The sequence below is a fragment of the Pleurodeles waltl genome, chromosome 3_1, assembly GCF_031143425.1.
Source record: "Pleurodeles waltl isolate 20211129_DDA chromosome 3_1, aPleWal1.hap1.20221129, whole genome shotgun sequence".
NCBI lineage: Eukaryota > Metazoa > Chordata > Amphibia > Caudata > Salamandridae > Pleurodeles > Pleurodeles waltl.
The window spans coordinates 943610552-943754730 of NC_090440.1; positions in this window are offsets into that span (position 1 = coordinate 943610552).

Sequence of the window (144179 nt, forward strand, 5' to 3'; positions counted from 1 at the left end):
TGCCGGCTGAGGTGCCCCCCGTTCCCCGTCCTCCTGAGGTGACTGCCTATTTTCCAACTGATGCCCCTGCAGTGTTCTCTCCGTGATGGTGCAGGACACAAGTGCGGCCCACGCACATTGAGGACTGGGCAGTGTCCCTTGAACCGTACATATGTATATACTTTTAGATTGAATGTTCGTATTTTTACTGTATTTATATTATAACACTCACTTTCATCTATTCGTGTTGTCCTTGCATTATTCCTGAGGGGCACGGGGTACATATGTTTTCTTACCTCATCTGATTGTGTGTATGGTGTTGTGGGTGGGTGTGGGTGTGTTGCGTGTGTGTGTGTGTCACTCTCTTTTTCCTCCTCCCCTCCCCTGTGTGCTAGGCGGCTGTACTCACCCTGGTTGTCTTCACCGTCGTTGGTGTTCGTGGTGAGCAGGACGTAAAATATCATAGGAAAGATTTGCAGCTCGGGCTTTATGGAGGCGTGGTTCTTCCCTGTGTCTCCAATGGTGAGTCCTTTCACTTCTGAGGTCTGTTTCTGCCAGGCTTTTGATGCCGTTGGTACCGCCCCAGAAAGGTGGCAGATGGGCATGTCATAATATGGTGGGCAGAACATTGACTTACGCCTGGCTGTAGGTGGCTACCGCTGTGGTGCCTGTTGTTTCTACCCAGGTGGTCAGTGTGGTAAAGTGGCTGTCTATCTGAGATCTTTCTGCCATGGTCATAATGTGACGGTAGTTATCGCCAGCCTGTTGGCGGTATTACTGCCACTTTATCACCGACCCCCAGGGTTGTAATGAGGGCCATAGTTTATTATTGTTTTCTTTAAAAGGTTTTGCAGCTGCCGCTGCTGGCGGGGGAGCGACTCTCCTCTGCCCAAACGGAGGAGCCGCCACTGGCCAGCCCACACTGCCAGCGCCTGAAGTACACTTCTCTGTGAGTGAAGAACATTCCAGCTCGAGTACATGTTCAAATTACACCTCAAAGCATTTCTGTTTTGGTTGATGTTCTGCTAGGCTCTGGCAAGGTGGCCAGGTGCAGGATGAGCACGACTATGTGGGCAAAATAACAATAGAAGCATGTTTTACCAACATTAGGAAGGAATAAGATAGCTTAATGAAATGAATTATTCATGGCACGCTAGGATGTATTGTTAGATTGAATAAGTACCCCACATCTCCCTCTAGGTTAATAAATGAACTTGGACATGTATTACTTAGTGGTAGGAAACCTCTGTATCCGATTATATGAAAATGATTTGAAGAAAATGGAGAAGAGCGGCTCCCTTCTGTGCTTTGAGAACCGTAAAATGCAATAAAAAGGTGGGGGCAGGGGTTCAATCTCTGGTACTGGGTCACGGTGTCACAAGGGCAGAATTTGTATGTTGTTTTTTTTAAACCAGGAAACTTGGAAAACAAACGGCCATGTGTTGTCAGAAGTATTTACCTGCACATCCGATCGGAAAACCACAGTTTTAAACTTTTTCCAAATAAATCTTTGTTTTAGGGCAGCTTCATTTTATTAACTTAGGAAGAAAAGAATTCTGAACTCTGTACAAAACCAGGAAAGTACGTTTTGTTAATCCATTGTTTTGAACTTGCATCCGTTCTGTTTTGCTGGGACCGTCACCGTCAGTTTAAATCTAGGAGAAATCGTTTTTGAAAACCTGTGTACCACGGGGAATAATATGTTAAAAACGGAGAAAACTAGTGTTTTGCTTCTAAGTGCTATTTGTTGTGCCTGAGAGCAATAATCGTAGGCTAACCCACACCCATTACACGGCACACAAGTTCTTACTGCCCAGCTCAGAATGAGACATTCACTGTTTTATGATTACATCAATTTTAAATGAGTCTGACCTCACTTTGTCAAAATACTGTCTAGTGATACTCAAGGGCACCTGTGTCATGACAGACATGTGGCATTGCTGACATACTAAAGCCTCGTTTCCCATTTGATATTTGGCATTACCTGTTGACTGCCATCCCCACGCTATGGATCATTTGATTCATAAAAAGGGGATGACATAAGTTGCCTGGTGGGTAATGAACATGAACAGATAATACTCTGAAAACGATCTTCACCAAAGTTAATGCCCTTAGAGGCGAGAAATAAGTCCAGTCCCAGTGTATGACGTCTAGAACTACATTGAGGTCAAGTTAAAATCGATGCAGTGGTTTGTGGATGTGAATGTCTGTCACTTTAATGATTGTTGACGTGATATGGGGGTGCATCGGAGCTTGGAAAGGATGTGTGATCAGGCATGGAGCAACCACACAGGAATGAGAAAATAGGGTGATGAGGAAGGAACATGCCGAACCGATCTGAAAATTGAGCTTGGTGTGGAGAGAGGAGGAACAAAGAACACTGCAAATGGTAGTGGTAGCCAGTGGAAAAGTGAACTTGTGATTATCCTTGATACTTTCCAGAAAATCAGCCTTTGGGACTTTCAGGATGGCAGTCGTGAATCACTTGGTTTGTTGAAATTGGAACTATCTCCTTGAAATCACCCACTGAGTTAAAACATGAAATGGAATTTTGAAATTCTCTTAGTTTTTGTTCCTGGTCTATGGTGATCAACCTACAAATAAATAAATGTAAACAGGCAAGTAGTGCCAGGTTGAGTACCAACACTTATTGTATTTGATTGGAAGAGTGCCAGCAGGTGGCCTGCATGTCTAGCAAGGGAGAGTATCAGCTCTTTTCAGCAGGGATGCATGACTATCAGAAGGAAAGTACCAGCACTTCTCAGCAGGAAAGTGTGTCTACTAAGAAAGGGTATGAGCATTTTTCAGAAGGGTTCTATGAGCACCAGTGAGAGACTACCACCACTTCTCAGGAGGGATGTGTGACTTTCAAGACAGATTGTCAACCAGCACTTGTAAGCAGGGATGTGTTACTACTCAGAAAGAGTATGGGCATTTCCAAGCCGGCATCTCTGAGCACCATTGGGAGATTACCAGCACTTCTCAGAAGGGATGCGTGGTTAGTAAGGGCGAGTATGAGCATTTTGCACGAGGGATCTCTGCTCAGAAGTGGGAAAGTAGCAGCACTGCTCCGCACTGATTTGTAACTACTAAGGAAGAGTATGAACATTTCTCAGCAGGGATTTCTGAGCACCTGTGGGAAAGTACCATCACTTCTCAGCAGGAATGTGTTACTAAAAAGAGAGTATCGTACTTGTCAGTAGGGGCATGTTACTACTAAGAGAGAGAGAGAGAGAGAATCAACACTTCTCAGCCGGCATGCACGTTTTTTTAATTTATAAGTATTGTAATCTCAGCAAGAAACATGCACTCTAGGATACTGAGCACCTGCACTTCTCTGTATGTAATTAAAGCACTGCTGAAAGATTGTTCGACTCTCGAATAGGACAGGTAGAAAAAACTAGTAAGTGGGTGCTTTGTTTGAGCGCCAGCGTGGAAACGGGAAGCATAATCTTTTGTTTGTTTCTCTTGATTTTCTTTAAATAAGGTTCGTTTTTATCTTAAGCTTCAGCAAGAATTGCAAGCAGAGGAGCCAATATGTTTGCCTTTGTTTGTTCTGCCTGCCAGCTGGCCCTTTATTCATATTATTTTTTTCTCCTTGAGTCGCTGCTTTAAATATGTACGAGTTGTCACCGTGCGCCTTGAAATGACTGCATTATTGACAGAAGGAACACTCGTGCCAAATAACTTTTTGCTGATCTACTGAGAAAATCTGCAGTGTTCAATTGACCTCGAAATTTCTCATTTCTTACCTGTGGCGGGGAGCTTTTTATTGATATTGTATGAACATCCATTGTATTTGCAGAAGTCCTCGTTTCCACCACTAAGACGTGAAGAAGACATGCTCAGCTTCATCTTTCTATATATTCTTTCAACCCAACATTTAAGTTCCGGTTTGCCTTTTGAAGGAATTCTGTAGGCATAAGACGAGAAGGAGTCCTTTAATAAAACAGACAAGGTTTGGATTGCATCTTCATGGTTGAGTTACTGTTGGCTTTGTCCACACTGTATTTATTTAAACATGCCCTTCTTTGCTTTCCCTGCAGCACTTTAAAAAGTCAGGGTTAAGCACAAGGGACCCAGTTCACAAAACTATTTTCATTTAGTAGGGGTGTCTCACTCCTTGCAATTCAGCAGTAAATTATAACAAAATCGGTGACTAATACTAGTGGCCTCATGACGTGTGTGGCAATCTTCAGACCTCCACACTTGTGGTTGTGGTCAGGATCCGCTGTTGCGGTGACCATTAAAACCCTGATGGTCAGACTGCCAGGGTTCCGCCAGCACATGATCCCAGTGGCCTGGCTGTGGTGGAGATCGTAATTCACCAGGGCGGCGCTTCATGCAAGGCTGCCCTGCAGACTACAACCTTGTTCTCCGCCAGCCTTTTCATGGCAGTAACACCGCCATGAAAAGGCTGGCGAAGGACAGGTGCTGGGAGCCATAGGGGGGGCCATGTACTGCCCATGCACTTGGCATGGGCAGAACAGGGGCCCCCCTAGCACCTTCACAATGTTCACTGTCTGCTTTGTAGACAGTGAACATCACAAGTGTTGTGGTGCACCCTGCGGGCTACAGCATTGCCACTGGCTTGATTACAAGCCGCAGACAATGCTGTAGCCTGTTTCCCGCTAGGTCGTCAGGTGGAAACAGAGGTTTCTGCCTGCCGACCGAGCAGGAAACTCTTAATAATTCCAGCAGAGAGGTTGCCACAAAGGCAGAGGCCTCAGGAGTTTGGCAGATGGGCTTTCCTGTCCACCAAACTCTTAATTAGGCCCTTAATTGGGACTAATACAAATGATCTGCCAGTGAATCCCTAAGTCCCAAGGAACCCAAACCACAAAACTATTTTCATTGAGTAGGGGTGTCTCACTCCTGGCAATCCAGAAGCAAATCATAACAAAATAGGGACTGATACTAATGATGTGCCAAGTGAATCCCTTAGTCTAGTCAGGGAAATTTTCACTCTGTGGAAAAGTTCAAAGTTCCCCCACTTCTCATAGGCATAATTCTTCACTGACACACATAACTGAGAGACAATGGCGGAGGATGCATAAACACCCTTCTTACTGTAATGCATGCACAAACAGGCTATCAAAAATGAATTTTTATAAATCTGCAGGAATTCCAAAGATATTGGAGAAGTGGTCTAGCCCACAACTTATTGTGACATTCTTCATCATAGGCAATTACTACTAGGTAGATAAATGCCACCTCGGTGGACTGGACTGGTATTTGGAGTTGTCATAAAAGTCAGAACTGGATTGAAGCAGAGATCCAGATGAGTATTAACAATTCCTTAAGATATACCATGGAAGAATGTCCTTTATTAACCTCTTAGGTGCGGGCGTCGGCCACTGGCCGACGCCCACACACCCTCCCTGGTGCGGGTCACGACCAGTGGCCGACACCAGGAAGGGCATTAATAAATCCTCGGGTGCGTCGCACCCGAGGATTTTTATTTTATTTTTTACTCCCCCCGGGAGACACGGAAGCTACCGTGTCTCCCCCCGCCCCCCACCCGCCCCTATGTGACGTGCACGCTGACGTTGCAAAGGTGTTTTCCCCATGAAAGCAGGAAGCAGCCTTGCGGCCGCTTCCTGCTTTCATGGGGAAAACGGCCTTTTACACGTTCGGGAAGGCCTCGTAAGAAAGGGGAGAGTCTCCCCTTTCTTACGAGGCCTTCCTGAAAGTGTTTCCTGGCCCCCGGTCGCAGCTGTGCTGCGATCGGGGGCCAGGAAACACTTTCAGGTTTCCTGGCTCCCCCGATCGCAGCACAGCTGCGATCGGGGGGGCCAGGAAACATTTTGAAAAGGCCTCGTAAGAAAGGGGAGACTCTCCCCTTTCTTACGAGGCCTTCTGAAACGGTTTCCTGGCCCCGGATCGCAGCACAGCTGCGATCGGGGGCCAGGAAACCCCACTAGACACCAGGGATTTCACTTTTGGGGGGCGGCCCCCCCGGAAAACGGGCCGCCCCCCCCGGCATAATTTTTTTTTATAAAAAAAAAGGTAGGTGCCTCCTGGGGGGGGGGGGGGGGCGATCGCGCCCCCCCAGGGGATTTTTTTTTTTTCAAAAAAATTAAAAATAAAAATAAAAATGAAATGACAGGGGGTCGCCCGTGGGCAGGGTGACCCCCTGTGGGGGCAATTTTTTTTTTAGATGTTGTAGGGTTTCCCTGGGGGCCATTTTGGCCCCCAAGGAAACCATACAACAACTAAAAAAAAATATATGTATATATCTATATATATATATATCTATGTAGATAGATATATCTAGGTACATGGATATATCTATAGATATATCTATGTAGATATATATATATATATATATATATATTGATATATATATATATAGGTAGATCTGTATCAAAGAGATTTATAAAGCGCGCTACTCACCTGTGAGGGTCTCAAGGCGCTGGGGGGGGGGACGGGGGGAAGGGAAAGGGGCTAGGAGGTTCACTGTTCAAAAAGCCAGGTTTTGAGGACCTTCCTGAAAAGAAGTAGGTTTTGGGTCTTGCGAATGTGGGTTGTGAGTGCGTTCCAGGTTTTGGGTGCAATGTAGGAGAAGGATCTGCCCCCGGTTGTGGTGTGTTTGATGCGGGGGACAGAGGCGAGAGAGAGGTCAGCTGAGCGGACGTTTCGTGTGGGGGTGTGGAAGGTGACTCTCGTTGAGGTAGGCAGGGCCTGTGTTGTGGAGTGATTTGTGTGCGAGGATGAGGATCTTGAAGGTGATCCTTTTGTCAATGGGGAGCCAGTGGAGGGATTTGAGGTGTGGAGAGATGTGTTCGTGTCGGCGGAGGTCGAGGATGAGTCGTGCTGCTGAGTTCTGGATGCGTGTAGTTTGCACTTGAGTTTTAGAGTGGTGCCGGCGTAGAGGGCGTTTCTGTAATCAAGCCTGCTGCTGATGAGTGCGTGAGTGACAGTTTTTCTGGTCTCTGTGGGGATCCATTTGAATGTTTTTCAGTATACGGAGTTTGTTGAAGCATGAGGAGGTAAGAGCGTTGATTTGTTGGGTCATAGAGAGGGAGGAGTCTAGGATGATGCTGAGGTTGCGTGCGTAGTTGGCGGGGGTGGGTGCAGGGCCTAGCGTGTTGGGCCACCATGGGGGGTCCCAGGTGTTTTTGTGTGGGCCAAAGAGGATTATTTCGGTTTTGCTTGAGTTGAGTTTCAGGTGGTTGGCTGTCATATATACATCACTTTTGTCAATATGTGTGTGGTTTCCCTGGGGGGAAAAGGGTCTGACTTGTCTAGAGGCAGTTTTAGTGCCATAAAGAAGCGCAGAAGATTTATATGCCTACTGCAAAGAGCACATCTGTATTTTATGTAAATAGCTGAGTACATTAGTAAAGTCTATGGAGAGATGAAGGGCACTTTTGCTGGGTGGTAATGAGGGAATCCGAGGAGGAGGGAGTGGGAGCACCAATAATGATTGTTGGACTGGGCGCAGGAGGTGCTAAAGACTGTGATGAATGGTATGTGACAAGGTGTTTTTTGAGTGTCTTGAAAGTACGTGCTGATTGAGGGAAGAAGCACAGGTAAGGTGGCCTCTACTGTTGCACGTATCTCACACACACCATCGATTTTGTGACTGTCTACGTAGGCTAGTGTTTTAGAGCAACAGTTTAGCCAATAGCAGAGATGGCATCTTGATGGATGACTGCTGCCTGCACTCGGGTTATAGAGGACCGCTCTGACATAGGATCAGAGACTGAGACATCAGATACTGAGACAGCATCTGAGGGATAGGACAATGGCGCAGACTCTGGGAGTGATTTTTCAGTCAGAGGAGTCCCATTCGAAAACTCCTCTTCCAGTACATTATGAGGGAGGTGATGAGGACAGTCCTGCTGTCCCTTCGCAAGCTGTTCGTGTAACTGGGTAATAGTGGGTTAGGCCAACCCAGAGAGCAGGTGAATGCGGCGGCAAGCAGAGAGAGAGTGCTCTCTTGGGAGCTCACCAATTTAGTTCAGCCCCAAATTCCACCACCCAAATCATATTGTGGAGACATCAAAATTGTCTATGGCAAAACAAACTGGTTTTGTAAGGCAGGCACCTGTGTTTTTGGTCCTGGATTCGGCGGCCATATAGAGAAACACACTAAACCCAAACATTTCTGGACACTAGACATTCGGGGGAGTCCACAGAGGTGTGACTTGTGTGGATTCCCCAAAGTTTTCTTACCCAGAATACCCTGCAAAGCTGAAATGTTGAAAAAAAACTCTATTTTTCTTGCATTTCTGTCACACAAACTACAGGAATATGCTGGGATCCACAACATTCCTACCACCCAGTGACTCCTCACCTGTCCTGATAAAAACACTACCCCACTTGACTGCCTACACCTATTGCCTGTGTCAGGAATGGATCACCCCAGGGTCAACAGCTGCCTCACGTAAGGACCAACATTGACCGTTGTGTGATTTATTCCTGTCGCAGGCACCAGGCCTAACCACACAAGTGAGGTATCATATTTATCGGGAGACTTGGGGGAACGTTGGGTGGAAGGAAATTTGTGGCTCCTCTCAGATTCCAGAACTTTCTGTCACCGAAATGTGAGGAAAACGTGGTATTTTAGCCACATTTTGAGGTTTGCAAAGGATTCTGGGTAACAGAACCTGGTCCGAGCCCCACAAGTCACCTCATCTTGGATTCCCCTGGGTTTCTAGTTTTCAAAAATTTGCTGGTTTGCTAGGTTTCCCCAGGTGCCGGCTGAGCTAGAGGCCAAAATCCACAGGTAGGCACTGTTTTCTATGAAAAAATGTGATGTGTCCACGTTCTGTTTTGGGGCATTTCCTGTCGCGGGCGCTAGGCCTACCCACACAAGTGAGGTATCATTTTTATGGGGAGACTTAGGGGAACGCCGGGTGGAAGGAAATTTGTGGCTCCTCTCAGATTCCAGAACGTTCTGTCACCGAAATGTGAGGAAAACTTGTTTTTTTAGCCACTTTTTGAGGTTTGCAAAGGATTCTGGGAACAGAACCTGGTCCGAGCCCCGCAAGTCACCCCTCCTTGGATTCCCCTAGGTCTCTAGTTTTCAGAAATGCACAGGTTTGCTAGGTTTCCCTAGGTGTCGGCTGAGCTAGAGGCCAAAATCTACAGGTAGGCACTTCTCAAAAAACACCTCTGTTTGCTTCCAAAAATTTGGATGTGTCCACGTTGCGCTTTGGGGCGTTTCCTGTCGCGGGCGCTAGGCCTACCCACACAAGTGAGGTATCATTTTTATCGGGAGACTTGGGGGAACGCCGGGTTGAAGGAAATTTGTGGCTCCTCTCAGATTCCAGGACTTTCTGTCACCGAAATGTGAGGAAAACTTGTTTTTTTTAGCCACTTTTTGAGGTTTGCAAAGGATTCTGGGTAACAGAACCTGGTCCGAGCCCCGCAAGTCACCCCTCCTTGGATTCCCCTAGGTCTCTAGTTTTCAGAAATGCACAGGTTTGGTAGGTTTCCCTATGTGCCGGCTGAGCTAGAGGCCAAAATCTACAGGTAGGCACTTCTCAAAAAACACCTCTGTTTTCTTCCAAAAATTTGGATGTGTCCACGTTGCGCTTTGGGGCGTTTCCTGTCGCGGGCGCTAGGCCTACCCACACAAGTGAGGTATCATTTTTATCGGGAGACTTGGGGGAGCACCGGGTGGAAGAAAATTTGTGGCTCCTCTCAGATTCCAGAACTTTCTGTCACCGAAATGTGAGGAAAACTTGTTTTTTTAGCCACTTTTTGAGTTTTGCAAAGGATTCTGGGTAACAGAACCTGGTCCGAGCCCCGCGAGTCACCCCTCCTTGGATTCCCCTAGGTCTCTAGTTTTCAGAAATGCACAGGTTTGGTAGGTTTCACTAGGTGCCGGCTGAGCTAGAGGCCAAAATCTACAGGTAGGCACTTCTCAAAAAACACCTCTGTTTTCTTCCAAAAATTTGGATGTGTCCACGTTGCGCTTTGGGGCGTTTCCTGTTGCGGGCGCTAGGCCTACCCACACAAGTGAGGTATCATTTTTATCGGGAGACTTGGGGGAACGCCGGGTGGAAGGAAATTTGTGGCTCCTCTCAGATTCCAGAACTTTCTGTCACCGAAATGTGAGGAAAACTTGTTTTTTTAGCCACTTTTTGAGGTTTGCAAAGGATTCTGGGTAACAGAACCTGGTCCGAGCCCCGCGAGTCACCCCTCCTTGGATTCCCCTAGGTCTTTAGTTTTCAGAAATGCACAGGTTTGGTAGGTTTCCCTAGGTGCCGGCTGAGCTAGAGGCCAAAATCTACAGGTAGGCACTTCTCAAAAAACACCTCTGTTTTCTTCCAAAAATTTGGATGTGTCCACGTTGCGCTTTGGGGCGTTTCCTGTTGCGGGCGCTAGGCCTACCCACACAAGTGAGGTATCATTTTTATCGGGAGACTTGGGGGAACGCCGGGTGGAAGAAAATTTGTGGCTCCTCTCAGATTCCAGAACTTTCTGTCACCGATATGTGAGGAAAACTTGTTTTTTTAGCCACTTTTTGAGGTTTGCAAAGGATTCTGGGTAACAGAACCTGGTCCGAGCCCCGCGAGTCACCCCTCCTTGGATTCCCCTAGGTCTCTAGTTTTCAGAAATGCACATGTTTGGTAGGTTTCCCTAGGTGCCGGCTGAGCTAGAGGCCAAAATCTACAGGTAGGCACTTCTCAAAAAACACCTGTTTTCTTCCAAAAATTTGGATGTGTCCACGTTGCGCTTTGGGGCGTTTCCTGTCGCGGGCGCTAGGCCTACCCACACAAGTGAGGTATCATTTTTATCGGGAGACTTGGGGGAACGCCGGGTGGAAGGAAATTTGTGGCTCGTCTCAGATTCCAGAACTTTCTGTCACCGAAATGTGAGGAAAACTTGTTTTTTTAGCCACTTTTTGAGGTTTGCAAAGGATTCTGGGTAACAGAACCTGGTCCGAGCCCCGCAAGTCACCCCTCCTTCGATTCCCCTAGGTCTCTAGTTTTCAGAAATGCACAGGCTTGGTAGGTTTCCCTAGGTGTCGGCTGAGCTAGAGGCCAAAATCTACAGGTAGGCACTTCTCAAAAAACACCTCTGTTTTCTTCCAAAAATTTGGATATGTCCACGTTGTGCTTTGGGGCGTTTCCTGTCGCGGGCGCTAGGCCTACCCACACAAGTGAGGTATCATTTTTATCGGGAGACTTGGGGGAACGCCGGGTGTAAGAAAATTTGTGGCTCCTCTCAGATTCCAGAACTTTCTGTCACCGAAATGTGAGGAAAACTTGTTTTTTTAGCCACCTTTTGAGGTTTGCAAAGGATTCTGGGTAACAGAACCTGGTCCGAGCCCCGTGAGTCACCCCTCCTTGGATTCCCCTACGTCTCTAGTTTTCAGAAATGCACAGGTTTGGTAGGTTTCACTAGGTGCCGGCTGAGCTAGAGGCCAAAATCTACAGGTAGGCACTTCTCAAAAAACACCTCTGTTTTCTTCCAAAAATTTGGATGTGTCCACGTTGCGCTTTGGGGCGTTTCCTGTCGCGGGCGCCAGGCCTACCCACACAAGTGAGGTATCATTTTTATCGGGAGACTTGGGGGAACGCCGGGTGGAAGAAAATTTGTGGCTCCTCTCAGATTCCAGAACTTTCTGTCACCGAAATGTGAGGAAAACTTGTTTTTTTAGCCACTTTTTGAGGTTTGCAAAGGATTCTGGGTAACAGAACCTGGTCCGAGTCCCGCGAGTCACCCCTCCTTGGATTCCCCTAGGTCTCTAGTTTTCAGAAATGCACATGTTTGGTAGGTTTCCCTAGGTGCCGGCTGAGCTAGAGGCCAAAATCTACAGGTAGGCACTTCTCAAAAAACACCTGTTTTCTTCCAAAAATTTGGATGTGTCCACGTTGCGCTTTGGGGCGTTTCCTGTCGCGGGCGCTAGGCCTACCCACACAAGTGAGGTATCATTTTTATCGGGAGACTTGGGGGAACGCCGGGTGGAAGGAAATTTGTGGCTCGTCTCAGATTCCAGAACTTTCTGTCACCGAAATGTGAGGAAAACTTGTTTTTTTAGCCACTTTTTGAGGTTTGCAAAGGATTCTGGGTAACAGAACCTGGTCCGAGCCCCGCAAGTCACCCCTCCTTCGATTCCCCTAGGTCTCTAGTTTTCAGAAATGCACAGGCTTGGTAGGTTTCCCTAGGTGTCGGCTGAGCTAGAGGCCAAAATCTACAGGTAGGCACTTCTCAAAAAACACCTCTGTTTTCTTCCAAAAATTTGGATATGTCCACGTTGTGCTTTGGGGCGTTTCCTGTCGCGGGCGCTAGGCCTACCCACACAAGTGAGGTATCATTTTTATCGGGAGACTTGGGGGAACGCCGGGTGTAAGAAAATTTGTGGCTCCTCTCAGATTCCAGAACTTTCTGTCACCGAAATGTGAGGAAAACTTGTTTTTTTAGCCACCTTTTGAGGTTTGCAAAGGATTCTGGGTAACAGAACCTGGTCCGAGCCCCGTGAGTCACCCCTCCTTGGATTCCCCTACGTCTCTAGTTTTCAGAAATGCACAGGTTTGGTAGGTTTCACTAGGTGCCGGCTGAGCTAGAGGCCAAAATCTACAGGTAGGCACTTCTCAAAAAACACCTCTGTTTTCTTCCAAAAATTTGGATGTGTCCACGTTGCGCTTTGGGGCGTTTCCTGTCGCGGGCGCCAGGCCTACCCACACAAGTGAGGTATCATTTTTATCGGGAGACTTGGGGGAACGCCGGGTGGAAGGAAATTTGTGGCTCCTCTCAGATTCCAGAACTTTCTGTCACCGAAATGTGAGGAAAACTTGTTTTTTTAGCCACTTTTTGAGGTTTGCAAAGGATTCTGGGTAACAGAACCTGGTCCGAGCCCCATGAGTCACCCCTCCTTGGATTCCCCTACGTCTCTAGTTTTCAGAAATGCACAGGTTTGGTAGGTTTCACTAGGTGCCGGCTGAGCTAGAGGCCAAAATCTACAGGTAGGCACTTCTCAAAAAACACCTCTGTTTTCTTCCAAAAATTTGGATGTGTCCACGTTGCGCTTTGGGGCGTTTCCTGTCGCGGGCGCCAGGCCTACCCACACAAGTGAGGTATCATTTTTATCGGGAGACTTGGGGGAACGCCGGGTGGAAGGAAATTTGTGGCTCCTCTCAGATTCCAGAACTTTCTGTCACCGAAATGTGAGGAAAACTTGTTTTTTTAGCCACTTTTTGAGGTTTGCAAAGGATTCTGGGTAACAGAACCTGGTCCGAGCCCCATGAGTCACCCCTCCTTGGATTCCCCTACGTCTCTAGTTTTCAGAAATGCACAGGTTTGGTAGGTTTCACTAGGTGCCGGCTGAGCTAGAGGCCAAAATCTACAGGTAGGCACTTCTCAAAAAACACCTCTGTTTTCTTCCAAAAATTTGGATGTGTCCACGTTGCGCTTTGGGGCGTTTCCTGTCGCGGGCGCCAGGCCTACCCACACAAGTGAGGTATCATTTTTATCGGGAGACTTGGGGGAACGCCGGGTGGAAGGAAATTTGTGGCTCCTCTCAGATTCCAGAACTTTCTGTCACCGAAATGTGAGGAAAACTTGTTTTTTTAGCCACTTTTTGAGGTTTGCAAAGGATTCTGGGTAACAGAACCTGGTCCGAGCCCCGCGAGTCACCCCTCCTTGGATTCCCCTAGGTCTCTAGTTTTCAGAAATGCACAGGTTTGGTAGGTTTCCCTAGGTGCCGGCTGAGCTAGAGGCCAAAATCTACAGGTAGGCACTTCTCAAAAAACACCTCTGTTTTCTTCCCAAAATTTGGATGTGTCACCGTTGCGCTTTGGGGCGTTTCCTGTCGCGGGCGCTAGGCCTACCCACACTAGTGAGGTATCATTTTTATCGGGAGATTTGGGGGAACGCCGGGTGGAAGTAAATTTGTGGCTCCTCTCAGATTCCAGAACTTTCTGTCACCGAAATGTGAGGAAAACTTGTTTTTTTAGCCACTTTTTGAGGTTTGCAAAGGATTCTGGGTAACAGAACTTGGTCCGAGCCCCGCGAGTCACCCCTCCTTGGATTCCCCTAGGTCTCTAGTTTTCAGAAATGCACAGGTTTAGTAGGTTACCCTATGTGCCGGCTGTGCTAGAGGCCAAAATCTACAGGTAGGCACTTCTCAAAAAACACCTCTGTTTTCTTCCAAAAATTTGGATGTGTCCACGTTGCGCTTTGGGGCGTTTCCTGTCGCGGGCGCTAGGCCTACCCACACAAGTGAGGTATCATTTTTATCGGGAAACTTGGGGGAACGCCGGGTGGAAGGAAATTTGTGGCTCCTCTCTGATTCCAGAACTTTCTGTCACCGAAATGTGAGGAAAACTTGTTTTTTTAGCCACTTTTTGAGGTTTGCAAAGGATTCTGGGTAACAGAACCTGGTCCGAGCCCCGCGAGTCACCCCTCTTTGGATTCCCCTAGGTCTCTAGTTTTCAGAAATGCACAGGTTTGGTAGGTTTCCCTAGGTGCCGGCTGAGCTAGAGGCCAAAATCTACAGGTAGGCACTTCTCAAAAAACACCTCTGTTTTCTTCCAAAAATTTGGATGTGTCCACGTTGCGCTTTGGGGCGTTTCCTGTTGCGGGCGCTAGGCCTACCCACACAAGTGAGGTATCATTTTTATCGGGAGACTTGGGGGAACGCCGGGTGGAAGGAAATTTGTGGCTCCTCTCAGATTCCAGAACTTTCTATCACCGAAATGTGAGGAAAACTTGTTTTTTTAGCCACTTTTTGAGGTTTGCAAAGGATTCTGGGTAACAGAACCTGGTCCGAGCCCCGCAAGTCACCCCTCCTTGGATTTCCCTAGGTCTCTAGTTTTCAGAAATGCACAGGTTTGGTAGGTTTCCCTATGTGCCGGCTGAGCTAGAGGCCAAAATCTACAGGTAGGCACTTCTCAAAAAACACCTCTGTTTTCTTCCAAAAATTTGGATGTGTCACCGTTGCGCTTTGGGGCGTTTCCTGTCGCGGGCGCTAGGCCTACCCACACAAGTGAGGTATCATTTTTATCGGGAGATTTGGGGGAACGCCGGGTGGAAGAAAATTTGTGGCTCCTCTCAGATTCCAGAACTTTCTGTCACCGAAATGTGAGGAAAACTTGTTTTTTTAGCCACTTTTTGAGGTTTGCAAAGGATTCTGGGTAACAGAACCTGGTCCGAGCCCCGCGAGTCACCCCTCCTTGGATTCCCCTAGGTCTCTAGTTTTCAGAAATGCACAGGTTTAGTAGGTTACCCTATGTGCCGGCTGTGCTAGAGGCCAAAATCTACAGGTAGGCACTTCTCAAAAAACACCTCTGTTTTCTTCCAAAAATTTGGATGTGTCCACGTTGCGCTTTGGGGCGTTTCCTGTCGCGGGCGCTAGGCCTACCCACACAAGTGAGGTATCATTTTTATCGGGAAACTTGGGGGAACGCCGGGTGGAAGGAAATTTGTGGCTCCTCTCTGATTCCAGAACTTTCTGTCACCGAAATGTGAGGAAAACTTGTTTTTTTAGCCACTTTTTGAGGTTTGCAAAGGATTCTGGGTAACAGAACCTGGTCCGAGCCCCGCGAGTCACCCCTCTTTGGATTCCCCTAGGTCTCTAGTTTTCAGAAATGCACAGGTTTGGTAGGTTTCCCTAGGTGCCGACTGAGCTAGAGGCCAAAATCTACAGGTAGGCACTTCTCAAAAAACACCTCTGTTTTCTTCCAAAAATTTGGATGTGTCCACGTTGCGCTTTGGGGCGTTTCCTGTTGCGGGCGCTAGGCCTACCCACACAAGTGAGGTATCATTTTTATCGGGAGACTTGGGGGAACGCCGGGTGGAAGGAAATTTGTGGCTCCTCTCAGATTCCAGAACTTTCTATCACCGAAATGTGAGGAAAACTTGTTTTTTTAGCCACTTTTTGAGGTTTGCAAAGGATTCTGGGTAACAGAACCTGGTCCGAGCCCCGCGAGTCACCCCTCCTTGGATTCCCCTAGGTCTCTAGTTTTCAGAAATGCAGAGGTTTGGTAGGTTTCCCTAGGTGCCGGCTGAGCTAGAGGCCAAAATCTACAGGTAGGCACTTCTCAAAAAACACCTCTGTTTTCTTCCAAAAATTTGGATGTGTCACCGTTGCGCTTTGGGGCGTTTCCTGTCGCGGGCGCTAGGCCTACCCACACAAGTGAGGTATCATTTTTATCGGGAGATTTGGGGGAACGCCGGGTGGAAGAAAATTTGTGGCTCCTCTCAGATTCCAGAACTTTCTGTCACCAAAATGTGAGGAAAACTTGTTTTTTTAGCCACTTTTTGAGGTTTGCAAAGGATTCTGGGTAACAGAACCTGGTCCGAGCCCCGCGAGTCACCCCTCCTTGGATTCCCCTAGGTCTCTAGTTTTCAGAAATGCACAGGTTTAGTAGGTTACCCTATGTGCCGGCTGTGCTAGAGGCCAAAATCTACAGGTAGGCACTTCTCAAAAAACACCTCTGTTTTCTTCCAAAAATTTGGATGTGTCCACGTTGTGCTTTGGGGCATTTCCTGTCGCGGGCGCTAGGCCTACCCACACAAGTGAGGTATCATTTTTATCGGGAAACTTGGGGGAACGCCGGGTGGAAGGAAATTTGTGGCTCCTCTCTGATTCCAGAACTTTCTGTCACCGAAATGTGAGGAAAACTTGTTTTTTTAGCCACTTTTTGAGGTTTGCAAAGGATTCTGGGTAACAGAACCTGGTCCGAGCCCCGCGAGTCACCCCTCTTTGGATTCCCCTAGGTCTCTAGTTTTCAGAAATGCACAGGTTTGGTAGGTTTCCCTAGGTGCCGGCTGAGCTAGAGGCCAAAATCTACAGGTAGGCACTTCTCAAAAAACACCTCTGTTTTCTTCCAAAAATTTGGATGTGTCCACGTTGCGCTTTGGGGCGTTTCCTGTTGCGGGCGCTAGGCCTACCCACACAAGTGAGGTATCATTTTTATCGGGAGACTTGGGGGAACGCCGGGTGGAAGGAAATTTGTGGCTCCTCTCAGATTCCAGAACTTTCTGTCACCGATATGTGAGGAAAACTTGTTTTTTTAGCCACTTTTTGAGGTTTGCAAAGGATTCTGGGTAACAGAACCTGGTCCGAGCCCCGCGAGTCACCCCTCCTTGGATTCCCCTAGGTCTCTAGTTTTCAGAAATGCACATGTTTGGTAGGTTTCCCTATGTGCCGGCTGAGCTAGAGGCCAAAATCTACAGGTAGGCACTTCTCAAAAAACACCTCTGTTTTCTTCCAAAAATTTGGATGTGTCCACGTTGCGCTTTGGGGCGTTTCCTGTCGCGGGCGCTAGGCCTACCCACACAAGTGAGGTATCATTTTTATCGGGAGACTTGGGGGAACGCCGGGTGGAAGGAAATTTGTGGCTCCTCTCAGATTCCAGAACTTTCTGTCACCGAAATGTGAGGAAACTTGTTTTTTTAGCCACTTTTTGAGGTTTGCAAAGGATTCTGGGTAACAGAACCTGGTCCGAGCCCCGCAAGTCACCCCTCCTTGGATTCCCATAGGTCTCTAGTTTTCAGAAATGCACAGGTTTGGTAGGTTTCCCTATGTGCCGGCTGAGCTAGAGGCCAAAATCTACAGGTAGGCACTTTGGAAAAAACAGCTGTGTTTTCTATAAAAAAAATACGATGTGTCCATGTTGTGTTTTGGGGCATTTCCTGTCGCGGGCACTAGGCCTACCCACACAAGTGAGGTATCATTTTTATCGGGAGACTTGGGGGAACACAGAATAGCAAAACAAGTGTTATTGCCCCTTATCTTTCTCTACATTTTTTCCTTCCAAATATAAGAGAGTGTGTAAAAAAGACGTCTATTTGAGAAATGCCCTGCAATTCACATGCTAGTATGGGCACCTCGGAATTCAGCAATGTGCAAATAACCACTGCTCCTCAAAACCTTATCTTGATCCCATTTTGGAAATGCAAAGGTTTTCTTGATACCTCTTTTTCACTCTTCATATTTCAGCAAATGAATTGCTGTATACCCAGTATAGAATGAAAACCAACTGCAGGGTGCAGCTCATTTATTGGCTCTGGGTACCTAGGGTTCTTGATGAACCTACAAGCCCTTTATATCCCCGCAACCAGAAGAGTCCAGCAGACAAAACGGTATATTGCTTTCAGAAATCTGACATCGCAGGAAAAAGTTACAGAGTAAAACATAAAGAAAAATGGCTGTTGTTTTCAACTCAATTTCAATATTTTTTTATTTCAGCTGTTATTTTCTGTAGGAAAACCTTGTAGGATCTACACAAATGACCCCTTGCTGAATTCAGAATTTTGTCTAATTTTCAGAAATGTTTAGCATTCCGGGATCCAGCATTGTTTTCACACCCATTCCTGTCACTAACTGGAAGGAGGCTGAAAGCACCAAATATAGTAGAAATGGGGTATGTCCCAGTAAAATGCCAAATTTGTGTTGAAAAATTTGGTTTTCTGATTCAAGTCTGCCCGTTCCTGAAAGGTGGGAAGATAGTGATTTCAGCACCAGAAACCCTTTGTTGATGGCATTTTCAGGGAAAAAACCACAAGCCTTCTTCGGCAGCCCTTTTTTCCCATTTTTTTGGAAAAAACTAAATTTTCACTGTATTTTGGCTATTTTCTTGGTCTCCTCCAGGGGAAACCACCAACTCTGGGTACCATTAGAATCCCTAGGATGTTGGAAAAAAAGGAAGCAAATTTGGCGTGGTTAGCTTATGTGGTCAAAAAGTTATGAAGCCCTAAGCGCGAACTACCCCAAATAGCCAAAAAAGGGCTCAGCAATGGGGGGGAAAAGGCCCAGCAGCTAAGGGGTTAATTGGGTACCTTAGATATGATTAAAGAGTCAGGTGCATCAAATGAATGATGAGGAACAATGGTTCATCTATTTGACTTAACATGTCAACATGTTTTAACCAATTTTTTGTCCCAAACTGGTTACCAGTCTTCATCAGGGCTTGCCATACACTTATACGACACCCAATGCCCCCAAACCTTTATTTTTGTTCTTCAAACAGCACCTACAGGATTAATACAAATCAATGGACCATAACAAATAAAAATGCATTCACACCAAAATGGTAGACACAGCAAATTACAATGAACTTCAATTGTGTGACCATGGATTATGAGGCATATATCACTGTAGACAAAAACATACTTCATTAGTGAGTATTCTGATGTATTCACAATCAAACGTATATGTGACTTACCCTAACTTTATGGTTGTTTCAAGTTTTCTTTCAGGCAGATCTGTGAGGGCCTCCCCTGTCGTCATACACTTAGGATGAATAAAAAATTAGGGCCCAATTATGAGTACGGCAGTCCATGGGCCGCCGTAACCTTGGTGGTCCTACTGCCAAATTAAGATGCTGGCAGTTGGACTGCCAGCACACTGCCACCACCACCACCAGGATCATGGATCCCGACGGGTTGGTGGCCGGGCAAGTCGTGGTTAACCATGGCAGTGCTGGTTTCAGCACCACTGTACTGATTACAACTTGCCTTTCCACCGTCCTTTTCATGACGGGGATCCCGCCATGGAAAGCCCAGTGGAAAGGCAGGGATGGGGCCACAGGATGGCCCCTGAACTGCCCATGGCATGGACAATAAAGGGGACCCCCTGACAGCAAACTCAGAATGTGCACTGTCTGCCATGGCACACAGTGCACATTCCGAGTGTGCTGCCAGTGCACACAGTGCAGCAGCATTGGCCTCAGCTCTCTCTGAGAGGTGTTAATGCAGGTGTGTAAATTTTGTGTAAAAAATACAGATATGCATGACATGCGGAGAAATATTTTAAACATGCTCCAATGTCATTGCTGAAGAATAGGCCATACATGTCCATGCTAGTCAATGGCAGGAAATGTGACAGGTACGTACATGGTTTGACCTCTCTATTTCGGGGGGTGGAGTTCCTGATGTGATGCGGGGACCCTGGGTGAAGGGCTCCATGTCGGGGATTGATGTAAAAAGAAGGGCTTGTGGTGCAAACACCTAAGGCCAGATGTACGAAAAAAGCAATTTGCGACTTGCAAATTGCGAGTCCCTGCGACTCGCAATTTGCAAGTCACAAATTCCTATGCAGTACGGTGTCTCAGACACCGACTGCAACTCGCAATGGGGTCGCAATGACCCACCTCATGAATATTCATGAGGTGGGTCGCAAATTGCGGCCCCATTGCGAGTATGGGCACTCGCTAACATGGAGGCCTGCTGACGTCAGCAGGCCTCCATGTTAGCGACCTGCTTGTCAATAAAGCAGGTTTTTTTTTTTTAAGTGTAGCCCGTTTTCCCTAAGGGAAAACGAGCTTCACTACAAAAAAAAACGAAACCTTTAGTTTCGGATTTTTCAGGGCAGGGAGTGGTCCCTTGGACCACTCCCTGCCCTGAAAAAATATTTTTGGGTGCAATCACAAACTGGAAGGGGTCCCATGGGGACCCCTTCCAATTTGCGATTGGGTTACCATCCACTTGAAGTGGATGGTAACTGCGATGCCATTTGCGACCGCATATGCGGTCGCAAATGGTATTGCATCCCAATGCGACTCGCAAATATGAAGGGAACACCCCTTCCTATTTGCAAGTCTGAAATGCATTTTGCGAGTCGGTAACGACTCGCAAAATGCATTTCTGCATTGGGATACGCGTTTTGCGACTCGCAAACGGCAAATGTTGCCGTTTGCGAGTCGCAAAACGTTTCGTACATCTGGCCCCTAATTTCCCTATATTCCGCCAGCTCAAGGCTGGCAGTACCCACCGCCACAGTTGGGTTGACGGGAAGACACTCGTAAGCTGGACTGCTGTCCCCTTACCTGCACTGCCCTATGGTAGCTGAAATTCCCAGACTGCCAATATGGCGGTCTGCAACAGGCTAGCAGTGCCGGCGGGCCCGTGGCAGTCTTGTGGCTATGCAACCGCCTGCATGGTAATACAACAGTTGGACCGCTATGGCAGTTACTGGACGTAATCAGGCCCTCTGTTTGTACTCCTGTGACTTCTGGCTGCCACTGAGTGGGCTTTTCTATGTTTTGTAGAAGTTATTTTATGTTTTTTGATTAATCTTGTCCATGCCTGTATTTAACTTCAGTTGCCATGGTGTATTTCAAGGAGGGCTGATTTTTGTGCTGCTACTGCTCTTTCTTTTTACCTTTTCCTATACTTTCTTATTGTTTTAAATAGTTTCCTGCTGAATCTAGTATTGTTTCATAGATTTAACTAAGCATGGCTGAATCTCTATTTCAATTGGTTCATCTGCCTTGTAAATAGTTGATTCTTCTTTGGGAGCATAACAAATGTTTGCAAATAAAATTGCCCATGTGCATGGCCCCAAATTCTCTGTGCCGTCTCAGATGATTCTCAGAATCAGCTGCATAGAGGTGGAGGGGTCATTTGGGATCCATCCACAACTCGGTCTTTCCTCACCCAGCCGAGCTATTTCTGCCGAGCTGTAAAATAAAATGCCCTTGCCTAGTCCACCATTTTTAACAGATCCTCCCCTGCTGTCCCTACCGCAAATCCAAAGAAGAAATGCCTGGCATTGTGCCAAAACCTTCAATAACACTTCCCTCAAACCCTATTCCAATATGCTATAAAATAAAACACCATCGTTTTTTTTGGTGTAATTAGATAGTGAGATTTTTTTAATGATTTTGTAATACACTGTGGTTGATACATAATGTATCCTCAAGCCTTCATACCCATTTCTTCCAGCAGCATGGGATGATTTGTGGACCCTACATACGATTTTCCAGAGGTGTGACGGAAATGTAGTCAACATGAGACTAGTCTGGTAAATAGAAGTGGACTTTTGATCACTGAAATCACCTGTTGTTGGGCAGAGACGAGGAAGTGAGAATCAATTGGTGTGGCCCTTTGGATATTCAAATGAATACCTACACATCCTTGTCTCTTCTGCTTCCTTGCACAGTCTTTCCTCGCTACTTGTTTCCAAACTGGTCACCTCCTGCTTTCTCTTCCTCTCGGACTCCCCCATGCCCTACCTTACATGACTGCATATCCCATTCTTTTCCTTACTAATTCTGTTCTTTTTCTACCCAGATTACACATCTAGGACCAGTTGTTTTGCCCCTCACACTAATCTTGTCCCATCCAATCAGGATTATGTTTCCTCTTATAAGAAATTGGGTTATTCCCTATAAACCCACTGAACCCACTCTAGTTAGGTTAAACCAAAGTTCTGAGAGAATCTTTGCTGAACCCATGGTAGCTATGGCACTGTAGCAGGCAATAAACACAGAAGTGTGTACTAAGTTGAAGCAGTACAAAAGCGTTTGAAATAAGAAAAAAAAGCTAGGATTTTCAAACAAATTTATTAAAGTACAGAAAACGTTACAGAGAAAAAAGACACCAAAATAATAAAACTAGGTTAAGGAGAACCAGAAATATGGATATGGAATGTTTTAGGCAAAAATCACCTAGAAAAAGTCAAGCACTATGGAACAACAACAATTCTCCGTAGACCAGGACCTAGGTGCCATTTCTCGCTGACCTCAATGGAGCAAAGGTAGGACACACCAAGCGGGTTCTCATGGTCAAGGTTTTACTTCAGACTTTGAGCCTGATTACGAGTTTGGAAGTTGAACTGCCCAAACTCCAATATGGAGATGGTGAGGCAGCCGTCAAGCTGGCGGCCTCACCACTGTCATATTATGATGTTTTTCGCCAGGCTGACTGGCGGAAAAAGTGCAGCGGCATTGGCCTTGGTTCCCTGAGGGAGCCGAGGCCAATGCCATTGCAGACAGCACCCTGGGAATGCACACTGTCTGCCTTAGCAGACAGTGTGCATTCCCAGGGTGCTGACAGAGGGGCCCCTGCACTGCCCACAATATGGTTCCCATGGCCCCAACTCTGCGTCTCCACCAGCCAAGGCTGGTGGAAAGAAACGTTTTAACCAGCATGGCAGTGCCTAACTGACTGACCACGACTTGCACCGTCCCCAACCCTTCGGGATCCCTGATCCTGGTAGGGGCAGTGGTCTCCTGGCGGTCTGACCACCAGGATCATAATCTGGCAGTCAGACCGCTAGGATTTTGGTGGTCGGACCTGCAGCACGAGTTTGGCGGTCTTAGGACCGGCAAACTCGCAATCAGGCCCTTAGACTCCAGCTGCTGGGAAAACCTCTTCTGGTCAGCCCTGTAGCCTTTCGCTGCTCAGGGCAGGTTGGTGGGTACTTGGTCTCTCTCCAGTTAGGTCTCCTGCAGGGTATTGTTCTCCTTAGTCATCTGGGCCAACTTGCAGCCAGGAGTACTTCTGTTTATTGTGTCCCTCTACCACTTGATCCTTGGAGTGTCCAGACCCTGGGTGTCAGAAGGATTCAAAAGTCCTTGGATGAGTCCTCTTTTTGAGCAGGAATCAGTACTCAGGATCCAAGGCCTTCTTCTTTAAATGGAATCGTTCCAGGTCCACGACTGTTCGGAGGTGGTAGTGGGGTGAAGGTCCCAATCCTAGCAATTTTTCTCAAAGTCCCTCACTTCCTTTTACGGCATTTCCTATATGCCTTCTTGTAAAATCAACTAAGGAGCCCATATTCCAAGAAGGCGGGACCCAGCTGCCACCAGGAAGGCCTATCTTCAGATTCTTGGCATCTCCCTTACCCAACAGTTAAAAAAATGGTTTTCCCTCCTATTGTGGTTAGAGCCTGACTATCTAGAGGGTCACGGAGATGAATAATTGGAGAAGCCATACATGCTATATCTAAGTAAAATGAGGTAGTGCTAAAACAGCCCTTTGGTCTGAAAACCTTTTATTGACCCAGGTGGTCCCAGCTAAGTGGTCAGAAGCTAACACCCATTGGTCTTTCCTGGGCCCGGAGGTGAGCCATTGTCCTATGAGCCAGAACTGTTATCTCTACCAGCCAAAGATGTGTATTCCAGCTCTGGAGGTGTGCTAGATTGTTAGAACTTGCGTTCCTCCTTCTGTAACTGCCTGTCTTGGTAGAGTCACAGGAATTATTATGAGAAGCATTCCCTTGGCATCTCCACGTCAGAAGAGGTAGTACTACAGTTGCATTTTGTTCTGCCAACTACTTCTGTTCCCTCTGATAGCTAACCTTGTCAAATGGCCAGGAGTTAACACCCATTGGCCTTTCTTGGGCTCAGAGGCAGGATATTTGTACTCTGAGCAGAGATGTGTATTCAAGCTCTGTAGGTATGATGAGTGGCAGAAGTGGTTTTAAGTCTGCTCTGGCTCAGGCAGCCTAAAGTACTTTTTTGTAAAGTTACTTTCCTGCTTAAGTTATCAAAAATCTGGATTCATTGTTAAGTTCGATTTTAAAAATGTTAATCCCACTTAAGGCGACTAGTTAAAATAGATGTTGGGCTTTATTTCACTTGAAAGCACACTTGCTCCATTAAGTAGTTTGTTCTATTTTTATATATCAGCACTCTGCTCTGTGGGCGTGACTGGAGGTAAAGATTTGCATTGTTCAGCATTCCATCCATCATCTATTCCTTTTGCTTTTGTCGTCCTACGTGGGAAGGATATGCCCAGATGTGGGTCCTGTGTTCACTGCGCCGACTGGATTGAAGCGAGCCTGGCTCATGAGGGGTGATACCCTGAAACCGGTCCCAGGATGCTTGTTTCTTGGCCAGGGAGGACCTGGCTTAATAGTTCGGGCTGGACTGTTCCCCTGGAGAACAGAGTCAAGACTGATTTGCATATGGCTGGGTCCAAACTGGTATGATGTTGTGGGCAAAAAAATGGTGGATTAAACCCAGATCTTTGTGACTGAGTGTGAATGTGCGCATGGTTCAGTATTCGGTCCATCATCTCTTCTTTTTGCTTTTGTTGCTGTATGTGGGAAGGGTATGCCCAGATGCGGGACCTGTGCTGACTGCACCCTAGAATCAAGCTAGCCTGGCGGATGAAGGGTGATATCCCGAAACCGGTCCTAGGATGCTTGTTTCTGGTCCATGCAGGACCTGGCTTGGCAGTTCAGGCCTGGACTGTTCCCATGGAGAACAGGATCAAGAATGATTTGCATATGGCTGGGTCCAAACTGGGGTGGCATGGTGGACAAAAACAATGGATTAAATCTAGATCTTTGTGACCGGGGTGGATGTTTGCATTGTTCAGCATTCCGTCCATCATCTGTTCTTTTTCTTTTTGTGTCCCTAAGTGGGAAGGGTATGCTCTGACATGGGTCCATGCTGACTGCACCACTGGATTCAAGCTAGCTTGCCTCATGAGGGGTGATGTTTCAAAGCTGGTTCCAGGATGATTGTTTCTGGTCCAGTGTAGACCTGGCTTGGCAGTTCAGGCTGGACTGTTCCCATTGGAACAGGCTCAAGACTAATTTGCATACAGCTGGGTCCAAACTGGTGTACCGTGGTGGACAAACAAAATGGTGGATTAAACCCAGATCTTTATGACTGGTGGTGAATGTTTGCATGGTTCAGCATTCCATCCATCATCTGTTCTTTTTGCATTTGTTGCTGTAAGTGTAAAGAATATGACCAGATGTGGTACCTGTGCTCACTGCACCCTAGATTCAAGCTAGCATGGCTGATGAAGGGTGATACCCCGAAACCAGTCCCAGGATGCTTATTTCCTGTCCATGGAGGACCTGGCTTGGTAGTTTGGGCTGTTCTGTTCCCATGGAGAACAAGGTCAAGACTGATTTGCATATGGCTGGGTCAAAACAGGGGTGGCATGATGGGCAAAAAACAATGGATTAAGCCCAGATTTTTGTGACTGGGGGTGATTGTTTGTATTGTTCAGCATTCTGTCCATCATCTGTTTCTTTTGCTTTTGTCATCCTAAGTGGGAAGGGTATGCCGAGACGTGGGTCCTGTGCTCACTGCGCCACTGGATTTAAGCTAGCCCGGCTGATGAGTGGTGATATCCCGAAACTGGTACCATAATGCTTGTTTCTGTTCTAGGGAGGACTTAGCTTGGCAATTCGGGCTGGCTTGTCCCCATGGGGAATGGGGTCAAGACTGATTTTCATATGACTTTTACCAAACTGGGGTGGCGTAGTGGGCAAAAAAATAGATGGATTATACCCAGCTCTTTGTGAGTGGAGTGAATGTTTACATTGTTCAGCATTCCGTCCATAATCTGTTCTTTTTGCTTTTGTGGGTGTTAGAAATGGGTTTTTGGTTGGCTGTCAGGTTACCCTCTGTCCAAGCAAGAACCCTCACTCTAGTCAGGGTAAGTCACACACAACCCAAAATTAGCCTGTGTCCACCCTCTGTTAGCTTGGCACCAGCAGTCAGGCTTAACTTAGAAGGCAATGTGTAAAGCATTTGTGCAATAAATCATACAATACCATAATATAACACCACAAAAATACACCACACAGTGTTTAGAAAAATATAAAATATTTATCTGGGTATTTGCAGGTCAAAACGATCAAAGATGCAATATGAATTTGCAAAGATATCACTGAAAAGTGATATAAAGGCGGTCATTCTGACCCTGGCGGTTGAAAACCGCCAGGGCAGAGTGCCGCGGAAGCACCGCCAACAGGCTGGCGGTGCTTCATGGGCAATTCTGACCGCGGCGTAAAGCCGCGGTCAGAAAAAGGCAACAGGCGCTTTCCCGCCGGTTTAACCCTGCCCCAAAGAATCCTCCGTGGCGGCACTGCTCGCAGCACCGCCATGGGGATTCCGACCCCCTTCCCGCCATCCTGGTCCTGGCGGTAAAAACCGCCAGGAACAGGATGGCGGGAACGGGTGTCGTGGGGCCCCTGGGGGCCCCTGCACTGCCCATGCCACTGGCATGGGCAGTGCAGGGGCCCCCTAACAGGGCCCCATAATGATTTTCAGTGTCTGCCTAGCAGACACTGAAAATCGCGACGGGTGCCACTGCACCCGTCGCACACCAGCAACTCTTATCCAGCAACTCTTCTCCATCAAGTGTCTGATGCGATAGGGCAGAGGCCCAGTTTTATACTAAATTGTGTCTTTGAAGTGGGGGTGACTTCAAAGAGTGTCTAAGAAATGCACCAGGTCCCCTTTCAGTTCAATCCTGTATGCCAGTGTCCCAGTAGGGGGTGTGGCAGTCCTTTGGGTGAGGGCAGGCCCTCCACCCTCCCAGCCCAGGAAGACACATTCAAAATGCAGATGTATGCAAGTGAAGCTGAGTACCCTGTGTTTGGGGTGTGTCTGAGTGAATGCACAAGGAGCTGTCAACTAAACCTAGCCAGACGTGGATTGAAGGGCACAGAAAGATTTAAGTGCAAAGAAATACTCACTTTCTAAAAGTGGCATTTCTAGAATAGTAATATTAAATCCGACTTCACCAGGCAGCAGGATTTTGTATTACCATTCTGGCCATACTAAATATGACCTTCCTGCTCCTTTCAGATCAGCAGCTGCCACTTCAACAATGTATGAGGGCAGCCCCAATGTTAGCCTATGAAGGGAGCAGGCCTCACAGTAGTGTAAAAACGAATTTAGGAGTTTTACACTACCAGGACATATAACTACACAGGTACATGTCGTGCCTTTTACCCACACAGCACCCTGCTCTAGGGGTTACCTAGGGCGCACATTATGGGCGACTTATATGTAGAAAAAGGGGAGTTCTAGGCTTGGCAAGTACTTTTAAATGCCAAGTCGAAGTGGCAGTGAAACTGCACACACAGGCCTTGCAATGGCAGGCCTGAGACAAGGTTAAGGGGCTACTGAAGTGGGTGGCACAACCAGTGCTGCAGGCCCACTAGCAGCATTTAATCTACAGGCCCTAGGCACATATCGTGCACTCTACTACGGACTTATAAGTAAATTAAATAGCCAATCATGGATAAACCAATCAATAGTACAATTTACACAGAGAGCATATGTACTTTAGCACTGGTTAGCAGTGGTAAAGTGCCCAGAGGTCGAAAGCCAACAACAACAGGTCAGAAAAAATAGGAGGAAGGAGGCAAAAAGTTTGGGGATGTCCCTGTCAAAAAGCCAGGTCCAACATGACCCCCTACCAGCCTAAAGCCAGGGGAGAACAATCACTATCCTGATGTACTTCCCTGTTTGAGGCGACAGAACAAGGACCCAGGCCCACAACAGCAGGGGCATGCTCCAGTTCTTCGTCTTCCTGACTCCAATTGGATCCCTCTGTCCATACTCTCAGGGCCCACTAAGCCAACCCATGGGGAACCTTTCTCCTTACCTGCAGATCCCAGCTGTGCCGCACCTAACCTTACTTTGCTCACAGATGTATCCCAGGAGCAGGATAGTACCACCAGGACCAACACAGTGGTGTTGCCCACTCTACCCCCGGGGTGTGACACTTATCCTCTCCCCAGGGATAACTCTGTCCACCCGGACAGCAAGCCACAGTGGTTACTGACAGCTGCCAGGGATGAGAGCCAGGCCCCAGGCCTCTCAAAGCTCTCCCACCACTGTGGCTGTGGAGAGTGGGGGGCGGTAGCCCCAGGTGCTGGACACCCTTTAACCACTCTCCCTTCCACCAGGTCAGGGATGACAGCCTGAACCTGGTCCTCCCCTCTGGGGCTCTGTACCCTCCCTCCTGGAGCGGTACCCCCAGAGTCCAACATGGTCAGGGTGCTTATAGAAGTCGCCCTGTACCATTCCTCCACCAGTGCAGGGCTGTTAACCTGCAACTGGCCCTCCAACCTGGGGTCTGTACCTTCAGGTTGGACTAGGGCCCGGGGTGAGGCTCCCCCCCCCCTGCCCTTCCTTCTGGGGTCCAGCACCCTCCAACTAGGAGTGGCCTCCTCAGAAGACAACATGGTAGGGGCACTGTTATCAGTAGCCCCTCCCTCCAATTCCGGGGGGACACCCTGAACCTGGCCTTCCAGCCCAGGGTCTGTACCCTCAGACTGGATCACTGCCTGGCAAACCAGGACTTTCTGGGGGGCACACCTACCCCCCACCATGTCAGAGTTTAACCTCTGCACCTGACCATCCAACCCAGAGTCACCACCCTGAGGCTGAACAATTGCCTGGCACGCCAGGACTTCCTGGGGGGCACACCTACCCTCCACCGGGTCAGCGTTTAACCTCTGAACATGGTTCTCCAACCCAGGGTCACCACCCTGAGGTTGGGCAATTGCCTGGCACACCAGAACTTTCTGGGAGGCACACCTACCTCCCACCAGGTCAGGGTTTAACCTCTGAACCTGGTTCTCCAACCCAGGGTCACCACCCTGAGGTTGGGCAATTGTCTGGCACACCAGGACTTTCTGGGAGGCACACCTACCTCCCACCAGGTCAGAGTTTAACCTCTGAACCTGGGTATCCAACCCAGAGTCACCACCCTGAGGTTGGACAATTGCCTGGCGCACCAGGGCTTTCTGGGGGGCACACCTACCCCCCACCAGCTCAGAGTTTAACCTCTGAACCTGGCCATCCAACCCAGAGTCAACACCCTGAGGTTGGACAATTGCCTGGCACAGCAGGACTTCCTGGGAGGCACACCTACCTCCCACCAGGTCAGAGTTTAACCTCTGAACCTGGGTATCCAACCCAGAGTCACCACCCTGAGGTTGAACCATTGCCTGACATACCAGGACTTTCTGGGGGGCACACCTACCCCCCACATGGTCAGAGTTTAACCTCTGAACCCGGTGATCCAACCCAGAGTCACCACCCTGAGGTTGAACCATTGCCTGGCATACCAGGACTTTCTGGGGGGCACACCTACCCCCCACCAGGTCAGAGTTTAACCTCTGAGCCTGGTTATCCAACTCAGAGTCACCACCCTGAGGTTGAACAATTGCCTGGCACACCAGGACTTTCTGGGAGGCACACCTACCTCCCACCAGGTCAGAGTTTAACCTCTGAACCTGGGTATCCAACCCAGAGTCACCACCCTGAGGTTGAACCATTGCCTGGCATACCAGGACTTCCTGGGGGCACACTCACCCCCCACAAGGGACACACCGTCCCCAAGGGCCACACAAGAGTCTGGTTGGCGCAGGTCTCCTGACCTCTGCCCATCCGGCAGAGTCTGGATCTCCCCCAAACCAGAAACGGTTACACCTGGGTCATTCCTGGGGGTTCTGCTCTCAGAGCTGACCCCTGACTCTCCAGGTCCTCCACTGGGGTCCGCAACCCCCTCTCAACCCTCTGTCTGGACTTCTGCACCCCCTCACCAGGAGTGGTAGTGCCAGACACCAGAACTGTTGGGATGCTGGGTACAGTCACCCCTCCAAGTTCTTCTGACACTGCAGGACTTCCCTCAACAGGTAGCGCTACGGTACCTAGACCACTCCCTTCCGGAGCACCCCGAAATGCCTCTTCAGACTCTCTGGTATGCACCCAGAAGTCTGCCTCCATTGTAAGCTCCCTGGGGTCAGAGAACTCACACTCCACCTGGTGTTGGCGTAGCTCTGGAAAATAAGGACCAGACATATGCTCTACAGCAATTACATCACTCTGCCCTTTACATATATTAACCACAGTACCCTTCACCCAACCATCCAGTAACTCAGCCTTGGAAAAGCACTCTACATCACCCTCCTGAGACTGGTGAGACAGTATCTGACTGTCCCTGACACTCAACCCATACTCTTCTGGGATGTCTCTACACTCTATATCCAGGACGTCCACCAGGGGTGAACCCTTTTCTCTGTCACTCTCTGCTAGAGCCAGTAAAGTGTCCCTCCCCCCAGTAGGAATATGACTCCCTGTGCCAGTTCCCCAATCCTTCTCAGGGACCCTGTGCATAACGGGAACTACCTCATACCCTTGAACCACCTGGGGTGTGTCAACTCCCTTCTTCAAATTGGGCACCACATCTCTGGGCGTGTGCCCTTCTTCAGCAGTACTGGATGCAAGATTTTTGCTGCCACCATGTGAACTGGACTCAGCTCTTCCGGCCTCCAGTTTCAGCTCTTCACAGCTCAGCTCTTGAGCTGCAATCCTTTCTTTTTCCAGGGCTAAGAGTATTGCTACCTCAACCCTTTCAAGATACTCCTCTAACTGTTGCTCCTGCCTCTTTTGAGCTAGGAGCCATTCATCTCTCTCTGGTTCTCCTTCCTCATCTGAGTAGTCTTCCTCCTCATGTGAGCAGTCCTCCTCCTAATCTGCGGGGTACTTAGTCATTTGGTTTCTTGCTGCCTCTCTCTCTGCCCATCTTTCTTCCCCCCAGACTATGTAGTTATGTAGCATTTCCATCTTAGTAGATCTCCTTGATACAGGAAGGCCCCATTTTCTGCAAAGCCTCCTTAGGTCAGCCTTAGTGAGGTGGTCAGTAGGCACAAAGAATGAGTAGGTAAGCAATCTCATTGCTGATAAGGTCTTACCAGCAAAAACCAAAATCCAAAGTCCAAAATATCAATAGTATATCCAGGAGGACATCAGAGAACCAAAAGCAAAAAGATGAAAAATCAAGTTGACCTTCAATTGTGGGTAGGTAGTGAAATACTTAGCTACTGTATATCACTGCACAAACACAAGTCCTATCCTCACCGCTGATCACCAATGTTAGAAATGGGGTTTTTGGTTGGCAGTCAGGTTACCCTCTGTCCAAGCAAGAACCTTCACTCTAGTCAGGGTAAGTCACACACAATCCAAAATTAGCCCGTGCCCACCCTCTGGTAGCTTGGCACGAGCAGTCAGGCTTAACTTAGAAGGCAACGTGTTAAGCATTTGTGCAATAAATCATACATTACCATAATATAACACCACAAAAATACACCACACAGTGTTAAGAAAAATATATAATATTTATCTGGGTATTTGCAGGTCAAAACGATCAAAGATGCAATATGAATTTGTAAAGATATCACTGAAAAGTGATATAAAGGTGGTCATTACAACCCTGGCGGTCGGTGTTAAAGCGGCGGTAAGACCGCCAACAGGCCGGCGGTAAAACATTTGGAATTATGACCGTGGCGGAAACCGCCAACAAAGACAGCCACTTCAACACTCCGACCGCCACAGCGGTACAGACAAGCAGCGCGGCGGTCACCGCCAACAGACAGGCGGAAGACAATGTACCGCCCATAGTATCACAACCCGCCAATCCGCCACCTTTTCCGGGGCGGATACACAGTGGATAAAAACACGGCGGAAACAGCTTTTGCAATGGGAAAACGCTCACCTGAACACATCCCACGAGGAACGAGGACTCCATGGACCCGGAACTCCAAATACTCCCTGCCCTTGTCTTTCTGCTCCTCTACGACCATCATCTACGTAGGCGCCAAAGACAACGGTGAGTACTGCACCTACGACATGGGGGAGGGGGAGGCAAAAGTTAGGGGGACACCCACCAAACACCCCCACCCCCACCCTCGCATATTACAACATACACACCAATGCATCCACAAAAACCACAGTAACAACCCACAATGCCCCCGGAAGAATGAAAAGACAAAGCGAAATCCGTTCAAACATTGTAATGTTGCAATATACATGTCTTACAAAAATATACAGATATATACAAAAGTCATTCAGAAATATATACATTAAGAGAAGTAGTGCAGATATGTACATAACAATGTCCGTGCACCAACAGTCCAAAAATGCATGGGCGAGGCCCACAAAAGATACCTGACCATAATCGGAGAGAACACTGCCGGGGCATCAGATAGAAATACTACAGGCACCTCAGGGGGAAGGGAAGGGGGGGCACCTCAGCCGGATTACTGCAAAGCCAGATCCACGACGGGGCTCCATGCCCATTGATGTATCCTGGGGAGTGCAAAGCCAAAGTCTCTCAAGTCTCTACAGTGGGTGGGGTGCCCACCGTGCCATCCTGGGGAGTGCAAAGCCACAGTCTCTCAAGTCTCTACAGTGGGTGGGGTGCCCACCGTGCCATCCTGGGGAGTGCAAAGCCACAGTCTCTCAAGTCTCTACAGTGGGTGGGGTGCCCACCGTGCCATCCTGGGGAGTGCAAAGCCACAGTCTCTCAAGTCTCTACAGTGGGTGGGGTGCCCACCGTGCCATCCTAGGGAGTGCAAAGCCACAGTCTCTCAAGTCGATAACATTCTCCACTGGTTCTGGGGGGGACTGGTGCCCAGAGTGCTTCATCCTGTGTAGGACTGAGGTAGTGGATGCATCCCTCCACTGGTTCTGGAGGGGGACTGGTGCCCAGACTGGATGAGTCTCCCCATGAAAGTTCCTGTCCTGTCACTGTCCCAGCTGCACATGGGATAAGGATGCCTGATGTGGCGGTCTATTAATTCCTACCCGGTGCTTGCCCTGTTCAGCATTGCTTTGCCATGGCGGTCTTTGCCCTGTTCAGCGGTGCTTTGCCATGGCGGTCTCTGGACTGTTCAGTGGTGCTTTGCCATGGCGGTTCTGGACTGTTCAGCGGTGCTTTGCCATGGCGGTCTTTGCCCTGTTCAGCGGTCTTCACCATGGCGGTCTTTGCCCTGTTCAGCGGTCTTCACCATGGCGGTCTTTGCCCTGTTCAGCGGTGCTTTGCCATGGCGGTCTCTGGACTGTTCAGCGGTGCTTTGCCATGGCGGTTCTGGACTGTTCAGCGGTGCTTTGCCATGGCGGTCTTTGCCCTGTTCAGCGGTGCTTTGCCATGGCGGTCTCTGGACTGTTCAGCGGTGCTTTGCCATGGCGGTTCTGGACTGTTCAGCGGTGCTGTGCCATGGGGGTCTTTGCCCTGTTCAGCGGTCTTCACCATGTCGGTCTTTGCCCTGTTCAGCGGTGCTTTGCCATGGCGGTCTCTGGACTGTTCAGCGGTCTTCACTATGGCGGTCTTTACCCTGTTCAGCGGTGCTTTGCCATGGCGGTTCTGGTACGGACATTGGTGTGTGGCATGACGCTCCCTACACTGGGCATTGGTATGTGGCATGACGTTCCCTACACAGGGCATTGGTGTGTGGCATGGCGTTCCATCATAGCCCACCTGGGCTGTGGCAGCCGGGGCCCTCCTGGGCACAGACTCTGGCAGTGGTCTCCTGACCAGTGACGATACTTGGACCCTCCTGGGCTGTGACTCCGGCGGTGGTCTCCTGACCAGTGACGATACTTGGGCCCTCCTGGGCTGTGACTCAGGCGGTGGTCTCCTGACCAGTGACGATACTTGGGCCCTCCTGGGCACTGACTCCGGCGGTGGCGGTGGTCTTCTGACCAGTGACGATACTTGGGCCCTCCTGGGCTGTGACTCCGGCGCTGGTCTCCTGACCAGTGACGATACTTGGGCCCTCCTGGGCAATGACTCCGGCGGTGGCGGGGGTCTCCTGACCAGTGACGCCGGTGCTGGCGGTTGTGTCTCGACCGCTGGGAATGATGGCGCCCTTCTCTGCCGTGACACACACAACAGGCTGGGCAGACTTCCTCTGGCCCTTCCCCACCTTTGGTGGAGTCACAGCTGACTCTCCAATCCCCTTGGAACCCATGTGAGTTGTTTTCCCACCAGGAGTCTTCACACGGTACCGTCGTCCACTCTCCAATTTTAGAGCCTGTACAGGGGGTGGGCTGCCAGTGCCTTGGCTCCGGGTGACACTGCCTGCACTGGTGGCCGGTGCACTCCACAAACCTTGAACAGGCACCACTGGTATTGGAGGCTTTTTGGCTGAGGCGCTACGACGGGACTGATGAATTGGAGGGGGGGGTGGGAGCAAAAAGCAAAAAGCAAAACTTTACAGAGGGACAGTTTCTGACGTACACTGGGATGGGTAGTTGGAGGGGGTCTGGGAGTGGAGGAAGAGGAGGTGGTTGTCGGAGGTGTCACTTTAGGTGTTTTGGGTGCAGGTGCAGGTACTGGAGGCTGTTGTGAGGTGGATGGATGTTGGGTGTGTGGGTGCCCGCGTTTGTGTACTTTGGGAGGGGGCGTCACAGACACACTGGGAGAGGACACAGGGGACGTGTAAATGGCAGTGGAGGTGGTGAGTGCAGGTGAGCGGCTTGTGGTGCTGGGTCTCCTTGTGCGATTCATGGTGCCTGTAGATGTGGTGCATGCAGGTGTGTGTGTAGACGAGACTGGGAGGGAGGAGGGAGAAGAGGAGGAGGGGGACACAGTGGAGGCAGTGGATGTTGCTGTGTCTGTACGTGGGTGAGGCTTGCGTGAGTGCCTGTGGGTTGTGTGGTGCCTATGTTTGCTTGAGCTACTTGTGTCTGCTGACTTGTGTGCATGCTGGTCTGTAGGTGTGCTTGGGATGGGCTGGGGTACAGGAGATTGGGTCTGGGTGGAGGAGGTTGGAGGGGGGAGGCTGGACACAGGGACAATGGCTGCCATCAGTGCTGAGGCCAGAGATTGCAGGGTTCGCTGAAGGACAGCCTGACCAGAATGAATGCCCTCCAGGAATGCATTACCGTGTTGCAACTCTCGTTCTACACCCTGGATGGCATTCACAATGGTAGACTGCCCAACAGTGAGTGACCTGAGGAGGTCAATGGCCTCCTCACTGATGGCAGCAGGGGTGACTGGGGCAGGGCCTGAGGTGCCTGTGGCGAAGGTGATGCCCACCCTCCTGGGTGAGCGGGCACGGGGCGAATGCTGAGGGGCTGCTGGGAGGGCGGTGCTGGTAGGGGAGGTGGCGGCTGTACCTGTAGAAGTGGGGCGCACAGATGGTGCTGCCACCACAAGGGAGCCCCCATTGGCGAACGAGTCCGTGTCGCTGCTTGGTGATCCGGTGGCCGACGTGAAGCTCCCCTCGCCCTCCGTCCCACTGGTGCATTCAGAGTCCGTGGTGTGGCCCTCCATGGCCATGTGGAATGCAGCTCCCTCGTGCTCCGGTGCCACTGTACCTCCGCCTGATGATGCTGATGTACAAAAGGGCAGGGAGAGCAGAAAAAGGGGGGGACACAGAATAAAGAGAGTTTTAGTGCATGGCATACCGCTACTGTTGGCGGACAAGACAGACACAGCGGTCCCCTGCATTACACCGTGCTCCTGCCCTCTGCACATGCAATCTCTGGGATATGGCCTACATGGCAATGGTGGACATCTGCACACATGGATGCCACAGGGGCAACTATACCTGTACTTGACACTCTGCTGAGGTGGGGTAGAGTGCCACATGGCCTGCATTACGGAGGGGCCTTGCCTACCGAACACGCCCTGGCCTAGGGACACCCACAGCCCACCTCCCCCACCCAGACACCTCCACTGCGCGCTAAGTCAGCAGAATGTGAATGTACTCACCCCCTTGTGTCTGCTGTGATGCCCTCAAGCGCCCATCCAACTCCGGGTAGGCCACCGCCAGGATCCGGAACATCAGGGGGGTCATGGTGCGACGGGCACCCCTCCCACGTTGGGAGGCCATCCCCAGCTGAGCCTCCGCCGTCTTCTTGCTGCAGCAGCGAATGTCCTACCATCTTTTACGGCAGTGGGTGCCCCGTCTCTGGTGGGCCCCCAGGGTCTGGACCTCCTTGGCGACGGCACGCCAAATGTCCCTCCTCTGGTGGGCGCTGACCTACATGACATGCACAAGGAAAGAGGATCAGTCATTACCAACTGCACCGTCGATGTGAATGGCCCCCTCCCTACTCCGGCCATGTGGCCCATTCATTCCCATGCATTAATGTTCTATGAACTCTGGTCCCTTCCCTCTTCCACCCAGCCCTCTCCACCCAGGCCTAGCCCATACAACGTGCTCCCTGTGTACTAACCTGTTGGTCTGGAGGACCGTAGAGTAGCGTGTTCGGGGGGAGGACCCCGTCTACCAGTTTCTCCAACTCCTGTGCAGTGAAGGCAGGGGCCCTTTCCCCAGACGCAGCAGCCATCGTCGCTTCCAGACCGAGGTCACAGCAGCACTTGCAGTGTAGGTCCTCTCCTGTCGAAGGTCAGGTATCTAGTGATTGAACAGATAGAAAATGGCTGTGACGTTCGCGGCGGTGATGTCCACGGCGGTGCGCATCATCACCGCCGGCGCACCTGTTCATTGGCTCCTGGGACCCATAGGGTCGAATGTTGACCAATGCAGCATTGCGCCGCGGTCTACGACCGCCTACCGCGACGGTGTGCAACGCCAGCGCAGTTACCCCACAATCTCATTGTCCCAGTTTAGAGGTCAGGCAGCCGCCATTTCAGGGGAAACATGGCTTCGTTTACCTGTGCGTCACACATAGCTAGGCCTACACTCAACACACATACAGGAAGGGTTTTGTGAGTGGTGTAGTCTTGTGTGTAACTGTGGGTACATACCTGGAAGAATAATGACTGATTCGTCGCTGTTGTCCTTCGTAGGCACCGTCAGCTGGGACATGTGAGAAGATGGCGGAATCCTCTGGTGTACCGACCGCTGGTGGACCTGTTGACAATGGAAGAGCGACATGTCATCGTCACCTACCGGTTTGACCGTGCCACAATCCAGGAACTATGAACCCAGTTGGAGCCAGACCTGATGTCACCAATCCGCCATCCGACTAGAATCCCCCCTGACGTGCAGGTGCTGTCAGTGCTCCATTTCCTTGCAAGTGGGTCTTTTCAGACAACAGTGGCCATGGCATCAGGGATGTCCCAGCCTATGTTTTCCAACGTGCTGTCCAGAGTGTTGTCTGCCCTGCTGAAACACGTAAGGATATACATCATTTTCCCTGAGGTGGCAGATTTGCCTACAGTGAAAGGGGACTTCTATGCCCTTGGACATATCCCCAACGTCATAGGTGCCATTGATGGGACCCATGTAGCTCTGGTCCTCCCCCACAGCAGTGAACAGGTTTACAGGAACAGGAAGAGTTATCATTCTATGAATGTACAGATGGTCTGTTTGGCAGACCAGTACATCTCCCAGGTAAATGCTATGATCCCTGGCTCAGTGCATGACACCTACATCCTGCGGAATAGCAGCATCCCTGATATGATGGGTCAACTCCAGAGGCACTGTGTATGGCTATTGGGGGACTCTGGTTACCCCAACCTTTCCTGGCTATTGACCCCAGTGAGGAATCCCAGGACCAGGGCAGAGGAACAGTACAATGAGGCCCATGGGCAGACTAGGAGGGTGATCGAACGCACCTTCGGCCTCCTGAAGGCCAGGTTCAGGTGCCTCCATATGACAGGTGGATCCCTATTCTACTCACCGAAGAAGGTGTGCCAGATCATCATCGCCTGCTCCATGCTTCATAATTTGGCTTTGCGACGCCAGGTGCCTTTTCTGCAAGAGGATGATCCAGATGACTGTGTTGTAGCAGCTGTTGAGCCTGTGGAGCCTGTGGACAGTGATGAGGAGGAAGCTGAGGAAGAAGACAACGACAACAGGGAGTCAGTCATACAGCAATATTTCCAGTGACACACAGGTGAGAACATTTTCATGTTTAACATTACATTAACTTTCACACGTCTACCTCTATCCTGTCTGTCAATTTCAACCAGTATTTGGTAACTGAGTTGTACCTTTCCATTACGGTTTCACAGGTGTGGTTACCAACGTGTCATCTGCTTGCATCCTTCAAGGACTTGTGATGTGTGACATAGGTATGTTAGCCTTACAATAGGAAACGCATTATGACACTGCCATTGATAATACATATTTACTAAATCACAGACTGACTCAAGATTGTTTTGTGTTTCAAGGGTGTTTATTGAAGTGCTCAGAAATGGGAGGGGGTTGTAAAATGAGGATGGGTGATGGTGGAGGAATGTCCATGGCAGAGTCCAGTCTATTAGTCTCACAGGTGCACTGCCCATCTGGGCATAGGAAGTGGAGCTGGGGCAGTTTAAGTATGGACAGGGTAGCAAGGTGGGACAGTGGGAGGACAAATAGGGTGGTCTCATTTCCTGGCGGGGGTCTTGCCATCTTGCTCTGTCCTGTTCCTGGATCTCAGGGACCGTTTGCGTGGTGGTTGTCCGTCTGCAGGGGGTGGGGTGCTGGTGTGGTGGTCCTGTGGCGGGGCGTCTTGTCCACTACCGCCGGCGGAGGTGGTGGGCAGTTCATCGTCCTGGCTAGTGTCAGGGGCCCCTTGGAGTGCCACGGTGTCCCTCAAGGTCTGCTGTATGTCCTTCAGCACCCCTACGATGGTGCCCAAGGCGGAGCTGATGGTCCTGAGCTCCTCCCTGATCCCCAAATACTGTTCCTCCTGCAGGCGCAGGGTCTCCTGCAACTTGTCCAGGACTGTCGCCATCGTCTCCTGGGAGTGGTGGTATGCTCCCAGGATGGAGGATAGGGCCTGGTGGAGAGTGGGTTCCCTTGGCCTGTCCGCCCCCTGTCGCACAGCAGCCCTCCCAGTTCCCCTGTGTTCCTGTGCCTCCGTCCCCTGGACCGTGTGCCCACTACCACTGCCCCCAGGTCCCTGTTGTTGTTGGGGTGGTGGGTTATCCTGGGTTCCCTGTAGTGGTGGACACACTGCTGATTGACCTGTCCTGGGTAGGGAGGTTTGGGCCCGCTGGGTGGGTGCTGTGCTGGTGTTACCAGAGGGTGGAAGGTCGGTGTTGGGCTGTGCCTGTGCAAGGGGAACTGACTGTCCCGAGGCCCACGATGGTCCGGGCTGCTCATCAGGATCCAGTAGGGCAGAGCTGCTATCGTCACTGTGGGCCTCTTCTGGGGGTGGAGTGGTGTTGTCTGGACCCTCTGGTGTGGTGACGGTCCTTCGGGTTCCTGCAGGGGCATAAGAGCATGATTATTGCATGTGTGTGTGTAATGGTGTGCAATGGGTGGGTGAGCGTGTACCCCAGTGCAAGCATTCCTGTGTGGGAGCTTGTGTGATGGTGGTTTAGGGGGTTGTATGGGTATGTGCAGTGGGCATGCTTTAGTGCTGGGCGTCCATGCTTAGTTGTGTCATGCAGGGCTTGGTGTTGGGATGTGTGGTTTGAGTTATTAGTACATTAGTGAGGAGTTGGAGTGATAGGGGAGGGTTTGAGGGTGGGGGTGTGTGATAGCATGCAGGTGGGTGGGGGATATGATAGTTAAGATTTGACTTACCAGTGTCCCATCCTCCACCGACTCCTGCGAGGCCCTCTGGATGCATGATGGTCAAGACTTTCTCCTCCCATGTTGTTAGTTGTGGGGGAGGAGGTGGGGGTCCGCCGCCAGTCCGCTGAACCGCGATGTTGTGCCTGGAAACCGTTGAACGCACCTTCCCCCGTAGGTCGTTCCACCTCTTCCTGATGTCCTCCCTATTTCTTGGGTGCTGTCCCACGGCGTTGACCCTGTCGACTATTCTTCGCCATAGCTCCATCTTCCTGGCTATTGATGTGTGCTGTACCTGTGAGCCAAATAGCTGTGGCTCTACCCGGATGATTTCCTCCACCATGACCCTGAGCTCCTCCTCGGAGAAGCGGGGGTGTCTTTGGCGTGACATGGGGTGGTGTGTGTGATGTGTGGGGCGGTGTGAGTGTTGATGTGTGTGGTGATGTGTAGTGGTGTGTGGTGTTTTGTGCGTGAGTGTGGGTTGGGTGATGGTGTTGTGTGCCTCTGTATGGTGGTGTTGTCTTGGCTGTGCAGTCTCTCTGGCCTTCTCTCTGTAATTGTGGTCGTAGGGGTTTGTGGGTGATGTGGGTGTGTGTTTTATATTGTGTTGGGTGTGTGGGAGTGGTGTTTGTATGTCTGTCAGGTGTGTGTATTTTGAATTATCCAATGTGGCGGTGTTTTGGAGATGTGTGTGTATTTTGAGCGCGGCGGTGTGTACCGCCAATGGAATACCGCGGTTAAAAGACCGCCCCGTGGATTCGTGGGTCGTAATAGCATGGGCGTGTTTCTGTTGGCGTGATGGTGGAGGATTTGTTATTGCCAGTTTATCACTGACCTTTGATGTGGCGGACTTGTGTGGGTGTCTGAATTTCGGCGGATTCCGAGGTGTGTGTCATAATAGCTGTGGCGGTATTCCGCGGCCACGGCGGTGTATTGGCGGTCTTCTGCACGGCAGTAAGCGCCTTTTACCGCCAATGTTGTAATGACCCCCAAAGTGTCTTAAGTCTTTAAAAAGCAAACAAAGTCTCTTTCAAGCACAAAGTACCTGGTTTGGAGTGGAAAATCTCCGCAAAGGGCCGCAGAAGAAGAGATACGTGGAAAAATGGTGTGTGTGTCGATTTCTCCCCAGCACACACGGACTTGCGTCGTTATTTTTCATGCAGGGAAGTTGTGCGTCGTTTTCCGACGCGCGGACAGTCCCTTTCTGTGGATCGCCAGGATTACCAGATGTCCCGGGTCTGTGCGTGGTTTCTCCTGCTTGTTTTCCGGCTGTACGTCGTTCCGCGGGACTGTGCGTCAAAGTTTCGCTCTCACGGCAGGCGCTGCGTCGATTTCTCCTTGGAAGTCGGGCGGCCTTGTCCTTGCGAGGCCGTGCGTCGAAGTTCCGGTCGTCCCGAAGGCGTTGCGTCGATCAGCGTGGGTGTGCGGCATTTTTATCGCCACGGAACAAGCTGTGCATCGAAAATTTTGGCGCACGAAGCGTCCAAGTGAAAAAGAGAAGTCTTTTTGGTCCTAAGACTTCAGGGAACAGGAGGCAAGTTCTATCCAAGCCCTTGGAGAGCACTTTTACAGCCAGACAAGAGTTCAGCAAGGCAGAAGGCCAACAGCAAGGCAGCAGTCCTTCGTAGAAAAGCAGACAGGTGAGTCCTTTGAGCAGCCAGGCAGTTCAGCAAGGCAGCAGGCCAACAGCAAGGCAGCAGTCCTTTGTAGAAAAGCAGACAGGTGAGTCCTTTGAGCAGCCAGGCAGTTCTTCTTGGCAGGATGTAGTTTCTGGTTCAGGTTTCTTCTCCAGCAAGTGTCTGATGAGGTAGGGCAGAGGCCCTGTTTTATACTAAATTGTGCCTTTGAAGTGGGGGTGACTTCAAAGAGTGTCTAAGAAATGCACCAGGTCCCCTTTCAGTTCAATCCTGTCTGCCAGGGTCCCAGTAGGGGGTGTGGCAGTCCTTTAGGTGAGGGAAGGCCCTCCACCCTCCCAGCCCAGGAAGACCCATTCAAAATGCAGATGTATGCAAGGGAGGCTGAGTACCCTGTGTTTGGGGTGTGTCTGAGTGAATGCACAAGGAGCTGTCAACTAAACCTAGCCAGACGTGGATTGAAGGGCACAGAAAGATTTAAGTGCAAAGAAATGCTCACTTTCTAAAAGTGGCATTTCTAGAATAGTAATATTAAATCCGACTTCACCAGGCAGGAGGATTTTGTATTACCATTCTGGCCATACTAAATATGACCTTCCTGCTCCTTTCAGATCAGCAGCTGCCACTTCAACAATGTATGAGGGCAGCCCCAATGTTAGCCTATGAAGGGAGCAGGCCTCACAGTAGTGTAAAAACGAATTTAGGAGTTTTACACTACCAGGACATATAACTACACAGGTACATGTCCTGCCTTTTACCCAAACAGCACCCTGCTCTAGGGGTTACCTAGGGCGCACATTAGGGGTGACTTATATGTAGAAAAGGGGAGTTCTAGGCTTGGCAAGTACTTTTAAATGCCAAGTCGAAGTGGCAGTGAAACTGCACACACAGGCCTTGCAATGGCAGGCCTGAGACAAGGTTAAGGGGCTACTGAAGTGGGTGGCACAACCAGTGCTGCAGGCCCACTAGCAGCATTTAATCTACAGGCCCTAGGCACGTATAGTGCACTCTACTAGGGACTCATAAGTAAATTAAATAGCCAATCATGGATAAACCAATCAATAGTACAATTTACACAGAGAGCATATGCACTTTAGCACTGGTTAGCAGTGGTAAAGTGCCCAGAGGTCAAAAGCCAACAACAACAGGTCAGAAAAAATAGGAGGAAGGAGGCAAAAAGTTTGGGGATGTCCCTGTCAAAAAGCCAGGTCCAACAGTGGGCATGCAAGGCACACTTTAGGGGTAACTTGTGGATTTGTAATAATAGGCGTTTCATACATGTAGACGATATTTTTCCTGCCAGCTGTCATTGCAGTGCATTTAAATTGCCTCCTAGTCAGAAAACAGCAGTGCTCCTAGCAGAAATATATTATTGTCATATATGTGGGCGGTGTAAATACCCACTGTAGTTCACATATGACATTTAGGGTGTTCAAATGTATAATACCTGTTCTAGAGGGGAAGCACTTGCCACTTTGATACTGTTTAGTAATGCTAAAGTGCAATGACTCTAAAGCTAGAAATTCCAGACTCGCAAAATTGGGGCACATGACAAAAATGGTGCAATTTCTCACACCTCTTCTCTGTTTGTTCATGCCTCTGCAATTCTATTTGCCATGCTTAGTAGAAAGAAAGACCACAACACTGAAGGATGAAGAATAGGACAGAATCCATTAAAACATGCTATTTATAACAGAACAACTGTATATGAGCTGTTCTTTATAGTGCTGCAGAACATATGCTGTCATGACCCAGGTTCAGGATTGGCTACACTAGCGGCGGCTCCTCAGTTAGGGTGGAGGAATGTCACCTCCCCCTTGCCCTCCAGCAGCAGAAACTGCAAACCTTTTACAACGAAAGGATAATAAACTGTGTTTATTATCATTTTGTTGTGAAAAGGGGGGGGACTTTGTGGGGTGACCTGGACGAGGGGAGTGCACTGTGCACTCTCCTCAGTGCGCATGTGTGTTTGGTCAGCCATCTCAGGCTGGCCAAACACACATATGCAGTGTGCTCTCTCCAGCCTGGACTGTGTTGTTGGCTGGAGAGAGTAGGCACAGGCTCCCAGTATGCCTGATAGTACCCTGGCTGGGCACTCCCAGCCAATCCTACCGCTGCTCTGAGCAGTGTCAGGATTAGCCGCAGAGCAGACTGGGAGCCTGTGCCTGCCTGCAGTGACGAGGGAAAGAGGAGCGGCGCAGAGGCAGAACAGGCACGTTTTTATTTTTAATTAAATGTTCCCCTTCCCACACCCAGCCCGCCCCCATGTGCTGCACCTGCCCCACCCCTTGTGAGCGCAGCGAGCTGCAACTCGGCTACACTCTCATTATTCTCCATAAAACAGTTATTTTTGTGTTGAGAACTGCACCACATGATTTTCATTGTTTCAAAATAAAGAACAAGGAATCAATACATGAGCAGTGAAAGTAATTGTAAAATCAATAGGAAAATAGTTTGCAATTTTGACACTCATAAAATATCTGGAAAATTTTACATTTAAAACGTATTGTAGTGGGTTCCTTGGGAGAACTGGAACCTCTGCTGAGGAGATAACCTAGCACCGATTTGGTGGAAATGGAGTACAGTAAATGCTGGATCTACCAAGAACGTGCAGTTCTGGAAAGCGTAGAAATATCTATCTGAGCTTGTCTACTTAAATGACGTGGGCATGTCTAAATGTGTACCCCAAGATCAGTGTACCCTAGGAGTCCTGCTGTACTTCCCTGATGAGGCCCAAGGAGCCCAGAACAATGTCGGATTTGCTTGAATTTCAATTCGGCCACTTTGGGCAGGGCTGTCCCTTAGGAGAGGGGCGAACACTGACTTGCATATGTTTGTTCTTTGTCTGCATGACGCAAACATATTAACTGATTATGGGCCGGATCACATCTAGAGTAATTACCAGTAGTTTAGATTATTTCATTATTTAATGAAGGTATTAGATAAAATGTGGGCTTGGTTGGAAGTAGCACAAGTCACTTCACAAACAAATGTTTTTATTTCAGATGATATGTTTTTTTAAAGAGGTGCTCAACATAGAACTGTACTGTGTGTGGAATCCATTTGAGACTAGGGGCCAGATGTACGAACAGGTTTGCATGGCGCAAACTGAGAAAATCGTAGTTTGCGCCATGCTAAACAGCCATTGCGATGCACATTCCCATTCTGCGAGTCGGTACCGACTCGCAAAATGGGAATGCGACTCACAAATAGGAAGGGGTGATCCCTTCCTATTTGCGACTCGCACCGCAATGCAGAATTGCTTTGTGACCGGGAAAGCGGTTGCAAAGCAATTTGCAGTTAGCACCCACTTGAAGTGGGTGCTAACTCATTCACACAAGGGAAGGGGTCCCCATGGGACCCCTTCCCCTTTGTGAATGTCGCAAAATATGTTATTTCAGAGCAGGCAGTGGTTCAATGGACCACTGCCTACTCTGAAAATACGAAACCAAATGGTTTCATTTTTTATTTTGTATTGCAACTCGTTTTCCTTTAAGGAAAACGGGCTGCAATACAAAAAAAAAAAAAAAAAAAACTGCTTTATTGAAAAAGCAGTCACAGACATGGAGGTCTGCTGTCTCCAGCAGGCCACAATCCCTGTGAATACAGGGAATTGCAAGGGGGTCGCAAATTGCGACCCACCTCATTAATATTAATGAGGTGGGTCTTTGCGACCCCCTTGCGATTCGCAGAAGGTGTCTGAGGCACCATTCAGCATATGAATTTGCTAATCGGAAATTGCGAGTCGCACCGACTCGCAATTTCCGATTCGCAAATTCGTTTCTTGCTACATCTGGCCCTAGATTACAAAAAACTGTTTGCGATGTGGAGGATGGGTGGGAGCACATAATAGAAGCAGTCCTAAAGCATACAAGAAATAGAGTTTTAAATCAAACAAATTTGCTTTTATTAGAGAGAATTTTAAATAAAGAGCAACTGGTTTCGTTTGGGAACTTTACAGTGCAAGGCGAAATACGGAATACAGAAGTTAGTATGTGAATAGTCTCCCTTTCCCATATTTCTCAATTACTACAATTTGAGGCTCCTGGCGACTCATGTCGAAAGTGTGACTTACTCCGAACAAAAGTGAAGTACCAAAGCCGAGTTTAGAATCAAGGCTTCTGAGACTCAACCTAAGATACTGTAATGAACATTGTTGCTTTGCACAAAGTACGTTCCATCAACGTTGTCTTTTGGTAGGAGATACCCCGGGCACAATGTCATTTGCTTTCCTTTCTGTTTTCCTCCCAGACTTTTGACCATTCTGTCAGTGCATGATGCTAAGGTCAAGAGTCTTAAATGGGATGCTGGAAGCGCTAATATGTGAAGCAATGAGAATTGGCCTGTAATTCACATATACAATTAGGAGAATTTCAACTAATATGATGAATCGTGAGCTGCATTGGTTGGTTGATGGAGGTCCGTGACCTTCATTTGACTTGTTTGAGCAGCTTGTATTAGATTCTAATTTTGAAAATTGCTAGGTGGGTCACCATTTGATTTTCCCCAATTCTGTAGATGGCATTTATAATTGAGGTTCAGACTGCCATGATAATGTTTCATCAGACTTTTCAAAATGTGAAACTCAACCAAGTGATCTTTCAAACCATATGTAACTGTGACATGCAGTGTACCATTTTTGTAAACTATTTGTTGCCAGGAAGGAGTGGTATGTAAAGAAAAAACTGAGGGGTTATCTAGACCTGAGAACAAATGGTAAATATGTGCAATAACTCATATTTTTCACATTTGCTGAAGTCATGCTTTGTGTGCGGTTTTACTTCATGAGAGCAACGTAGCTTTTTTGGGAAAGAATGTGCAAAAATTCAGAGAATCAGTGTTACCACACGCTAGTGCTTTTCGTTCTTTCTGTTGTTTTTTGCACAGAACGCTAATTTGGGAAGATGTATTCAACAGTAAAGGAAACCCACTACTAATTAACCTCATCTAGGGAAACTGCTAATTGTCCCCACAAGAGTTGTATCATTTGTATAGAATTTACAATTAAACGTTCTTTGACATGGTATGTGTGCAAAGATTTTTGGTGTGAAAGTTTGTGCTCTGACTTAATCGTATACCTGGAAACTATGAGAATGCTTTTCAGATCGCATTACAAAATGTTAATAAGATTTAAATGCTGTTGGTCCCATAGGCAATAGTCCACCCAGGTCCCACAGACTTTGCCAAGGATTCCTACCTTTGGAAATATTGGCTGAGGGTGGGACTCCAGCTATCTTTACCGCCGTGCAGATTTGAATGTGCTTTACCGCCAAGCCAACTGTGGGGGTCCGACCTCCACATCTGAGTTTTGTGGGGAATCGGGTGAAAACTTACCATTTACTCTAATTTCACTTCTTTTTTTGACTGGACACAACTGGACAATACCTTCTGTCGCTGCTGCCACTGGACCACAGAGAAAACAAAAACCCCACCGACAGCAGGCACCAAGGTAGGGAACCCACGTTGCCTGTGTACTTTGTATGGGTAGCGCACATAAGCTCGGGACTACTGCAATCATATACATGTCACAGTAAAAAAAAAATACAGGAATATGTTGGGGACACGATTGGGTCAGATATGGATGGGACAGACTGGTACATCACACATATCATGCACATACACAACTGTCATTTTGGTGTCAGTTTTCACTGCCAAATGAATGCTGGCACCACAATGACTGTACAATCACACCTGCGAACTGGGTCTGTGTGTGCACATTGCAAATGGACCTGTACCTGTCATGTTGTGCTTCCAGCTGTGTATTTTTAGTCAGTATGTGTATGTGTGCGTGCAATGCATTTGGCTGCTTCAGGTGGATGGAGTTGGAGTTGGTGATGTGGTTGTGTCAGTATGTGTGGCACTTAGATATGGCATTGATGTTGTTGAGTATGTTGTGTTGTGTGTTGTGTTGCTGCATGCAGCGTTCAGTTGACTTGTGTGGTGGTTGTTGTCGTGGTGTGTGTAGTTGTGTTTGTGTGTGCGTATATTTGTGTAGATGAGTGTCTAGTTGTGTTGGCTGTTGTGTTTGGGTCGTGTGAGAATGCACTATCAATAGTGTGTGTATGTTGTGTCACGGATGTACATCAATGTGTGTTTTTAGCATGTACGTGTTGAGGTGAAATGAAAATGGATACTCTGGTGTGTTGTGTAGTGTATTGTGCAGGGGGACACATATGACTGAGATACAGTTTGTCTGTGACTTACCTCTATTCCATGGCCACTGCCGTTATACGATGTCCATTGGGTCCAGCAACGTGCTCCCTCTGTCAGCAATCTACCCTAACAGCGCACCAGTTGTAGGACTTAACATTTAAATATGTTTGGCAGGAACCCACCAGCCTGACGGCTAGGAAGAGCACTTCATTGTGGTGGTGGGCGACTGAGCCGCAATACATCTAAATACGGCAGGTGGAACATGTCCGACTTCACAGTGTTCTCGGGTCCACCGCCGCAGCAGATTGGCGGCAAGACCACCAAGATCCAAATCAGGCCCATAGTCTCAAATAAATTGAATTGGGTGTGCATTTGTACAGAACTTTCCTCCCCTTTGCAAGTCCATAATCCATTTTTGTATCGTTCAGCAAGTTCTTTCTACATATGTATTGAACTTAACCACTTGAACGCTAGAGCTCCCTCCACTGCCCTCCCAAAAGCCTCCCACCCGATGCCCTTATTTGGATATTTGGAGCACTTTATGCTAAAGTCTTCATAACTTTCGACAAAGAGTATCCAGGCCACATTTTTGTCCTTTTTCTCCTACACGTTAGGAATTTTAAAAGTTCCCAGGGTTTGTGAATTCCCCTGGAGAGAACGTAGAAAAGGAGACAATAGACAAAATATAGCAACATTTTAGTTTTTGTTGGAAAAATGGGGAAAGAGTACTATGCATGAAAGTGTACGTTTTTCCTAACAATTGTATCAACTAAAGAATTGCTGCTTCCCATAGTTTAGCATTTTTCTAACTGGTAATCCACTTTCACTATTTTTGCAGTTTCATCCTACTTGCAGTTGATGGTAGACACAAATGTGAAACCCATGGGTAAACCTGAAAAACTACACATTTCTGAAAGTAGACAGAATTTTGGATTCAGTAAGAGGGCATTTATGCAGATTGCTTCTGATTTTCCAAATAAACTAATCATTGAAATAAAGAACAATGTAAATAAGTAGAAAAAATAGCCATTGGGGACAATTATTTCATCTGTCATTTTTGCTCTTATGGCGGATTAACAAAAGTAACATATTAATACATTCTTCAGACCCTTCTGGTTGCAAGGATATATAGGGGGTTATTCTAACTTTGGAGGAGTGTTAATCCGTCCCAAAAGTGACGGTAAAGTGACGGATATACCACCAGCCGTATTACGAGTTCCACAGGATATAATGGACTCGTAATACGGCTGGTGGTAAATCCGTCACTTTTCCGTCACTTTTGGGACGGATTAACACCTCCTCCAAAGTTAGAATAACCCCCATAGTATTTATTGATTTCCTAAAAACATGATACCCAGAACCAACAACTGAGCTGCAACATGTAATGAATTTCCATTGTGTACAAACTTTTCAGCAATTCATATGGTAAAATCTAATGAATGAGAAATGGGTGTGAAAAAAACTAATGTTTTTTTATATGCGCACAAGATGCAGTTTGGGAGTAATGGGTATTTGTACACCCTTGAATTTGGAGTTACCCATACTGTGACGTGATTTAGAGGGAAATATGCAAAACGTGATTCTTCTTGCACACTGTGGCCCATATTTATACTTTTTGACGCAAACCAGTGCCGGCGCTGGTTTGCGTCAAAAGTTTTGCCGCCAGCTAACGCCATTCATATGAGCCATGCGGGCACCTTATTTAAGGAATGACATTAGCCGGCGTAGGGGAAAATGGGGGTTGTGCGTAAAAAAATGGTGCAAGTCAGGTTTGAGGCAAAAATCATGCCTCAAACCGGACTTGCGCCATTTTATGACACACAACCCCAATTGAAATGACTCCTGTCTTAGCAAAGACAGGAGTCATGCCCCCTTGCCCAATGGCCATGCCCAGGGGAATTCTGTCCCCTGGGCATGGTCATTGGGCACAGTGGCATGTAGGGGGGCCCAAATTAGACCTCCCATGCCACTTTAAAAAAATTTAAAAAATACTTACCTCAACTTACCTGTACTTACCTGGGATGGGTCCCCCCATCATGGGTGTCCTCCAGGGGTGGGTGAGGGTGGCAGGGGGTGTCCCTGAGGGCAGGGAAGGGCACCTCTGGACTCCTTCCATGGTCAGAGACCATGGAAGTGAGCCCCCAGGTCCCTTAACGTCTGCCCTGACCCAGGTGTTAAAAAACGGCGCACATCAGGCTGTGCGCCGTTTTTAAGGCCCACCCTCTCCTGTGCGTCAAAATGACGTGGTAGTATAAATAAGGCACACAGGCCTTAAAGTCATTTTTTGGGCGCGAACGCCTACCTTACATGTTATTAACGCAAGGCAGTTTCCCGCATCCAAAGAATTACTCACACTGAGGAATTTTGACGTCCGCGGGCTCGGGCGTCAAAGTTTAAATATGGTGCACGGTTTGTGCTGAATATACGTCAAAATTTTTGACCCACATTCGGCGCAAACAGAGTATAAATATGCCCCTGTGATTTTCGGAAGACAGCAGAGGAGAGAAATTCATGATAGCAAATGCTGTACTATTCAGCATTCCCACACACATAGACCTATGAAGACATCAGCATTTCCTGTCAACAAATTAACCTGTTTTGGCAATGGGAGTAGTTGTGGTACTTGTTTCTGGGCTCAGCTGCCACCCGGGGAAGCCTAACAAATCCAGACTTTTTTTTAAAAAAAGACACCCGGGGGATCCCAGTGTTGTGTGTCTGCATAGATCACACAATGTATTCCTACCCACAATGCCCTGCAGACCTCAACCCTTGCCTAAAATCACTCACCTTCCTCACTTTTATTTTAGGGGAGGTTCTGGAATATCTGTGGTTTCACAAACTTCCTATCATCCAGCAGGTATACACTTCCCCCAGTAGAAAGGCTATCCTACTCGTGTGGCTCAGGCCAATGCCCATGACACAATAGGCTCCAAAACACAATATGGAGACCTCATAAATTACCTGATTTGGGGATGGTGTAGTTGAGCTATTTGGGCCAAGCCACCATTCAGGGAGAATGGAAAAACCCTGACATTTTTTAAAACTAGACACCCTAGGAAGACCACTTGTTTTCCTTCCCAAAATGTCCGGCAGACTTTTTCCTATCCATAATGTCCTTCAGCCTTAAACTTTGCCTAAAAGCATGCATTTTCCACATATGTTGATGACAGATAAGTTTGGAGTCTGCAGAGACCCACAACATTCCTATCTACCCCCGGATGGAAAAACGTCTATTGCACCCATTTTGAGGTGTGGACATTGCCCCAGGCCTCGTAAGGAGGCTACCACCCATTATTCTTTTTGGCCCTTTATCCCTGGAGTATGCAGAGTTTTCTCTCACCGAGGGGAGGACACTGGAGTAAACTCCTCCCCCAGGGGCAGAAAGACTTTTGCAGCCTTTTTGTGGGGAGGACTTGGTCTGAAGTCTATGTGTGCCAATCCCACCTCTTCTTTTGTTTAGCACCCTTTTGCTTCTTGTTGTCCAATGGGCTTTCTGCCCCTCCCAGGGGGCAGGTTAGGGAAATACTGCCACAATCTACCTGTTGGAGCAGAAATACTGTTCTGGGGTGGGGGAAGGGCCCTAAACCTGGATAGGTCACCCATATGCCTTCTTTTTTTGCCCTTTTCATCCATGAAGTCTAGTCACTTTTTGCCACTGGAGAGGAAGGCAGATTTAGAACAAAGACCCCCTGTCGTCCTCCCAGGTCAGGTAAAAAAAGTGTTGCTCTCATTCTGGAGTGGGGGCATGGTCACAATAGGGCAGGTAATTTCCACGGGGTCGAGTGGACAACTGGTGGTAAACACTCCCAGTCGCCCCAAAGGGAGGCAGAAAGACTAAGGTACTTTAACTGTAGGGAGTACTTTCCTACGCAAGCGAGGCTGTCCCACCAGGTGGTCTAGTGGCTGGATTCTTCCTCAGAAATCACTCTTCTGCTGTGATCCCCATGCAGTGATTCCCCTAACGTGAGATATAATTGGAAAGGGGACAGTCTCCCCTTTCTAATAATACCTCTCCAATCAAAGTCTGTGCCTCCGGGGAGGCTATATAATCCCTGAGCTCTGCTATAAGTGAAAATAAAATGAGCCAATTTCAGCATAATGATATCTGATTATCATTGGAACAAAAAAACACTGCACTTTCTCAGCAGCCCTACCTGAAAAATAAAAAAGGGAATCCTAGCCCTCAGAGGATTCCTGATGTTAGTTCTTTGACTTGACCTCCACATCAACAGCACCCAGCTGGGAGTACCGTTGATGTCTGGGGGCACGTCAATACTATCCAAGGTGTTAACACTGATTCACTGCCCCATTCGAGATGGTAGTCGGACTTTTAGTCATAAAGAAGGTTGTTTTTGTTTAGAAAGTTAACTATTTGAGAAAAGGTAGATTTTTCAATGAGCCTATTTAGGAATGGTCTGTTTTCTATCAGTCTGTACTTGATGGGGTGGATTCACCTAGTTCTTGTTTACTAAGTATTGGGTTGATATAGAAGTATTCAGTTAATTGGGATTCGCTGAATTAGATGGATACATTGTTAATTACTCTCACTGTGATGAAAGCAGGCATTGCCAGGAGGATGTCTTTGAATGGTTTGGGGGTGGAGAGTCTACTGATATCTTTCAGTAGATATAAAATTGAACAGTTTAGCCTTGACTTTTATGGAGAGTATCTTGAACGGTTTGAATGGGTAATTTTGAAGTTTGGAGCATAAGTGTAGGGGTTATTTCTGGTTGTTCTAATTTGGAAGAGAGTTTCCAAGCTATTGCTTTTTCAATGTACCAATGTAGTGGTCTGCAGAGCTCTTGCAGTTAATTCTCACAAGTTGAAATATCTTGTTTACAGAACTTGGAGATAATTTCGGTGATCTCCTTGGGGTGTCTGAGATGAGGTGGATTCATTTCCTCACACTGAGATAAGTTTCTTATTTCTTATGATTGCGTCCAGAGCATGACCTACAGTGTGAGTTGGTTGAGAAGGACTTGTGGAGGTTGAGAGCTTCGAGGTTAATGAGGAGTTATGATTCCCTTCTGGGTTTCCAAATGAACTCTTGAGGTCAACCAAGATGCTTTGGTGATCAAACATGTCTGGAATGGAACCCAGGAGGGCCTTCGGAAAGGCACTGTTGTTTAGGAGAACAGTTTGGTAGATAAGCAGGAAAGCAGCAGAGACATTTGGATGAAGTGAATAATGCTCCACAGGGGGCACACTCTCTTATATTGATGATGGCAGATGATAAAATATTTTTGAGCCAACATAATCTCTTAACCTTTTGTCTTGCTTTGACAATTCTAGTACAGGGTTGGAAATCTTCGTGGGTGGAGGGGTGGCGGCCTCAAGCAAACTCTTCAGGTTATTACCACCTAGCCTCGGTGGGGTGACCTGAACTTTAGGTTTGGAGTCAGATGGTGGCAGAAGGAATAATTCTGGTTGTGGCAAAAGTTGGCTGAAGGCACCACCACCTTTTTGTACACTCCATGAAAAAACGATTTTAAAAGGTGTGAGTTTTATACTTTGCACAATACTAAATTTGTTTAAACCAATAATGCAAAATAAAAGCTTGATTCATGAATAGGATGTAAACCACATTAAAAAAGTATCTTATTTATTGTGTTCTGTTATAAATATTTCTATTCCGACGCTAATGCTGAAAATCCTTACTCTGTCTGTGTGTTTACAGAATGCAAAATTTAAATGTGAAAGACTCTTCTAAACTTTATGTAAAATCAATTTGCTTTGTTCCTAAAATGAATGCAGAATTCATACTGCAATTTATATGCCTTTTCACAATAATTTGGCGCCGTTATGATGGGGCACCCTAAAGTTGCTGCTGTTCCTTGCGTTACACAAGGATAAAGTGATTAGGTTCATAAGAAGTAATTGAGTAAATATAGTAGCTAATGAGGTTCCTATTGCAGAAATGTGGCGTGTGCAAAAAGGAGGACAAATCCATTTTGCAGAAAGTGACAGTTGGGTAATACAAAATGGAGCAATTCAATTTTGATTCAGAATATTTTGCACTGAAATAAAAATGGAGGGACTGGAATATTGCTAAACATATATAGCACATTTTGGGCCTCATTACGAGGCTGGCTGTGGTAACCATCAGACTGCTGCAACTGTGGTAGTACGACTGCCACATTATGACTCTGGCAGTTGGACCAACAGTCTGACAGTGGTCTGACTTGTACTGAGCCAGGGCAGCGCTGAATTCAGAGATGCTTCACTGATTACACAACTACTTACTGCCGGCCTTTCCATGCCTTTTCTGACAGCAATGGAAAGGCTTGCCAGAAGCCAGTGCTGGGGGCAAAAGGGGGGCTCTTGATTGCCCATGGCATGGGTGCTGGATGGCCCACCTGTGCAACGGCATTGGCTTGGGCTCCGTGTAGCGCCAAGACCAATGCCTCTGCACAGTTACCACTGGGCTGACCGGCAGGAACCTTGGTTTCCGCTGGTCAGTCCAGTGGAAAACTCGTAATGGGGCTGGTGGGGAGACTGCCAACTCTGCAGTGGTCTCCTCACTGCGAGTCTGGCAGCCAGCATGGCCGACCACCAGACTTGTAATGAGGCCCTTAGTGATTAGAATTTGTTTAGTTTGTGTAGTAAGAGATGGTTTAAACAACAGTTTTTATTGACCTACAGGTAAACTAGAGCAAACTGATTTTCCTACTTCACAGCAAAGGCGTTAACTGAATTTGTCTTACCTTTCTAATTTTAGAAAAGGAAAAAAGTAATTCTTGTTTAACATTTGAAGCATAAAAAATACACATTTGCGTTATTTATGCTACATTCACTACAAAGAATGGGGCAAACTCATTTTGCCCCAAGCTTTGTTTCGTTTTTCACAATTTCAAACATGAAAATGAAAAAAATGACAAAAATTTATTTCTTTTATTCATTGTCATGGGAACACACAGCAACTGTATGAGGATATTTAGAACCCCCTTAGGAAGAGAAATGTGTCTTCTAGAACTTCCCTATACCATTAAAAAGGTATTTTGTGCCTTTTCGCATTAAGGTGCCACACTATAGCTACTGCCATACTTTTTTTAAACGTTCTGGCCCTGTGACTACAGCAAAATTGGGTCAAAATGTACTCCATATTTTGGCCTGCTGGCAACGTTTTTACTTAACACGAAATGGAGCAACCCTATTTTCTCTACTCGTTATCATACAAGCAGCAAAATTGCGCCAAAAAGGGTATGCTCCATTTACGCAGCTGATAACGTTTTGCATGAAATTGGCAGAAGTTTAAGCGAGCCTTGTCCAAAAGTTCACACTGAGACAGTGTGTGACTATCGACGATCAGATGCACATCTTACTCAAGAGCCAAGTGGTCATTGGGAAAATGTAGCAGCTATAGGGATCATAATATGGAATTTGGCATTAGTGTGAAAAATACGCCAAATTCGCTTCTCAACCAGCCTTATGGATCTTAATAAGAGCTTAAAAGAGGTGAGTACAAGGAGTTGCCTCTTTAGTATGTTTGAAATTTTTGTCCGTGTCAGTCGTTAAAAATTGAGTGGAGGGACAATTTTAAAATAATGCATAATGAGTCCGTGGCTTAAAAATCAGAGTGCGCGAGTAGGTTTAGAAACTAAAATATATTCATATTAAGTTTGCGAATTCATCATGGTAAGGCTGAGATGTGACTTACCTGTTGCCTTAAACCTGTCCATTACCGAGTTTCCTTTCTTCCACAATTAGGCATCAAAAACCTATGGTTGGCCAACTTGGCCTAAGAGTTGGAGAACAAGTAGTGCCTCTAGGGCTGCCCAATGTAGGAACAAGAGGCAGACATTTGCCAGACGGTCTTGTTATTAACATGCGATACATGTATGTGCTATGAATCTAAATTGAAATCATTGACTTGGTCATGATTATCCTGTAATGTGACCTCTGGGACCTTTTGAACATCTTCAAACAACTCATCCCAGTGTTCGAAGACTAAAGGAGGTGGATTCAGTGCATTTTAAGGAACATTTCTAGTCCAATTCTATTTATTAGTTAGTAGACAACAGAGTGAGAGGCTCTTTTGTTATCAAGGCCTTATCTTAGGGAGCACTGCTGTAAATTGGCAGCACCTGTTCCACCAAACTTGTGGTTCCCCTGCTCTAATTTTGAGTTGGAGGAGCACCAGATTTGCATGATTAGACTTCTGCTCGTGTGACCAAGAGGTCATGGAGACAAAGTGATGGTCATCCAGCCCATCATTTCTGTACTTGTGGCCACGATGCAAGGCATAGCGGACATAGGCAGGGAGAAAGTTAAAATGGCCCCCGTGCACAGGGAAAACTACCTGTGCTTTAGGGCCATTTGTTTTTGGTACCGAGAAACAAGCTCGTACTTTGGGAGTTTTTGTTTCTCAATACAAAAAAGTTTGCCAAGCGGGTACTCCAAAGATGGTACATGGTCACAAACCTTCAGTGCTGTGAGTGGTGCTGTTGTGACAATGGCTCACTTCACAGCAGAGGGAACTCTGTCAGGGAGGAGAGGATCTCTAATTAGAGCAGACTGTGCTCTTTCAAGAGGGCCGAGCAATGGTGGACCGATGGACTCTCCACTGGCCTCTAAATGACCCCCTTAGCCACAAATATTAATTTGCTTCTGTCTCTCCACATTAAATACCCTACCTTTTTTTGTTTGCCTCTATGGCTTTTCCTGTCCTTAGGGTTCTGTGAGTCTAACATATCACAATATCACTAACAAAAGAGACTAGGGGGCATATTTATAATCTGTTTGTGCTGTTTTTGCGTCATTTCTTTTCCTGCAAAAAAGGCGCAAACCTAACTCCATATTTATATTTTGATGCTAGACCCGTCTAGTGTCATAATATAGGAGTTAACGTCATTTTCTGGATGCATGAAACTACCTTGCATCAGTGAGATGCAAGGTAGGAATTTCCATCCCAAAAATGATTCTAAGCCTGCAGCACTATATTTATCCTGTGCAAAAATGGTACACGGGTGGGAGGCGGGCCTAAATAATGGCGCTAAGCCTGCTTAGCACCATTATTTAACACCTGGGTCAGACCAGGCGTTAGGGGACCATGGAATGGGCCCACAGGTGCCCACCTCAAGCCCCAGGAACACCCTCACCCACACCAGAGGGACACCAGAGGATGGGGGACCCCATCCCAGGTAAGTAGGTCAAGTATTGGTAAGTATTTTTTTTAAAGTTTCTAAGTGCCATTGGTCTACAATGATTTCTACGTAGAGTGTGTTGCCGTAGTCCAGTCGGTTGGTGATGAGGGACTGTGTCATGGTGCATCTCGTGTGTCGGGGAAGCCACTTGAAGATCTTACCTGGCATGGCAAAGCGGGTGGAGGAGACGATCTTGATCTGAGATTTCATTGTGAGCTTGTTGTCAATGATGATTCCGGGTTTTCTGGCGTGGTTGGATGAATGTGTGCGGGTCCTAGGTCTGATAGCCACCATAAGTCATTCCATGTGTTGTTGCTGTTGCCATAGAGCACTACTTCCGTCTTGTCCATGTTCTGATGCAGGTAGTTGTTTTTCATCCAGTCAGCAATGCGTGTCATGCATCCGCGGAAGGTGATTATGGTGGTGGAGGGGTCATCGATGAGTGAGAGGATGAGTTGGGTGTCGTCTGAACAGCAAATTATGTTGAGACCGTGGGATCTGACAATGTTGGCCAGTGGGGTCATATATGCATTAAAGAGCGTGGGCCTGAGGGATGAGCCCTGCGGGGCCCGCAGATGATCTCCTTGGGTTCAGAGGTGAAAGGTGGGAGGTGGATCCTCTGGGTTCTTCCGGTGGAGGAAGGAGATGATCTATCTGAGTGCATCCCATAAAAGTGCTGATGTAGTGGAGTCTTCCGATCACCATGTGGTGGGATACGGTGTGGAAGGCTGCAGAGGGGTCCAGGAGGATGTAGGCTGCAGGTTTGGATGTCATCAGTGGCTGTGATTAGGTCAGTTTCAGTGCTGGGATTGCTGCGGAAGCTGGATTTGGAGGTGTCCAGTATCTGGGTCTGCTTCAGGTATGTCATGAGTTGCTTGTTGATGATCTTTTCCAATACCTTGACTAGAAATGGAAGCAGGGAGATTGTCTAGTAGATTTTGGGCTTGGTGGGGTTGGTGGAGGGTTTTTAGCATAGTGGTCTGACTTTGGGGTGTTCCCAGGCATCAGGAAATGTTGTGGTGGTGATAGAAGTGTTGAGTAGGGTGGTGAGTTCCTGGCCGATCCTTTGGTTTCCAAGGTTGAAGATGTGGTGCAGGCATGGGTCTGTCTGAGCTCCAGAGTGGATGGATTTCATGGTGGAGGTGATGTCCTGGGTGAGGAGAATGTTCCAGGTGGTCAATGTGTGGATCATGTTGTTTACAGTAGTGGCATATCTGTTGAGGAAGTCTGTAGGTGTGGGTTCGAAGTTTCTGTATATGGTTACGATCTTGCTTTGAAAGAAATGGGCGAGGTTATCCCACAGCGCCTTTGAGGGTGTGATGTTGTTTTTGCTGGCAGCCAGGTTGGAGAATTCCTTAACGATGTTGAAAAGTTCCTTGGTGTTGTTGTCGCAGGTTTCGATGCCTGCAGCAAGAGCTGTCTCCTTTGTTGCACTCAGCAGGTGGTAGTATAGGTTGAGGGAGACCTTGAGGGAAGTCTTGAAGGCTGCTCTGTCAGAAGTGTCCTTGCTGGTGTGCAATCCACTCTCCAACTGTTTACTGTCTCCATTTGCTGTTATGAGTTCTTAGGCTGGCCTTTTTGGAGGATTTTCTCTGGAATCATCAGGCAATATTTCTAGCTAGTTCCATATTTTGCCACTCACAGTGATTCAAACAAGCAAAGAGGATGATCATCAACAAGCAAAATGAAAACATTCAATGTGAAAATGAAAACAATTAGACATGGCATTTGGAGGACAAGCTCACTAGAAAAACAATTATATTGATTGTTTATATGTAAAACTGAAACTATGAAACATGCTAACATTTCCACCTTAACAATTGTCAAATAGTAAAGATAAAATAAAATGAAGTTAGGCAGTACTTGGAGCTCCTACTGGCTACTGCAAAGTCAGAGAATGAAATGGACCTAATATATACTACATCCCCTCCTACTGCTGACCCCTTACTGCCTCTAACCCTGTGACAATTTCATGGCGGTTCCTTGGCAGACAATTTTTCAGGTATACCACGAGTTGTCCAGTTTAAGTGCATAAATAGCTAGACCCAATGAGGAGCAATGGACCAACATTAATAATGTATCAAATTAAACTTGCAGCATGCAGAGAATGAAAACAACCAAAACCCAAAGCAATGCAAGTATTCCAACTACTATATGAAGCTACAGGGAGTAAAACCTTCCTTTTAGAGTCGTCTTAAAAATAATAAGCTTAAAACTCAAAAAGTTAGGATTCCTGCTAATCTCGTCAATGCCACTGCAGTGTTTAAGTGCAAACGAAGGGGATCTTCCGCAGCCATCTTCCATCCACATGCACAATGTGCAGCTAGGAGAGGAGAAAGGGGAAGGATAGCACTTTACCAGCATAGAGTAAGGTGAATTACTTTACACTTTGCACGCAAATAGGTTTCTAAGCGTCTATTGGCTAGGCATGAAATCTAGCCTGCCTGGATGACTCAAAAAGAGGAGCAGCCTGGGTGAGAAAGAGGAGGCAGCATTAACCTGAGCATGATAGAGTGGGGGAGCCATTCCAGTTCCTCCACAGTTCCAGCTCTTAAGTCCCTCTTGGTTCAAGTGCTGGTACCAGGTCTATATGAGCGATCTTTAACTCTCGGTCTTCTGAGCTCCGTGCTGGCTCAGCCCCAACAATATGTGGAGTCATTTCCTGGATACCATTCCACTAGAAGTGGGCCAACAGAGAACCGGGAGAAAACATCCTGCCTTGAAATTGTAGGAGGATGTGGGATTGAGTGGGTGAGTATTCGAATGCTTGTGTGAGTAAATGAGCATGTATGTGTCCATCCATTTTGGGTGTGCTCTTGTAAGACTGTGTGTATGCTTATATGTGCATGTCAGTTTACTGGAACAAGCATGTGCAGGAAAGTGTTTGTGTTTGATGTGAATACTTGTGCACATGAGGGCACCGACTGGCATCTCCTGCATACCTGACCATATAATTATTTCATATAATGGCAATTATACATGGGCCTATAAAGCCATTGTCTAGCATTTTGTGGGAGGGTTAACCTAGCCAGATGATCACATCGATTGGCAAATAACGCTATGCCTGTATATGTGTCACTGACCAGTTCCTGATGGAGGAATGAATACATGTTGATAATAAGCAGCACTTGTGATATTGCCTGGCACACTATTGGATTCATGAATACACAGTTAAAGTAGAAGACAGTGAGCTTCCATTTATCGATTAACGACTATGACTAAAAATCATGGCGAGAGAGAGAAAAACATCAGTAGATATATGGCATAAGAGAAAAAAATATCTATGAGGCATAAACAGTCAAAAGATACTTTAGAATTTGGTAGTGCATTCGCGTTGGATGATGTAACTACTGATTATAGGTAAGAAAATAAAAAACTTCCTGCTACAGCCCAGAAAGAAATCCATTTCCTAAGACAGTGTGAGAACAGAGATGCGAGTGCAAAGTATGGAGGTAATGTACCAAAAATCCAGAGGGATAGATGGGATCATACTTTGTAGAATGATTACTTTGTCAAGGGGAAATCATTGGTTCACATGGAATAAAATCAGGGTTTCGTTTACATTCTTGGAATTAGGGTCAGAGAGAAGTGAACTTTAGATGAGCTACCTAGTTAGATGCCAGGGTGGTAGAATGGGCATTGAATGTGCTGAAATGAGCGAATTAGTGAAACGAAATATAATGAAGTGCATGGCACGCTCTGATAGCTTCACAGTTAAAGGAAGACTAATCAATATAAAATGAACAAGGGACGTTTTTAATGAAGTATCCATTTTTTGTTGGCCTTTAGGATGGTGCTTGCTGTGAATAGGGGTAGGTGAAAAATTCCGCTCCACCAGCGGAATTCGCAGAGTTTTGCCCACTTCCCATTCCACTTGGAGTGCAGAGTTCTGGCAAAACTCTGCCAACTGCTATGTGGCGGAGATTATTTCTCATGCGCAGTTCGCCAATATGAAGTTGGTGAGCATGAACAAGAATTTGCATCCCCTAGCATGATTTTCGGTGGCTAGGTGCAAATTCTCAACGTGGACGGTCACATGAGGTCGCTACCGCTCCTGTTGAGGAAGCTGCAGCTCGAGTAGAAAATCTACTCGAGCAGCAGAAAGAAGCAGCGCCCTCTGGGAAATCCTATAGTGACGGTCACACTGATTTTACAGTGCTGGACTAGCTCTTGCCACTAAAAATCAGCACAAGCAGTGCGACGAACCAAAATTATGCTTCCTGCCAAACTCTTCATGTTCCATCCAGGCCTAGTTGTGAAGAGAAGTGGAAAGTTGTAAAGTGAGGGGGAAAGAAATTGCTGTGTTGAAAAATTCCTGGACTTAGAAAAGGAGGAATTAAAGGCAACAGCCACAGATGGAGGGTCTCAAATAAATAGTTTATGTGTCCGTTACAAACAAATGTATCCCACGCTTTGCATTTGAGGACGAAATAGTCGTTCAAAGTATAATTTCGAATTAGCATAGCTGCAGATGCTTAACTTGTCACCTAAACTGTGGAATGTGACATTTTGTTAAGATGTATCCTCAAAGACGATGACTTTGTCAAATTAAATAGTCACTGAGTTCAGTTGTTACACTTCTAAATTGTCTCTAATATGGATTTAGCAAGCACCCTGGCTTACTTACTGTGCCAAGAAAGCGCTTTTCCTGAAATTTCCTCAAGTTATGAGATGTTATTTTTTTCAAAATTGTTTACTGGGTAGATTTTACCGCAGCATGGTTGTTCCCATAAGAGCGTGGGCAAGTCCACAGGACGTTGGTGGCGCACAAAACACAATCAGCAGCTTAGTGACCCTACACAATCCACAAAGGAGTGTGGCGGCTCACTTGCAACAGCATGGAGCCCTCCTCCCCATCAGCATGGTGTCCCCTTAGAGCCACAAGTTTTATTTTGTGTACACTGGACTCTCCACTAGTTATTTTAATTAATCACACTACCTCGGATAGTAGATCTACTCTAGTACCACATCACTTGAAACTCACATGAGGTCCCGGAACACCTCTGGCACCTTCAAGCAAATGCACCAAGCAGGCCACTTTGTGAGTAACAAACTCAAAAGAGCATGAGGTCAGGCCAACCTGTAGCTCTCTCATTAAACAAGGGCAGTGAAGCAGTTTTCAGTATAGAGGCTTCTGTGCCCAAGTTTAGCCAAACAGCAGGTGTAGGTTGAAAGTGCACCTCCCTTTGCAACAGAAAAACAAATCCACGGCCTCTTCCAGCTTCTGAACTCAAGCACAGTTTCCCCTGCAGCATCTACCATAGTTGAACCTCTTAAAGCGATCCCAAATGATTTCTAAATGTTCGGTGTACACCTCCTATCGTTCCTTGGACAATTAATATTGCAAATAGATACCTTGAAACATCTCTGTTAGTGCTAAGTAAAGAGGATTTTTTTAACCGAAGTGAAATCCAAGCATTTGATTGTGAACGGTGGAGTTGGTGTCTCAGCTGTGAGTAATTGTTTCACCGTGGGTAAGACGCAGTGCTTAATTTGTAAATAACAACGTGCCGGTGCCCAAAGCCCTCCTCTTAAACATGCGGCTGCTATAATTAAATGTGCGATTACGGAATACTGAGGCAGCGGAATCCTGAAGCCATCTCGGGTCTCTTCAATCCATCTAAAGCCACTCCCTACTTTTCTTGCAGCTTTCGCTTTCTCCCTTTGTGACGCTTTTTTCGTTTTTCTCTTCCTACATATTTCCCATATGAGGCTTTTGCTTGCAGTAAATGCTTGAGGCAGAAGACTAAGCGCCGGCCCTCAAAAATAAGTGCTAGTGCTCAGCACCGGAAACAACAAGGACATATTAAGCACTGGTAAGACGTCTTTGTTTGCACTGACGAAAGACCAGGGGCCATATTTATACTTTTTGACGCACAACTGCGCCAACGCAGTTGTGCGTCAAAAATTTTAACGCCGGCTAACGCCATTCCAAAGCGCCATGCGGGCGCCTTATTTATTGAATGACGTTAGCCGGCGCAGCTGACTGGTGTGTGTAAAAAAAAATGACCAACACCAGGCAGCGCCGGCGTAGGGGAAAATGGAGCTTGGGCGTCAAAAAATGGGGCAAGTCAGGTCTGAGGCAAAATATTGGCCTCAACCCGATTTGCGCCATTTTTTTTTACTCCCAACCCCCATTGAAATGACTCCTGTCTTAGCACAGACAGGAGTCATGCCCCCTTGCCCAATGGCCATGCCCAGGGGACTTATGTCCCCTGGGCATGGTCATTGGGCATAGTGGCATGTAGGGGGGCACAAATCAGGCCCCCCTATGCCACAAAAAAAAAAAAAAAATTACCTTAAGTTCCCTGGGATGGGTCCCTCCATCCTTGGGTGTCCTCCTGGGGTGGGCAAGGGTGGCAGGGGGTGTCCCTAGGGGTATGGGAGGGCACCTCTGGGCTCCTTCCGAGCCCACATGTCCCTTAACGCCTGCCCTGACCAGGCATAAAAATTTTTTTTCAGGCCCGCCCACTCCCGTGCATCATTTTTGTACGGGAGTTTAAATAAGGCGCACATGCCTTAGAGTCATTTTTTAGAAGGGAACGCCTACCTTGCATATCATTAACGCAAGGTAGGTGTCCACGCTAAAAAATGACGCAAACTCCAAGATCTTTGGCGATAGGCGGGTCTAACGCCAAAGTATAAATATGGAGTTAGCTTTGCGTCGGATTTGAGTAAAAAAAAACAACGCAAATCCGGCGCAAACAGAGTATAAATATGCCCCCAGGAGTTATCCAAAATCGTTCTTCCTGCCCTTTGCGGACAGAAGATTGAAATATGACTAGCTTAGTCAGAGGTCCATTTTATTAAGTTTAGGCACCCCAGTAGAAATGGTGGTCTCACCAACCAAGAGTATCAGAACTTTAGTACCAGTACTTGGAGAAGCTGAGAAATGATATTCTAATAATGGAATAGGAATGATATAGAGATTAACCGGGGACACAGTTAAACTCCCTGCTGCTATGACTACTACATGGGCCTTTTGCCAAACTGACCCCATGCTCTCATACAAGCATTTCTCAGCAGAGGCAACTTTTGTAACATTAAGGATTCTCAGCAGATCCAACCACAACTGTACATTAGCCACTTTCCCCTCTGGCCTTATGCAGACCAGTCTTGGCCCACTTACCTATCTCACCTGTGCACTGATACTTCCCTGATCACTTACCGGCTGCAAAAGGCATGTTAGATAGAGAGAATATACCTTTACTTCACAGTGCTAATCCTAATGCCCTAATGGGGCTGAGACAACACAATGGCTTAGTGACATGCACTGTTGGTGCTACAATCTAAGTGATTTGTGAGTCATGTGTTTGAATCTTGGAAAGGCCAACTCAGCTATTGATCCCTTAGAGGTATATACATCAAAACCAATTAATTTGATTAGTCGTAACAGCTGTTACTTGCAGCACTTAGAAGTGGTAGAAAAGTTAGTCTTATGTGCTACATGAAATCATGTTAATATTGTTTTGGGGATTTTTGGATAAACTCAAAACAAGTTAAGACAATTTACATCCTGTTTAGAGTGTTATTGTTTATTCTTTTATTTTTTCTTACCTACTTCTAGTAAGTACTTTCTGCCTACATTTTAATAACATTCATTAGACATAGAAATCTTCTTAGTTGCAACGTTTAAAAGGAGCAGAAGTGTGTGGTGTGTAGCGATTTGCAAAAAAGCAAGACATTATTGCTAATATTATTATTATTGTTAGTTAAGTTGTTATATATCTTTATTCAGTTGTAAAAACAACCATAAAAGCACATAAGATACAATATACACAGTACATAAGATCAGTAAAAATTTATAGACAACAAAAAAATATTTTCATGTTAAAAGGACAATATCATATATGCGTAACCTTAAAAAAAAGCAAGTCCTCAATAGTAGCAATTAATTAGTCAGGTCTAGAATGCCTTGATCTCAGGGCAGCATGTAAAAAACAGGAGCCAGCTGGTAATACATGTTCATCCAATAGGAGCTGCAGAAACCCAAGAGCTGGACGTGCTTGAGTAAAGTTCGGGGGTTTCAGTAAGGGGATAATAAACTGGAAAAATTGCATAATAACACAAATTGCAGGGTTTTCTGTGGAGACCTATTGTCGCAGATACAGGGCCCCAATGTTCCAGGATCCGAGCATCCGCTTATGGAGGCCAGAGGGTGATGTAACAAATGAAACCTAAATCTTGTCAGAAGAAATCTGTCCTCTCTTTAAATAGAAGAGTTAAATAAGGCTACATGCCTTGGACAGATTTCAACAATATAAACCCCGTACCATTGTGTTTCTCAGCCTGGTGTTTTCACACTGCAGTGAGGCCCAATCTAAAAACAGATCCCTCACGCTCTTGAGCTATAAACGATGCAGGGATTGGGGATTAGAAAATATATCCTCCCTGCCCATACAGACAAAAGCTGTCTTTACATAAGCAATCCAACGGATTTTAAGTCCGTAATTGAGGGATAAAGAGTCTAAGAGGATCTGCTTGTTTAATTGGGAACCCACCCAGTCCAGATCTTCATCCAGCAAAGCAGCAGTCCAAGGGCCGCAAGGTCTCCTTTGTAGCCTACACCAAGCTCACCGTGGACAGAGAAAGCTGGGGTACTGCTAGGCACCTTCAATGTACACCTCAGAAACCCATTCTCCTGCACCTGGATCTTGTCCATACTCATGTATCCACAGACCTAACAATCATATGAGGCCCTAGAGACTCATTTAGCCTGGTAAACCTTGACCAGGGTGCTCAGGGGCAAGATCCCAACCTCTGAGCAAAACCTACTATGGCACCTGTGGCCTAGATGAGTTCACCCCTCTGCCTCTCAGTCAGGGGGTTCCAGTTTTTTGTTTATGTCAAACAGCACCCCTAGGTTTGTAAAAAAATGGATCTTTGGTCAGTTGATGGTTTCCTACCCAGAAAGTTTTAGAGCTGGCGGACCGGGAGCCGATAACCATGATATATGATTTTGAGACTTTTACTGCCAGTTTCAGATTACTCATAAAATCTACAAATGGATCCACCAGTAACTGCAGGCCCACCATGGTACAAGCCAGAAGAACGGCATCGTCCACATATAGCAGGACTGGGAGATGCCAGGTACCCACCCTCAGTTAGCCTGCCTTCACAGAAAGAAGTGATTTTTCCGGCCCATTGATGTAAAAGTGAACAGAAAGGGGGGTGAGAACACACCCCTGACACACTCCCTTACTGGTGCCAAATTGCTGGGTACAGTCAATCCTCTGTAATTATTGCACCAAATCTATGGAGTTGGCATTCAGGTCTGACAAGAGGACCACAATATCTGACCCAGCCCCCATCGCAAGAAGCAGATCCCACAGCTTCCTGCGATTGACCCTGTCGAAGGCAGATGTGAGCTCCATGAAGGCTAAATGAAGTGAGCCAGAACCGGCAACATTATACTTGATTCTCATTAAATAGAGATTTAAACACTGATCCATGGTTGATTTGCCCAGCCTAAAGCCATATTGCAACTCCATAAAGATGTAATTTGTGTCTACCCATGACATTAGCCTATTTAAATGGACCCTCCCAGAAACCTTCACCACTGCATCTACCAAGGATCAGTAACACAAGGGGTTATCTTTGTTCCCCTTTTTGAAGACCATTACTATTGGGGCACTCAACCTCCAAAACCAAGCACTGTCAATGGCTTTGCAGGCCTAACCTAGATCCTCCCATGCAGCCTTGCACAGGGTGGATTTATGTGCAGTCAGAGCCTTCCTGTAGCCTTTCCAACAGGAGATAATGGGGGCCATTCTGACCCCGGCGGGCGGCAGGAGCCGCCCGCCTGGAGGGAACCGCCAGAATACCGCTGCGCGGTCAAAAGACCGCCGCGGTTATTCTGGGTTTCCCACTGGGCTGGCGGGCGACCGCCAAAAGGCCGCCCGCCAGCCCAGTGGGAAACACCCCTCCATGAGGATGCCGGCTCCGAATGGAGCCGGCGGAGTGGAGGATGTGCGACGGGTGCAGTGGCACCCGTCGCGTATTTCAGTGTCTGCAAAGCAGACACTGAAATACAAAGTGGGGCCCTCTTACGGGGGCCCCTGCAGTGCCCATGCCAGTGGCATGGGCACTGCAGGGGCCCCCAGGGGCCCCACGACACCCCTCACCGCCATCCTGTTCCTGGCGGGCGGAACCGCCAGGAACAGGATGGCGGTGAGGGGGTCGGAATCCCCATGGCGGCGCAGCAAGCTGCGCCGCCATGGCGGATTCCCATGGGCAGCGGAAAGTCGGCGGTACACCGCCGGCTTTCCGCTTCTGGCCGCGGCTGTACCGCCGCGGTCAGAATGCCCGGCGGAGCACCGCCAGCCGCCGGGGTCAGAATGACCCCCAATGTCTCTTGGAACCTGATTCAGGGAAGCTTTTAAAAGGATTTTGAGCAATCATGGTCAAACCATTTTGGGTCCTTCGATCTTACATTTAATACAGAGGCCCCTAACAGTGCTGATACCTTCTGGACAATGCCAAAAAATGCTGATACGATGGTCCCCTCTGAAGAGCTCAAATCCAGGCAGGACAATATCTCCATCCTACACTTGATTGGTAAGGTAGGGCTTCCCTAAAGCTACTGCCTGGGGCTTCACCTCACCCCCTCTCCCTGCAATAGCTTGAAACAGGTGGTTATGATGACTGAAGGGACTGCAAACTACATCAATGTCAGAACTACACAAAAGCAAGTGAGCAGAAACAAAACTGTACTCTATAAAATACACACAGCCTCTCCACTTCAATGTGGGAATTATTCAACATTTGACCGAATTTACCAACTTCTCCAATGCAAAGGCTAACTTGTAGGAGCTAAGAATCGTATTTATCTCCATCCCCTCCTTTGTGTGGACCATATGAAGTCCATCAATAAGCATTCACTCAGGGTTAGATTTTTCCCGATTTAGGGGGCAAAAACACAAATGGCAGTGAAAATCGCCCACTAATGTAAGCGTATTTTGATCAGAACCATGCCCCACCAAATAATCGACAACTGAATGCAAGCTAGAGAGGTTGAATGCCACTGCCTGCCCAGCTTTCGCATTGCAGAAGTTAACCAATACTAATGGTGTAAAAGCGGGAACGGATAACTCTAGAACCTGCAACTGGTGTGAGTCCCACTTCAGGTCCTTAACATGACCGGACAGCTCCACTGATACAAATATGATAAGTTCCCCCTTTAGCTCTACCTGACACTGATGCTACTGCCAAGGAGAAATACATTTGATAGCTTTCCAAGATAAAAAGATTATGCTCTTCCCAGATTTCCTGCAAACAGATAACCTGGTATTCCCCGACGAACTGCACCCAATTGTTATCACTAAACTTAGAAGATAAACCAGCTACGTTCCGAGAGAGTAGCCTGGGATCATCCAGGCTGCCAATAAGAGCGACCGAGGAGGGAGGGATAGCTATATATGCAAAGTGGATGACTCAGGAACTATGAGTTAGTCACAGGTCTCAAGTGTGCTCCAAGGGGGAAATCTGTTCAAAAGAGACACGAATACTGAAAAGTGCACATGCCCTCCCTTTCGACCTAAAGGAGGGCAGGTACTCAGTTCTGGACAGTACATGTCCACGGGGCAATCTCCTAAATGTTTATAAATAGCTGTAGGAAAGGATTGCTCATCGGATGTAAGCTTTGGCTGCGATTGAAGCCATGCTGTTACCTATAGATTTATATTCTACCATAATGATGACCACAGCCCATGTGGTACCCGCTGCGCAAGGCGCCAATAAATCAACAGCATTCCTTGCTGGCTGAAACCTTGCATGTGGGTCTGGCATATGATTAGACTGGGAGAGTCTGAGGGCTCATTAGCCTATTCATAGTGCACTGCATTTCACCCCTGGCAATCTGATATTCCTCAAATGGGTTTAAGGCTGCCAGGCTGGCCAATTTGGCTTGGGGCTTTTTCATACCTTTCGAAGAGGAAAACGCGATGATTGATCCCTCAGTTTTATTCTTTTTCTTGAAAAATAGCATTTTTTCCGCTACCAATAGTTTTTCTTATTTGTTTGTTAGCCTTTATCTTTCTCAATTGTTTCCTTTCTCATCCACAGTCCCCTTAAAGACATAGAAAATATTGCTCGCGATAAAGGTGATTTTTCTGAAGCAGTACATCTCGAGGGTCGCTTCCGAGTGTGCAGGAGGTGGGCATTCCTCTGGCTGAACTGGCAGACAATATGTAAAATTAGAGAGGCCAGCACACGTGCAGATTTAAAAAGCAGGGAATGTAAAAAGGATACAAAAAATTGACAAAGCACACACCGGTTCCAATATCCATGGAGGAACAGTTTAAGCATCCGTTATTGTTGGATTTTTAATGCACTACTTTATTGACAACCCATTTGAGAGCATGCAGGTGAAGATCTGTTCTGTCAACCAGAAGTGGCGTCCCAATTGTATCAGTGTGGAGTGTGCAATTAGGGCATTGAAAAGATCCCGGATTGTCGAAAAAAAGCGGGGGCAATCTTTTTAATAAAAGTCACCCTTCTTAGAAAGCTGCACATTACGCCTCCTTTTGTCGCCCCCCACCCCCGGAACATTCTTTGCTAAGTGCATTCTGATGCCACATTGAAACGCAAAGTAGCAGAATCAGGCAGCCACCAAAGGCTATTTATATGCTAATACATATTCCCCAAGCTGAAGCAAGAACCCGCAGCCTATTGCTGCTTCTAATGATGGCGAGGCTGTAACCTCTGTGGGAAGAAAGAAAAGAAAAATTCGGTAAGAAAACAACTCAGCTCCTTGAAGATGAAATGTAATTATCCATTATCAGATGTCCCTTAAACGGCGAAGTCTATTAAAGCTGCTAAAAATATTGAAGCCCTAATTTCCCCATAATAGTATTTTAATTTCAGCGCATCACAGCTCCTTTGTTACAGGACATTTCGCTGAAGGCGCGTGCTAAAAGGTCCATCCTGGCTGTTTTTTTCCCCACTTGCCACATTTTTTCTTTATTCTATGAGCACAATTATATCCTTTACAGAACAAATCTCGCCTCCATTTGACACTAAACTTTGCTCATCAATAAAGAAAATAATAGTAATTTGCATTTCAAAGGCATTATTTGTGAAGTGGCTGAAGTTTAACCACTTTGTCTGTTCTTGTTGGAGATGCTTGGTTAGCTGTTGGTTCAACGAGTATTAAGACTACATTTGGGTTTAATTGATAAAGGTCTTGCTGGTCATATTGAGCTCACTGTGGTCCAGGGCAACGGAATGATGCTCATTGGATGTTGCAGGGTCTTGCTCCGGGGCAGTGCGGAAGTACAATAGCAACATCAGGGAATCAAGAGCATCTCTTCAACAGGATTGCTACAGGCTTCAGTGAATTCTTAGCAGAGCTCCTGTCTTTTACGGATACTGGTGCTGCTGCCTGGCAGTAAACATGAAGGCATTCCAGCTGTTTGCTGAAAGCAGTAGCTGGATTTTTAACCCTTATATGCCCTTTAAATGCAAGACACATCTAGTGATGAAACGCTTGCATGACCCAGGGAAAGTCTCGTCGCTCTGCATTGAAGAGACCTTGCATGGTATCTTCAGGTCACATTTTTTTCATGGGTGGAGATACAAATGAATTACTGCTTTCTGAATAGAGAAATAGTACTGTGCTGGTCCTGTATGCTTCAGTACAAGCAGTAATATACCCAAAAATTCATAATAAGAGGATTGGCTGAAAATGTATGGAGGCACAAGTGTGTGGAGGGGGGTACATCAGATTCCCCTGGAGGAAGGCAACCTTTTCATTTGAAACTTTAGCTCTGGCCCTGGACAATTTGTCCAGGCAAACCTAAGCGTTCTATCGTGTGTGGCTATTTAGGGGGAATACACAAAGACCAACTACCAACTACACCCTGCAATGTGGCTCAGAGACCTGCTGCAAGCACTAAGGGCCAGATGTATAGTTCTTTCCAATAGCGATTACCAAATTGTGATTTTTGTGAATCGCAATTAAGTATTCACTATTTGAATGTATGAAAATCCAGGAGTTTCACATAGCAATTTGCAAGGGTTTGCAAATTAATATTCTTGAGGTTGGTCGCAGTTTGCGACCCATTACTAATGGCTACAATCATAGGGATGGTGGCCTGGTGGACTCAGCAGACCACGATGTCTGTTATTGCTTTTAAATAAAGGAATCTTTTTTTTTTTAAATGCAGCCCGTTTTCCTTAAGGAAAAAGGGATGCATGCAAAAAATAAAATTGAAAGGTTTTATTTACATTTTTTAAGAATAGACAGTGGTCCAACACAAAAATGTTTGAGACATCTGGCCCCAAATGCCTAAGGCCTGAAAATGGAAACCTTCTAAAAGTGACATTTTCCAAAATGTAATTGAAAATCTGACTTTAGCATAAAATAACTTTTCATTACATTTCCGAAGACATCACACATGATCTGTTTAACTTCTCCCATTTGTAAGGTGTGCTTATTAAACATAATACGGTAACTCCAATGATATCTTATGAGAGAGGTAGGCCTTGCAATAGTGAAAAATGAATTTAAGAGTTTTTACTATCAGGACATGTAAAAGGGAGAGGTGCATATCCTAATTCTGAATACGTTGCAGCCTGTCCTGTTGGCTGATTGTGGACTCCACTAGGAGTGACTTATGTGTATTAAAAATGGATGCTCAGGTCTGGCCAAAGGTTTATTCTGCCTGTTTGAAATGGCAGTTTAAAATTACACAAACAAAGTGAAATGGCAGGCCTTAGGCAGGTTTGCAGGGCTACTTTGGAGGGCGGCACAATGAGTGCTGCAGGCCTATTAATAGCACTTAATTTACAGGTACTGGGTACATGTAGTACCACTTTAATAGTGACTTATAAGTAAATTAAATAGGTCAATTGGGCATATGCCAATGTACTATGTTTTAAGTAGTGAGCACACACACTTTAGTACTGGTTTGCAGTGGTAAAGTCCATAGTCCTAAGTCGAACAAAAACCACATAAAAAAATGGAGGAGTAAGGCAAAAAGTTTGGGAGAAAACCACCTTAAGGCTGACAGGTCTAGCAGCTATGCACATGTGATTGATTTTTCTTTTGTTTTAAATGATGTTGTCCAAATATCACCAAGGGAATTTACACGGACCACAATGCATTCTGTAGAAAATAATCATAGAATTTCAGATTATTTTGCTCATCTCTTCCAGATCTGTGACCACATGTTAAGACAGGACCTAGTGCCATATGTTTTCCAAACTATCAGTTTTCCTCTAAAAAATAAACACATCCAGTTATCATATAACTTATATGAATAAACTGCATAGCCATGGGAACACAATTCTGTAATGGACTTCTCTTGGAAAGTGTATATTAAGTTTATCAACAATACATTATTATTTATTGGTACAGACTTTAAAAATGAAAATATTTAAATTATCTTTTTTTCTACTGTTCAATGTCAATGTAAATATGTACAGTAGACCACACGGTTAAACATGCAAACCGCAACTTTATTCGTGCTATGGATTTCATAGTCTTGTTCTATTAATTTATCTATGTGTCGTTATAAAGCATATTTCATGTGTTGTATCACATAGAAGCTGAGTATCTACTACATTGACCGAACCACTACATTGCAGGGTAACCTATGTAAGTAGATGTGAAGGTAAAAACAGTAATTATATACTTCCAATACTGTGGTAGGCAACATAATGCTTGTGATATTTGTATACTTAGAAATTATCAACCTTGGTCTAGTTTCATAACCAGTTACACCCGTGTTTTTGATAAGTGACACATAGATGGAACTGTAGTGCTCTTGCTTAAACTAAGAGGAAACAATGCCAAAGAATGCAGCACTCTTAGTCTGAGTAATGAATTTATTAAGGAACTTCCCAGATATCAAATAAAAGCACACTTCACTTTCAAAAATGAAACTAATCATTTAACTCAAATGAAGTGAAAGATGTGTATGGACAAGAAGAATCAAAGCAGTTAAACAATCACAGACAGCGATGTGACATGTATCAACAGTGAATATATATATATAAATATATCATAATTAAAAGTTAAACTGCATCCCTATGAGGGGTAAATCCATCATCCTAGCCAGCACCATGGCCAGAGAACCCTCTGACAGTTGAGGTGAGGTCCTGTCTTAGCACCAAGTTCCCCCATCTTTTATACCCTGAACAAGCTAGGAGAGGATTCTAGAATGCCCTCCCCACTGTTACAAAATCAAACACTGGCTGTACTTTGTCTGTGGTCGAAAACACGCAAAAGAACTGGCCAGGCCTCAGTGCGCATTCTAGAGACAGAGCTGTACCTTTCAGTGGTGAAAACATTCCCAGCCAGTTACTCTCTCATCGTTTCCGAATCGCCCGCAATATGTTCCAACACAGTATGACCATTGTTCTGGCGAGAAAAGTGAAAACACATTATGGAAAACAAGCTCTGTGTGCAAAAACCCTACCCTGCTATGACAGCATCTGAAGCAGTGCATAAAGTGGAGTCAATGATCAAGATGGAGTTGGTTACACATAGCATGACACTCCACCCTTTGAACACTGATTCTCAAAACATACTGGTCTAAAGTAACCCTTTTTGGTATAAACATAGTCATCAGATTAGGTGTGCATTGTATACAGCAACATAGCATTAATATAATAAGACTTGTTATAAGTATTCAACCGAAAATAGAACGAAGCTGACCAAAATCTGAAAGCCACTTAAAGAGCCAGTTCCACCACCCTTCGTCTGCATCTTGCTTCACTCCCTTCACCAATTCGTGCAAAGCTTCAATGTGAGACTGGATAGATGTAGAATGATTTGACAAGTTAAAACAACATATTCCATCAAATTCTGAGCAGCCATGATCGTGCTTCAGAAGCAAGAAGTAAATAGCTGCCTGTTTTGCAAAGCAGCTTTTCTAGTGCCTCGAATATCTACCAAAGCAACAGGTGTGGTATTAATATTCTTAAACCATCAAACATGCAAGTTTGTTAATAACTCGAGTATTATTAACTGCTAATGATGGATTTAGAAATGATTGATTGATTCCATTAAATTCCTAGAAACTTCACATTTTGAGAGGATCCTTGAATTTTGTCTGGATTTATCATCCACCCTTTCCTTTGCAAATGTTCAACAAGCTTGTCCAACGGTGTCTGCACAGATTCTTGTGTTTCTCCCTGAATTTTCACATCATCTATATAATGAGACACCTGCACTCTTGGAATGACAGGTACTTCATCCAAGGGTTCTGCAACCAGCCGGTGACAGATGGTGGGGCTGTATAAATACCCCATAGGCAATCTTAACGGCTAAAATTGTCTTCCAAGGTACGAGAAAGCAAATTGCTTCTTATTCTCAGGGGCCAATGGTATAGAAAATAAAGCATTAGCAATATCAATGGTTGCATACCAGTTCCCTTTATGTTTTTCTATCCTTTCAATCAAAGTGATGGTGTGGGGGACCACAGCAGTCAAAGGAGATGTATATTTGTTAAATTCTTGATAATCGATTGTCATTTTATAGCTCCCATCCGGTTTACTCACAGGCCACAAAGGATTGTTCTATGCCGTGTTGACCGGGGCCACCACCCCTGCATCTACCAAATCCTGTATGATTTTACGTATCTCCTTATGTCCTCCTGGGATTTGGGACTGTTTCTAATAAACCACCTTGGTGCTGGAGGCACCTTCACTGGGAGTATCTTCAAATGACCCACTCTCACTGTTTCCGCAGAAATATATTGCTTCGATCCAAATTGATAACACCCATCCTCCAAATTTAAAGTTATTCCTTTCAGTATATCAAGTTGAAGAGTATAGTCTAAGAGAGGCACTATCAAGACAGTGAATTCTCCTTTTGGTGTTCTCTCTATTTTCATTTGAATGTTAGTCTGCACAGCAGGGTTTTTCTTTTTTTTTTTTAAATCTGTTTATTGAACACAAACTTCACACAACAATACAGCAGCTGTACATTCTTTTGCGATACATTTACACACTTGTATAATTTTACACAGCATTGCCACACCGAGAGGTGTAAAAAGGAAGGAGGAGAAGGGGGAATTGGAAGGGGAAGACAAGGATAGCTGGGAGGGGAGACTTTTACAACTAATCCTAATAATGTGAAGGAGTTAAGGGCATGATAAAAGGAGAATGCGGCGACATTTAGCATGCAAGCTATTGTGATGACCGATTGCAGCTTAAGGGGTCTGGCCAATCACTGACGATATCCGTAACTAATATAGAAAACACTTACAGCAGGGTTTTTCTTACCACCCAACCCTGTGATGGTGTAGTGCTGACCTGTGAACTTTTTCAGATTTTCATATATTAAAGAGGCCTTCGCTCCGGTGTCCACCAAGGCCCGAACCTTTTGAACATTTCTATTTTTTCAATGAATTTCCAAATCAACACGGGGTCTATTATCCACGTGAGTCCATCCCTGTACCAGAGTGCGACCTATTTCCTATTCTGATTTAAGCCTGTCATCTTTTGCCAGGTTAGGTCCGAATATATGCTTTCATACCTGTGGGGAGATTCCTCTCCTTCCCTTTTCTCCTCAATCAACCAATCAGTGTTCAAATCTTCCTCCTCTTTCACCCTTTAGGAAACATTTTTCTCCCTCTCCTTCTCCTTTCCTTCCTCTGGCATCTCTGACTTTCCCTAATTTGCCCATTTGTTATCCTGCTTATTCACTTTCTTGCTCCCCTCCTTTCTGTCCAGCCCTCGCTTGCGATAAATCTTCCTCAGAATCTTGGTATCTATTCCATCTATCTGTTCACAACAGCCTCCTGTAAGCCCTTTAAGGGATTACCTGTCTGGTTGCTTAACAGGGACATTATCATATGTTTGTAGGCTGTGAGAGCTAAACAAATTATTTTGTATACAGCTGACACTGACAGCGGTCCATCCAAACAACAGTGAGCATCACCAATAAAAAAATAGCAGTTTTCATATCCTCTTCCTTGATTCTCTGCATAGCATCTCTCAAGCTATACCAGGGCTTATCATTCTGTGGCCTGTCTGATCCTGTAGGATACTTATGATTGCACCCTGTGACTGCTAACTGTAGTAGGGTGATCTGTTGGTTGCCCTGATAACCCTTAAACTGCTCCTGTACAGTGGGATCAGTTCTAAGGATACAAAACTATGGTGCATCTCCTACATCTAACCTCACTCCTAAAGCTCCTGTGTCAAATAATCACACTATCCATGCAAGCAATGATTCCCCAGGTCTCTGCCGAAATCTGTCTATAGTATCATTAATCTTCTGTTGAGTGTAATCCACCAAGGATTCAATTGCAGTTCCCCCTAAAGGTATTGTGGGCCAGTTTGTATCTTTCATCGTGTATGGGCTGCACACAGATTACTTGCTGCTCTCCTGGCTCACCCTGACCACCACTATTTTGAAAAGACTCTTTGCCAGAGTCCAGAAAAGTCGGGAGGAATCCCAAATGTTAGCAACCCATTTGTCTGATCCCAGTCTAGCCCTGATTTAGCAATGGCTAAAAGAACCTTCTATTTGTTAACCCTTCCCCATCGCCTCTTGTATTTATATTGAGCTACACACACCACAGCCAGTTCAGAGACAGTCTAGTAAGTATCAACTTTGTATTGTAGTAATTTATTCTGCCATGATAACATTGTGGAAGTATGTTTGGCTTTCATTAGCTGCCTTTCTAATTGTTCATGTTCCTGTTCTAATTGAACACATTTGTCATGCATTTTTATGGCACATAAAAGGATCCATCCCCTACTGCATAGGATAAATAATTATCTTCCTTTCTCTAGTGGTACTTTGTGCAAACAAGCCAATATGTTTGCTGGTTCAGCATCTGACATACACATGTCTCAATTCTCACTCAAACCAGCACTGCAAGCCCACTCATTTGCAAGTATATTGTAAGGAACTTTTTCCCACTCAGTATGTCACTTGGCATCAGGGAAACTGCCTTTGTTTTCTTGCCAAGCATTTTTCACTTTTTAACCTTTTACTTCAAATCCTGCAAGTGAGTCCAATTTGTAGTGCTCTTTTTTAAACTAAGAGGAAACAGTGCCAAAGAATGCAGCACTCTTAGTCTGAGTAATACCTTTATTAAGGCACTTCTATATATCAAATAAAAGCACACGAATATGTGAAAATAAGCATTTAACTTAAATTAAGTAAAACATGTGAATACACAAGAAGAATCAAAGTAGTTAAAGAATCACAGACAGTGATATGCAGTGCATCAACAGTGAATATACATAAATGTTATATAATCAAAATGTAAAATGTAAAAAATAATCACCAGAGGGGTAAATCGGTTATCCTAGACAGCACCATGGCTGGAGACCCCTCTGACAGCCAAAGCAGGAGACCACACATGGGATCACAAATTCACCTGGGCATCGTTTCCACTCCACAGGGTGAGTTCCTGTCTTAGCACCAAGACCCCCGTCCTTTATACCTTGAACAAGCTGGGAGAGCAATCTAGAACTCTCTCCCCTCAATTACAAAATCAAATGCTTACTGTACTTGGTCTGGGCCGAAAACACCCAAAAGAACTGTCCAGGCCCCAATGCGCATTCCAGAGACAGAACTGTACCTTTTATCTGACGAAAACCTTCCGAGCCTGGTACTCTCTCATTGCGTCCGCATCCTCTGCAATATGTTCTAAAACAGTATGACCCTGTTCTTGTGAGAAAAGCAAAAACACGTTCTGTATGGAAAACAAGCTCTGTGTGGAAAAACACTGTGCTGCTGTGGTGCCATCTGAAGCAGTGCACAAAATGGAGTCAATGATGTCAAAGATCAAGATGGAGTTGGTGGTTAAATACACATAGCATTACAGGAACTTATTTGCCTTGTAAAGTTCCCATACTGCAGAAGGTCTTGGTTCTGGGTTTCACACCTCAGTGGTGCCTGTACCCTGCAATGGGAAGGAAGAACACATTTCGTAGCTATAGGGCCAGGTTTAAAGTGGCCCAGTGCAGTGCTGCGCTAAAATTGGCAGCGCCGCGAAGCGTCACTTTAGAAATGCATGGATGCGCCAGATTTAAGGGAATACAGCGCACCCCTTCATTTCCCCCTGCAGTGGTGCTAAATTTAGCTGCCAGCCCAAACGCAGGCATTCTGGCACCATCGTGCAAGGATGTCTGTGTTGAGGGATGTGATTGTTTATGTGAAGGAAGGTAAGCCTTCCTGCACATAAACAATCACTAATGGCGCTTTGGCACTTCTGTGTGTGATGGACAATGCCAGCCCTCGAGGCAGTCACCAAATCTAGCACTCCAAATGCAAAGCATTCCATTCACATTAGATTCAATGGGCAACCTCCCTGACTGCCACTGATGTTGATTGCATCTTTGACCCAAAACTTTAGGCCCAGAAATTCCTCCAATATGAACAGGAGTACCCCACGCCTACTAATATATTAAAGTTAGACCAATATCAAACTGTCATTTACACTGATGGTTCAGCACAACCAGCTGTAGGCACTAAACATCAATACTCAGACGCTTGCAATGTTGTAAGTGGAGTGATGAGGGATGGTACATTCCACACTCAGAACACCTACATACAGACTCTAGGGGACTGCACTGCACTGTTGGCAGAGCTGAAGGCTCTTGTTCTGGCACTGGAACATGTGGATTGTGACCAACCAACACTTATTGTGTGTGATTTGTACTACTATGTCCAGTCCTATAACGACTTAAATCGTTGGCGCCTGAATGGCTTCAGAGATTCCAAAGAGAAAACAATTAAACACAGAAACTTGTAGGGGAAGGTAGCTGATCTACGGGACAGGTACCAAAAAGCTTATATAGTACATACATTGGGCCTTTAACGTGTAGGATTACACATTGTGGGAAACACTTTGGTTGATGAAGCTGCCAAATCTGCAGTAGCTACGGCTTTTGTTGCTGCAATAACTCGCTCACAGATGAGGTTGGTTGGCTAATGAGCAGCTGGCTGCTGTGAAAGCCTCGGCTGACAGCAAGCCTTTACCAAAAGCATTCCCTGCAAAATATTCCTACCATCTCAGTGCCCAGAACATTGCATTTGCAACCATTTCAGGGGTAGGAGATTGTGTTATCCCCAACCAAGACTAGAGAACAGACCTCATCAAAGCAGAGCATGAGGGTGTCGCTTCTGTTTGGCGTGGCGGCTACAATATATCTGTTGCAAAAACAATTTTGATGGCCAGGTCTTTACAAACAGACTAAGCAATATGTCCTTTGCTGTGACATTTGCCAGCAAATTAAAGGGTTCACCATCAAACACCCATCACAGACATCCCTCCTAATTTCCAACAAACCACTACAATGTATGTACCTGGATCATTGTGGTCCCTTGCAACCTGATAGTGCATACAAATACTTCCTAGTCCCTCGTAATTCTTGTTCTAGATTTCTGTACGTATGGCCACAACAGTTGGCTGACACTCGAACTGTTAATAAAGATTTGCTAGTGATTATCAGTACATATACAGTTGCAGAATTCCACTCACCAGGGCCCTGCCTTTGCCTGTAGAGCTTTCAGAGACAACATGGGAACAATGGGTGTTCAACTCCATTATTCCTTGCCCTATCATTCAGAGGGAAAGAGCATTGAGGAGAGGAAGAACCAAGACTTAAAGCTGTCCTTAACAGCCAGAGTTATAGGTTCAGGCCATAGTTTGCTTCACCTTCTATATGAGGTCGGAAGAGCACTTAATCATCTGCCCAGAAGGTCCTTGGGAGGTCACACTCCATACAAGGTCCTTTGTGGGATACCCTGATATTGATGGTTCTGGCACAGTGGAGGCAGACACACATTTGACATAAATGAACGGGCCACTGTTTTACAGGTGCTACAGCAATTTCATGATGAGAATTCATCAGCCCGAGCCGCCATCCTGGGAATAAGGGATTTGCCAACAACATTGCCAGGTAACCACTAAATTGATGCTCTTCAAATAGTCAGCAGCACACTCTATTAACAAGTAGCAAATTGGGTAGCCTGTCTCTCTCATACTTGAGCTGCTACATAGCTGCCAAGCAATGGCAGCCCTTTCCTAGTCTCATGTACACAGCAGCAGTTCAAGAATAGTCCATGAATACTTAAGTGAAAGAAAAAACCTTGCAACTATGAGTGTTAAAAGAAAAGACAATGGGGGTCATTCTGACCCTGGTGGCCGTCGACCGCCAGGGTCGACGACCACGGAAGCACCGCCAACACTTGCTTCCTTGTGTATTCTGACTGCGGATTACCCCGGCTGGGAGAATCCTCCCCAGCGCCGCCATGGGGATTCCGACCCCCTTCCCGCCAGCCTGTTTCTGGCGGTTTTCACCGCCAGAACCAGGATGGCGGGAACGGGTGTCGTGGGGCCCCTGGGGGCCCCTGCACTGCCCATGCCACTGGCATGGGCAGTGCAGGGGCCTCCTAACAGGGAGATTTTCACTGTCTGCATTGCAGACAGTGAAAATCGCGACGGGTGCAACTGCACCCGTCGCACCCCTGCAACTCCGCCGGCTCCATTCGGAAAAGTCAGAATGGCCTCCGCGGTCTTCTGACCGCGGAGCGGCCATTTGGCGGTTCCCGCCAGGAGAGCGGCGTCCGCCGCCCGCCAGGGTCAGAATGACCCTCAATACGTCTAATGACAGCATGGTATGTCCTTGGCCAGTATGGAAACTCTCAGCTCAGGGTGTCTGAAGAATTTTATGGCACCATAAGTAGCTGCTGTTTATTTCTTAGAATTACACAATGGCCTCATTACAACCCTGACGGTCGGGGTTAAAGCGGCGGTAAGACCGCCAAGAGGCCGGGGGTAAAAAAAAATTGAATCACGACCATGGCGGAAACCGCCAACATAGACAGCCACTTTAACACTCCGACCGCCACGGCGGTAGAAACAAACAGCGCGGCGGTCACCGCCAACAGACAGGCGGAAGACAATGTACCGCCCACACTATTATGAGAGGCCAATACGCCATCTTTTCCGGGGCGGAACCAACGCAAACAAAAGCACGTCGGAAACAGGACTTGGAAGGGAAAACACTCACCTCTCCATACCCCACGAGGAACCAGGACTCCATGGAGCCAGAACTCCAAATACTCCCTGCGATGGTATTCCTGCTCCTCTACCAGGAGCACGAAAGACGGCGCGACGACCACGGTGAGTACTGCACCTACAACACAGGGGAGGGGGAGTGAAAAGAGAGTGACACACACACGCAACACGCAAAACCCCCGGCCCTCCACCCCACCCACAGCAAAATACACACAAATATATGCTGCAACATTACATTTACACTCCCCCACCCCCCCCGGAAGAACACAAGGACAAAAGGAAATGAGTTGAACGAGTGTAATAAATAAAAATCCATTAGTCAAAACTTTAAATACAGTATATACAATTATGTGCACCAACTACACAAGTCCAGAAAGTGCACCATTCATAGTCCGTGGACCACTGGGCCCAAAAAGCATGGGCGAGGCCCACACTCGATACCAGACTTCAAACTGAGAGAACACAGCAGGGGCATCAGATCGAAATGAAACACGCACCTCAGGGGGAAGGGAAGGGGGCACCTCAGCCGGATGAGTGCACGATGCCAGCTTCACGAGGGGGCTCCATGCCCACTGCTGTATCCTGGGGAGTGCAAAGCCACAGTTTCACAAGTCTTTACAGTGGGTGGTTTGCCCACTGCTGTATCCTGGGGAGTGCAAAGCCACAGTCTCACGAGTCTTTACAGTGGGTGGTTTGCCCACTGCTCTATCCTGAGGAGTGCAAAGCCACAGTCTCACAAGTCTTTACAGTGGGTGGTTTGCCCACTGCAGTATCCTGGGGAGTGCAAAGCCACAGTTTCACAAGTCTTTACAGTGGGTGGTTTGCCCACTGCTGTATCCTGGGGAGTGCAAAGCCACAGTCTCACAAGTCTTTACAGTGGGTGGTTTACCCACTGCTCTATCCTGGGGAGTGCAAAGCCACAGTCTCACAATTCTTTACAGTGGGTGGTTTGCCCACTGCTTTATCCTGGGGAGTGCCAAGCCACAGTCTCTCAAGTGGATGCCTTTCTCCACTGGTTCTGGAGGGGGCTTTGTGCCCAGAGTGCTTCATCCTGCCAAGGACTGAGGTAGTGGATTCCTTTCTCCACTGGTTCTGGAGGGGGCTTTGTGCCCAGAGTGCTTCATCCTGCCAAGGACTGAGGTAGTGGATGTGATACTCCACTGGTTCTGGAGGGGGCTTTGTGTCCAGAGTGCTTCATCCTGCCAAGCACTGAGGTAGTGGATGTATCTCTCCACTGGTTCTGGAGGGGACTTTGTGCCCAGAGTGCTTCATCCTGCCAAGGACTGAGGTAGTGGATGTGATACTCCACTGACTGTGGTGCAACATGCAATCTGCCCAGACTCCTGGAACTGACAACCAGCCTCGTATGACTGACCACTGAGGATGGCAGCCATGTCTGTGTTGGTGCCACTGGCTCAGGATGTCGCGGGGCTGCTGGCGGTGCTGGTGGCGGTGTCAGTGGCATCGGTGCTGGCAGCGGTCTCAGTGGCATCGGTGCTGGCAGCGGTCTCAGTGGCATCGGTGTTGGTGGCGGGCTTTGTGGCATCAGTGCTGGTGGCAGGCTCTGTGGCATCGGTGCTGGCAGTGGGCTCTGTGACATCAGTGCTGGCGGCGGGCTCTGTGGCATCGGTGCTGGCGGCGGTCTTTGTGGTGGCGGTGCTGGTGCCGGTCTTTGTGGCGGCGGTGCTGGTGGCGGGCACAGTGACTGCGGTGCTGGTGGCGGGCTCAGTGACCGCAGTGCTGGTGGCAGGCTCAGTGACTGTGGTGCTGGTGGTGGGCTCAGTGACTGCGGTGCTGGTGGTGGTGCAGGTGGCAGTGCAGGTGGCGGTGCTGGTGGTGGTCTTGTCCGCCATACAGTTTGGTGTCGACGTGGACCTGCCCTTGATTTTCTGGCCCTTTCCCACCTTGGATGGTGGCGCAGCTGTCCACTATCCACTTTTGTTTTGCCTGAGCCCTTGGTGGCATGTGTTTTTGCCTTCTCCCTCTGGTATGTGGGCAACGTTTTGACTTTTGGAGGTGGCAGAAATGTCCTTGCCCTCGCTCCGTGGAACACTGACAGCCCTGATGCTTGCCGCACTCCAAAAGCCCGCAGTTGTTGCCACCACTGTGCTCGGTGATGTGGTGGCTGAGGTGCTGGGTTGGGACCTGGAAAGGTGGGCACTAGGGGTCGGATAGGGGGGTGTAGGGAAGAGGTCAATAGTAGACAGGAAAAGCTTTTCAGACACACTGGGATGGGTAGATGGAGTGGGTTTGGGAGTGGAGGAAGAGGTAGCGGTTGTAGGAGGTCTAAGTTTGCTGACTTTGGGTGAAGGTGCATGGGCTGGAGGCTGTTGTGAGGTGGATGGCTGTTGGGTGGGTGTGTGGCTGCACTTGTGTACTTTGGGTTGAGGGCTCACAGACACACTGGGAGAGGACACAGGGGAGGTGTGAATGGTAGTGGAGGTGGTGAGTGCACGTGAGCAGTGTGTGGTGATGGGCGTGCTGGTGATAGAGGTAGTGGCTGTAGTACATGCAGGTGTGAGTGGAGACGAGACAGGGAGGGAGGAGGGAGACGTGGAGGATGGGGACACAGTGGAGGCAGTGGATGTTGGTATGTCTGCATGGGTATGATGCTTTTGTGAGTGCCTGTGGGATGTGTGGTGCTTATGTTTTCCTGAGCCACTCTTTTGTGTTGAGGTGTGTGCATGCTGGTCTGATGGTGTGCTTGGGATAGGCTGAGGTACAGGAGATTGGGTCTGGGTGGAGGAGGTTGGATGGGGAGGCTGGACACAGGGACAATGGCTGCCATCAGTGCTGAGGCCAGAGCCTGAAATGCTCTCTGTTGGGCTGCCTGGCAAGAATGAATGCCTTCCAGGTATGCATTTGTTTGTTGCAAATGCCTCTCTACACCCTGGATGGCATTCAGAATGGTAGACTGCCCAACAGTGAGGGATCTCAGGAAGTCAATATCCTCCTCACTGAGGGCAGCAGGGCTGACTGGGGCAGGGCCTGACGTGCCAGGGGCGAAGGAGATACCCACACTCCTGGGTGAGCGGCCACGGGACACACGCTAAAGGGGCTGCTGGGAGGGCGGTGCTGGTGGGGGGGGGGGTGACGGCTGTACCAATTGATGCGGGGGCACAGAGGGGCCCGCCACCGCAAGGGAGCTCCCATCAGAGGAAGAGTCGCTGTCGCTGATGTCACCTCTGGTCCCCGCCGTGGAGCTCCCCTCACCCTCTGTCCCACTGGTGGCTTCAGACTCCATTGTCTCGCCCTCCAGGGCCATGTGGGATGCAGCTCCCTCATGCTCCGGTGCCACTGCTCCTCGGCCTGATGATGCTAATGCACACAAGAACAGGGAGACCACAAAAAGGGTAGGGGAAAGACAGAAGAAAGACATGTTCAGTGCATGCAATACCTCTACCGTTGGCGGACACTGCAGATAAAGAAGCCCTCTGCACTACGCCATGCACTTAGAGTTCCCTAATTGATCACAGGGACATGGGGTACAAGGCCTATGCCCGATTGCTGCACACATGGAAGTCATAGAAGCCTGACTAGGTGTAGTTGGCTCTTACCACTGGTGGGGGTGGGGTGCCAAATAGCCTGCCTCACGAAGGGACCTTGCCTACAAAACTCGCCCTGGCCTAGGGGAACCCACAGCCCACCTCCCCCAGCCAGACACCTCTTAATGCATGCAGCGTCAGATGGATGTGACTGTAATCACCCCCTTGTGGCTGCTGTGATGCCCTCAAGCGCCCATCCAACTCCGGATAGGCCACCGCCAGGATCTGGTACATCAGGGGGGTCATGGTGCGACGGGAACCCCTCCCACATTGGGAGGCCATCAACAGCTGGGCTTCCACCATCTTCTTGCTCCAGCAGCTAAGGTCCTCCCATCTTTTACGGCAGTGGGTGCTCCGTCTGTGGTGGACCCCCAGGGTCTGGACGTCCTTGGCGATGGCACGCCAAATATCCTTCTTCTGGTGGGCGCTGACCTACAGGAATAGTACAGGGGAAAAAGGAAAATCTTTAACCATCTGGACCTTCACAGTTATTGACCCACGTTCCCACCCTTGCCCTGACGCACATACACTCACCGTCTGCTCATGCAGGCCTCAGTCCCCCGTATCTTCCATCCACACCACTCCAAACAGGCATTGCCGATACAGCATGCTCACAGTGTACTCACCTGTTTGTCTGGAGGACCGTAGAGTAGCGTGTACTGGGGGAGGACCCCATCCACTAACTTCTTCACCTCCTCCGAAGTGAAGACAGGGGCCCTTTCTTCAGACACATGAGCCATCGTCGCTTCCAGACTGAGGTCACAGCAGCACTTGCAGTGTAGGTCCTCTCCTGTCGAAGGTCAGGTATCAAGTGAGTGAACAGACAGAAAATGGTGGCCACGTCCGTGGCGGTGCGTACCGTCACTGCCGGCGTACATCGTCATTGGCTCCTGGGACCCATAGGGTCCAATGTTAACCAATGCAGGATTGCGCCGCGGTCTTCGACCGCCTACCGCGACGGTGTACAACGCCAGCACAGTTACCTCATATCCCCTTGACCCACCTTACAGGACAGGCAGCCGCCATTTCAGGGTGCCACATGGCATTAATTTTAAATGCGTCACACCAATCTAGGCCTTGCATACACACAGTGACGCGCACATTGCGGATTGACAGATGTGTGCAATAAAAAAAATTAATACCTCAGTGTTGGCTGACTCTCTGCTCGCTGTTCTCGTCCATATAGCACGTCCGCTGGGGCAGGTGAGGAGATGGCGGCATCCTCCGGTGTACAGACCGCTGGTGGACCTGTCAACAATGGAAGAAAGACACGTAATAGTCACCTACAGACTTGATTAGGCAACAATCCATGAACTGTGTGCCCAGTTGGAGCCAGACCTGATGTCAGCAATCCACCATCCCACAGGAATCCCCCCTCTAGTGCAGGTCCTGTCAGTACTCCATTTCCTGGCAAGTGGGTCTTTTCAAACAACAGTGGCCATTGCATCAGGGATGTCCCAGCCTATGTTCTCAAACGTGTTGTCCAGAGTGTTGTCTGCCCTGCTGAAACACATGCACAGCTACATCGTTTTCCCTCAGGTAGAGGATTTGGCTACAGTGAAAGGTGACTTCTATGCCCTGGGACACATCCCCAACATCATAGGTGCCATTGATGGGACACATGTGGCCTTGGTACCCCCCACAGGAGTGCTACCATTCAATGAATGTGCAGATGGTGTGTTTGGCCGACCTGTACATCTCCCATGTGAATGCCAAGTTTCCTGGCTCAGTGCATGACGCTTACATTCCAAGGAATAGCCGCATCCCTTATGTGATGGGGCAACTCCAGAGGCACTGTGTGTGGCTAATAGGTAAGGACAAGGACCCTATACCCTGTGAATAGTTGTCTGGGTCTGGGGTTGTCCCTAAGGGTTAGTGTGTGTCTAACAGTTGTCCCTCGACATTTGCAGGTGACTCTGGGTACCCCAACCTGTCATGGCTACTGAACCCAGTGAGAAATCCCAGGACAAGGGCAGAGGACCGCTACAATGAGGCACATGGGTAAACGAGGAGAGTGATAGAAAGGACCTTTGGCCTCCTGAAGGCCAGGTTCTGGTGCCTCCATATGACAGGTGGTTCTCTCTACTACTCACCAAAGAAGGTGTGCCAGATCATCGTGGCCTGCTGTATGCTGCACAACCTGGCTTTGCGACGACAGGTGTCTTTTCTGCAGGAGGATGGTCCAGAAGGAGGTCTTGTGGCAGCTGTGGAGCCTGTGGACAGTTAAAAAGAGGAGGCAGAAGAAGAGGATATCGACAACAGAAACAACATTATCCAGCAATACGTCCAGTGAGACACAGGTAAGAAGATGTCACTGGCTCACACATCTCATACAATTGTTAGACCTATCATAAGTCTGTCACTTTCACCCAGTGTATGGACCCTGACTTGTCACTTTGCCTTTCCATTTCACAGATGCAGGTCCCACTGTGTGACCTCTGCTATATTACCTCATGGACTATAGCTGTGTGACATCGGTATGTTGACAATACAGTCAACATTGCTATTTTCCTTAGTTATTGCAAATACACATTTGTGAAAGCACAGACTGACTCCAGATTGTTTTGTGATTCAAGGGTGTTCATTTCAGTGCAAAATAGTGGGGGGGGGTTGTAAAATGGGCAGGGGTGATGGTGGAGGATTGTCCATGGCAGAGTCCAGTCTATTTGTTTCACAGGTGCATTGTCCAAAGTGGCATAGGAAGTGGAGCTAGGGCAGTTGATGGATGGACAGGGTGACGAAGTGGGACAGAAGGATGACATTCAGGGTGGTCTAATTTCCTGGGGGGGGTCTTGGCATTGTTCTCTGTCTTTGTCCTGGATCTCAGGGACCGTTTCTGGGATGGTTCTCCATCTGCAGGGGGTGGGGTGCTGGTGTCTTGGTCCTGTGGCGGTGCCTCCTGTCCAATAGCGCCGGCGGAGGTGGTGGGCTGTTCATCATCAAGGCTAGTGTCAGGGGCCCCTTGTTGTGCCACAGTGTCCCTCCTGGTGTCCACAAGGTCCTTCAGCACCCCTACAATGGTGACCAGGCTGGTGTTGATGGACTTAAGTTCCTCCCTGATCCCCGGATACTGTTCTTCCTGCAGCCGCTGGGTCTCCTGAAACTTGGCCAGTACCGTTGCCATCATCTCCTGGGAATGATGGTATGCTCCCATGATGTTGGAGAGGGCCTCGTGGAGAGTGGGTTCCCTGGGCCTGTCCTCCCCCTGTTGCACAGCTGTCCTCCCAGTTCCCCTGTTATCCTGTACCTCTGTCCCCTGAACCGTATGCCCACTGCCCCCAGGTCCCTGATTTTCTTGGGTGGGTGGGTTTGCCTGGGTTCCCTGTAGTGGTGGACACACTGCTGCTTAACGTGTCCTGGGGACAGAGGGATGGGCCTGCTGGGAGGGTGCTGTGCTGGTGTTTCCTGAGGGGGGAAGCTCTGTGGTGGCATGTGTCAGTGTGAGGGGAACCGACTGTCCCGAGGTCCCAGATGGGCCGGGCTGGTCATCTTGATCCAGTTGGACAGAGCTGCTGTCATCACTGTGGGCCTCTTCTGTGGGGGGAGTGGACATGTCTGGAACCTTCTGTCCTGTGATGTTGGGTAGGGGTCCTGCAGGGTTGTGAAGGCATGATTATTGCATCTGTGTGTGCCATTGTGTGCAATGGGTGGGTGACCCTGTACTCCAGTGCTTGCATTCTTGTATAGGACCTTGTGTGATACTTGGTTTGGGGTCTGTGTGGGTATCTGTAGTGGACATACTTTGGTGATGGGTGTCCATGCTTTGTTGTTGCATGCAGGGCTTGGTATTGGGATGTGTGGGTTGTGATGGTGGGGCATATGTAAGGTGTTGGAGTGATGGGGGTGAGGGTGGGGTGGGGTATGTGATAGCATGCAGGTAGGGTGGGGGATGTAATAGTTAAAATTTGTCTTACCAGAGTCCATTCCTCCTGCTACTCCTGCAAGGCCCCCAGGATGCAGTATAGCCAAGACCTGCTCCTCCCATGTTGTTAGTTGTGGGGGAGGAGGTGGGGGTCTGCAGCCAGTCTTCTGAACTGCAATCTGGTGTCTTGAGATCACAGAACGCACCTTCCCCTGTAGGTCGTTCCACCTCTTCCTGATGTCATCCCGTGTTCTTGGGTGCTGTCCAACTGCGTTGACCCTGTCTACGATTCTGCACCATAGCTCCATCTTCCTAGCTATGGAAGTGTGCTGCACCTGTGATCCGAATAGCTGTGGCTCTACCCAGACGATTTCCTCCACCATGACCTTGAGCTCCTCCTCAGAGAACCTGGGGTGTCTTTGCGGTGCCATGATGTGGTGCGGGGATGCGTTTGTGTGTGTTGTCTGAGGTGCGTGGATGTTGTGTGAGTGATGATGGTGTGTGCCTCTGGATGCTAGTATTGTTGATAGTGGTGTATCTCTCTGTGCTTCTTTCTCAATTTTTGTTGTAGGGTTTTATGGGTGATGTGGGTGTGTGTTTTATATTATATTGGGTGTGTGCGAGTGGTGTGTGTATGTGTATCAGGTGTGTGTATTTCGATTTGTGCAATGTGGTTGTGTTTTGTAAATGTGTGTGTATTTTGAGTGCGGCGGTGTGTACTGCCAATGGAATACCGCGGTTGAAAGACTGCCGCGTGGATTCGTGAGTCGTGATAGTTTGGGCATGTTAGACCAGACAGCCTTAGGGTGGTCACCCCTAACTTTTTGCCTGCCTCCCTCCACTTTTTGGACACTGTTTTTGCTGGCTTTTAGACTCTGCGCACTTTATCACTGCTAACCAGTGCTAAAGTGCATATGCTCTCTCCCTTTAAACATGGTAACCTTGGATCATACCTAATTGGACTATTTAATTTACTTATAAGTCCCTAGTAATGTGCACTATATGTGCCTAGGCCCTGTAGATTAAATGCTGCTAGTGGGCCTGCAGCACTGGTTGTGCCACCCACTCAAGTAGCCCCTTTACCTTATCTCAGGCCTGCCGTTGCAAGGCCTGTGTGTGCAGTTTCGCTGTCACCTCGACTTGGCATTTAAAAGTACTTGCCAAGCCTAAACCTCCTCTTTCTCCACATATAAGTCACCCCTAATGTGTGCCCTAGGTAACCCTTAGAGCAGGGTGCTGTGTGGGTGAAAGGCAGGACATGTACCTGTGTAGTTTACATGTCCTGGTAGTGTAAAACTCCTAAATTCGTTTTGCACTACTGTGAGGCCTGCTCCCTTCATAGGCTAACACTGGGGCTGCCCTCATACAGTATTGAAGTGGTAGCTGCTGATCTGAAAGGAGTAGGAAGGTCATCTTTAGTATGGCCAGAATGGTAATACCAAATCCTTCTGACTGGTGAAGTTGGATTTAATATTACTATTCTAGAAATGCCACTTTCAGAAAGTGAGCATTTCTTTGCACTTAAATCTTTCTGTGCCTTACAATCCACGTCTGGCTGGGCTTAGTTGACAGCTCCTTGTGCATTTACTCAGACACACCCCAAACATAGGGTACTCAGCCTCACTTGCATACATCTGCATTTTGAATGGGTCTTCCTAGGCTGGGGGGGTGGAGGGCCTGCTCTCACACAAAGGACTGCCACACCCCCTACTGGGACCCTGGCAGACAGGATTGAACTGAAAGGGGACCTGGTGCACTTCTGAGCCACTCTTTGAAGTCTCCCCCACTTCAAAAGCACATTTGGGTATAAAATAGGGCCTCTGCCCTACCTCATCAGACACTTGCTGGAGAAGAAACCTGAACCAGAACCTACATCCTGCCAAGAAGAACTGCCTGGCTGCCTAAAGGACTCACCTGACTGCTTTCTACAAAGGACTGCTGCCTTGCTGTTGCCCTGCTGAGTTGCTGAACTCTTGTCTGGCTGTAAAAGTGCTCTCCAAGGGCTTGGATAGAGCTTGCCTCCTGTTCCCTGAAGTCTCAGGACCAAAAAGACTTCTCTTTTTCATTTGGACTATTCGTGCGCCGAAATTTTCAACGCACAGCTTGCTCCGCGGTGAGAAAAACACTGCACACCGACGTTGATCGACGCGACGCATTCGGGGCGACCGGAACTTCGATGCACGGCCTCGCAAGGACAACGCCGCCCGACTTCCAGAGGGGAAATCGACGCGACGCCTGCCGTGAGACCGAAACTTCGACGCACAGCCTCGCGGAACGACGTGCAGCCAGAAAACAAACAGAAGAATCCACGCACAGACCCCGGGACATCTGGTAATCCCGCGACCCACAGAAAGAGACTGTCCGCGTGCCGGAAAACGACGCACGACTTCCCCGCGTGAAAAATAACGACACAAGTCTGTGTGTGCTGTGGAGAAATCGACGCACACACCATTTTTCCACGTATCTCTTCTTCTCCGGCCCTTTGCGGAGATTTTCCACTCCAAACCAGGTACTTTGTGCTTGAAAGAGACTTTGTTTGCATTTTAAAGATTTAAGACACTTTGGGGGTTATTACAACTTTGGAGGAGGTGTTAATCCATCCCAAAAGTGACGGTAAAGTGACGGATATACCACCAGCCGTATTACGGGTCCATTATATCCTATGGAACTCGTAATACGGCTGGTGGTTTATCCGTCACATTTGGGACGGATTAACACTTCCTCCAAAGTTGTAATAACCCCCTTTATATCACTTTTCAGTGATATCTCTACAATTTCACATTACATCTTTATTCGTTTTGACCTTCAATTATCCAGATATATATTATATATTTTTCTAAACACTGTGTGGTGTATTTTTGTGGTGCTATATGGTGTTATTGTATGATTTATTGCACAAATACTTTACACATTGCCTTCTAAGTTAAGCCTGACTGCTCGTGCCAAGCTACCAGAGAGTGGGCACAGGATAATTTTGGATTGTGTGTGACTTACCGTGACCAGAGTGAGGGTTCTTGCTTGGACAGAGGGTAACCTGACTGCCAACCAAAAACCCAATTTCTACCAGGGCATATTCCTGCTGGCGTGACGGTGTCGGTTTTGTTATCGCCAGTTTATCACTGACCTTTGGTGTGGCGGACTTGTGTGGGTGTCTGGATTTTGGTGGATTCCAGGCTGTGGGTCCTAATAGCTGTAGCGGAATTCCGCCGCCGCAGCGGTGTGTTGCCGGTCTTCTACACGACGGTAAGCGGCATTTACCGCCAATGTTGTAATGTGGGCCAATATGTGCTATTACCTCTTCTCACTAAAACTGAGAGACTAACAGTAGAAACAATAATGCTACCACTAAGCTCACCCAAGATCCAGATATTCAAAATCTGGTAAGACGCCTATTCCAACTAACAAATTCTAAACAAAATGTATTTTTGAATTTACTCATTTTCAAATTTTTCCTACATTAACATATTACGAGTAGAGGGCACCACATGCCGTACCATTACTGAACATCAACTTCAGTACTTTTTAAAAATCTTTTTGAAAGTAAATGATTAGTGAGTGCCACAAAGATTTGAACTTGTCAGAAGCCATATGTTGTGAAAGTTATTGGCAGCCAATGCGTTAGCCCACTGTTTTATTTTATTAGTTTAGTACGTGAGGGATGCACAACAGATACACCAGCAGCAACAACCAACTCATAGGATGCAGAGAGAAAATTCTGTCTATCATTTCTTGAAATAATTTGTTTTTTTCTTTGGTTGGGCAAGTATGACACGTTTTACACTAAAGGTGGGCTAGGAGTGTGAAGGAGATTAGCGGCACTCAACCCATTTGCGTCACTTTCCTTTTGCTTTAAACACTACAGTTTCATAATAAAAAGTTCATGAAATGTACTCATGAAAAAAAGAAAATATGGAAAATGCATGCAAACTATAGTAACACTAGGCAGTGTGTGGGCCATCGTTCTGTATTACATATGTCAGCCGTCTGCAAGCACATGAGGAGATTGGCATCAGACAGGACAATGGTGGCACAAATTGGCTGTGCTGCCACGAGGTAGTAGCCAGTGACACAGAGTACTGGCTCTCGTCTGGTCTCTCTGCTAACGGAGACTCACAATGGCAGGCCATTTATTTGTAAACAAATGAATTTGATAAAAAAAAATACATTCTAGGGCCCTCATCACGAGGCCACTGCAGCTTGCACCTCCGCTAGAGCTGCCAAAGACAGTACCAACACAATGACTAACCATCACACTCTTGCAAGTGTGACAATTCAGACTGTTCTAGGTCCCCAAAGCTACCAGAATGACTTGGGTGGCAGTTATTCGCCATTTTTAATGTACGTTGAATTAATAAAAAACTGCTGCTGTGCTCATCTCTAAATTAGATGGCCAGTGGGTCACCCTATTCTTTGGACTTTCAACATTGGCAGGCATAGGTGTGTAAAAGAGCAAACATTTGTAACTTGATGTCATCTATAATATGAATGATTATGTAATGTATTTGTAATATCACCTGCGAGGTCATGAACAAATCACTAGGGGCAAAATGCGTGAGTAGCTGTCTATCACTTGTGAATTTGCGAGGTTTAGGGATTTGTATGTTCACATTTTACAACATACATTTTACCTTTTGAATAAATATCCATTACTTCCATTTAACAAAGATCCTTCAATATCTTTTGATGATATAATATAGCGCCTAACCAAAGAGTCTACTAGGCACTGCCTGTTGTAGTGTCCAATGGCTAGTAATTTTTAGAGGTTTGTGGCTCAGTTAGGGCTAAGGCATTTACTGCATCCAGTAAATACGATTGCCTCCAGGTCAGGATTTTACCAGGTCAGTGATAAATGCATCCTCATAAAAGAAGTCTCAAGAAAAATACAGACTTGTTGCTTTCCTCACCTTGTTCTTTAATGTAAGTTTGGTTAGTTGTGTATAGAAATATGTTTTTCCTATGGATTATTTGATTGATATAATTACAGTTATAATTGGAACTCTGTCGTGTTGCTTAAATATAGTGTTTCTCCTCAAATCATTTGTTTCAAATAGTAATAATGTTGCTATCTTCGGAGGATGAATGACTGAGTGAGCTCTTGGGGGTTTGAAAATAGTGACCTTGAGCTGTATTCCCATCTTGATTTAGACTCCTGTTCATCACCTTGGATGAAGGTTCTGTCATATGTTACGAACATGGGATCAGGTCAAACCAGAATATTCAGGTTCGCCTCAGCCCCGAGACAACAGTGGACAGGTCTGATCAAAGTCTCAATATGCTTCTTGAAGAACTTCACTTATTGTGAGTGAATGTAAAGTGGTCAGGTTACTATGTGGGAAAATTTCAATTGTGTAGAGCAATGCAAGCACAAACATTATCTGAAACAGTTTCTGGGATTTATCCTGCATTTGGTTACAGTTTTATATGAAAAACAATACACCTACATTGTTCTCTGCTTACTGCTTGATAATTTCTAATGTGTATAGGAAATGATGAACCCACATGTCACATGCTATTATTAAAACCTGGGAACTCCAGGTTTCAAGCAGATCCATATCGCTTGACAGATGGTACTAAACCAACTGAGTTATTTTGCTATCTTGACTAGCATTCAGCTAATCCACACATAAGGCTTCTACTATAGAAACAGTATAGGTACAGTAAATGCTTCGTTTTCCACAGCTATGATATGCTAGAGAGCTGATGCTGACCACAAATAGAACTTAATGACATGGTGTAAAGCTACTTTACCATGCAAGAGCCACATTATCAACAAACATTAGCAAAGCCAGGAAGTTTGGGTTTAAAGGGCTTGCAACTTTTAGCACACTAGAGCGAGGCAAAAGGGAGAGCACCAGCAGGAGCGTACAGCAAGGGCTATAGTTGAAAAGTAGTCCCAAATGCAGTTCAGTGCAAGCACTGAAGTGGAGACATAGAGATAAATCCAAACAAGCAATAATTACCACTCTGCTTGGATGAGTTAAGGCGTAATTGACAAAGCCTCAAGCCAATAACTGAAAGAGGCTAGTCACAGATAGCCAATTGTAAAAGGGGCTCACCCAAAGTCCACTCTGTGTATTCTGTTAGATACACTTCAAATCTAGACCTAGCAAGAAATGCACTGATGCATCTGTGGACCTTAAAGAATAAACCTCATTAGGATGATGATCATTACTGTTGAAATAAATAATTCATCAATTCTCTGCAAAATTCAGAGAGGCAAATTATTGGTGATGTACCCAATGGTGGATCATTTTACCCATGTACGGAATTTATATTTGTGAGGATTGTTTGTACCGCTCCTTTTAATAGTAGAGTGAAGGGGTTACCATTGCTGGACAAGTGATAGGTATGTGACAATGATCAGTTTAATGAGTTTGACAGGTATGTCGAACAGTGCTACTCTCGCCTGCTTCCTATTTAACCTGACAACTAACCTCCTAACTTTTCATAAAATAATAAAACATACCATTTCCATTCAATTGTAATGTGCCACTGTTTAACATTTCTTAAATACCCCAAACTCCAAGAACAAACATGTAGGCCCTCATTATGAGATTAGCGGCAAATGCTGCCTACCGCCACAGTGACGGCGGCTAACATACCGTCGCCGTGGTTACCAACCGTCCATCCCATTATGACCGTAGACAGAATACCGCCAGAAGGCTGGTGGAATTCCATCAACAGTCATGCCGGCGGACAGTGGTAAAGTGCCGCTGCTGCTGGCAGCAGCGCTACACCAGCAAAACACCGCCTACCGTATTATGTTCCATGATACGGCCAGGGGGTGTATTGCTGGCGGACGCTGCTGCTGGCAGCAGCGCCGCGTCCCGTCTCCTGCCGGAGGACCCCCTGCGAGCAGGTAAGTCGTGTTCTCTGACAGGAGACGGAGTTGGGGGGTGTTGTGTGTGTGAGTGGGGGTGTGTGTGACTGTGTGTGAATGCGTGTGTAATGCATGTGTGCATGAGTGGGTGTGAGTGTACGTGCATGTTGTGTTGTGACATTGCATGTTTGCCTGGATGTAAGTTCGTGAGCATTGCTGCGAGTGTGTATGATTGTTTGAATGCGTGGGTGAATGTGTGTATGCGTGTGTGTATGGGTGTGTATGTATGTGCGTGTATGTGTGTAAATGTGCGGGGGGTTGGGAGAGGGAGGGGGAGGGTGGGGTGGAGGAGGATTCTGGGGCAGGGGGCGGGGGAGACCCCTGTCAGTGCCAGGGAAGGAATTCCCTGGCAATGATAGTGCATACCGCCATGGTTTCAGTGGCGGTACCGAAACCACTGAAACCATGGTGGTGGGCGGGGTCATAGGGCCCTGGGCGGCCTAGTAACGGCCACAGGGCTAGAGACGGAAGTTTCCAGCACAGCGGTCGTTATCGCTGTGGCGGTCGGTGTGGTACATTGGCGGTTTGACTTTGGACAAACCGCCAATGTCATAATAGTGGAGGTAGGTACCACCAGCCTGTTGGCGGTAATACCTCCACTATTCCAGCGACCGCCAGGGTTGTAATGAGGGCCATAGTATGTAAATCCTCGAGTCAATGAATCATGATTTTATTTTTTTGCAGTTTTTATATAGTGTGAACTCGGCCTGAATGTATTGGAGCTCTTTACATGGGCACCAATTACATTACACATTCATTTTTTGTAGGCAGGGCGGATTAAGGGGGTCATTCCGACCCTGGCGGTCCATGACCGCCAGGGCGGAGGGCAGAGGAAGCACCGCCAACAGGCTGGCGGTGCTTCCTGGGCGATTCTGACCGTGGCGGTAAAGCCGCGGTCAGAAAAGGGGAGCCGGCGGTTTCCCGACGGTTTCCCGCTGGCCCAGGGAATCCACCATGGCGGTGCTGCTTGCAGCACCGCCATGGGGATTCCGACCCCCTTCCCGCCAGCCTGTTTCTGGCGGTGTCCACCGCCAGAACCAGGATGGCGGGAACGGGTGCCGTGGGGCCCCTGGGGGCCCCTGCACTTCCCATGCCACTGGCATGGGCAGTGCAGGGGCCCCCTAACAGGGCCCCACAAAGATTTTCACTGTCTGCTTTGCAGACAGTGAAAATCGCGACGGGTGCCACTGCACCCGTCGCACCCCTGCAACTCCGCCGGCTCCATTCGGAGCCGGCTTCATTGTTGAAGGGGCTTTCCCGCTGGGCCCGCCGGCGGTCTTCTGGCAGTCGCCCGCCGGCCTAGCGGGAAAGCCGGAATGGCCGCCGCAGTCTTTTGACCGCGGAGCTGTCTTTCGGCGGGAACCGCTTGGCGGGCGGCGACCGCCGACCGCCGCGGTCAGAATGACCACCTAAGTGATTAGCCCAGAATCAAATGATGCTGATATAATGCCGACATTTCAGGCTGGTTCCCCAACTCCAAAGCCAGTAGCTTTGGTGGTTACGTAACATCTGAATCTTAAGTGCACTACCGGGAAACGGCAGAAATGCACTGTATCTACAAGATACAGCACCTTTCTGTCCTTTCCCTCTGCGCTGGTGCACAAATTGCTGCCTAGCGCGAATGCAGGCACCACAATGGTGCAACTGTGCCTGCGTAGCGGGGATAATTGTTTTTGTGCAGGAAGAGATACCTTCCTGCACAAAAACAATCCCAAGAGGTGTTTTACTCCTTCTATGTGTGCTGCAGAATGCAGTACACATAGAAAGAGGTAGAAACGGGGAGAAATAAAGATATTTCTCCTGATGCGTCACTCTTACGCCACCCCTGAGGTGGTGTAGGAATCTGACGCATTCCAAGACTTGTAAATCTGGGAATGCATCAGATTCCTCCTGGTTCAATTGATTTTGCGTGGGAACACCCAAGCAACACCCATGGAACACCCCTTTCACACAGTGTTATGCGTGAAAGGACTCCATATTTACAAGGCCATGAAAAGCCACGCAAGGTGGCTTTGCATGGCCTTGTAAATATGGCTGCCATATTGCGCCACCGGAGTGTAGGAAAAAAACGACGCTAAGGTGGCGGAGTATGCTGCTAGGGCCTTGTAATTGAGACCCATGGTTTTTAATCCATGTCTCACTACTCTCCCAAATCCTGAACTTAGAGGGTTTTTTTTGGAGTGTGTCCACACTTTAGAGAACCTGGGAGTTAGCCTCACTAAAAACTTTGACTGGCTAAAGCATATAGTAAAGCGCAGACTTAAGTTAGAGAAAATCACAGAGAGAATAGTAAAGTTGCACAAGGGTTCTCATTTTCATCCTATTTCTCCAGTTCTGCAAGTATTCAATCAACAGGCACTGGGCTCTGCCCTTTATGGTGCTGAACTATGGGGGTCATAAGGATTTTTCCACTTTAGTGTCAGTTGAAAACCGTTTTATGCATCAACTGACGGGACTCCCCATTAGTACCCCTTTGGTCCCCCTCAGGCTGTACTTCAGTCTTAAAAATGTTTCAGATAAAGCTAGCCTAGGACCTTTACTGTATTGGCATACAGTTTGTGCAACTCCTGACCTGAGTGCAGATAAAGCTGGCTTAGACGAAACCATATGTTTGCCTTGTGCCAGTGACATTGCTTGGTTGAAGCATGTGGAAGAAATCATTTGAGAAATTGCGGTGGCTCATTCATGGGGCGCTCCTCATGAGGCCTGCACAATAGCTAAAGGTCAAATAAAGATTGCCTTTTGGCAATATAAATCTAAAATAGCTCAAAGTTGTTTGAGCACCCTGACCGCAACCTTCTTCAGCAGCATTGTTTTGCTGCCGAACAATTCCTGGACAACATTGAGCCCGCTCCTGTGAGGAAGTGGTATCTACAATTGAGGTATGGGTCCCTGCCACTTGCTTCCTATACTGCTAGCTGGGGAGGTGAACCGTAGGCTGGACATAGGAAGTGCCCGTTTTGTATTGCTTCTAATGAATCAGTTGTGCATGTTTTATTTTTCTGTCCAGCATACCAGTATATCAGGAGGAAATGGATCTTGCCCCTTTGCGGGAACTTAAGGGTTAGGGCACACAGAGAAGCACAGAAGATTTTATTTTCTGACACAAAAATATTTTCCTTGATGTCGCTCTGGAGTAATATTGTCCAGTTTACCTATTTTGACTGTGATTATCTTTTGCTATTATTTACTGTTGGGATTTGTGCATGTTTTTTATTCTTTTATGGTATTTATATTCGTCTCTATTTTAATTCGCATTATCTTAATATTGTATTTATTTATTGTGATTCTGTTGAACTTTGATGGCAAATTGCCAAATAAAGTTGTTTTGCTTTGAAGAATCTTAATTGCTGTGCTAGTTTGGAATATTCTTACAAGTACAATGTATTGTTATTCCTTAGTGTATTGCCATTCATTCATGCAATACATTTTTGTTACTTTTTCAGTAAAATAATTTTGTTTAGATAAAAACTAACCACCCTCAGCCAGATCACCCAAGCTTTATCACGCTGTAATGCGACCACAAGGTCACAGGAGAGTGCGCAAAAAAATATATTTCCATCACTGCTTCTGAAATGTGCAAAATCAGCAGAAATTAAGTTCAGGAAGATTTCATGATTCACTCGGGCTTCTTGTAATACAGAAATCTCATGCTCCCATAGTCAAACTGGCAACTCTTGCTCCTTTAGCTTAGGAATAAATGTGGTAACATTAAAAACATTTTTTTTTTGTGATAATTGTTTTTATTCAGCAGCTTATACCATCATCTACAGCCATCCGATGAGGATCAAAGGAAATTTCAATGCACAGGTTTTAAAAGTGAACATACAATGCACTCTGAACCCCCACCTCATACCTTCCTCATCTCAATCAGCTGGAACTGGTGATGCGTTTTGTGTGTCAAGGAAGCAGCCCGGATCCCCTTCCCCTGGGTAGCATGTGTTCTATGGCGCGAGCTCGGGTTGTGATTACGATCGTCGAGTTGGTAGAACGTTAGAGTTCATCGGGGATCACGCTGACAGCTCACAAGTTCCTGGGGCATGGCAGTTCTCTGTATTCGTCAGCAGTCATAGAAAATGTTGCAGCAGGTTCCATAAGCATTAAGGGCTTTAGTGATCTCCAGCCTAATTTGTTTCATGGCAAGTATATGCCACTTTCTTTAATGCCCCATTGTGATGTCTTTCACTTTGGCTTCTTCCCTCCAGTGGTCCAGTAAGACCTAGGTCGTGGGTACAAAGATCATAGCACATTTTCTGGATTTTGCTGAATCCAAGACGCATACAGCCTCCCTGAGATAACAGGATCCCTCACGATTTTAGTAGCAAAGGCTCTATTCATGTCATCTAGGACCACGCCCCAAAACCTCCTCAGGTTGAGGCAGTGCCACAAAAGATGCAACAAGGTACTGAAAGCCCTGCTCCCTCTCCAGCAATGGTTGCTCTTAGCTGGGTTCCATTTGTTAATTGTTCTGGTGTCTTGTACCAATAAGTCAAGCTTTTGTATTGTGTCTCAGAGATGGACATCTGTTGTGAATGTTTGCACTCTGTTATCTAGGCACTTCCAGTCTTTAATATGCCAGTTTTGTCCCCATTCCCCGTTCCACTTGTGCTGGCCTGGGATCTTATTATGAGGGATGGACTCAATGAGAAATCAATAGAGTGGAGGTGCGTGCCCGGGCATGGGGGCTATCTTTGAACCATTTATCTGTTGTGATGGTAGGTATTTGCAGTGTACCTAAAGGATTTTGTCCCCTGCAGGACACCGTGCGATCAACAGCCACCACCTGTATTATGATGTAGACTCTAGAATGTTGGGGTTTGAGGAGAGAATGCCAGTTGCTGACAGAGTCTGGTAATTAACAAGTGTGAGGTGACAGTGTGCCTCGTCATCCTCTGTTAAGTGTGTCGGAGAGTTTTTACCTCAATAAAATGAAAAGAACTGAACGAGGCTGAGTGATTCGTCTTTACATTATCGGTCTGTAAGTGGTTTAGAGGCCCGGGTCTTTTTCTATGGGATTGAGAACCAGTGCCAAACCTGTGCGCATGCAAACAGCTCTGACTCTGGCAGGCCAGAAAAGGCCTCCAAGACCCTAAAGGGTCTGCTGATGTTTAGAGAGAGAGCTCAATATGAGGCACCAGCTCTCTCACCATGGTTTAAAAAAGTTGGAGCCTTAGCGGGTGTAAAGTCTGATTTGTAGGAGATAGGTGTGAAGGTAAGAATGAGAAGGAAAGACGTAAGCTCTCTTTGGAAAAGAAGCTGGCCCTCATAGCCAAAGTAATCCTCGAAACTGGCGAAGAGTATAGCTCCCAATTTCTATATGGATAGTAAAAATGGGCATGCCAGCCCCCATTCTTTAACCAGGTGGTATAAAGTCTTGTTAGTAATCTGAGGTGGTTTGTTCTGCCATGCATAGATATTCATCAGTGTCTGCAACTGTTTAAGCAGCGCAGGAGGAAGGGGGAGAGTGATAGTCTGGAACAGGTAGAGGATCTGAGGGAGAATCCTCATCTTGACGATCACTAGGCATCATAGCCAGTAGAACAGTTTGATGTGTCATTTCTAGAAGTCTTTCCTCAGGGCATTGATCAGTTAAGCGTAATTCAGGTTCACTGTTTGGAAGGTAGTTCACATTATGGTGATCCCTAGGGAGGTTAAAAAGTCACTAGACCATGGGATGGAAATAGGCTTGCCCAGAGCCTGCACTTTCTGGGGCCTGGACTGTATTTGGAGTGCCTCTGAGCTTCTCCCTGCAACGGACCTGTTTCCTTGTATGTCTTACTTAATAAAGTGTATATCCTTCTACCTGATCTTGAGTGAGGCATCACTTCAATCTGGCGACGAGAGTGGTTACAGACGAATTTCCATTGGCTCATTTCGTTTGTGGCGTAATCCAGAACCGACCGTCAAGGGATATTTCCATCTTTATGGCGAGGCACTGATCCTGAACGCTGACCATTGAGGGATATTTTCATCTTTGTGGTCAGTGAAGAAAAGACTTTTATCTTTTTGGGACTCTATCGTGTGCGCAACAACTGACCGTTGCGGTGCACGTGAACTTTGGAATTGCGGTAAGCGTTGTATGGAGCGCGCTTACGCGTCTTCTAAAAGAGCGGTGCCTCGAGCGTCTCAAAGCATCTCCAAGGGAACCTGACGCCAGCTACGTCAAGGCGTTTCCCTGGAAACTGAGACGAAGTGACGGCACCCGTGGTAGAGCACCTGCGCACTCAATTCCGGAACTGACGCGAGCGTCTCCTTGACAACGGCTAGTATGCTGATGCGTTTTCTGGCTGATTGACGCTACTTCCGCTAGCGTCTCCCAGGAAACGGAGATGCTTTCCCTACATGTTTCAAAGCAACAGAGACACGATCAAACACCGACTGTGATGTGTGTACTGCCAACATAAAACGCGCGTCACCCTACGTATTGCTGCTGCATCGTTTATTTGAAATTACACAGTATTCTACACACTGGTGTTTTGGACTCTATTAAAAGGAGAAACACAGTAAATCGTTATTTTACATTCTTTTAAGGATTATTTAACAATTTGAGAACAGGTCCGGGAAGGGGGAGTTTCGAAGAAATCTCAAAGTAAATTACCTTGATAATTTGATTTTGCCTCTAACATGGCGCAGGCCAATTTTACCATCGTTCCTCCTCAAGTATTTTGGGCCATAGGTAACTCACCACCCATCAAGTGGTTGGAGTGGAAGGACTATTTCTTAAATTATCTATGCGCTATCGATGTTGATAACAAGATGTCTGTTGAACAGAAAAAAAGGATTTTGTTACATTCCTTAGGTCCTATGGGTTTAAAAACTTACAATAAGATGTCCAAAAACCCTGTATGTGGTGATATTTGCGCCTTTAATGCCGCAATGCTAGATCTCAATAAATACTTTGCACCAAAAGTATGTGTCGGAATTGTCCGATATAAATTTTTCCAGAGGAAACAAGAGAAAGGTGAGCTAGTGGATGACTACATTGCAGACTTAAAGAAACTGGCTCTTGACTACACATTTGGGGCAATTCATGATGAACTTATTTGAGATCAAGTGGTCATGCATTGTAATAATCAATCTATTCAGGAAAGGCTATGGATAAATGGCGACTCTCCATTGGATGAAATCTTGGCCACAGTACGGAAGGCTGAAATTTACGAAAGATGCTTTTCAGAACTTAAATCTACTGAAAAAAATTAGGATGGCATTTATAAAGTGACAAATCGCAAAGTTGGGAAGGTTTTACAAAGTGGAGAAAATGAAAGAAGATGCTACAGGTGTGATAGCAAGGACCACCTAGCATATTCCAAATCGTGTCCTGCCTAAAAATTGAGACGCAACAAATGCGGAGTTGTGGGCCATTTTGCAAAAGTTTGTAAAAACAAAAAGAAAACAGTTAAATGTATATATGAAGGTGAAAATGTTGTCAAATGTAATATGGAGGAGAAAACAATAGAGTCCAGAAGATCTGATGAGGATAAGAATTTCATTCTTAACATAACGGAGGTAAACACCAAAGGAAAACCCATATGTGACATTGAAATTGGGGGAGTACCCATTACAATGTATGCGGACTCAGGTTCTCCTTTCACAATTGTGAATTAGGATGTATGGAACAAATTATTTGGGAATAAAATCGGTAAACAACTAGCCCCACCGGATATTCAGCCAGAAAGTTACACTGGAGAAAAGATTGATCTGTTAGGGTTTAGATGGCTGGTATTTACATTTAAAAACAGGAACGCCAGAGGGAAACTATATGTGGCTAAAAGAGGGACATCTGTTCTGGGTTGGAAGGATCAAGGACAGTTGCAGATGATCCTGGACCCAAATAGCAAGGAAAAAGTTTTGATGCTGAATGATGAACATTCTTTGGCGTCCAATATAGAAACAAAATTTCCAAGAATTTTTAGTAAAGCTTTGGGGAAACTGACTGGGTTCGAGCACAAAATTATATTAAAGAAGGAAGCTATACCCAAAATCCATAAAGTCAGAACTGTGCTGATCATGATTAGGGAAGACGTTTCAAAAGAACTAGACAAATTGGTATCAATGGATGTAATAGAACCAATCGAAAGTTCAGAATGGATTTCGCCTGTAGTTATAGCTCGACGCAGCAATGGGAAAATCCATTTATATGTAGACTTAAGATACTTGAATAACAATATTTTGATTGATCGGTTTCCCCTACCTAAGATTACAGAAATGGTTTCTAGTCTTGAGGGAGCATGCTGGTTTTCCACTATTGACCTATCATCTGCTTATCATCAGTTTCCCTTATCTGAGGATTCCAAAAATCTAACGGCCTTCATCACACCTTTTGGGTGCTTTCAATACAAGAGGATGCCTTTCGGCCTTGCATCGGCTGCAGCAGTTTTTCAACGTTTAATGCACAAACTGTTTGGAAAATCCAAGAGGGTTATGTGCTTCCAGGATGGTATACTGATTTTTGGAAATGATAAAAGTGTGCATGATGAGCGGTTGGAACATGTGTTGGAGGTGTTGGGGGATAAAGGGTTAACGGTGGAACTAAGGGCCACATGTACGAACACATTTTCCCATAGACACAGAATGGGCAAAACTGCTTGCTACATCTGGCCCTAAGTAAGTGTAAATTTGCAAAAAAAAAGTGTGGAGTATTTGGGACATGAGATAAGTGGTGATGGTGTTAAACCAAAGGCATCTTTGGTGAATGCTATTGTGGGTGCATCACCTCCAATGACTAAGGAAGAGGTAAGGTCATTTTTGGGCGTGGCAGAATTTTGTGCCAAATGTATTCCGAATTTTGCCAGCAAAGTGTACAACTTAAGATCTTTACTTAAAAAACGAATTCTTCATTTTCGTGGAGTGAAGCATGTAATCAAGAATTTGAGAACGTAAAAAAGGACTTGAGCAAGGTAGCATGATTAGAAAGTTTTGATCCCAAGTTAGATACCTTTGTTACCACGGATGCAAGTAACAAAGATCTAGGGGCTGTTTTGTCTCAGAAGGATGAGAATGGAAATGAAAGGATTATACTATTCGCTTCCAGGTCTTTGTCTCCATCTGAGGAGAAATCCTCAGTTATTGAGAAAGAAGCTTTAGCTTGTGCTTGGGCTCTGGAGCACTTCCGACCATTTGTGTGGGGCAAGGTCATCACTTTTAGGTGCGACCACAAACCCTTGATTAAATTACTTACATGTGAGGGTATCATACAAGCTTCGGCAAGGATCTCAAGGCTATCCATGCACTTAAAGGATTACACTTATCATATTGTGTATGTCCCTGGTAAGAAAAATGTAATGGCGGATTATCTATCCAGATTACCTAATCTGCTGGAGGAGTGTGTTGATGATCCGTGGTATGAGTGGAGTGTTGCTCTGGTACAGGATTCTGTTAGCCCCGCACTTAGTAAAGATTATTGGTGGAAAGAAAGAGAGGAGGACACCAATTTACAGTCTATCTTGAAATAAATTTTAGAAGGGTGGCCTAAGAAGGATCAGTTGTCTGAACAATGCAAAAGCTTTTGGGAAGTTAGGAACAAACTTTCTGTTGTGAGAAATGTTGTTTGGAGGGGTGATAGAATTATTCCCCCATCCGGGATGAGAGAAGCAATCTTAGAGTTGTGTTATGAAGGCCAATTTGGCGTTGTTAGAACCAAATCGATGATAAAGGAGTTGTTTTGGAGGCCAGGGGTGGACAGATCTGTGGAAAAATTTATCAGAACCTGCCATGTGTGTTCTTCTGCTGACAAGAGTTTATGTACACTAAGACCACCTATGCAGCAAACATTCATACCCAAGCAACCTTGTGAATATGTCGCTGTAGATCTCTTAGGGCCGGTGGGTAATTCTCAAGAATTTGTAGTAGTTATTACTGATTTGTTTTCAAAGTGGCCTGAAATTGGTATATTGGAAAGGGCAGATACCATCAGTGTATTGGAGTTTTTGGATAAGGTTTTTCTTTCTGAAGGCATTCCTTCTAAGTTACTAAGTGACAATGGTGTACAATTTATGTCGGATGCAGCTATGAAGTATTTTGGGAGAGTGGGAGTTGAGCACAAAACTACTTTGTTATACAATCCTAGTGGTAATGGTGCAGTGGAAAGGTTCAATAGAGTTATCAAGGGTGTCATTCAATGTGCTATGGATGGTGGTGAGGATTGGCACATTGCTATCTTTAAAGCATTGTGGGCGTATAGGATAACTGAGAATGCTACAACAGGACTTAGCCCTTTCGTCATTATGAGGGGAAGAAGTCCGAGAAGCAAACCTAACCCAGCCTGGTTGGTAAAAACCGGTATCCAACACTGGTCTATGGAGAAAGTAAGGGACAGTTTGGATAAGTCACTAGAGAAGTCGAAGTCTTATTATGACAAGCTCCACCATGTCAAGTCAGTGGTAGTTAACGTAGGAGATTGGGTTAGGGTTAAAAAACCTTATAAGGTAAGGAAGGGTGAGAGCCAGTATTTTAATCCTGAACGAGTTATGGAAGTTTTGCATAATGCCGTCAAACTTAGTGATGGGAGAGTGTGGAATTTTAAGCGTATAGTGCTACTTAAAGATGGTCAAGAACCTAATTGTAATGAAGACATCAATAATGGTAAGAGGTATAAGAAGGGAAGGACGGAGTGGTTAGAGGAGGAAGTTGGAAGTTATGATTCACAGTGCGTCAAGTATGGAGGGTCGTGTTTTGAATGAAGAGGAGAATGCGGTGTGTGGCTCTGGAGGTGACTTCGGAAATGGAGGTTTGAGTGTATTCGATCGGGTGCAGCAGGGTGACTCTGGAAGTGATGGTTCGTGTGAATCTGTTCAGGTGCAGGAAGGAAAAAGGAAAGTGACACCTCCTGGGTGGTTAAAAGATTATGGGGGTCATTACGGCGGAGAAGCGGTAGTAAGACCGCCAACAGGCTGGCGGTCAAATTTTTGTAATTATGACCATGGCGGATACGCCGCTTCTCCGTTCCGCCCGCTGGGCTGGAGACCTGGGTCTCCAGCCCGGCGGTCGTCACTATACCACCGGCGGTATTTTGACCCGGCTGACCGCCATGGATTTCATGCGGTTTGGAACCGCCATGAAATCCATGGCGGTAAGCACTATCAGTGCCAGGGAATTCCTTCCCTGGTACTGATAGGGGTCTCCCTCACCCCCCACCCCCACCCCGACTCCCTCCCCTGCACCCCCCACCACCCCTGCCACCCCCAAAAGGTGGCAGGACCCCCCTTCCCACCCGACCCCCAACATCACATCACTCATTCACACACAACACGCACGCAGGCACCACCAACACACATACACGCACACACACCGACATACATGCCAACATCCACACACACAGTCAGACACGCACACCCACATTCAAACATACACACACACAACCATACAGACATACCTACAGACATACATGCACTCATTCCCAAACTCACAACACCCCCGCAAGCATAAGGCACTCACACACCCCCACTACATACACACACGCACACCCCCATACACGCACACAACACACAACACCCCCCCACCCCCTCCCCTAACGGACGATCGACTTACCTGGTCCATCGATCCTCCGGGAGGGGACGGGATCCATGGGGGCTGCTCCGCCGACACCACACCGTCAATAGAACACCGCCACTCTGAATCACAGGACGTGATTCGGTGGGCGGTGTTCTGTTGACGTGGCGGTGGAGGTGGAGCAACCTCCACTTCCCCGCCGACCGCCAGTATGGCTGTTGGCGGCTCTCCATCCGAAAAAGGACGGAGAGCTGCCAACATTCATAATACACCGAGCGGAAAACCGCCACCACCGGCGGTCTTCAGCATGGCGGTCCCTCGGCGGTCTTGACAAAAGACCGCCGAGGTCAAAATGACCCCCTATGTGTTAGGACACATTACTATTTCTTCCAATTCACATGGGGAATTCAATTTTCCTTGTTCTTAATTACCTTAATTGTTTTTTTTCCTTTCCTTTAATTAAATATTTTTGTTTTTTTGTTTTTTGTTAATTGGGTAAAGAGGGGGGATGTGTAGTGTGTTGTTCTTATTCTTAATTAGAATGCTCTCAGATGCTGACCTAAGGAGATTCCATGTTCTAGTATGTGTAGCCTTCTTGAGTCAGTTGAGCCTGAGCTTCTCCCTGCAACGGACCTGTTTCCTTGTATGTCTTACTTAATAAAGTGTATATCCTTCTACCTGATCTTGAGTGCGGCATCACTTCAGTCTTGTTAGTAATCTGAGGTGGTTTGTTCTAACATGCATAGATATTCATCAGTGTCTGCAACTGTTTAAGCAGCGCAGGAGGAAGGGGGAGAGTGATAGTCTGGAACAGGTAGAGGATCTGAGGGAGAATCCTCATCTTGACGATCACTAGGCATCCTAGCCAGTAGAACTGTTTGATGTGTCATTTCTAGAAGTCTTTCCTCAGGGCATTGATCAGTTAAGCGTAATACAGGTTCACTGTTTGGAAGGTAGTTCACATTATGGTGATCCCTAGGGAGGTTAAAAAGTCACTAGACCATGGGATGGAAATAAGCTTGCCCAGAGCCTGCACTTACTGGGGCCTGGACTGTATTAGGAGTGTCTCTGATTTCTCAAGATACATTTTAAAATTGGAAACTGATTGGAAGCTGTGAAGTTTTTCAACCACATGTGGAATGGAGGCCGTGGGTTCCGTCAGGGATAAAGTGATAGGAACCCACCACCTCGAGGACAACTCCATCCTGGACCCCTCCCTGTCCGGTTTCAGACGTAACCACAGCACCGAGACTGCCCTTCTCGCCACCACAGACGACATCAGACAGCAAATGGACAACGGCAAAACATCAGCCCTCATCCTCCTGGACCTATCCGCCGCCTTCGACACGGTCTGCCACCGCACCCTGAAAACACGCCTCCACGAAGCCGGAATACAAGGAAAAGCCCTCAACTGGATCTCCTCATTCCTCTCCGGCAGAACCCAGAGAGTCCGCCTCCCACCCTTCCGCTCCGAAGCCACCAACATCATCTGCGGCGTGCCCCAAGGCTCCTCACTGAGCCCGACGCTGTTCAAGATCTACATGGCCCCCCTCGCACAACTGGCCCGGCAGCACAACCTCAACATTCTCTCCTACGCCGACGACACCCAGCTCATCCTCTCCCTCTCCAAAGACCCGCACACCACCAAAGCCAACCTCCACGAGGGAATGAAGTCCATCGCCGAGTGGATGAGACACAGCCGCCTGAAGTTGAACTCTGACAAGACGGAGGTCCTCATCCTTTGACGCATCCCCTCCGCCTGGGATGACTCCTGCTGGCCCACCTCGCCGGGGGCCCCGCCATCACCCGCCAACCACGCTCGCAACCTGGGCTTCATCCTCGACTCTTCCCTCTCCATGTCCAAACAGGTCAACGCAGTTTCTTCCTCCTGCTACAACACCCTCCGCATGCTCCGTAGAATCTACAAATGGATCCCGACAGAAACAAGAAGAACGGTGACCCAGGCCCTCGTCAGCAGCAGGCTAGACTACGGGAACACACTCTACACAGGCATCCCAGCAAAAAACATACAACGCCTCCAACGCATCCAAAACGCCTCCGCTCAACTGGTCCTCGACGTACCCTGCCGCTGCCACATCTCCCATCACCTGAGAGACCTCCACTGGCTCCCCGTGGACAAGAGGATCACCTTCAAGCTCCTCACCCACGCTCACAAGGCACTCCTCAACGCCGGACCAGCCTACCTGAACAACAGACTTAACTTCTTCACCCCCACCCGCCAACTCCGCTCCGCCAACCTCACCCTCGCCATCGTTCCCCGCATCCAGAGTAAGACCTCCGGGGCAGATCCTTCTCCTTCCTCGCCGCCGAGACCTGGAACACCCTCCCGACCTACCTAAAACAGACCCAGGACCTACTCGACTTCAGGAGACTTCTTAAGACCTGGTTCTTCGACCAGTAGCAGCACCCCCCCCCACCCTCAGCGCCTTGAAACCCTAACGGGTACGTAGTGCGCTCTACAAATTTTGTGATTGATTAGCAAATATTGTGAGCTTAAACTCCTCCTTCCCAATGGAGGTCCTTGTAACCTAATGGCATTGCAGTCAATGTTAATTGGAATGGGACATGGTACCATTGACTCCTGTCTGAGCCGTGGGGTGATGATGGCATAGCGTAATCCCATCAACGAAAAAAATGGTTGAGTCTTTACGAGGTTTGTGGATGACCACCACTGAAGCCTGGCACATGGATTGGAGAAGCTCTCCTGAAGTTGCAAAGGAGTTAAATTTCTTTGTAAGGGTTGTGCCACTATGGAGCAAAAAAGCTTGTAGAAGTTATCTGTGAAGCCATCTGGGGAGAGGGAATTCTCAACTTTGAGTCAGGATATTGCATTTATTACTTCTTCTGTCTAAATAAGGCTTATCAGTTAAGTATAGGGCTTATGTGCTGCTGACCAAATAGCATAGTCCCTGCCGGAGGGCTGTGCAGATCTCCAGACATGCCGCAAGTCCCCAGCGAGATTTGTCATCCTCTACTGGGTGTGTGAAGCCGTGCTGCCCCATTTTTATACTCAAACCAAACTCCCTGACCTGCTGTTCTCTTAGCGTCCCCTGAAGAAACTCTTGTCTGTAGTAGTTCCACCTTTCTGATGGCCTTGAGCTCCACCCATTGAACTTCCTACCAGGGGAGAGAGAGGGTGTAGAGGTGCAGTATCAGTGATGTGACTTGGACCTGGCCTTAGTCTCAGGTACCTCAGAGTTTCTCTGAGTCCCAAGACTTGGCAGGCCACTTTGATCAAGTTCACATGTTCCTCTACCCCCCCACACATGAAAATGAGCCTGATGTAGTTTCCCCACTGGTAGGAGACGTTATGAGTACAGAATTATTCTGAGATACTACTTATTTGGTGCCGGCATGGTAAAGTGGAGGGAGCAATGTCACAAAAGAAGTACAGTTTATCCATTGTACAGTGTACACTCCAGAGCACAGACCACTGCCATTATCTCTTCTTTTTTCTCAAAGAAATGCACCCTGATGAGAATGTCCTGTGAGTTTGGTCCAGTCACAGCAGTTGGTCATTTTGTCACTTACAATATGATGGAGCAATCTCTGAGCATGTCCCATGATGTCATTGCCTTCTGCGCCTCACAGCAGCCCTCTGATTTGAATGGTGTTCTCTTGGATCTATTTTCGAGACCTTGCTTGATATTCAGAGCTTTAAACTGCTCCACCAAGATGGGAAAGTGCTGTTCTGCTGTGTGGACCTCTTCTGAGCATTCGCCCACTATGGATTCAAGATCAGACTGGTGGGAGGTAATGTTCATTATGTCTTTTTGTAAATCTTGAAGGTTGCCTCTAATGTCAAACCTGATTGTAGAGACCTCATCCGTGATTTCCAGTAGAAACATTTGTAGAAAGTCTTCCACAATAGAGAGTTCTCAGACGAAGTGTGTGAGCTGTCACTGGAGGCATTGCTTGTTGGTGGGGCAGACTACCCTTTTTCTGCCCCAGGCTTTTCTTAAAGGTGGTGTCTCTGTGGGGTCTGCCGGCTGCCTTGGTTGCTGTGGTGGGGCAGTAGAACCACGATCCCTGTGCCTCACTCGGAGGCTGAATTGCAGAGATTGCACAGCCATATTTGGGTGGGTGTTATAAAGAGTGCTTGTGGTCTTTGGAGGCCATCATAGCAATGTTACATTCTACAGGGTGCCTGTTGTAGGTTGTGTATCCTTTCCAGATATGGGAATAAAGAAGGGCTAGGTGTGAAGAGAGTGGATCTTCTTGACAGCGTGGCTGGGGAGAAGCTTTACCCTGCCCTCATTGCACTTCAAAGGGCCCAGTCTGCAGCACACACATATGAACCTGACATCAGGTTTTCCCTTCCTCTTGTCCCCCTAGACAGTTTGGAGCCAGGACCATGAGAAGAGCAAGTACTGACTAAAACCACATTAGGGGTAGGTAAGGGGATTCACAACCTATCATCATGATACTCCTGGACCTGTTGAAGATTCAGAAGAAGAGGTGCCTTGCTGGCTGAAGACCGAAAACTGGACCTACTTGCCTTGAACCCAGACTTTCAAGAGTGACTCTAAGGGTCAGTTGGCTCAGCTCCTGTTTGAGCTGCAGGGGCACAACGGGCTTCCAGATGCCTCCTGCAACTGCCCAGCTGACCAACTGGACCTCCCTGAGCCCTGCTTCTGTCCTCTGTTGGAGTGAGTGCCGATCCCCCAAGGGTTGCCCCCAGGTTCTGGGCCCTTGGCTTACATCAGGGAATATGCCCCCAGAAGAAATATAAAGATAGAAATGTTTTGGGGTCCTGGTAACCACAAAGTGACCTATTTGTGTTGAGAATTGACCGCCAGCAACCGCTAATGTGAAACTCGAGTGGAACCTGATCTTTGAGCCGACAGGAACCATTTGTGACAACAACGTAAACTCCAGCGAGACCTTCCCTATGTGCCGACAGCGACAGCCCATGTTGATCACCATTGGAAACCTCCACCTTCCCCCAGTTCTTTGTGCTACAGCAGCAATTATTTGCGATGCCAGACCTTGTGATCGTTCTGACAACAACCTCTTTGTGGCCCCGCCAATGATGAACAACACTCTTTGAACAGACTTGACGAGGTAACTATTCAGTGGAACTCAATGTGTCAGTTTATAAATGTGGAGCAGTGTAGAGCACTGCTTGCGCCACCCTTGTGTAAAAAAAAAAAAAATAACGCAAAAGTGGTGCAAAGGCCTTGTAAATGAGGCCCTGAGAGTGCCCAGCTAAAGAAAGAGGAGTTTGAGAGAAAGGTGAAGTATATGGAGAGGTACAGGGAGGTGAGATGGAAACAGTGATGAGGTAAAAATCTGAGGTAGAAAGAGGGTGCAGAGAGGTATAGATGTAGAGGTAGTCCCAGAAAGTGGCAGAGAGAGACAGAGGTAAGGTGATATGAGAGAGGGACAGTAATGGGGATTCTGAGAGAGGTGTGGATTACAGAGAGCAGAGAAAGAGAGACAGGGGTCATGTACATAAAAATGTAGCGATGAGAGAATGAAAAATAAGTCTGAGGTAGAAAATATAATTGAAGAAAGGAAAGGGACATGAGACAGAAATATTATATTTTAACTAATTTCATTGTCACTAACTGCCTGAGAGTGTGAGGGCTCTGTTTGGGAAAGTTGGACATCCACCCTAAGCTTCTGTGAAGCAAGCTTTACTATTGCTTTAAAGAACAATATTTTTATGCTGACTTCATTATAACAAGACTATTGAAGCTTCCCAATTACTTTGCCATGCCCCCCCTTCAAAGGACCAGTTTAACCATGCTTTACAACAGCCCTATTAGAATGTACTTAGGCCCATATTTAACAGAAAATGGCAGAGCGTGACGCTTTGCCAAAATTGACAGCGTCGCGCTGTGTCATTTTAACAATGAAGGGATGCGCCGTATTTAACTGAATATGGCGCATCCCTGTGTTGTCCCCTGAGCTGTCGCTAAATTAAACTGCCTAGCGCCAACGCAGGCATCCTTATACCATCATGCAAGGATGTCTGCGCTGAGGGGTTTGATTGTTTATGTGTGGGAAGGTGTCCCTTCCTGCACATAAACAATCACTAATGGTGATTTGGTACTTCTGTGTGTGCTGTGAAGTGCCAAAGCATCATTTTGAAATGATTGTTTGTGTGCAGGAAGGGACACCTTCCTGCATACAAACAATCATGTCTGGCATTTTGTTTTTTCTATGCGTGCTGGAGAATGCAGCATGCATAGAAAAAGCAAAAAAGTTTCCTCCTCGTTGCGCCTTGCTGACGCCACCCCTCCTGTGACGTTAGTCTTTGGTGCTCCCTCAGGTTTTCAAAATCTCGTAAATCTTAGACAGGTCAAAATGCAATGGGTGTTGCTGTGGCACACCCACAGCAACACCCACTGTATGCCCCTTCCACACAAAGGGCTGCATGTGAAGAGGCCATATTTACAAGGTGGCGTTAAGCCACAAAAAGTGGCTAAACACCATCTTGTAAATACGGCGCAGGACATAGCGCCACCATAGCGTCAGGGGCTCTTAAATATGCCCCTTAGTTTATTCTGTTTGTTATATTGGAGGGATGGCGATTTTAAGTCCTTCTGGGTTGTTTCATATGTCTGTTAAGCAAATTATTCAAATAAAAATGGAAGGAGAAACATAGGATTATAAGAAAGTAAATGAGAAAGCTGGCATTTACATGCTCTGTAGCTATGTGCTTCTTTGGCGGTATTTCCGAGTGCATCATGGTCAATCAAGCAAGGTGAAAGTAATGCTTGAGTTCATTTCAATCACTGGTAATCACTTGGGTCGTATTCCAGTCCATGGTGTTTCACTCAAAGAGACATACTAAAGAAAGACCTGCCAACAGTCCAGCCTGCACTGTCCAAGCGGGCCTCCTCCAGATTCGAGCACAAGCAGTCCCAGACCAGTTGTTTGCCTATTTGGGCCTCATGGGTGAGGAACGGAATGAGTCATCTAATACACTGAACACCCGACCCACGTCTGCACACACCTGTCAATCATACACATCTAATCGTTTTTAATTATTTTTTATTTATTTTCAATGATACCTTTTGCAATACTGTTTCAGTTTGGCACCGTTTAGTGGCTTCTAACATGCACAATACTTTCTGTTCGAATTTTAGGTTGCTGATGTTTCTAATGTTCACGAAATGAAGGTCACACATTGCCCCAAATGCCCATTGACACTTAGACGCTCATGACTGGATAATGCAGCAACAAGATGTCTACTTTTGTTTTGCTACTGTAGGCGTGTGGTCTGTGCTGATATGAGATATTGTTTCTATACAAGTATACAATGTCTGTTTATCCGTTATAGTTTGAATTCACAACATTTAGGAGTTGGATTCCCATTTTTCCTGAGGAACAGAAGGTAAAGAAACAAAGGATTTACCCCCATATTTCTCTCAATTCTCTAAACTCTGCGACAGATTGACACTTGGTTGAACCCAGGGTAAAGTTGCTTCTTCTTAAAGGATATGTTGTTTTTTAGGATTCAGACTGGGATTAATCTGCTGTTTAGGATGAGGGTGATGGCAGAGGGGGCGGTTGGATTGCTGAAGATGTTTTGAAGCTGAGCAGACCTCTTGTGTTACGTCTTGTATTATGTAATGTGAACTCTAACAAATGACATTTTTAAGTGATTTAAAGAATTTCTTAACCTATTTGGGATCGTTCTGCTATTCATATTTTTTGTTGGATTATCACGTTGGAGGTGTTTGTCATTTTAGCTATAACCTGCTGATTTGTTTACTTGGATTGTTATGCTTTAGATATTTTGGTGAACTAGTAGCTTGAATTGTAGTTAAAGTTTGAAATCACTGTTTTGTCCTCTGTTGTTCAGTTAATTCTGGCCATTTGGAAAGCTTGAATGTAGAGTGCTGTGCCCTTCCTTGATTTATTTGCTTCCCATAACATATCTAAAACTTTGTTTATGTTTTCTTTCCCATGTCTGAGCAATCCTATAGATTCCTAAGAGTTTAGATTGTTGATCGTCACCCAAAAAAATGTGATGGAGTCAAAATCAGTACCCAAATTAAAATAAAAACATGTGGACAGGCAGAATCAAAATAGACTAAGCCTAGTAGAAGAATTAATAGAAAATGGGCCGACTTTAGCGTCGGTTGTGCCTAATGTGACAAGTGTTGCTGGTGCTACCCCTCGCAACAACTTTCTTCTTCATGGCTTCCCTCACTAACAACATCCACCTGTGCTCTTCATTTCTCCTTATCCGCTCTCCCACATTTTTTACAGCACTACTCATTGCAACTTAGAGTATCAGAGTACCTTATGCTGCCATGTACCAGAGCACGCATCCCATCACTATAGAGCAAGTGTGAATACATGACGTCAAGCATAGGTTTTATACTGAAAGGGTACCCTTCAAACACAAAATTCTATGCTTTGACAAAATTTTGCATTTTACCACTTTGTATGTGTGCTGTACAATGCACCACACATGCAAAGTTGGAAAGTCTAGGAGGTATAGAACCTCAGGGAGGCATCATTTTTTATGTAAATCCCTTTCTAGCAAGGTTAGTAGATGGAGATTAGCATCAAAATCCATGGGTCAGTGCATAAAATCGTGCATGTAGGAACCCACGGTACACCTCCTTGACTCAAAATGGTGCATGTTACTACTTTGTGTAACATTAGGTCTACTTTCCAACACACTCCACAGTTTGAACTGGAAAGTAAACCCTAAAGCAAGACTTTTCACCAGGTTCGCATCTATTTTGTGATGCAAACTCAGCACAAAGTTTCAGTAAATCCACTCATAATCCCAGGGATTGAAATGTAACACAATGAATGGGGGTGTTTTACTAAAAAAATTGGATTGCTGCCCAAAGGAACCTTTTTAGCAATATTAGAATAATAAAAGGTTGAGCAAAAAAAACAAATGAGGCTCTAATGCAATGCTTGCAATTTCCATGCAGCATGTTGATCTCAGTTCATACCTCAATGTGTAATATTAGGATTGTAACTTGTGTCCTCCAAGTAACAAAGGGCTCTCTGTGTCAAAAGCAGTAACCCTCTGGGCTATAGACATAAAATACAAATATGTGATCTTCATGCTACATGTTGTGCTTTCCAGTAGGAACATTAACCCTCTATGCTACTTTATCACAAGTCAAAACTGTGACTTGACAAATCACAGGTATCCCTATTGCATTACCCACCAGAGTTATCATGCTGTTGTTAGTATCCCCTGAAACATTTTGTTACACAAAGATCTCTGCAGGCTACTTTTATTTGGCATCTGTCTGTCATACAAAGAGCACCCCCTGGGACCTTGCGTCCAATCACCTGAACCTATTGTACCACCCTAAAGCTGGCACTTAACAGAGAACTGAGCAAATCCACTAGTCTTCCATTATTAAATAGCTTCCTATACTGTTACTGACTCAATTTGTAAGCTTGCTCTATTTTTGAAGATATGGAAACTATGGCACAGGATGGTAAAATGATTTGCCCAGGTTTACACTATGTGGAAAGCCTTAGAATTTAAACTCTGTCTTCAAAGTCATCGACCTTGCTTATGATGTTGAACATTCAACAGTAATAGGCAGACTGGATAGATCTAGAAGTATTTTCTGTCAATATCTACTTATTAGTGACCAATATACAACTTTCTTAAGGCACAACGAAGTAGTATGTTGAGGCATAAATACATCCCCCTGAGCCAGTGGTGGCAGGTAATTTTAGCAGGAAGAGGGGTGTTGGAGCCCCATATGCACACATACACACTCAATCGCTCCGTGCACCCGCACACACACACACCCATTCACAACAGTCACTCACAAATACCCATAAATACAGACATTCATGCAGACACACACACAAAATATAAAAAAAACATAAAACTTACCTTCACTGCAGCTGTCGGGTAGGAAAGTCTTGGAGATCCTAGAACGATTCCCAATGAGAAGAGAACAATGTCACAGTGGGATGGGGTCAGTGAGACTGCTGAACACACCCCAATCTGTGACTAGATGTCACTAATTGACACTTTGCCCTGAGCACTTCAGGGCTTAAAACTGAAGTGCCCAGATTCAAGGCTATCAGTGACACTCCCCAATGTCATGAGGGGGAGGACCTCCAGGTGTTTTTGCCAGGCTGAGGAGGTCACACCCCCAGGGCTGTGAAATCCTCAGCCTGACAAAGTCCAGCTCAGCCAGCGAGGTGCCCACACACTTAGCACATGTCTAGCCCCTGGCTGCCTGACAAGAACAAGGAGAATGTCTCAGGCTGATCTTTGTTCAGTCTGAGGGCTACTCTTCTTGTCAGGGAAAAAGGTGGGGGCGTGGCACCTCCACCTATGCGGAGGAGCCAGGGCTGTCCTGCCCTATTCCCACCAAAGATAATATTACAATTACATATTCTCTCAAACACAGGTCTGCCTGTGACTGTTCTGGAATGTTTGAGTCCCTTGCATTCCATACAAATGCCAGATGGCATAACATACCTAACAGTGGTAAGAGATCGATCGAGACATCTGAAGTTGCCAGTGAGGGTCATAATTGCTGACTTAGGACCGGATTTCTTGTCCAGTGACAATCGCATATCCAACTTGTAAATACACTAATTGCTACTGCGGCAGCGTGGACTGATGAGCAAGTGTTCAATTTTCAGCTACTTCTGATTTGCACCTCCAAGAAAGGGAAATTACACGCAATTTGTACTTGATTCCACACGGTATAGGGGCTGTACAAACCGTAACTGTGCTTACATTGCATCAGTGATTTGCCTGTCCCCAAATTTCTTCGAATCGCAAGGACAAACTATGACATCAGGCGTAATGTCAGCATGACATGCAGTTCTGATTTGGGTTCAAATATCAGTTTTCACCCAAAAAAGGTGACAGGTCTACATATAAACAAGCCCTTACCGCATCATGCTAAAACATTTGTTCCAGCCTCTTGGAAAGATGTGCTCTCATACTCGTCATCCTCACACCGTTTCATGGCTGCTCCATGAGCACCTTTCCTCAGCGGTGCAATATGGCACCTTTCCAATTAGATATAACTTTCCATGAGTACACTTCACGCGACTTCAGCCAGCAGAAGTGGCTTTTACATGCCATGGCTTACTTTATTCAGAACACTCAATGCTATAATGAATAGGGCACCGGCTTTAGCAAACCCGGCCCCATTAGTGGCATGCCGCAAGTACAGCTAATGATGTCTTTTGTATACGAATTGTCTGCCCCATTAGAAAATTCATATGCTTAACCAAATAAAGATTACTTGTGCACTAAGAGAGGCCTTGCATTCACGTCAGCAGCATGTTAAAGAGAAAATTCCATAATTCACTCCACACAATTGGTTGAATGACAGTAATTGCATGATTTGCACTATGAGTGCTGGGGTTGTGTTCAATTAACCCTTTACCGTTTTTTTACGTTTTCTTTCTTCACCTCATTTTCAGTGACACATCACTCTTCTGTTCTTTTTTTGCTGCTAAACACGCAGCCTGTAAAAAATATATATATACAAAGAGGAATCAGTGAAGCAAAACGTTTGCAGTTTTCTAATGAGACGTGTTTCTAAACAGCTGCATGTTGGTTAACTCAATGAATCTAGATCTCAAAATGTTTTAATTGAATCTCGTGAAGTGCTGTCGCCATTGATTTGTGATTTAATCCTGGACTAATTAGTTATAGTTCTAAAAGCATCTTATGACTGTTGAACTGTGTGCTTCAAGCGGCACTCTTGCCGAGACGTCGTCGTGTAGCTGTTGTGTTGACTGAAAAGTGTAGACCAAGGTGTTCAAATTTAGACTGCTGCTTTCAGGATGATCAATATGTAAATGACTTCCAATTAGACTGATGGTAAGTACGTTTATCCATTCTTAAAGGCGAACCTTTCCACTTTGTACCTTAGTGAGAAGTAGTGAAGCACATCATTGAACGTGTATTTCATGATGGACAAATCCTTGGTAGAAACAGCATTGGGTTAGCAAGCGAAATGTTTTTGTGTTGTGCATGAGTGACCAGAGAGGTGCTCATAGCGTGTCTTGGATCGCAGTTCTTAACAAGCATTGGCAATGTCAATAGGTCTGGCTTTAAAGGAATGTTGTTTGATAATATGAAGGATCACAACTAAATAGCATGGGAATATTTATGTATTTATCTGGAAATGAAAAATTGTAGAATAATGTGGTGTAGGTTAAAAGTTCATGTGACAGTGGCACTGCCAAGCCAGACATAAAAATCCATGTTGGGTACTGACTGCCCTTCTCCCATCTGTGTTGCTGCCAGGAAAAAACAACATCAATTATCAAGTTATCTTAGACACTTTTAAATCATTGAATGTCATTTGTTTGCACATAAAAGTTCAAGCTTAGGCGGCTGGATACATAAAATGATCACAGCTGCGTGGAAAGAAAGTACTTTGTCTGTGGAAGCACATAACTTCTGTCCAATCAAAACATGTACTCTTGAATCTCAAAATGTGGGTGGAGCCAAAACCCCTCTCTAGTGAAGCTTACCTAATTATCTGGCGATAGCTGCGCTGTCAAGCCAGACCATAAAAGTGGCATGTGAGATCTATACCTTACAATTTGAAGATGATATGAGCTACTAAGCAAATGCACAATGGGTGTTTGGTGACTATCCTGCCCTCAGCTCTCGTTCTCTACTGGATGCAGCAGACAGTCTCTTTGTGGGTCTTGCAGATTGTAATGGGGAGAGAGATGATAGAACTCTGCCTGCATGCTCTGTTTTACATTTATTCTTAAGCAAATTGAAGTTGTACTGAGAGGAATTTATAATGCTTTAGAATGTCCAGTCACAATGCTGATGAGAGACGAGATTGGAATCTTCAGGGATGGAATAAGTTAAATTCATTATGTGGTAGCGGTTGTGTTACTTTTCATGCCTATTGTGTTTGTCATCATCACCATTGTGTGGCTTAGGTCAGGTTTTTTAGTTGGAGGCTTCCTGCAAGTATAAGCTGGCGCTTATGGTTTTTTGATCGCCTATTGTACTTTTCTGATTGTGCCTCAAGTCCTACAACCTAGGTTATGGATGCAGGCTCTGCTTGCTGCTCTTGTTCCAGGCAACTAAGCCATTCAGTGACTACAGACAGCCACAATAATGTCAAGTAGTAACAAGTCCTATTTCATTGTAGCGCTTTGGAGCATAGTGTTCTTTTATGGGTTTCAATGTTGTTCAATTTTGTGACTGTAGGGCTCTAGATTGGTTCAGTGTCCTCATTGTGGGAAGTGAGGAGTCTTTGCTTCTTTCCCAAACTCTAGGTTGTCTTGTATGCTTTGCATCTGACTGGCTAAGAATTACAGAGTTTTTCTGTGTATGCTGAAGAAGCTGCTCCACCAGTGTTTTTTTCTCCTCTGGAGAAATTGTAAGAAGAGTTGCTGGCCTTGATTGAAGTCTCCTGTTCTGGGAGCATTGTTAGATTTTAGATTGTAGGACCCTTATGCCTTAAAGTCACCTTGCATCCATCACAGAGCCATGGTAGGGAGAGCTTCTAGATGTTGGTAGCCAGTGTAATGCCTGACTCACCTGTGTCATGTGTTCACTTGGATTGAAGTGTAAGAGCAGTCTTGCAACAGTGTTTTTGGTACTTTGCACTTTCCATAGCAAAATGCAAGGTGCTCTTGGGTACAAGACATTTGTGTAGTCTACCCCGCCACTGCTTAATTTGATCCGGTGGGTGCCAGTAGGGTCCACTTGCCCTCACCTTTGGGGACCGCCACTTATTTTTCCTTTTCAGACATTTCTCGAAAGCAAGAAAGGGAAAAGCACACAAAGCAGAAAGGAGGAGGAAGAAAAAGATGGAAAATGCATCACAAAGGGAGAAAGCAGGGGTCTGCAGGAGAGCGATAGTAGAACAGGGAGTGACTGGCAGTGAATTATAGAGGCCTGGGGTAGATTCAAGAATACACAGCCTTGGGATTCGGTGTGCCAACATTCAGTAGTGCTGGCTATGGGCTTCTGATCAGAGCTTTGGGCACCAGCTCACTTTCATTTACAAAAAAAGCACTAAACCAATGCCATCACAAGTATTATTGTGGTCTGCAGATTTTAAGGATAACCCAGATGAAGGAAAATGTACCAAAGTATCCGTATTGTGCAGAATGCATTCCTTTTAATGTCATTAATATGGGATGAGAGACAGGTTGATGTCCATGCTACTACAGTTGATGTTTCTGAAGTGTGTTCACTTCTTTTGTCTAAATTGTGCTCAAATATACAGTCATTGAAGCAGTGAGTTTGAGATGATTTACCCTTTTCCGTTTAACCACATCATGAAGACACTTGCCAAATCTAGATTTATGTATGTATATGTTCTTAGGATTCCCCGGTTGTCAGATGGTCTGTAGGTAATCTGCATACCTGTAATGTATGTGGTTGATTGAGCTGATCATGTAGGGCAAAGGGTTGAGCTAGAGGTCACAGTGTTGCATGGGGTTGGGCACACTAATACTAGACCCTGTCTACCAATGAGGTATTTGAGATCCTTGTAAACGTATTTCCTCATGCTATGAGGTCTTCCAGTCTTATAAGTAGCGTCTGGTGATGAACATTATGAAAACTGTTGATAAATCTAAAAGCAGTAGTGCTGCTAATCTGTTGTTATCCAGGATAAGGTTCAGGTCATTCTAAATTGATATCAACTGTTGATTCTGTGCCTCTGCATTGATATTGCTAAGCCACTTAAGTGTTACGAAGAGAGGCATACAACTTCTTCGAGGACAATCGGAGAAAGAACTGTACGTGGCCTCTCATGCACTTAGCTTTATCATGTCATTGACAGTATGCAATGTCATAAATGTATGTATTCATATTCTATGGCATTTGTTTTCCAATTGTTGTCTGTGACATAACCGTGTACTCTGCTTTATGACATTATTGTTGTAGTCTGCTTTCTCTTTCATTCGTCCCTCCCCCCCCAGGCTGGTGAGCACCTTTATGGAGCAGCAATTAACATCGGGGAGGAAAGAGAGGAACCTAATACTAGCCAACAGTAGGCTGAGCAAAATTTCCGTTATGCCAACATAGTCTTGGATACATTTTTGAATTTCACTTTATGCTTGTTATGTAAAATTCTTGACATGATACCATGCACCATTAGTGCGCTGCATACGCCACAAATTCTTAACACAGGAGGATGGAACCTAGAACAACAGTGAGCGGCTGTTTTTGTGCAGCGCTTATGCTTTTGTTTTTTTTAGCCCACAATACATCTTTGCATTTACATTTCTTGTGAGGATGCATTTTACATTATATCACTAATTGCTTGTTTTGCTATTTGCATCATTATGTGTAATATTTTGTGGAAATCCTTGTAATCATGCAAAAATAAAATACAAAAAGTCGCACACCCTTTGTCAAAAGTTATACATTGGTGGAGCAAAAAGCTGCTCCCAAAAGCTCTTTTAGGCATAAAAAGGAGCATTTAGACATTTATATATAGCCATCTCCAGTCCCCAGTTATCCTGTGAAAGAAAAACGAACAATTTTTTTCAAAAACTAGATTACCACTTTTTTTTTTTTTTCATACCCAACACCCTTTTGCAATTTGCATCCCTCAGCAGAATCGTTGTCTCCTGCTAGATTTTAAAATCCTTGAAACCCTTGGCCCTGCAACAACTATCTCAAATGTCTATGTGCTAGCATTCAGTTTATTGCCACATCCTCAGCTGGCTTAAAATGCACCCTTCACATTGGAATCATGCTGCGATAGCTCAAGCATGCCTTGATCACCTGCTTCTAAAAATACCATTGACCAGCAATTTTAATGAACTAAAAATCCATCATCAACCTATTTTGTGCGGCAAATTACTAGATAATGATAGATGTGAGGCAGTTCATGTCTGTCTTTGAACTGAAATGAGGCAGACAAGAAGCTCCATCCAGAACACTGATGATGAATAAATTACAATCTTGAGCTAAAACTGAATGTTGATCCTACAAGTTACCTCTCAGCTTTTGACAACATCGACCAACACACATTTCCCCAGTACCTATTAATTCTGTAGATTAAATCTTTCTTCTGCACTTTCAGTCAGAAATTCAAACACTATTCCTTAGTATTAGCAACAATAAATAGTGCCTCAGAGTGCCACAATACTTTGCCTTCTAGAAATTAATTTGACCTTTTATTTTTGAAATAAGAAAGGTACAATATGGTCTTTCATATGAATGCAAAAGGTGGCAAGATCTTCATTAAGCGGATGCATCAAAACTGACAATAATTTATCAATTTAAAATGTCTGCCCCTTAACATTCCATCCATCATTCCTTTGGATTGACTACTTATAAAAGTACCCCTCTTTCATCTAAGTGGATTTTTTAAAACTGGGGTGTACAGTTTGGACTCTGATGAATTAAAGTTATTTTTTCATTGGATTTTCACTTACCTAGAGGCTTTTTAGGAGCCTTCAATGTATTACTAAATCAAGGTTCATTGGATTTTAAGTCGCTGATTATGATCACTTTCAAAGGAACACGCTTGTCAAGAGCAGTGGGGATCCATCTATTAAAACTATTGGTAGCAGAATCAATCCACCCCTCAAGCGGCACTCCTCATTCTTCAATACCTCCTGAAGGAAATGATTAGTAGTTTTAGCCAAAGAGATTCACATGATTAAATCTAACAAAGTTAAACATTATCTCATTAACACTATTATACTGTATTTGTAAAGGGACTTACTAATAGTCTGATCATGGAATAGGAACCCCTTCAGTCACTGAAATATTTTCAAAGGCAGCTAGAACCACATTCAAGGTATGATCTGCTTTATGAGTAGGAACGTTATGCAATTGTTGTAGGCTAAACTTCGAGCAGACGTCTGGAAATTCGCTAGTTTCTGTAGAGTTATTACCCTTGGTCCATGTATTAACGGCTTCTACAAGAAGAAAATTCGGGGTTTGAAGTATTCAAGATGCTAATAATTTAGTTATGAATGAAATAAATATAGGGCCTGATTCATAAAGGAGAACTTTTGGGTGTTTACTATTGTTTCCTATTCACAAAGGTAATTTACAAGTAGTATAATTACGACTGCGGAGTTTACGCATATACAAAGATAGTACAGTCATAGTCATAAAACCTTTATTCAGATTTGCAAGAATCCATAAAAGCATATCATTTAAAACCGAATCACATTTAATCAATAATATTACAAAAATGAGATAAATAAATATATGACATTAATAATAACTTAAATCATGCACAACTGGAAACACCTGCTATCAGAATTTCGGGGTATAATGTCAAGATTACATTTATTGGCTACTTTATAAAGGCAAAGAAAATTAGTACATGAGACAATCCCCTCCTCAGTTACCCAATTTACCAAATCTTATGCCCCCTGGTATACTAACCCCGAGAAACTTGTTTGCATCTCTTTCTAAGTGACATGGATTTTCTTTAAAAAAATCTGCCCAACAAACATTCTCGTTCCCCAACCTCTGTAGGTAATATAAACCATCCAAATGGGCTCTAATGAAAGCTCTCCATAGTATAGGTATCAAAAACTCGCTCAGTGGCGCTTCACATAAAGAGCATAAAATGTCATATGTGTCACACCTGCACAGTGGTAAATCACAGGTCCAGTAGTATTGAGTAGGGAAGGCCACAGCCAAATGAATCACAAAAAAGCTGAAAAGAGAGAGATACCGGAGATAGGGAAAATTTGGCACCCAGGAAAGGTAAGGTTTCATGCTTTCTGCTGTGGAAAGTGGGACAAATCTTACCAAGGCTGGCATGCTTTGAGATTTCCTTACCCTGATATTTGAGCAATAAGTTAAAAAAATATTTTGCTATATCTTTTGTCTTTATGGTGGTGGTAGTTGAGTTATAGTTCAGATCTTTTAAACCTGTCACTTCAAAAGTTCCCTTAAGGTAAGGCTACCAGGGAATAGGGGCCACCCTCATTAGACTTAGGCAGTCGGATACACGGGCATGGACCAAAGAAGCCTCAGAATTTAGCCATACCTTAACCCATTGTGATAGAGGTGCAGGTCTTAGGGAAAAAGAAAAAGGAAGTTCTAAAAAAGGAAGCTCAAGTTCTTCATGGCAAATTAAATTTGCCCAACCATGAGAAACCTGCTGCAATCTCCCAAGGAACAAATTCTCCACTTTTTGTAGGCATTCTACATTTGTATATCCCCACATGCCTGCCCCGTATGAACTTGCTGAAATACATTTAATTTTATACAAGTATATTAGCCCTTTAGCGGGTTTTTGATCTAATTTCTGGTAGAATCTGAAAATTGCTTCAATTTTGTTTTTGAATTAATTTGCCCTAAGAGTTAAAAGGTGCTTCCAAGCCAAGGAGGAGTTAAACAAATTCCCTAAGTAATTAAAAATATATACCTGCTCCAGTACTCTACTCTCCATCTTAACAATTTTGGTCTTCATGTTACGGGGCCCACATAACATGACAAAAGATTTGTCATCATTTATTTTAAGGTCCAACGTGGTCATGTAATTTGAGAAACCATCTATTAAAGTTTGCAGACCATTCGCCGTACGAGCAACTAGCAAGGCATAGTCCACGTACAACAAAATCAGAATCTGATGACCCTCCATGCAGGGGATAGCTTTCTCAAGTTGGACTAAGTGTTTGGCAATGCCATGTATATACAACAAAAATAGAAAAGGTGTAAGGATGCATCCCTACCTCACCCTACATGTGACTTTTTTAGGGGGATTCAGTTCGTCCTGCAGCCCAAAGCACACTTTCAACATCAGATCTTGGTGTAAACGCTTTAATAACACTAGTTCTGGTTCTACTCCCTTCCCCTCCAGCAGGGCCCAAAGTTTATTATGGTTTACTAGATCAAATGCAGTTGATAAATCAATAAAGGCCATGTGGAGGGACCCCTATTGAGCTAAAACATATTTACCAGACAATAAGTACAAATTAAGGCACTGGTCAATGGTACTGACCACCGGCCTAAGGACAAATTGTAAAATGGTCAGTATTTTATTATCTGATGTTTCAGTGCTCTAATAACACTCTGTCCAGGATGTTCATGCTCAAATCAATTAATTAGAAAGGTCTATAACATGTTGGAGAGGACCTATTCCTTTTTTTATAAATCGGAACAATTATGGCAAGTTACCATGATACAGGGATGTCTCTCTCTGCCACATTCCTAAAGACATTTGTTAATAATGAGGCCCACAGCTCTATATTTGACTTGTGAGTATCTACAGGGACCCTATCCGGACTTGGGACTTTACCTGGTGTGCTTTTTTTGATTGCTCGCTCCACTTCCTTACTTTTGAAACATAATAATCCAGATGAAATCTCACTTCTATGCTGTGTTATGTGAATGCATGTGATATTAATGGCGGCAGAAGTAGCCTCTAAGTGGCACTGGCATCAGAAAAATAAGGCCTGTTACTTATGTTCCAAAAGAACCTATTGTACCTTAATGAGGATACTTTTTGTAAGTCATCCCACGCTTGCGCCCTGATCTCCCTTTTCCTCTCTATTAGCCTCTGTTTGCATAATTGTCTGGCCAGCCTAAATTGCTCTACTGGGTGGGGTCAGATTTGTAATAGTTTTCAAAACCTTTTATAGGCTGCTGAGCATACAGCACTGAACCACCTGTGTGAGGGTTTTTCCCTATTTCACAAGCCCCTGGTGAGCTTTTGGGATATGGTAGTACACAAGTTTTCAAAACTTGATTGTAAGGCCAGACCTGAAAGGTCCTCTGCAAGGCACATGAAAACAAAGATGCATGGTCAAAGGCCAACTGTTTAAAAACAAATTCAGGATTTATCTTGTCCAATATAATTTTTAGGCTCCTTCAACTTTCGACTATCTTGCTGATATGCTTGTCCATGTTTGTAACTTTTACCTCCATTAAAGATTCAAAGATAAAACTAGCAGGTTATGATCGCTCAAGCAATGTGTTTTAACTGTAAAGTCCTAAATAAGGGGGGGCCAAATTGTAAGACATGAAAATAAAATTGATGGTGCTACCATCATTGCAACCCATAAATGTGGAGAATAGGGTTTATTCCCTTACAACCGGTATCAAATAAATCGCTGGGACTAAAGCAAGTCCTAAAATGAGACTATTAATGGTATCACCGTGCAGGGAATGAGTGAAACGAGTAAGATTTTCATCTTCAGCGTTCAATAGACCACAAACTTGTTCTGCGTTTAACTTGCACAACTTTACATTAAAATCCCCGGCCCAGAACAGCATTGTGTTACATTTCAATTTTGCCAGAAAAGATGTCACAAAATTGTCGAAGTGGTCAATAAACTCAAGATGTTTATACTTATATTTGTTATAATAAAAGTTGACCACCAAAATGTCAGAGTCACCTCAACCAGACAATAAAATAACTAGAACCTAGAAAGAGAAGGCTAAACCTTGGACACTTTTGAAGCAGGGATCAAAACTGATACCAGGGTTGCCAGGCCCGTCCTTGCTCTGTGAGCTGTGGAGGGTCGAGCTGGATCTCAAGAGACATGAAACACATTTATATGAGCAACGTCTTGCATCCAGGTTTCCTGCAAACAAATGATGTCTTAACTATTTATAAAATTGTGCCAATAAGGATTGTTTAACTTAGTCCACAGCCTAGCTACATTCCAAAAAATCAGTTTGCAACCTGCTCCAGATGCAGTCTGAATCATTAACCCTTATGGTAGGAGGAGGAAGGGCATGGTTTTGGGCATCTCTTGGGGCTGGTGTGAGTCAATCAATTTGGTCTAAGTTAGCAATTACATAAAATCTGTTCAAAGTTGGCATTGCAAAAGTAGTGGGAAGCTCAGGAGGGGCCAGATGTTGGGTCGTGTTGATCGGTCTAAAAAGAAGCCTAGCAGCAAGACCTCAATAGGACAGTCTATCTTTTTATGTGCGGGTCAGTGATAACGATGCTGCTCATAAATTGTGTTTTTGAATAGAAAATAATTGTAAACGTACAGATGAGTGTACATTTACCTTTGTGAATCAGGCCCCCGTGCCAGTCCAGAAGGTTGAGCTAAAACACTTCATGTCAGAAAGACATTGGGATATATTCAAATGTTAACTATCATCAATTTGCCATTTGTACATATGGACGGATCAAAAGTTAAACATGAATAATACTCTTTAAAAACTCCCTATTTTAGAAGCTTGGTCTATGTGAACTGTTTAATAGTTATGAGGGATGGCAATTGCTAAGTCTCATCCAGCGATTTCATAAAGACAAGTTTCAGTAAAAATTTTAAGTCAAGCTCTGAATCAAGGATAAGCTCTCTTATTGAGGTAGATTTTTTTTGTTAATCAGTCAACACACATTAAACAAAATACGTTTGATATAGGTATTAAACACTGAGCATGACCCAGCTTTAGTGAAACTGACTGTCTTGCAAGAAGTAGTGGAGGAGACCCTCCATAGTGTAAGATATATTTTTCCTTCTCAATGGGTAAACATTTGGTGGCCCTGCATGTGACATTATCTGGAAAAACAATCATGATATGTGGAGTGATTCCCTGCCTATGCACAGTGAGTCTTTGGGGGCATGGTTTTAGTATAGGTTGAATTTCCCTTCCTATGCCCGCCAGAGAGTGGACAAGAGCAGACAGGTTTGCCTTTGGCATGTTACTTGTGCACTTTCAGCATGCATCTGCTGTGTCTCAACAAAAATACTACATGTGAACTGGATTTAAAAAGCTATGAAATAGCCACAAAAGGGAATACTTTATTTGGGACAAAGAATACGTAGTGTACCATGTTCAGCAAGATCTGGAAAAAAAGCTTGGGATCCACTGTGGATACTTGCAAGATGAAGGACATTAATTTGGCCAGTGAGATCATTAGAGCTAAACTCACGAGGCTGATAAATGTGTCTTTCAGGACAGACCTAGCACCATATATTTGGAAACAAGCTACTGTCGTTCTCCTTCTAAAAAAGAATGCGGTGCTATTATTGACCCACTGTTAACAGTTGTCACCAAAATGTATTACATGAAATTGATCTTTATGGCCATGTTAGATGATAACTATTTATCTATTAATAAATGTAACAGCCTGATTCTTATACTATTGTCAGCTTTAGACACTGTTTCCCACCAAATAGTTCTGTCAAGGTTGTGGGAAGTGGGTTTGAGGGGCATTATTCTCAGGTGTTTTAGATCTTCTCTAGAGGACAGATCCCAATCTGTACACATTGGAGGAGCTAAATCAGTCTAACCTTGTTCAACATATTTATGGGACCTCTTGGATCTCTGATGCATTCCTATGGATAATCTTTTATGGCTACATATATGATGACCCTTGTTAGACCTGACAGCCTTAGGGTGGTCTTTCCCCAACCTGTGTCAAGGGCCTTCAAATTAAATGCTACTACTGGGACTGCAGCACTGATTGTGCCACCCACATAAGTAGCCCCATTACCATGTCTCAGGTCTGCCATTGCAGAACCTGTATGTGCAGTTTCACTACCAGTTCGACTTGGCATTTAAAACTACTTGCCCAGTCTTATATTATGTATAAGTCACCCCTAAGGTGGGCCCTAGGTAGCCCATAGGGCAGGGTGCTATGTAAGTAAAAGGCAGGGCATTTACTTGTAAGTTTTACATGTCCTGGTACTGAAACACTCCCAAAGTTGTTTTTCACTATTAGGCCAGTATTGGGAATTCCCTTATATACTTTTAAGTGGTAATTTCTGATCTGAAAGGAGTGGTAGTGCCATGTTTTGAATGAATGAAGAAATTCTACTTACTGGTGAAACTGGATGTAACATTACTATTTTGGAAATGCCTCACAGTCTGTTTCCAATCCACTTCTTATCTGTGCTGCATGATAGTTCCCCTTGTGCATTCCATCCAGACAACCATAACCACATAGCTCTCAGCTGCATCTGCACACATATGCGTCTTCCTGGGCAGTAAGGGTGGAGGGGCTCTCACTTACACTTCAAAGGGTAGTGTCCTGACCCCACACAAATGACTGATAACCCCCCAAAGATCACCTGGAAGACAGGACTGGGCTGAAAGGGGAACAGGTGCCCTTCAACACCACTCTTTGAAGTCTCCCACACTTCAAAGGCACATTTGGGTATCATATTGGGGCTCTGACCCCCTCAGATCAGACACATCTGGACCTACAACTGGACTCTGGCAGAAGGACTGCAGTGCTGCTCAAAGAACACATTCATTTTAATGTGTACTGTAGCTAAAATGCAAGAAGCCCTTGCTTGCCTTGTTTATGACAAAAAGATGGTGCGGATGTGGAGATTAGGCCACAGTGGCAAAGCAGCCCGAAATTGGTTACTCTATCATCCTTTTCAGAAAACTGTGGTACAACTAGATGTTTCAGTCAGCCAAAACAATTGACGAACACAGGTCAGTTTATTAGGAAGGGCCTGACAATCAACACTTTAACCTGAATTAAGAAGTATATAAAAATTGCATTGGAGAAAATGTGCAGTGGGTATATTGCTGGAGTAACAATTTAATCTATGTGTCCATATCGTTGGCCAGTTCGAGACTGTTTCAGTACCTACTGTCCATAAACATTTATTGTTATATGCACGCCCTAGTAGACATAACTATCTTTTCAGTTTCAGTTAAGCTAAAGATAAAGATAAAGATTTTTTTAAACTATCCAGATTACACCACTGTTTTCCAAACTACCTTCCGGAGGGATTCATGCAAGATGTGGTCAACCCTTTACACCACTAGAAATAGTTTCTGTTTAGATTAACCATTTGTACATTTCATATGTGGATGTGACTATCTTTTCAATACGTACAGATTACTAAGAAATAAGTGTTTCAGAAACAAATCATTAGTAGTAGGAGGGGATACCATCCATCAAACTTTTGACAAGTACCACGCCTCGTGGTGACGTAGGCAATGACGTAGGCAGCGAAGTGGGTGCCCCCGCCCCGTGCTGACGTAGGCCCGGACGTAAATGTAGGTGTGTCACGTGGTTAGTGACATCACGGTGTCAGGTGTTAGCCCTGTGCCAGGGTCGTAGCCCATTGTGTCTAGGTCTTTGGGCTGTGTAAAATGAGGGCTTTGGTGGTGTGCAACCTGTCTCAGAGCCTAATAGGACAGGTCTGGACATGTCAGACATTCAGGACTAAGTGGCTGCTTGGGGGCCTCCTCACAGGGCAGAGCATTGGGAGTGCAGGCCAAACCTCCTCACGGCTGGCTAATCCAAAAAGAGGGGTCAGCAAATATTGATTGTGTTAGAGCCAGCCAATCAATTTAGAAATGCAAGCCTAAAACAGATGTAGCCCTAAGTGCTCCCATGCCATGGTTCAACTGTGCTCAGCATATGTCAGAGTCTAAAGTGACCGTGCAATTAAAGTTTTGAAATAAACAGAAGACAGACACTGCAAGCCTAAAACAGATGTAGCCCTAAGTGTTCCCAGGCCATGGTGCAAGGGTGCTCAGCATATGTCAGAGTCTAAAGTGACCATACAATTCAAAAGTTTTGAAATAAACAGAAGACAGACTCTGCAAGCCTAAAATAGATGTATCCCTATGTGTTCCTAGGCAATGGTTCAAAGGTGCTCAGCATACGTCAGAGTCTAAAGTGACCATGCAATCATTTTTTTTTAAATAGACAGAAGACAGACACTGTAAAACTAAAACAGTTGTAGCTCTCAGAGTTCCCAGGCCATGGTTCAAAGGTGCTCAGCATATGTCAGAGTCTAAAGTGACCGTGCAATTAAAGTTTTGAAATAAACATAAGACAGACACTGCAAGCCTAAAACAGATGTAGCTCTGAGAGTTCCCAGACATGGGTTCAAAGGTGATCAGCATATGGAAGGTCTAAAGTGACCAGGCAGTTAAAAAATGTTTTGAAATAGACAGAAGATAAAAAATGTCCCCCCTAAAACAGATGTCTATTTCTAAGCTCAGCCCTCACAACAAAAACATATGCATAATCAACACAGTGTGGGCCATATAAAAACACCCCCACATTCACAGGGCTCTTTTTCTGAACTACATACTGGATGTTTACAGAGAGCTTGGGCTTCCAGAGCACCTCAAGGAGAAGAATATGAAGGGCACAGCACAGGTGATGCTAAACCTCTTCTACTTAAGGTCTGTAACAATGTGATGCTTGTATATGTTCTATTGTAGTTTAACATAGACGTTAGCCCCAAACATGTTTAACTCTACCTAGCAGGGTAAAATGCATATGTTTTTGTACAGGTTATTTTGAGACATACATTTATATAGTGTTGAAAACAGGTGTTTAATATGTAGAGGTGAACAGTATGTTTAAAGGCATAAAAGCAATGGTTGTTGTAAAAATAGAAGTGTCTAAATTTATAGAACAATATACATGATGATTAAAAAGTTTTTAGTATTGTAAAACTTAACTATGTAGTTTAGGCCAACACAATTTTATTACCAACAGGCTGGCGGTGCTTTCCTTGGAATTACGACCACGGTGGAAGCGCCGCGGTCGCACCGCCGGGACCGACAGTTTCCCACCACTTTGGTCCCGGCGGTTGTAATCCCCCAGGGCAGTGCTGCTTGCAGCGCTGCCAAGTGGATTACGAGCCCCCCTCCCGCCAGCCTTTTCATGGCGGTATGAATTGACATGAAAAGGGGAGTTGCGGGGCCGCTGGGGGCCCCTGCACTGCCCATGCCTCTGGCATGGGCAGTGCAGGGGCCCCCTGCCATGGCCCCATGGAGCTTTTCACTGTCTGCATAGCAGACAGTGAAAAGCACGATGGGTGCAACTGCACCCGTCGCACCGCCGCACCGCCGCAACACCGCCGGCTCCATTCGGAGCTGTCTCCCGTGTTGCGGCCGACATCCCCGCTGGGCCAGCAGGCGGAAACTAGGTTTCCGTCCGCCGGCCCAGCAGGATCTCGAAATGGCCACCGTGGTAGTGCAGCCGCATTGGCGGCCGCGCGGCGAATACAATTTAGTGGGTGGCGCTTGCCGCCTACCAAAGTTGTAATGAGGGCCTATATGTTTTAAAAAGGTTATTACCAGTGTCTACTTTAAGGTTAGTGGTGATGTGGACAGGGTGTCACAGGTCTCTGGGATCTCTGTGTTTAGCAATAACTTATGAAGCTAACAATGTAAAAACAAATACTATAAATTGTCTTTAGGATGCATTTATAATGTTAAGATACAGCCTGTAATTAACGTTCAAGTCTGAGTTTTGTTTAGAGGGTGTGTTGATGATTTGTAAAGTAGAGCAGAGGGTTAAGATGCAGACTGCAAAGAACAGAATTATATATGGATAGTTGAGCGGCTAGGTAAAGCCTACCTTTATGAACACTTTTAAAAATGATATTAATGTATGTTGGAGGAGGCCTGTGGCGCGATGTTGGGGTACAATGTTTAATTTGTGCTTGTTGGTTCAGTTGCTATGCATTTACACCTATTGTTTGAGGGTCTACACTTATTCTGGAGGGTGGAGGCAATGCTTAATTTGTACTTGTTGGTTCTGGTGCTGAGCATTTTCACTTATTTTTGAGGGTCTGCACTTAATCTGGAGGGTGGAGGCCATGCTTAATTTGTACTTGTTGGTTCTGGTGCTGAGCATTTGCACTTATTTTGATGGGTCTTTACTTACTTTGGAGGGTTGAGGCATAGCTTAATTTGTGCTTCCTAGTTCAGGTGCTGAGCATTTGCACTTATTTTGGTGGGTCTTTTGGAGGGGTGAAGGCCATGCTTAATTTGTACTTGTTGGTTCTGGTGCTGAGCATTTGCATGTATTTGTGAGGGTCTGCACTTATTCTGAGGGTGGAGGCATTGCTTAATTTGTACTTGTTGGTTCTGGTGCGTAGCATTCACACTTATTTTGGTGGGTCTTTACTTATTTTGGAGGGTGAAGGCAATGCTTAATTTGTACTTGTTGGTTCTGGTGCTGAGCATTTGCACTTATTTTGGCGATTGACGGCATTGCTTAATTTGTACTTGTTGGTTCTGGTGCTGAGCATTTGCATGAATTATTGATGGTCTGCACTTATTTTGGAGGGTGGAGGCATTGCTTAATTTGTACTTGCTGATTCTGGTGCTGAGCACTTGCACTTATTTTTGAGGGTATGCACTTCTTCTGGATGGTGGAGGCCATGCTTAATTTGTACTTGTTGGTTCTGGTGCAGAGCATTTGCACTTATTTTGGTGGGTGTTTACTTATTTTGGAGGGTGGAGCCATAGCTTAATTTGTACCTGCTGGTTTAGGGGCTGAGCATTTTCACTTATTTTGGTTGATGTTTACTCATTTTGGAGGGGTGGAGGTCACACCTAATTTGTACTTGCTGGTTCAGGTGCTGAGTATTTGCACTTATCTTGGTGGGTCTTTACCTATTTTGGAGGGGGGGAGGCCATGCTTAATTTGTACTTGTTGGTTCTGGTGCTGAGAATTTACATGCATTTTTGAGGGTCTGCACTTATTCTGGAGGGTGGAGGCATTGATTAATTTGTACTTGTTGGTTCTGGTGCTGAACATTTCCGCTTATTTTTTGGGGTCTGCACTTATTCTGGAGGGTGGAGGCAATGCATAATTTGTACTTGTTGTTTCTGGTGCTGAGCATTTGCACTTATTTTTGAGGGTCTGCACTTATTCTGGAGGGTGGAGGCAATGCTTAATTTGTACTTGTTGGTTCTGGTACTGAGTACTTGCACTTATTTTGGAGGGTGGAGGCATGGAGGCATTGCTTCATTTGTACTTGTTGGTTCAGGTGCTAAGCATTTACACCTATTTTTTGACAGTCTGTACTTATTCTGGCAGGTGGACACATTGATTACTTTGTACTTGTTAGTCCTGGTGCTGAGCATTTGCACTTATTTTTGAGGGTCTGCACTTATTCTGGAGGGTGGAGGCAATGCTTAATTTGTACTCGTTGGTTCTGGTGCTGAGCATTTGCATGTATTTTTGAGGCTATGCACTTATTCTAGAGGGTGGAGGCATTGCTTAATTTGTACTTGTTGGTTCTGGTGCTGAGGATTTGCACCTATTTTGGAATGTGGAGGCATTGCTTAATTTGTACTTTTTGGTTCTCGTGCTGAGCATTTGCACTTATTTTGGAGGGTGGAGGCAATGCTTAATTTGTACTTGCTGGTTCTGATTCTGGCTCAGCCTATCTGCTCCACCATAGAGGCTGGAGTTTAGATTGAGCTCCGCCCCCTCACCTGGTTTAGATCATTGGAGAGCTAGGGCGAAAACATGCGTGGATCCTAGGATCCGTGTTCCAGTCTATTGTACATGTATAAATTCAATGACCTGTAATGTTTTTAAATTGTGTTGAGTTATATATTTTTATAATTAGTGTAATTAAATGAGTTATGCTTAAAGTCAATTTTGTCTCTTTTGTGCGTAGGATCCCCAACAGCCTGCGATGTCCCCAGAGGGAATGGAGGCAATGCAACAAGGTATATCAGAGATACGGGTAATCGGCCGTTCTAAACAAAGATGTCATGATTGTTTTTTTTTTTTTTTTTACCATTAATGGTTTCCTATGTGTTTGTGTGGTTTTACAGGTTATGATGCAGAACTACAGCTTGCGGTTTGTGTTCTGCAACAAATCCTCCAGGCTCAAGATGGTCCAAGCACAACGTCTCAGGATGTAGCTTTGCAGGTAAATAAAAGGAGTCCTTGTGTAAATGCAGTGAAACCTATTAAGAAAGGTCCCTCACAACGGAACACCTCAGGTGAGTTTTTAGAAACTGTAGAGCCAAATGAATTCAATCCTTAGTGTCTCTAACCTCTTTTATCACCGTGGTATAGCGGCTATAACAACACCTAATATGTATTTTGTTATCTTTACATCCTAGAGTCATCACAAAAGAGCTCTGGAGGAGTCGGCCATCAGGCTAAGCGGACGGTGTAATCTTTAAAGGTCAACCACATGACCCTTCAAAACCCCATGGCACCAGCCGCATTCGTGAACATCGCAGAACCCAAGGACAAACCGTGCATCGGCTCTACAGACAGAGGTCATGGCCCAGGTACAGCTCTTAACTGCACCGCATCAACAGTAACAAAGGATATGCCCAGTACCGCAAACACTTCTACAGCAACTACCTATGTGCAGGGGCTTGGAAACTCTGACATCGTCACGCTTACAACCTCAGACACACACCAGCCTGTACCATGTAAAACCTCTGGAGGGGACCCTAAGCAGTGCAACAAATCCTAAAATAAATCGGTTGTCCTTAAAGAACCATAAGAGGAAGCTGCAGACCCCTGAGCTACAAGCCTTGCCTTTAGACCTGTCTTTTAAAAAAGTTGTTAAGGCTCAGACTGCTCCACCCAGCCCAAAACGTTCTAAATGTTCAACACTTTCAGAGTCTAATATAGGAGGCTCCGTCAGCGACCTAGCACCAGCAACCGGTGTAACTATCCCTCTTAGTCTTTGGGACACACAATTAGGAAAATGATCACCCCATAGAGGAACCTTATTCCAGGTGTATAGGACTTCTCAAGGCACTAACGGGTATGGTAGAGAGTTCTGAAGCCACATCAATGCCCTGTGACTCTTCTAATGCGTCCACCGCAGGGTTGCAATAAACAGGGTCTCAAACACCATCAACACTTCCTATGTATCCGAGGGCTTGAGTTATTATGACCAACATTTAACCTCCCCATGTCTGATGTCAACAGTTAAACCCCTGGAGCGTATGACCCCACCAGCCCGACACCAAGTGCCTGCGTGCAGTGGTCTTCACCCTCCTCCTCAATATACCCTGCCAGCAGTACAGGATGTAGCGGTTCACAAAATCAGAGTTTTGGAACACCATCTAGTGATGATCAGGCCTCCCAAACCCCAGGGTGTTCACGTTGGAGCCCTGCTTTTTTGACCCGTTCCAGTCCATTCATTCAGAAAGGGTGTAATAATGTTAACCGGCGTCCTGTAGCTGGGGCGACTCAGGGAAATGTCAATCATCCATCTAATGTCTCAAGTAATGACCCAGAACACAGCTCTTCGGACCGTACTAGATTCCTGGAAACATATATAAAAGAAATACACCAATCTGTTAAACAGGTCAAATTCAGACTATGCCTAACTGGGTAAAAATGGCCACAATACTGCGTCCTCCAGAGATACAGTGAGGGCTTTAATACAGAGGTTGGCACAGTGTAAAAACAAGGTGGTCCAATCTTGCAATTCAGCAGTTGTAGACATAAGTAATATACCCGCGTGACTATGCATGCAGGCCGACCTAGGGAATGTAAGAACCACGTTTATTAATACTGGTGTCCTAAGGTCTAAATATAAAAAGAAGACCCAGGATGTACTCAGTAAAGCTCTATAGGTTTTACGAGTGCTCAAAACCCAAAGGCCGCGAGAGCCAGCCCCTAACTGTTTAAAACTCCTAAAAGCAGAACCCTCAACACCTAAAACACTCCCCATAAGGATCCCCGCCCTTATTAGGTGAAATGTCAGGGTCAACTCTTGTAAATACCCCAACTGTTGTTCAAATAGGTTTGGTCGGTTGCCAAAAACCAGCTGGGTTTGTAAGAAACAGAAGTGGGCTTGTAGCCCTAGAAACCGTAAGCATTTAATCAGAAAATTAAAGAAAGACTGACTGAGCGTTACAATGAGGCATAAAAATACACCAACAATGAGACGTAGTCAACTACCGTCGGATGATACCCCGGGGAGGCCTCCAACCTCCAATGGTCCTCAAGCTGAGGATTCAGAACAGGTGTTTTTGGAAAGTGTAAGAAGGTACAGTCACACTGTAGAGAGGTTTAACGCTAAAGAGCACTATGAGGAGTTTAGGTTTGTTAACCTAGACCGTCTAAACTCCTCCGATCATGGTATTATAGCTGTACACCAGGCCATGCAAACGCTCATAGAACAATTGTTATATGATGTGGGGCCTAACGATTTTTTCAGATGCGTTTTTAGGGCCAGGGTCCCAATAGTCCTCTGTTCACCAGATGGTCATCTTGAGACGTGTTTGACGCTGTGATGTTTCTAGAAAACCTGTCTGAGCTTTTACAGAGCAAGGCTGAATTACTGGCGTACGGGACCTTTAGAATCATCACCCTCATTGTTAGGGGTCATGAGGGCAGTGCTTCCAGAACCTTAAAGAGCGTCATGTATAGTAAAATCATCGGCACAAAATATCGATGGTTGCTTGACTTTAACACCGGAGCTACCATTATGTGTTTGGCAGCAAGCATCACAGGGTTGTTGGTAGTCCTAGCTACCCCAGACAACGTCATTATGTCTATGGCAGCAGCAGTCCATAAGGCACTTAAACTACCACCCAACAGACTGGTTGGTTTTGGGGACCTGGGCCTTTTTGAGAACCATTTTGCCATTACGGTAAAAGTTTTGTACCACAGCGGTTCTGGGAAGTACTTCACTACCAATGAGCGTGTGAAAAACAAGATTGTTTATGTGCTACATCATGAAAACCAATTTTATGGTATCTTGAACCTGAAGGGTTTCCTAGAAGCTAAGTACATGTGCGAGCATTGCGACCACATATACAACAATCGGACCAGACACCAGTGTGAAATGCACTGTAAAATGTGTCAGAGGGATGGGTGTGTCGCCGATGACGCTCAGAAGGTGAACCACTCGACGTGTAAGATGTTTTGTCCGTCGCAAGCCTGCTTGAACGTACACATAAGCCTCGCACAGTGAGTCAGTAAATCAGACTGTGGGGCTTGTGGGCGTTACAAGGCCGACAACCACGATTATAAAGGTATGCAATGTCTCAGGTGTAAAGCGTATTTTATAGCCGGGATAGCACACGAGTTTTACATGCTCGAAGGCTTCCCTCAGAAAAAAACAAAAGACTATGGGGGTCATTACGACCCCGGCGGTCAGTGTAATAGTGGCGATAGTACCACCAACAGGCTGGCCACTATTATGACAAACTGCCAAGTTAACACACCGACCGCCACAGCGGTAACGACCGCTGGGCTAGAGGCTACAGTCTTTTTTACCCCGCCCACCTCCATTGTTTCCATGGTTTCTGTACCGCCACGAAACCCATGGCAGTAGGCACTATCAGTGCCAGGGAATTACTTCGGAGAACCCGACTTACCTGTTTGCAGGGGGTCTTCTGGCAGGAGACGGGATGCGGCGCTGCTGCCAGCAGCAGCGTCCGCCAGCAAAACACCGGCATGCGTATCATGGCTCATGATTCAGTCGTCGGCGTTCTGCTGACGTGGGGCTGCTGCTGGGAGCAGCGCCACCTTACCGCCATCCGCCTCCATGACTGTTGCCAGAATTCTGCCAGCCTTCTGGTGGAATTCCAGCTACGGTCATAATTTGGTGGATTGTCGGTAGCCACGGCGACAGTATGTTGGTGCCTGTTGCCTTGCCGGTAGGCGGCATTTGCCGCCTATGACATAATGAGTGCCTACATCGTAATCGATATAGAGTGTACGCAGGAGACGGGTGTGCACCAGCCTAACTACATTTATGCCCATCATCTAATCACTTTTTAAGACATGGGCAAATCAGAATTACAGCGGTTCTATGCCTCCGCCCGACAGTTACGGCGTCGAGTACATGATGCCGTCTGAAAAAGAGAGCTTTCTACAGTGGTATGATGAAAACTGTGAAAATTGGTTTAATTTTCAAACAGAGTTGAAAGCTTACTGTCAGGCTGATGTCGTGATCTTGCAAAAAATTGTGCAACCTTTTCAGAGACGTTGTGGTGGAGATGAAGAAACGGGTCAGGATTATTAAAACCAAATCCCATAAGAGAAAATAAAATCATGGAATACCTAGACCCGTTTAGGAACATTAATCTGGCTTCAAAGTGCATGTCTATTTATCAGCACATGTTTTTAAAAACTGAAACCATAGCTCTAGTACCGCTGGACCTCTATAACGGTAAACAGAAACGTTACTCCGCCCCATCTATTCAGTGGCTCATGTACGTCTCGGAGAAAGAGAACATTTTCATTCAACACCCATTGCAGGGCGGCAAATACCGCTTGGGCCGCTACTACCTAGACGGTTGTGCGTTAGTTAATGGGGTACCAACCACCTTTGAGTTCAACAGTTGCCTTTACCAAGGGAGTCGGCGTTGTTACAAACCCCACGTGTTTAATAGACTGCAGGGCACCACTTTTGAACATCTGCATTGTCGTACTCTGGCAAAGGCACAGTATATTGAAAGCAGCGGCTTTGCTTTGAGAACCCTCTGGGAACACGAGTGGTTAGACGAGCTCACTAAAGATGCTGAATTGGAACTTTTATTAAGAGTCGGCAGTTACCAGCACTGTTGAAACCCCGCGACGCCTTATTTGGCGGCCGTACAAACGCCATACAACTGTATCGGGTCGTTGGTGAGGGTGAGAAAATACACTACTATGACTTCACCAGTCTGTATACATTTGTGAAGAAAGTGAAGTTGTACCCAGTGGGGCATCCTAGGATCATATGTAGGATCTTTAAGTCCCTCGGCGAGTAATTTGGGCTCGTTAAGTGTCAAATTCACCCTCCGTAGAAGCTTTACATCCCGGTGCTTCAGTGCAGAGTCAACGGCAAGCTAATGTTCCCCCTATATCTAACATGCGCTGAAAGTAAACCGACTAGCGAGTGTAGACATAGTGGTGAGCAAAGGCTGCTGGAGGGTACATGGTGTACCATCAAGGTAGAACCGGCCATCAAGAAAGGGTACCGCCTCGGTAAAACACTGGAAATGTGGTACTTTCCACACACCACAACCTAACTCTTTTCTGAATACATCAGCTTGTTTCTCAGAGACAAACAGGAGGCATTGGGGTATCCCGACTGGTGCATCGATGAACCCTCGAAGCAAAAGTACATCACTGATTACCATGCTCATGAGGGTATCACGCTGAGACCTGAGTTCTTTAAGGTTAACCCCGCCAGACGTCCGTTAGCTAAGCTTTTTCTTCAGCGTACCAATTTGTCAAACACATCCATCATCACAGATCCAGACAATCTTTTTAAGTATCTATTTGCCCCATCTTACGACTGATTCAGTTGTGAATTTATAGACAATAAGACAGCCATTCTATGCTGGAAATACACCAAAGAGTACCCCACAACGTGTAACAATGTAAACATCTTCATAGCGTGCTTCACAACCGCTCACACTCGTCCAGAGCTTTACTGGCTGTTGGATAATCTTCAGGATCATTGTTTGTACCACAACACCAACTCTGTTATTTTTGTGAGTAAAGAGGGTGATGAAGAAAATCTGCTTGGTGATTATCTGGGGGATTTGACCAGCGAGCTCGAAAAGGATGAGTACATACTCAAATACACTTCCTCCGTACCCAAGACCTATAGTTACAAAACCTCTAACAACAGGGTTTGTCAAAGGTATCACTTTAAACGTTAGCAATACAGTTAAAATACATTTTTACAGTGTGAAAGGGTCTGGTGCACGAGTACTACGCATCAAATGATCACGAAAATAGCAAAGCGATAGTCATAAACCACCCTAGCATAGTCAGGTCCAAAAAAAGGTGGAAAATTACAACACAGCCGCTGTATAAAACACTGCGTGTAGTGTTTGATAAACGGGTCCTCACCGAGGACTACAAAACACTGCCGTACGGTTATTAAAAGACATTAGAGTGGCGAACCCCAACCGCTATCGACACTAGGCTGCAACACCCATTCTCCTGCTTTTTAGCAGGTCCCTCAAATAGCAGTCAAAATTATTTTATAAAGGAACTGTTAGAAAACACTCCTGGTGTTTTGTCTCAGACCCCTAACAACACTGTATGGTTTTATTCTTGCTGGCACTCTTCATAAAGTTCCCACACATCCGATTAATAGAAGGCATCCCCAGTAATCTTAACGACGATGACTTGTTACCTAAACACCTTGTAAAAATCATCCTTTTGGATGATCTCCTGCGAGAAGGTGGGGACCATCCCGAGATCGAGAGGGCTTTTACTCAATATTCACATCATCGTAATCTGAGCATATGCTACATCATCCAAAACTTGTTTTATAAGGGTAAAAGCAGTCGTTCTATAACTCTCAAAGCCTCATACTAGGTCTTCTTTAAAAAACTCCTGTGACAAGCTTCAGGTATCAATTATAGTTAAACAGCTGTACCCCGGAAACACGCAGTTTTTCATGGAAGCGTTTAATGACGCCACCGCAAAATCCCAGGGCTACTTACTGGTAGATTTAAAACCCAATACTTTAGAAGATTACAGACTACGCACCGGTAGTTTCCCCCCAGACTTCCCAGTCGCTTACATGCCTGAAACAGTCCCCAAAGCCTATAAAAAGACCCCTTACGAAGACTTTAATAATATTTACACTCTAAACCTTGTAATATAAGGTCACGACCATGTCTGCGCGGCTACGGCGCAATTCAGACCTCCTAAAAATGCTGGTCACAGCCAGCCCCCTGAAAAGAAAGGCTATCCTGTGCGCTGCTTCGGATGATTTAGCGTGGACCATTTCAGAAATAGCCCTAAGCACCCTAAAAATTAATGTCCCGATATCAACGAGCCAGTTCAGCACGCTGTAGAAGAAGCACCACATTATTAAGAAGTTCAGCAATAAAAGGGCGTCGCTCCTTTCTAAAAGGAAACTCGTCAAACAGTCTCAAAGTTTTATAGGTGTGCTGCTGGGTATAGCTCTACCCATAATAACTGGTCTCCTGTCGAGGACATGATGGAGTACTCTCCAAAAAAATGTACCTTGTGCCACGACACCAGCTGGAACAGTTGGGCCCTTTTACCGCCGAAGTCTGGGACATACGCAGAAACAAGAAGCAGCGTTTCGATGCTGAGATCATAGCCATTTTGAACCAAACCGATTTAAAACCACTTGACAAAGCGGGGCTTTACTCAGGAGCCCTTTTTACAGTATTACAAACAATTAGGGGGTCATTATGACCCTGGCGGAAGGTGGAGAAGCGGCGGTAGGACCGCCAACAGGCTGGCGGTCTTTTTTTTTTGTATTATGACCATGGCGTCTCCAGCCCGGCACCCGTCACTATACCGCCGGCGGTATTTTGACCCGGCTTACCGCCGTAGATTTTCTGCGGTTTGAATCGCCATGAAATCCATGGCGGTAAGCACTATCAGTGCCAGGGAATTCCTTCCCTGATAGGGGTCTCACCCACCCCCCACCCCCACCTCCCTCCCCTTACACCCCGCACCACCCTTGCCACCCCCCAAAGGTGGCAGGGTCCCCCTCCCCACCCGACCCCCAAAATCACATCACCCATACCCACACGACACGCACGCACGCAGGCACCACCTACACACATACACGCACACACGCCGACATACATGCCTACATCCAAACACACAGTCAGGCACGCACACCCACATACAAATATACACGCACACATCCATACAGACATACACACAGACATACACGCATTCATTCCCAAAACACGCAACACCCCCGCAAGCATGCACACACTCACACCCCCCCTCTACATACACAGACGCACACCCCCATGCACCCACACAACACCCCCCCACCCCCCTCCCCTAACGGACGATCAACTTACCTGTTCTGTCGATCCTCCAGGAGGGGACAGGAGCCATGGGGGCAGCTCCGCCGACACCACACCGCCACCAGAACACCGCCACGGCGAATCACAGGACGTGATTTGCTGGGCGGTGTTCTGTTGGCGTGGCGGTGGAGGTGGAGCAACCTCCACTTCTCCACCTCCCGCCAGTATGGCTGTTGGCGGCTCTCTGTCCGTAAAAGGAAGTAAAAGGCCATAGAGTCATTTTTTGAACGGGAACGCCTACTTTGCATCTCATTAAGGCAAGGTAGGTTTCCAATTCCCAAAAATGACTTTAACTCCATAAATTTGGCACTAGACGGGTCTAGCACCAAAGTATAAATATGGAGTTAGTTTTGCACTGAATTAGAGTTTTTAAAAAATGCCGCTAATTCAGTGCAAACAGAGTATAAATATGCCCCTTAGCGTCAAAAAATTATGCTAATCTGGTCAGAATCATTTATTTTGACTCAAACCTGCCTAACCTCATTTTTTTTTCAGCTAACCTACCCTTTGCACTGGCTTGCACCATTCCATAAATATGGTGCCCAGCTGGTGCTAAAAAATGGTGCAAGCCGGTGCAAAACTTTTTGGTGCAAAACTGCGTTAGTGCAGTTTTGCACCTAGAGGTATAGAGCCTGCTAAAAGCTATGTTGTCTACAAACCTTATGAGTTTTGGTAGATTCTGCTGCTGTGTTAATCTAGTACTGGCTGGAATGCTGAATATCTTCAGAGCCACTCTTTCAATGGCATACTTGGCGTTAGCTAGTTGTAAAGCTTCAGTGTGGGCCAGTCAGACACTTCCACTCTCTTTACAAGCAGGCTTGCAGACAATATAACCAGTTTATACTGCTCCGCATCATCGCTGATGAGACAGAACGCGTCCTTGTTGCGGTTGAGTTTGATCTTAAGATCTATACTGTTGACTAGAAGCTTATCTTGGAAAAAAAAGTCTGAATGTATGTGCCCCAGGAGCTCAAACTGCCTTCTAGTGGCAGCGAATTTGGCTCTTTTTTAAAAACCATTGTAGCCCCCGTCCAACGTCGTTTCCTCAAATTGCGCTTCAGTATCTTTGTAGAAGAGTCCCACTGAAAGCTGTGGGTCCAGGGCTTCACGACTGTAATTGAGAAATTTCTCTATGTAGGCCCTGTAGGCGTACATGTTATCACTATGCAAGACGACTTGATCGCCCAGATTAATATTCACCTGATTAAACATGGATGCAATGGGGTACACGATCGGCGCCACTTTAGCATCAGCCTCAGATCCTCTAGAGGCGATACTTACATGAAGAAACTGTTCTCGATGCTGGTCTGTGTGGGTCTAAGAGAAAACAAATCTAGCTCAGATTTGGCGCTTTCACCTGAGGCGCAGTGTACGAAGGCAATGATAGCGGATTTAAAACATATTCGCACTAGAGCGTAGTCTCTTCTTCTTCTTGG